At 42.1% G+C, this 121,896-nt stretch overlaps 1 protein-coding gene across 1 annotated transcript; it reads left to right on the forward strand.

The window, feature by feature from the left end:
• Window positions 1-34,633: 34,633 nt before the first annotated feature.
• On the forward strand, window positions 34,634-121,547 carry CNKSR3 (CNKSR family member 3). The gene is made up of 13 exons (XM_070486325.1): window positions 34,634-35,275; window positions 84,442-84,605; window positions 90,742-90,944; window positions 91,693-91,780; window positions 98,460-98,501; window positions 101,524-101,643; window positions 104,169-104,228; window positions 108,445-108,513; window positions 108,778-108,924; window positions 113,732-113,856; window positions 116,691-116,899; window positions 117,411-117,500; window positions 120,180-121,547. Exons 1-13 carry the CDS (start codon window positions 35,224-35,226, stop codon window positions 120,476-120,478), a joined length of 1,668 nt encoding a protein of 555 aa, XP_070342426.1. The 5' UTR covers window positions 34,634-35,223; the 3' UTR covers window positions 120,479-121,547.
• Window positions 121,548-121,896: the final 349 nt, after the last annotated feature.

Genomic DNA, 121,896 nt, shown 5'->3' on the forward strand with positions numbered 1-121,896 from the left:
CTTAAATAATAACAGCTACCTCATAGAGTTACTTGTGAATTAATGACATGATATTTGTAGTGCAACTAGATCGTTGCCTAAAAAAATAAGAGGTACTCAGTAAACAGAAAGAATTATTATCTGTAAAATGGGCAGGTTGGGGAACACGATCTCTAGAGTCCTTTATAACAGAAAAATTTCTAAGTAGTGTTATCAGCACCCTCTTTGGCCCCTTGTAGTATCTTCCTTGCTTCAGACTTTGTGAAAACATCAACCTCTTCCCCGCTGCCTTGGAAACCCCTTTCAATCTCCATGAGTTGGCACCGCCATTTTGCTCAACTGTCCAATCAAACACAACGCTCTTCTTCTATTTAATTAGTATCCTTGAAATCCATTCATTCCTCCCCATATCCACTGCCACAAAGAACTGCTGTTTAGACAATTACCATCTCTTGCATGAATTATTGCAATTGCCTTTTACCTAGCTTCCTGCCTACCAGGCTCTCACGTCCCACTTTGTCAACGGGTCACCATGAGTGGACTCCGGGTACTTTCATCCTCTCAGCCCTCTGGCAGCTGTGCAGGGCCTCAGGCCACCTTTTTCTATTCCCCCATTGTCCCTTGTAGTATTACCATTTTGCACGTGTGTCGTGGGTGCGAAATCTGGGAAGCACTGGTGTCTAATCCACTGTCTACACTGCAGCCAAAGTGATTTTTGGAAAAAAAAAAATCATGTTTCTAACCATCAGTGGCTCCTCATTTTGCCTTTAGGATCAATCAAAATGCCTTAGCCTGCCAGATAAAGTTCACTTCATCAGCTTTAATTTATATCAGACTTGCCAGGCTATCTTGAGAAAATATTTTCCAAATTCCTTTAATTCCTTTTTCAGCATACCAACAACTTAGCTTGGAGAAGTGAACTTCTAGAACTCTCCCACAGTGTAGAGGAGAGAGTCCTGCCCCTAATCATAGATGGAGTCAAGGAGGAGGAGGGCAGGATGCGGGGGGAGTAAAAGAAAAGTCCATGCGTTTTCTGGCCCTGGGGATAGTGGGAAAGAGAAGGGAGACAGAGAGTGCTTGTGTGAAGGGGAAGGACAATAAGGAGCACCAAAGGTGAGTCTTAAGCCTTTGAGAGGGCGAGGAGTCATTAAATCAGTGGGTGACACCAAGGGCAAGGAGGGGACCATTGCTATAGCTACCTTAGGGTGCGGTCTCAGAAAGATATGGCAGTGCGGATACTTTCTGAGGTTCAGCCTCAGCTTCTGTGTGGGAACGAAGCTAAGTCAGCCACGGGGCCTGCTAAGGCACGGCAAGGCAATCTACGGCGGGTCCAGATGGAGGCCAAGGCTCTCAGATCTGGGAGAGCAACCAATGGGAGCCCAAGTGAGATAGAGGCAGCCATGGAGCCCTGTGGTCCTGAGCAAGCCTCGAGGACCCAATCACAGGTTCCACTAACACCTAGGATGACAAGGGTCTCTGGGATCATGCTGTGTGGCTCTGCGAACCCCAGTGTCTCCAAAACCTCAAAGACACACCCATCCCACGCTCTGCTCCTCTACCTGGACGACTTCTCCAGAAGGAAGCTGAAGAGGGGGAGGCTTCTTGAGAGACTAAGCATTTTGTCCTGAGAGAGACGTGGCATGCCCTAAATGGTCTATTTAAATGACTGGACTGGACCGTGCTTTTAACTTGTTTTTCTATTAACCAGACTTAGGAAAAAGAAACTAAAGAAATTACATTTTTCTGCACATCTCAGATGGAGCATGTGAAACACTTTGTAAACCTGCTGTATGCACAAAGCTCCAAGAGGAGTCACAGTGTACGGCAGAATACAAACTTCTCAGTTCCCTGGTCCCATTTTTTCCCTTTTCTTCTGTTTCTAATGTTTTACAGTCAGTAGAGAACAGAAGGCAATGTTTGAGGTTCCAAATTTGGGCGACTGTTTGAACGATCTTGCTTCTAACACACATGAGATTAGAGCGGATATGGAACTGGGACATGATTATGGGGTACAAATTGGACCAGTTTAACTTTGACGTAATTATGCATTATCGATATCAAGACATATTTTGAAATATCTGCTTGGATCTTAAGCAAGTGACTGGGATAGGAGATATAGACCAGAGTCTTCAAGATATGAGTGATAAGGGAAGCTGTTGGCATGGATGAGACCTCCCTTCAGGAAGAGTAAGAAAATATATCGATTGTGGAGAAGAGGGCCAATGAGAAAGACTGAGAAAGAAGACTGTTGTTAGTAAAATGACCAACCGGAAAAAAGCAAGACAAAGTTTTGGAAGGCGAAAGAAGAGAGAGATTCAAGAAAGAGTCTTTGATTATCTGGGTGAAATGACTTAATTATTAATTCATTCAACACATGTTAAGCACTTATCATGTGCTTGGTGTGGAATTAGGTTCTGGGGATGCAAAAATGAAAAGATAAAAGCTGCAGAGCAGTTGAGCAGGGTACCAACTGGGAAGAAGCTACTGGATTCTGCCACTAGGAGGGCACGGCGCAGTTTTAATGAAGTGATGGGACGAGAGGTAAAGCCGCGGCGAGGCGTGACTGGAGGGGAGGAACTTCTTTTAAGAAAATCTGTGGTAGAATGCAGGAAGCGGTGGGGCTTCATGTTGGAAAGAAGACATGTCTTATGGAAAGAAAGAGGAGCACGTGTATAAGCTGAGAGGAATAAGCCAGTGGATTAAGTACATTCTTTTGACAAGTATTTATTGAGTAACTATTCCGTGCTAGATGCTGTTATCAGGGGTAGGGGAGCGCAATGAGCAGTGAATAAAATCCTGCCCTCAGGTGGCCCCCATTCTAGTGGGAGGAGACAAGATTTCAGAACATATATAAAATTTCCATGTGCTGGCAAATGCTATAAACATACAAGTTGGGTGATGTGGAGGGTGCGCCCACTTGATCTAGAGGCCAGGATCTCTCTGGGGTGGACACTTGTACTGAGGCCTGAGCCAAGGGGAGGGGGCAGCTGCACAAACGTGGAGGTGAGCAGCCCTCCCTGCCGAGGGAGCAGCAATCGAGGAGAGTGGAGTGAGTCTGGCATGTCGGAGGGAAAGACAGGCAGGAGCAGGGTTGCAGATGAGGCTTGAGATGGAGATAGTGGTCAGCCTGTGCAGGGCTTGCTGGGCAAAACGAAGGGTTTGGCTTCTGTTTTGATCACAGCAGGAAACAACCTGAGGTTTTAAACAGGGGGTTGATTATTTTCCTTGAGGCACGTTGACTGTTAATAGAGAACGGTCTGTTGGGGGACAAGAGAAACATCGAGAACAGTTGGGAGGCTTATGCTGTGGGCAAGGCGAGGTTGGTGCCTGGACGATGCCTAGGGGTTTGACAGTGAGGATGTCGCCAAAAGGTGGCATTCAGGATGTTGTTTGAATGTAATGCCATCAGGACCTAATGATGGGTTGGATGTCAGGGTGTATGAGTCAGGGTTCTCCAGACAAACAGAACCAATAGGACAGATGGATAAATAAAAGAGATTTATTACGGTTGAGAAGTCCCACAGTCTGCCATCTGCAAGCTAGAGACCCAGGAAAGCTGGGGGTATAGTTCAGTCCCCAAACCAGGAGCTCAGATGTTCGATAGCAGGAGAAAATGGACATCCCAGCTCAACAAGAGAGAGTGAGAATTCAACCTTCCTTCACCTTTCAGTTCCATTTTGGACTCCAGTGGATTGGATGATGTCCACCCCACTTTGGGGAGGGCCATTCTACCCGGTCTACTGATTCAAATGCTAATTTCTTCCAGAAACGCCCAGAAATAATATTTTACTAGCTATCTGGGCATCCCTTGGGCCAGTCAAGTTGACACAGAAAATTGACCATCACAAGGGATTAAAGGAAAGATTGGACTGGAAAAAAAGGGAAGTCGCAGGAGGATGGAGTAATTGATAAATCAGTCCCCAGAAGAGATGGACAGTACTGGAGTAAGCTCAGGTGTGTATAAGATTTGATAGGTATGCTTCTTTTTAGTTTATGTTTTTTTTTTCAGCTTTATTGAGGTATAATTGACAAATAAAAGGGTAAGATACTTAATGTGTACAATGTGATGATTCGATATAGGTATACCTTGTGAAAGGTTTCCCCCATCGAGTTAACACATCCATCACCTCACATATTTGCTTTTTTTGCTGAGAACATTTAAATTCTACTCTTAGCAAATTTCAATTATACAATACAGTGTTATCAACTACGAGATGTTTCTTTTGAGACATCCAGGAGGAACACATAAACGAAAAAACATTCTGTAACTTTGGCAAATTCCTGAGCCCCTCAAAGCCTTTGTTGTAAAGCACAGAATTGTCATTGGGATTAAATTGTCTCATACGTGCTCAGATCCTGGCAGAATGCCTGGCACCGTAGCAGGTAAGTAGCCAGTAGAGTGTACATATGGGGAGAGAGAAGGATTTTGAAATAGGGGCAGAGGAAGCTCTGGGATTCCCTCCCTCTGAACAGTATTGTCTTAGCGAACCGGGAGAGGAAATTCTCTGAGGTTCTGGGGGGGTAGGAGCGGGCTCAGGGGCAGGAAGAGAGTGATAACATTTAGAAAGCTGCCGCTGAGGAGGCTGAGGGGGGTCGGGAACTGTGACTTGTAAGGTCCTCGCAACGCTGTGGTTCAGGGATATTTTTTCCTTCTGAAGTATTTTTTTTAAGCCAACAGTTTCATCCAAAACTGAAGTCTCTCTGTACTGAGCCCAAGAACAACAGAAGTCATGTTACAATTATAAGACTTGACAGGAAAACGGCACCCTTGGGAGCTGTCTCTGGGATATGCTTGGGAGGAGGTTTTCGTGTCCTTCCCTGTCCCTCTCCCAAACTGCCCCGAGTCTGGTCCCGCCTGAAGACTCGGAACTGACCTCACCTTGGAAAGGGATGGGCCTGGGTGGTGGTGGTGGTGCCTAGGCCAATTTCCTTCTAGGTCCAATCCATACATGGGTTTCCTTTACAGAGGGCATGAGATTTGATTACATCCAGTAAGAGAGAGTGAGGAAGGGGCATGAAACACAGTGTTTTGATAGACAATTTATATGGCACAAGGTCCAACTAGGGTGCATTTTCATGCACTTAAACTCCCAGTTTATTCTCTTTTTTTCCCTTTAAAAACTATTTCAGAGCTGGCCGTGATGGCCTAGTGGTTAAAGTTTGGCACTCACGACTTCAGCGGCTGGATTTTCTTCCCTGTCACGGAACCACACCACCTGTCTGTCAGCTGCCGTGCTGTGGCAGCAGCTCACATAGAAGAGCTAGAATGACTTACAACTAGAATGTACAAACATGTACTGGGGCTTTGGGGGCAAATAAACAAATAAATTAAAACATATTTCAAAAGCATGTAATATGCATATAATATTCTTATCCTAAAAAATTGCTTACTTAAAATTTCTGCCATTTTCTTTTTAGCTAGTTTTCTTTGCTCAACTAATACATGTAATATTGCCATTAAAACATTGTGCTTTGGGGGGCTGGCCCCGTGGCTGAGTGGTTAAGTTCACGCGCTCCGCTGCAGGCGGCCCAGTGTTTCGTTGGTTCGAATCCTGGGTGCGGACATGGCACTGCTCATCAAACCACGCTGAGGCAGCTTCCCACATACCACAACTAGAAGGACCTACAACAAAGAATATACAACTATGTACTGGGGGGCTTTGGGGAGAAAAAGGAAAAAAAAATAAATAAAACATTGTGCTTTGGGCCAGCCCCCTGGTGCTCCGCTTCGGCGGCCTGGGTTCATGTATTCAGATCCCGGGTGCAGACCTACACCACTCATCAGCCATGTTGTGGTGGCAACCCACATATAAAGTGGAGGAAGATGGGCATGAATGTTAGCTCAGGGCTAATCTTCCTTAAGCAAAAAAAGAGGAGGATTGGCAACAGATTTTAGCTCAGGGCAAATCTTCCTCAGCAAAGCAAAACAAAAACAAAAAACCATTGTGCTTTCATTTTCTTACTGTCCATTATCTTTGGATGAAGTCACTAAGTGAATTAAACGTCTTTTATATTTCTTATTTTCTTTAGATAAGAAAATAAAATATGGAAGTATTTCCATGTAGCTATTAGCAAAAGAAGTTCATTTAATCCTTTGTGATGCTGATTTCACGATTTTTCTTTTCTGTAAATTGCTGTAGCTTGTTTATGAAACAACGTGTGAAATTTCCTGAAGTACTATTGTTTTTCCTCCCCTTCCTTTTTCTCATATACTTTAAAATTTAATTTAGAAGCTCATAATATCCCTATTTCTGTATCTAACTGTTAAGGTTCTTATCCTTAAAAAAGTTTTCTCACACAGAGATTAAAAATCCAGAATAAATTTGTGACTTTAGACTTGTGTTGAAGTTGGGGAGCAATACTTACTGCTGATAGGTAGGAAAAAGGTCTTCACCAATGCAGCTCTCTTTGGCCTTTCTTGGAAAGTGACCTTTTTCTGTTAAATAGCATTTATTAGGAGAATCATAAGGAGAGATGGAAAGGCACTATATGGGGTTTATTAATGATGCTCTCTCCACGATATAAAGTCTGAGAAATACATCAGCACTCCAGATGTTGATGTCCTGCACAAATTCTTGGTTTGAAAATATGATCGGAGATCAATGGAATTGCAGTCTTGGACCATGTGGCCCCCTCACACTGGTGCTCTGATCCTCTCCGGCAGTCCAGGTGGCTCCACTTTCTGGACTATTTCTCTTCAATTTAAATGAAGTGGTAAGTTGATTTGTGTAGATGTATAATGGCAACTATGTATTGAATACCATGTCTAGGAACACACGATACCACATGAGCAGACTGAAAAGAAGCTGACCTTGCCAATTGTCAATGTTTTAACCTACAACACTATTTGCTTTAAGTATTTGAAAAATGTTTCCTTGCTATTTTCGGACTATAGTAAACTACGCGATCGTTAGTTCAGACCGAGCTTGTACGTCCGTTAAACTTCCATTCTTGGGAAAGTTAAAATATTCAGTGTTGCTGGTCAGTCTGTTTCTCTTGATTAGTTTTATGATTTGTCCTTTAAGTTCTGCTTTAATGACCACAACCAAATCATAGCTTAGCATTTGAACAATGGTCGCATGTTAGCTATTTTAAAGAACATGGACTTAAGATGGAGGAAAAGTGTGAAATAAAAGCATTGGGAATTCCGATTTTCTGGTCACCAGGGAATGGATTTTTTCCCTTTGGCGTGGTGACCATCAGAAAATGTGCTAGAAGTCAGGGTCAGGGAATCATGAAATTTCTGAGCTATAGAGAATCTTAAATTCTAATACAATCTAGTACAGCTCATTTTTACAGAGATGCAAGCAGAAGAGAAAGGAAGTGATTTGTCTGAGGGCTCTAGCTGTTAGTGGTAGAGATTGAATTCTGGCATCTAAATTCAATATTCTGCTTACTATACAACCAATCATCTAAAATGAGTCAAGGGGGAAAGAAGGGATGGGGGCAGGATTTTGAAAACAATTGTGATCAAATTCTCTTTGCTCACTCAGACCTTGTTTGGGACCTGTAACTCTGACCCAGATGTAGCCAACCAAGGAGTGTCAAGAAGAAAAGGAGTTGAGATATGCCTTGATGGGTTTCACGCCTTTGAAATCTGCAAGAGATTTGGAAACTAATCTCTGTTTTGACATTAATGATTTTAGGTTTAGATGTCTCAATTGCAAAATAAATGGCTTGGCCTAAATCACGGGTTCTCAAACTTGAGCATGGATGAGAACTGCCTGGAGGGCTTGTTAAAAACTAATTGTCTGGGCCCAACCTCCAAGTTTCTGGTTCAATGGGTCCCGGTGGGGCCTGCGAATTTGCATTTCTAATAAGTTTGCAGATTGTCTGAGAACCACAGTTTGAGAACTCGTGGCCTAGAGATGTCTTAAAGGTCTTGTCCTGCATGAAAAATTCTTCACCTTCTTACCTTATCTTTCTCAGCAAACAAAAGTTAATAACCTTATTCTTTCAAAGCACTTGGAAAGGATGGGGCAGGGCGATGTATTAATGAAACTAAGTATTGTGAGATCTTCAGATGAAAGACACCAGTTATTTTAAGTATGATTTTAATATAGTATTATGTGGAAAGTCACAAATGTTCTTGGAAAAGGAATGTGAGAGATTCTGTGCATCGGGCCAAAAGAAAATGTGGAAGAACTGCCTTGTACGGGTGCATTGCAGGTTTCTCAGTAGTGCCTTCCAGGGAAGCCGATCTCAAAACAAACCTTATTTATTTAAATTGGAGCCAGTGGGAGTTCCCAACAAGGAAAAATAGTTGAAAGATCAAAGCGCTAAGTGAAAAACCATGAAACAAGAATTTTATGTAACTACTATCTAAAGACTTCTTCAGTAAGACTTTGTCAGTTACTTTTATTGGTGTTCTTTCATAGCTAAAATAGCATGAAGCCATGGTTTTAATCCCACTTTTCTCCTTTCTTAACCTTTAATACAATTATGCATGGTCGTTTTATTGACTTAATGGCTGTTCTTTACTCATAACAAAGAAAAACGGGGAAATCCAAATGCATAGTCAGTCCGTTGTCCCTATCGGGATCCTGTTTTGCCTGTAGCGATCTTTCTGCAGGAATAAATATTGGCTGAAGCTGCTATGCTGCGGCTTGGAAACCACAGCTCCATTTTGCATTAGATATAACCTAATTGCTAAGGGGGTATTTACACACTACTTTACAATAAATATTCCCAAGAGTTGAAACACATCTTTCAAAAGGTAAAAAATGGCATTTAAGATGTAAAAATACACTCTCGATACAAAATAATTATTTTACATTCCTTTAATTGAAAAATGACCCCATATCTGATTTAAATCACTTAAAAAGAGATGGCTTTCTTTTTCGGGTAAAGTTCTAACGCACCGGTGATCTACTTTTGTCTTAATGAGCTATGACCCTTGTAAAATGCAAATTTATAGGAAAGAAAGAAAATGAACCATACTTCTCCGTTGGCTCTCTGTTGGCTGTGTAACAGTTAGTGTTTTACCCGTTTTTTTCACAGACACAGCAGGGAGGAAGACGTGAGAGGAAGGGTCTGCAATGAAAGTAGCCTCATTGATCATTTAAAGACCATCTGGAAACTCACCTCCAAATAGCTGATGGGCGTCCTGGACACTGAGTGTCTGGGCAACCCGTGTTCCCACAGAAGCACAGAGGAGCTCTGCCCCCAGGGTCGAGCTTCAATGGGGCTCCTAAACTCAGGACTTCCTTTTTTTCTTAATCTGGTTGATTTGTGACATTATCCAATGGTTTTGTTTTAGAAGCAGTTCTATCAGAAATTAAAAACAAAGCACGTCATGGCTATACTAAAAAAAAGTCAGATAAAAACAAACATTGATGAGGATGTAGAGAAATCGGCACCCACATACTTTGTTGGTGGAATGCAAAATGGTGCAGCTGCTTTGGAAAACAATCCAACACTTTCCTAAATGGTGAAACATTGAGTTACTAAATGACTGGGGGATTCCACTGCGCTCTCTCTCTCTCTCTTCTCCCTCCTCCTTCTTCCCATGTACTTTCAGACTCTCCACATTACAGTGTAAACTCCATAAGAGTCCAGGCCTGGTCTGTCCGGTCACGGCTCTATCTCCACCATCTGGATCACAGTTTGGTGCACAGCAGGTGCTCAACGAATTTTTAATTGAACAAACCAGTGAAACATAGGCCTGTGGTAAAGTTATTAAGAGCACAGACTCCAGAGTTACCCTGGCTCACAGTTAATTCTGGTCCAACTCTTACTGTGGGAACTTGCTTTCAGGATTCAACCTGTTTGAGCCTCAGTTTCTTCATCTGTGAAATGGGATAGTAACAGCACATAAGAGTTTTGAGTGACGAGCACTCAAAAAAACATTAAAAGTAAATTCATTTAACAAAATGTTATTGAGAACTGATTGCATGGAGCCAGCCTGGTGGCATAGTGGTTAAGTTTGTGTGCTCCACTTCAGCAGTCCGGGGTTCGTGGGTATGGATCTGAGTGCAGACCTGCACACTGCTCATCAAGCCTTCCTGTGGCAGCATCCCACATACAAAATAGAGGAAGATTGGAACAGATGAACAGGTGTTAGCTTAGGGACGATCTTCCTCAAGCAAAAAGAGGAAGATGGGCAAGAGAAATTAGCTCAGGGCCAATCTCGCCCACCACCCCCCCTCACCACACACAAAAAGAATTGATTGTATAACACTTTGTATCGTATAATATGGACAACATCTTTATGGATGAATACTATGTGGTCCCTGGCCTAAGGATCGTAAGGAACTTTTACCCTAGTAGGAAAGAGATCTATAAAAGCCAAGGATAAGCCTAGGTCCATGAAGAATACACCAAGGTGAACACACCACCTCAGCCAAACACATCAGGACTCACACATCAGCCAAACTTTGTTCCCAGTTTTCAGCATCAAGGAGACACAATAATTTTGAAATGAATTTATTTCTCTAAAATATTGTGGTATGTGTGAAAATATGAACTCCTACATATTTCAGGCACACAAAATTTAGTCATGACGAGAAAATTTTGTTTTATGTCTGGCCGACATACTTCATTTAAAAACAATGAAATTAGTACACTGAAGACAGGATGCATTAAAAAATGCAGCTTTATTTTTGTCTTCTACTCTTCTTTTAAAATGTATCTGGTAAGAGTATTTTCCCCTGCCCCTGCATCATAAGCTGGGTGGGTCCCGTGACTATGAGGCTCACTCTTAGATCCTCGTAGTTCTGTTAGTTGTATCACAGCAGCAGGCTGGGCCTCTCCTGACTTAAAGTTTCTCCTAGACCAAAGCTCCGGAAAACACTATAGTAAACAATTCACAGTTAAGAAGCTTAGTGTCTTACAGGAAAACAAAATGGAGATTGGGGCCATCATGGGGCCATGATTCAATATATTCTATCCTTAGACTCACCAATTCCAGCTAATGCCAATCAAATTGGGAAAATGAAGCATGAAAATAGCCCGAACTTCTGCAGGAGTTGTAGGATCACTTATAGTTGGAGAACTGTCATTAGGACATTTTGCAAAGTTTCGCAGAAGGTTATTCTGCCACACAGATGTTTCTGAATGTGGTGGCAAATGGAATCATTGCAAAATCTGCTACTTTGGATGCTCTTGACCTGGCTCTTAAACCACAGCAGATGTGTATCACCAACATCCTTAACAGAGAGGAGACTAATCTAAGAGGAAAGGACGACAGCATGGAGGGCTGCATGTTCCAATTCTTAGTAGACTGATATTAGGAACTTTTATAAGGATGTCATGACTGTGTTTTTACCAACATATTTTTAAAAAATGCATCATAGGAAATCGTGAAGCAAAAGTTGTTCTGCTGTTGCTAAGAAAATTACCATAATCGTAGGATGTCTAAATAATGGTTTACTGTTGTCACTATCATACCTAAAAAGTATCATATATATAGACAGAGAGAGAGAAAGAGAGAGAGTACATGCGTGCGTATCTTTTTGTAGTCCTAATACGGAGTGAAGGAGCCAAGTATCAACATTCTGCTTTGCACTTAGACAGTGCAGGCATTTTTACCACTATTCTGTTAAAACTAGAATTTTAGTGCTCACCGTCTCTGTAAGGGAGCCCCAATGCAGCTTTTCTGTATAAAGCAAGACTAATTTTGTACAAAGCAAAGATCCAACTATGTGACAGCCCTTGTGTGATAAAAGTTTACTTAGCCTTTACAAAGTTCCTTATGCATATGTTTGCATTTAATGAAATAAAAAAGTACACTAAATAAAAATGTTTTGGGAGCATCTTAAACATGTTAAACGAATAATAATGAATGGGGAACTATTCCTTGTCATTACTATAGCAAGAAACTTTCTTTCTCTCCTCTTTCTCTAAGATCTTTAATAAATTCATTTTACCTTATAACAAAATAGATCCCAAGAGTAGTTTTCCCCTTTTGGGTCCTCCATTCACATGTTCAGTTCCTCTCTGGGTTCAACACCCAGGGTTGTTAACGCTGGTCTCTTAGGTCCCAGTATGGTTGTAGGAGGTGCAGACCTGAATGCTTATGATGGGAAAAGCTCAGAGAAAACTTTACTTGATATATTTGCTATTTGATGTAGGTAAGCATTTCTCAATTTCCCAAACTCCTGTCCTCTTTGCTACCAGGACACAAGGTTGTATAGTCTTGGCTTTGCCTGTAAAAACTTCTTGCCAGGGGCTGGCCCCGAGCCTAGTGGTTAAGTTTGGCGTGCTCCGCTTCAGCGGCCTGGGTTAGTAGCTTTGGATCCTGGGCATGGACCTACACAACTTGTCGGCCATGCTGTGGTGGAGACCACACACAAAATGGAGGCAGACTTGGCACAGATGTTAGCTCAGGGATGACCTTCCTCAAGCAAAAAACGAGGCAGGTTGGTGACAGATGTTAGCTCAGGGTGAAACCCAAAACCTTTCTTGCCAACAAGCTTGAACCTCACTGGTCCTCCTAACACGCAGGAGGATGGTTCTGAGCATCAGGTTTGTGTTCCCATGTACTCACATTACTTTCATGATCTGTATAGGGCTTTATTACCAAAACCTCAGCTTCTGCTTTATCTATTTTTTTCTATTCCTAACTCACAGTATCTACTTTTCTGATTATTTCCAAAAGAATGTCTTATAATTCATGTGTACTACATCAATTTTTTGCTGCCACCTAAATGTCATATAAAAGTAAATCCACCCTATCAGAAAATAGCAAAAGAGAATGTGTGGTTGGAGAAGGAATTAAGTATGAAAATTAAAAGCAAATGAACAAATAAATGCACACAACCCCAAAAAAGAAAAGAAAAGAAAACAAAACCCTCTTGTTTCACTGATTAGCTTCTTAATATAAGATTTGCTACTTGAAAAATTATCATTGATTATCGCTAAATCTGTTCAGATTTTTATAACACACTGCAATACAAGCATTTTTTTTTTTTTTTGCCCTCCTCTTCTTTTTTTAAGCCTAAAACTTAACTGGAAATATAAAACTTTTTGTTCTGCAATTTCCTAGTGCCTTATTAAATGGGTCAAGGCCATAACATCTTATGTCACAATTACGGTATCCACGGATGCCTGACCCTTGTACTATGTTGTAATGCCTTTGAAATCAGGGCTGGGTTTTTACTTATTTTTGTATTTCCCCCTGGTTCTTAACTTGTCACATAAATTCATGGGGGAAAAATCTTTCTCATCACTATTTTTCTTTCCCTGGAAGATGATTTTAAAAAGTAATAAAGTCATTGTCAACATACACCCTCCAAAAAGAAGTAAAGTTTAATTTGTACCAATTACTTCTTTATTTCAGTAACGTGAAAAATTGGGAAAAAATAAGAGATGTAAAATCAGAACAGTCTCTCTCCATTCCTTTACAGCTAAAAATCACACAAGGACCCTTTTGTTTGAATGTTTTAGTTTGCTGCTGCCATTAAAATAACTCTTAAATCACTACTCCAGATGCACTTATTGTGCGTGAGTATTCAAGGCTCACCAACCTTTGCTCTTCTTTAAACCAAAGCAGGTCAATAAAAAGGGAAAGATGGAAGACACAGAAAGAGGAACACACACACACACTCACACAGGCGCGCCTTAACAAGGGGTTGCTTCTGTGATTGCCCCACAGGCTCAGCTGGAGCTTTATGGCCTTTGTTGGTCTTGCTCAGGGCAGGAAACTGATGACCGTACCACATGGTCACATGTGATGGTAACACCCAGATGCAGCCATGTGCTATCATTGTCAAAGAAAACAACAAAGGTCAGTTGACACATATCCAGTAATAAACATAATTATCACAGAAATGCATAGTAATTAAGCATAAGTATTTATCATTTTACATAAATTGCTGTAATTATTATTATATTTTTACAAAAAACACAGTTTTAATTTCTTGCGTTGTACTTGCAATCTGTCCCGAATGTTCCCTGTAAAACCTACCATTCTCTTTTGACATTGTCATCACCAAATCTAACTGTATTAATCACAGGGTCTTTGGGGTTCCTTTGCCTTCTATGGCATCCCTATCATACCCTGGAGCTGAAGTCCTACCTATGCACTGGGGCCCACCCTGTCTCCTCCAACAGCCCACACCGTGCTCCCATGCCCCGGATCCAGGGGAGTGAGTGTGAGGTTGGAGGGCCGTGGATCCCAGCTATGGGTGGGTAAGAAGATAACACTTCAATGCTCTAAAAGGGAAGCGAGGCCAAAGTTCAGGGATAGTCAGTCATATAGGAATAAGAGAATCTATTGAGATTAAGGGCTGGCCCCCCTGAATCCTTGAGTAGTGATCATGCGTGTTGAGGAAGAGGTGTTAGGAAGCAAAGAGAAGGCCCATCACAAGCACCATATTAACCCTCTGGCTCAGCGTTTCCACCCACTGACCCCAGACCACGACTTCTAACCTGGCTCAGCTTCAGGACACGTGGGGCGGCAGGGGCATCTCTGACACCCCCACCTGGTATAGGGGATGCCTAGCATGAATATTCTACAGTGATGTGAATTTCAGGGGGTTAATAATGATAATATGTCAATTTTGTTGGGAGTTATACCAGATACAAAGAGTGTTCTCATTTAATCCTACTAACCCTGGGTGGTGGGCATTACTATCACCCCCATTTTTTTTAAATAATTTTTTAAAATTCCAGCTTTACTGAGGTATAATTGACATATAAAAGTATAAGATTTGATATACGTATATATTGTAAAAACATTCCCCCCATCTAGTTAAGTAACACATTCCTCACCTACATATTTATCTTTTTTTTCTTGCTGAGAACATTTAAGTTCTACTCTGTTAGAAAATTTCAATTACACCCATTTTTAAATGAGTAAACTGATGCTCAGAGAGGCGACGTCCCACAGCCAGAACCCTGACTCATGTCAAGAAAGCGGAGAACACTGGGAGATCAAGCAGTGGACCCAGCGTGAAAACAAGAGAATGAGGAGGAGATGCCACGAAGGTGAAGGGCAAGAAAAGCGAAGATGGGAGCCCTGGGGGCATACTGGTGTCCTCCCACCCCGCGTTTGTTGTGCTGGACGGGGTTCATCTTCATCACTGTGCAGTCAGCTAAGACCTATGCACAGAGGTGAATTGGGTGCGTTGAACATCTACTTTTTCATCTCAGAGAGAATTATTAGCTGCAATTTTGAAAACCTGAAAAAATATCTATCCTATTTTTGGAAATTGCTTCCTACGGTTTTCATTCTAGTCATATTACCAAATTCTATTTATAATAAATTTGAAAGGATCGTAAAAATCTTTCAACTGTACTGACATCTGGCATCAAATGTGGCTTCTATGAGAAATCTTAGGAAGCTTTCTTTTTCTTGGGATAGTTGAGTCCTGTTGTTTGATCTTAATGTCACCTAAAAAGATTCTGCCGTAGATTATTAAATATTGAACTGCTTCCCTGCTAATCCTGCTCTTTTCTAATTTTAAAATAAGAAAAACAGGTTCATTTTGGTTTTAAATGGGGTAAAAACAAATCTGTTGTTCTCAGATGACAAAATATTCTTGGCCCATTCTTAGCAGTTAGAAAATTTGTTTTTCTCATGGACTTTTCTCTTGCTTCTTCCTCTTGCAATGTGACTTCCATGTTCAAATCATTTTTCTATAAGGATCGCCAGGTTTGTGTTATTTCTAATGTAATAAGCGGGTCTCTCAATCACCAAATCAGTAGTTCTCAAACATTTTCATCTTAGAATCTCTTCATACTCTTAAAAATTACCAAGAACCCCAGGGAGTTCTTATGTGGGTTTATGCGAGTTATACATACCAACGTTTACCTATAATAGAAATTAAAACTGAGAAAATTGTGAAATATTTATTTATAATTCTTTTAAAATAGCAATTATAATGTTAACTGAAATACCATATTTTTTTAATAAAAAATAACTATACCAAATAAAAAGAATTTATGAAAAGAATGGCATTGCTGTACATATTTGCAAATGTCTGGCTTAACAGAAGACAGCTGAATTCTCATGTCTGTTTCTGCATTCAATCTGTTGCAATATCACACGTTATGAAGCCTCTGGAAAACTCCACTGCCAAAAAGACAAATAACATCTTAGTTTTATTATGAAAATAATTTTGACATTGTGGAATGCCTGAGAGTGTCGTAGGGGCCATGACGGGTCCCCAAACCACACTTTGATGATCACTACACTAAATCATCATGATAAGGCTTAAGGGAACCTAAGAGGTCATTGCTAGTAGGCACGGTCACACTTAAACCGCTCCAAAGTGTTGGTTGTCTACAGGTGTGTTTGTAGATTGCCTTTTTGTGATGATGCTCCTGAGCATTCACATGCGATTTTTATTTTTTGGTAAATTCAATAATTTGTATATCATCAGGAGAGCTTAACATTTGGAAATAAGCAATACAGTCACGTGTCGCTTAACAATGGGGACATGCTCTGAGAATGCATTGTTAGGCGATTTCGTCGTGTGAACATCACAGAAGGTACTTACACAAACCTGGATGGTATAGCCTACTACACACCTAAGCTACGTGGTACTGATCTTACGGAACCACCGTTGTATATTTGGTCCTTTTTGTTACACAGCACATGACTGTGTAGAGTAGTGGTTAAGAAAAACATCTTTATGAGGTGCAGAATTTCTTGTGCTGTGTGCCACCATTTGTGTTAAAGATAAAAAGACTGAATCAGAGATGCTTTATAGACTTTCTAGAAGAATATATAAAAAACTGGTAACAGTGGTTCTTTTTGGAGTGGGGACTGGGGAACAGGTATGGAGTAGAAAGAACGGCTGTCACCCATTTACAGTTCATGATTTGTTTTTTCACCAGGTACATGTATTAGCTTCTCAATTAAAATATGTGGGTAAGAACAAAAAGAAAACAACAACAAAGCCTTTAGAATCAGAAAGATTTAGGTTAGAACCTTAGTCTGCCACTTATTACCTACATCACCTTGGCCTAATTACTTTACTTGTTTAACAATCAATTTTTTTACCTGTAAATTGAAGTTATTGATAGTACTTATCTCATAAGATTATTGTATACATGAGAAAATAAAACAATAACTTATTCTTGGCCCATAGAATCATATGTTTTACTTATTATTATTGCTAATCATAATTATCATCACTTTATAAATCAAAAGCTTACTTTGAAAGTCAATAATCATTCTTAAATTTTCCTTTTGTTGGGTGATTCTGCAGTTTCAATAGATGAATATGGTAATGTAATTACAGTCATGATCTGCTAATTGAGGGGTCGTTAAAAAGTTCAGGTTATTCTAAGTTTTGACTACATCTTCTTATCTTTCTACCTAACATCATTCGTGCTAGATTTCCATAATCACACTTCTCTGCCTCACATCTGTCCTTGGTCAACCCTAACCGGGGCCTGGCTCACAGGCCCATGGTTCCTTTACCTTAAGGCAGAAATCCCTAGCTCCAGGCCAGCCATCTGAATTGGCCTTTTGCCCTTTTTATGCTTGAATGTGCTTCACTCTGCCCTGTCATTCCTATATTGGATTTAGAGTTGTTTATTTTTAGTAAACTTCTTATTTCCTGATTATTCTGCTCAGCTAGGGTAAATTTGTAAGTTCCGACTCCTCTGGTTTTGATTCTGTGTATGTTCCTGTTCTGAATGCATTACTCACTTCCTACTTAACTTAATATCCATATGATTATTTACTGCATGCTTTCCATCCATCATTTGGGTTTGATCCTTGATGGTCAAAGGAATCAGCACAAGGGTCATCACAAGGGTCTGTTTGAGCTTCAACTGCTAATTCTTGGTACCTAACACAACTAAAGACTCCTATCTTGATATACATCAGTTTATATGAGAAGCAAATTACTTGGCTTGATGAACAGTGGAGAATATAGAAATATTGTTCTCTGATATATGTGAAATACACAGTGGACTCTAGTAGAGATGGGTCTGGTTGAGACAGCGTTCTATAAAGGGTGCTGTTTTTGAGATTTTCCAGAATCTTGATAGCAATTGTCATGAGTTCACCTAGTCCACACATCGGTATAAAATAATAGCTACGAAATTATTAGGAAGACAGAGGGATTTATTGAGTCTAAAATGAGAAATACATGCATTTTTCTATAGACCTATTGTAAATAAACTTTAATGGATTTATAGTGGGTTCAGATATCAATCTTCAGGTCCTTTCCAATAAGGAATTGGTGATAAACTTAAGGAGCATAGCTAAGAATATAGCCTCTATTTTAGTCTAGTTCAGTTTCTCAGCCTGGACCCTATTGACACGTTGAATGGATAGTTTTACATTGTAGGGAACTGTCCTGCGCATTGCAGGAGGTTTAGCAGCATCCCTGGTCCAACAGGCTAGAAGCCAATAGCAGCACCCTCTTAGTCATAACAATCACAAATGTCTCCAGACTTTGCCAAATGTCCTCTGGAGGGCAAAATCAGCCCCTCTTGAGAACCAATGGTCTAATCTTTATAAATTTATAACATTGTAGTCTAATTTTTGATTTATTAGCAAGATAATTGCAAGAATATTGGACTTAATTTCCTTCTTTAATTTTTTCACTTTTATGAAAATATTTTATGGTTGTAACTTTTTATTTTCATTCTTTTATTCCCTTTACTAGAATATTAAATTATTATACTTGCTACATATTCTTGTGAAATTACTTTATCATTATTATTACTATTATTATTAATCATTATCTGTTTTCCCCACCAGATTCTAAGCACCATGAGTAAAAAATGTTTTTCTGGACCAATGGATGTCCTTGTCTATATTAATGATTGTCATTTGGTAGATGCTTAATAAATATTTGTGGAGTGAGTGAATGAATGAATTCTTATGCTTGAAATGAGAGGCAATATGTTCCTGGAGAATTAGAAAAAAAGTCAGAAGGTCTGGATTCTAGCTTTAGTTTCACTATGGGATCTTTGGCAAATCTTTTTATTTCACTGGCTTTTGGTTTCCTCAGAGGTAAAGTGATGACCTGTGAAAGATCTTGTATTAGTTTCCCAGGGCTGTTGCAAAAGTATAAGTACTGGGCGCCTTAAGACAGAAGTTTATTGTCTTACTTTGATCTTAGGCTGGAAGTCTGAAATGAACATCTGAAACCTATAGGGGAAAATCCTTCCTTGCTTCTTCTAGCTTTCAACATTTGCTGGCAATCCTTGGTGTTCCTTAGTTTCCAGATGCATCACTCCAATCTCTGTCTCCATTGCCACGTGATCTTCCCCATGCATGTCTCTCTCTCTGAGTCTCTTCTTGACTTATAAGGATACTAGTCATATTGGATTAGGACTCAACCTAATGACCTCATCTTGACTTGTTAACATCTGCAAAGACCCTATTCCCAAATAAGGTCATATTCACCAGTACCAGCGTCAGGACTTCAATATGTTTTTTGGGGCGGGGGGGGACACAATTCAATCCGTAACAGATCCCATTTAGTCTGAATGTTGCTATTATGGTTTCTGCCTTTATCCATTGCTCTTAAATTGTAGATCATAATCAATACTGAGAACAGAATTATAATTTGAATTCAGTGTACTATTTAGGCCCTTTGAAAGTAATGGCTGAAATCTAATGGTGCTAGAGGAATCTCTGGGGGTTGACTTTACTGTCACCTACATGATAATGCTGAGCACACTACTCTGCTTTGCCTCTGCCCTTGGCCAACACCAAACCATAACCCTCAATAAAACCTCATCTAACAGTGACACTGGCCAGTGGCAATTCTATGCTTGTTGCCTGACTGCAGTATAGTCTGCAACAAATTCACTGAAAAATAAATTACAGAAAAGTGTTATCTGACATGGTTAAGAGTGGTAAAGTTAAACTTAGACATATTCTAGTCAAGAGAGAGTTGTCATAGTGGTTGAGAGGTCAAGCTTTGTAAACAGCTTTGCCTGGATCTGAATTGCAGCTCCATCACTTACCATGTGGCCTTGGGTAAATTATTGAACCACACTAAATCCACCTGTAACATAGGGGTAATAAATATTATCTACAAAAAAGAATTGCTTTGAGGATTACATGACATGGACATGATGTCAAAAGGACTCAGTGAGCCAATTTGAAGAAACTCTCACTAGCCAAAGGTGGAAAAATTTGAGCTTCAAGAAGGAAAAGAGTTGCAATGGATTGAAATCTATCAAATATATTTATTCTAAGATTTTGCAAATGGATATAATAAAAATAAAAATTAATGTTAGTCACCTTCTAAGGATGACAAAAAAATTTATTATCTTGAAAAATGCTTAAGAGGAAAAAATCAAGCATGTATCCTGTCTTTCCCATACAAACTATACCACTGGGTAACCAAATAGTAGATGAGAGGAAAAATAATCTTATAAAATTATTTCCTCTAATAAATAAAAGAAAAATGGTAGAACTAAAACAGCACCATTTTGTAATCACAATTAATGAATAGACCTAGGCACTGAGCGTCAGTAGCTGCTAACATAAAAAAAGTGAAAACTAGCTATTTCTCCTTGTGAAAAAACACAAGAACACTTAAGACTTTCCAAAAAGATCATATCTGAATCTGAGTTTAATGAAGTTTCTGGATCCAGCTGCCAATGTAGGAAATGCAGAGGACAGAGGAATGTGTTGAACTGAACCATGAAAATGCAATTGCTAACGTTCAGACGGTGGGAAACTCCACGTCAAATGAGCTGGAATATTGAACAGACAAATTGTAAGGAAAAGGAGTTGAAAGAAGGGAAATCTAGATTGTAGATTTAAAGATTTATCAGGTTTAAAAAAATGGGCAAGACCAAACTACAGTATGTAGGGATGAATGCTTGGATGATAAAACCATGAAGGAAGTGATTACTCTAGAAGCCAAGACAGTGCTTACTTTTGGAGAGAGGAGGCTATTAGGCTAGGAAGGGCACAAAGAGGGGGCTTCTGGGGCAGCTGGTAAAGTTCTGTTTCTGGACTTGGGTGGTTTCAAAGCCATTGTCTTATAAAAATTCACTAAGCTTCACATTTGTTTAGAGTGATTTCCTGTGGCAGTTTTATGTTAAAAAGTTAAATACCTGTGCAATATTGGAATATCATTCTATCAATGGGGAGTCCAGGTTTGGAGGTATAAGTCATTGACCCCTCAGAGTTCCACTCTGAAATGGTGTGGTCTTGGAGAGTTGGCCCTGGCCTATGCCTTACCCCACTTCTCTCTTATTCCTAGCTCCATCTCATACTTGAAGGGCTTTCATGTAAGCATGTGGACACCCAAGATCATCTACACTCCCCTACAAATAGCCCTACCTTAGAACTAAGGAGGGCACACTGGCGGCATGTCCACACTTGGGAAGATGGACTTAAGGAAGAACCCCGCACAGGCACTGACTGCTGACTTGAAGATACTTGGTGAGTGTATTAGTTTCCTAAGCTAACGGCTGCCAGAGCAAAGCACCATAACTAGATGGCTTAAACAACACAAATTTATGACCTCACAGTTCTGGAGGCTGGAAGTCGAAATCAAGATGTTCGCAGGGTTGCTTCCCTCTGAGGAACGTTAGGCCATTCCTCTTGGCTTGTAGACGGCCATCTTCTCCTTGAGTCTTTTCACATCATCTTCCTTCTGCCTCTGTGTGCCTCTGTGTCCAAACTTCCCTTTTTATAAGGACACCAGTCATATCGAAGTAGGGCCCACTCTAATGTCGTCATTTAAACTTGATTATCTATATAAAGACCCAATCTCCAAATAAGGTCAAATTCTGAGGTACTGGGGGTTAGGATTCCAGCATATTTTTAGGTGGCAGACACAATTCTACCCTTACCGGGCAGAAATTCTGGGATTCACGGAGCTTGGTTTGGACAGCGCTCCATGTGTTCCAGGTGGCCATGTCCTCTTAGCTCCACAGATACCTTCCCCTGTAGGGAGGGTCATAGCCAGAGGAGGGCCATAGGGACCCAGGCGGTAGTGTGCCTGTCAGTAATATACTCTATAATGTAGCATATATAATTAGAAACTGCAGCAAACTCTGCTCACCCTTTTTCCTCAGTCTTACCATTTCAGAGCAAGCTGGGCCTACAACCTAGTGCCAATGTTTACATCTCTTTGCCTGAAGGTTTTCTCTGGCCCAAGGAGCCTGTTCTGTGCCAGGGAATTAACACTCCTCTGGGAGTAGCACTCAACCCATGACTGAGGAGGTTGGGACATGCCCAGCTCCCTTGCTCCGTGGGAAAGATAACTCCAGGGCAAGGGTAAATATGTGGGTCGATATCAAAGACTTTCCCCCTCATTTAAAAATTTCATCAAAAGATATTAACATTGAATTATCATATATATATTTTTTTCTTTATGTATTTTATTTATTGTTTGTATCTTCCACATTAAAAAGCAAGCTCCAAGGGGCTGGTCCCGTGGCCGAGCGGTTGAGGTCGCGCGCTCCGCTGCAGGCGGCCCAGTGTTTCATTGGTTCGAATCCTGGGTGCGGACATGGCACTGCTCATCAAACCACGCTGAGACAGCATCCCACATGCCACAACTAGATGGACCCACAACGAAGAATATACAACTATGTAACGGGGGTCTTTGGGGAGAAAAAGGAAAAAAATAAAATCTTAAAAAAAAAAAAAAAAAGCAAGCTCCAAGAAGACAGGGATCTTTGTCTATTTGGTTGACTGCTGTATGCCCAAGCCAACACAGGGCCTGGCACGTGAGCACGTGAGTGACACTGTTGGGGATGTGGACTGTGGAAGAGCGGAGAAGGGCAGTGCTCGTGGGGTGGGGAGGGAGGTTAGGAGGCAAAGTCCAGATTACTTATGATGCTACACCTCATCATCTTATTTTGTTTTTACCATGATTTTCCTTCCCCCCAATATTATGATTACTTGAGAGCTGTTTGTACTGGGCTCATGAAGTTTATCTGCATTTAAAGTTCCAAAATAATTGATTAAGGGAGAAATGTGGTTGTTGCCTGACTGGGCCCATAGTAGTAACCACTCTAGCTATGAACACACCTCCAACCTCCTCCCTATTGTCTCCTCTTCCAAACATAAGAACATCCAACAATTCTTTTTTTATTGAGGTATAATTGACATATAACATTATATAAGCTTCAGGAGTGCAATATTATGGTTCAATATTTGTATATATTGCAAAGTGATCACTACAATAAGTCTAGTTAACATCTGTCACCATATATATTTACATAATTGTTTTTTCTTGTGATGAGAACTTTTAAGATTTACATATTCTCTTAGTAACATTCAAATATGCAATATAGTATTATTATCTGTAGTCACCATGCTGTACATGTCATCCTCAGGACTTACTTATCTTTTACCTGGAAGTTTGAACCTTTTGACTCCCTTTACCCATTTTGCCCGCCCCCACCTCCTGCCTCTGGCAACCACCAGTCTGTTCTCTGTGTCTATGAGCTTGTTTTCGTTTTTTTTTTTTTCATTCCACACATAAGTGAGATCATGTGGTATTTGTCTTTCTTTGTCTGACTCATTTCACTTAGCATAATGCCCTCAAGGTCCATCCAAATTGTCACAAATGACAAGATTTTATTCTTTTTTATGGCTGAATAACATTCTGTCGATATGTACCATGTTTTCTTTATTCATTTATCTATTGACAGACACTTGTTTCCATATCTTGGCTATTGTAAATAATGCTGCAATGAACATATAGGTGCATATATATTTTCAAGTTAGTGTTTTTGTTTTCTTTGGATAAATACCCAGAAGTGGAATTGCTGGATCATATGGTAGTTCAATTTTTAACTTTTTAAGGAACTTTCACACTGTTTTTCATAGTGGCTGCACCAATTTACACTCCCACTAACAGTGCACAAGAGTTCCCTTTTCTCCACATCCTCGCCAAAACATTTTTTGTCTTTTTGATGATGGTCATTCTAACAGGTGTGAGGTGCTATCTCCTTGTGGCTTTGATTTGCATTTCTCTATGATTAGTGATCTTGAGCATCTTTTCACATACCTATTGGCCATCTGTATGTCTTTTTGGAAAAATGTCTATTCAGCTCTTCTGCTTGTTTTTTTAATTGGGTTGTTTGGTTTTTTTGCTATTGAGTTGTATGAGTTCCTTACGTATTTTGGATATTAACCCCTTAACAGCTATATGATTTGCAAATATTTTCTCCCATTTGGTAGGCTGCCTTTTCATTTTGTTGATGGTTTCCTTTGCTGTGCAGAAGCTTTTCAGTTCGATGTAGTCAAACTACAAACTTATTTATTTTTGCTTTTGTTGTCTTTGCTTTTGATGTTAGCTCCAAAAAATTATTGACAAGATGTTAAGGATTGCCAAGATGGCAAGGAGCCTATGTTTTCTTCTAGGAGTTTCTCCGTTTCAGGTCTTATATCCAAGTCTTTAATCCATTTTGAGTAAATTTTTGCACATGGTACAAGGTAATGATCCACTTTCATTTTTTTGCACGTGGTGGTCCAGTTTTCTTACGCCATCTATTGAAAGGACTGTTGTTTCCTCATTGTATATTCTTGGCTCCATTGCTGTAAACTAATTGCCCACCTATGTATGGGTTTATTCCTGGGGTTTCTATCCTGTTCCATTCATCTATGTATCTGTTTTCATGCCAATGCCATGCTGTTTTGAGTACTATAACTTTGTAATATAACCTGAAATAAGGGAGCGTGATTCCTCCAACTTTGTTCCTCTTTCTCAAAATCTGCTTTTAAGATCATTCAACAGTTCTAATTCTTTCCCCAGGCCCCAGTAATGCATAAAGAATCAACTGCCATTTTTTAATTAAAGGTGGAACTCCATTGTTAAGTTAGGTTTTATGTCTCTGATTTATTTGTGCACTATCATTTTTCTCTGTTCATTCTGTTTTTCTCTTTTTATTTTCTAGAAGTGTTTTCTTCAGGACACGTAAGTAACTCAGGTTTTAGCTCAAACAACCCATACAAGACATGGCATTAAACTTTTTTTCTTTTGAAATGTTTACTTATTTCTAATTTCACTGAACTTCCATGGCTTCCATCATCTCTGTGATATTACTCAACCAAGAAGTTGAATTAATACACGATTTCCCCAATTGCCCAATATAAAACTAGCGTGATGACCTTGTTTACTACAGTAACATTTTTGGGGTGGGTTATATTTTCTTTTAGAAAAGATTATCTCATTTTTAAAAACGTTGTTTCGTTTATATCACCTAGAACAGAAGGAGCTGGTGGTAGACACTCAGCTCCTTGTTGAGTCGGTAACAAGATAATCACAGACATTTTAATGCTCTTAGACTTGAATGGTAAATACAGCATAGTCGTTTACTAAACGTTTCTTTAACGTCCAGTGAGTACAAAGAAAGAAAAATGGCACAATGACTGCCACAGAAGAGCACAGAGGAATTGTGCAACTTAAATAGTCAGTTTAGGAGAGAAGGATTTAGTTGGACACGGGTGGAAAATAATTAGATTGATTAGATGGGTCTTTCGATACAAACAGGGAAACTGTTGAAAGAGAGAAAACCAATGGACCTATCTGGCTCTGACGCGTACACAGGAAACAACAGCTTTGTAAATGTTGAAAACGAACACCGCACTATTTATTTTGGCTCTTAGAAGACTTACCACATTGCGCTCATGTTACATCTCTCAGCATTTTCCAGTTATCAGTCAAGTTAACTATGCGCCTTAGAGACTTTTTAGGCCTTTCTCCCACCCTAGGTTCTGGAGTGTTGTGTGTGTGGTGTGTTTGTGTGTTTTTGGTTATTGTTCTCATTTTTGTTTGTTTTTCTGTAGAACTCTGTTCTCATACTTGTTTGCTGGTTAACACTATGTGGAGAGATTACAGGATTTTATCTCCAGTTGAGCCTTTTCCTTTTGTCAACAAATAGATTTCACAGATACTGTACCTATATAATAAAATTATCTTAATGTTAGAAAGGTTATTCCACTTTCACTATAAATATTACCATTTGGCCCTTTTGCTGAAGTTTATTTAGTTTACTGCTGATGAAATGATGCATAGTTGAAAATGTTTTCTGTCCTCTGCTGTTTATCTGATAAAGATTATGACAAGTTCATCAAATGACTCATACATTCAAGAAAGGTTTATTGAGCATTTACTCTGTGACATGCACTGCTTTTCACTCTAAGTGCCCACAGCATTAAACAAAACAGAAATTTTCTGCTTTTATGCAGTTTACATTCTAATGGAATGGGATCGACCATGGATAAATTAGTAATGTTTGTGATAGTGATAAGTATATTAAGGTGACAGAAATCTTAATGTAGAAATGGCTCAAATATTCTGTATTAGTTATCTATTGCTGCAGAACTTATCCCCCAAACCTAGCATGTTGAAACAATTAATGTCTGTTATCCTACCCACTTTCCACAAGTCATGGATCCAGGATCAGCTTAGCTAATGGTTCAGCTCAGGGTCTCTCGTGAGGTTGCAATCAAGAGTTGGCCAAGGCTTCAGTTATCTGAAGCCTGACTGGAGCTGAAGGATTGCTTCCAAGGTAGCCGACTTCTATGGGTGGCAAGTTAGTGCTGGTCATTGGCAGAAGGCCTCCATTCCTTACCCGGTGGACCTTTCGGAGGGCTTCTTGGGGGTCCTCACATGGAGGCTGGTTCCTCCCACGGGGAGTGATCCAAGAGCATGATAGTCAGAAGCCACACATTCTTTAAGACAGTCTCAAAGTCACTATCTTCACCTCGGCCCTTTCTGTTAGGAGCGAGTCACTTGCTCAAGGGGTGGGAAATTAGACTGTACCTCTTGCAAGAGAGATATCAAAGACTGTGCAGATGTATTTTAAAACCACCATAATTACTCTGATAAATTTAAGAACAAACTAAATGGTATGTTTCAGAGATATTCAAAATTATTTAAACCTTGTTTTATACGCATTGTTAGTACACAATGTCTTGTTATGCCTTATTTTACAGCTGTTGCTTTCTTATTGTTTATTATTATAATTCTTGGAAAAAGAATCATTGAAAATGTAGGTTTCTTGAGCTTCACTCTTTTCTCACTGTTTTGGTTGCGTTGCTACCACTCTGTCAACACTGGTTAGGGTTCCATTAATGAAAACATTTGAGGTTTTTTTTTCATTTCTAGGATTAGTTGATGGATTTAAGATCATCTATTACTGCTTCATTCACATTTGTGTTGAACATGATTTGTCTGAATGACTGGAGACTGGAATTACATGGCCCAGGGGTAAGATAAAATCCCCTCTGGTTTTCAGATAAGTCACTTTGGTGGGGCATCTGTAGTCTGCGGAAACAGCTCCTGTGAGGACCCCACTGAGGTTTGTCTGTACATAGATGCTGTACGATGGGGTGAAAATTTAAAATGGTCGTCAGCTACATTTTAGCCCAGAGCCTTGGTGAGAGATTGTGTATGGTTGCTCAGTGGGTAGAAATAGCACACAGAGAAATGTGAGTGAAGGAGTAATTCATTGGTTACTGGGCTATAATATTTGCATCTTGGAGTGGAACTCAAGAGAGCCTCCTCTTTGTGGCCCGAGTGTGAGGACAGTTCCAGGGCTTGTCTCTTAATGACTGAAATGGCCAATTTAGAATTCCTCAAGCTCCACTTTTCTCCATGACTGGACTTCCCCTTTGGGGAGTCTTCCATGGGGAGCCTTTAAGGAGTCTTTAAAAGTATGGCAGTTCTACAGCAGATTGATAATCATTTAGCCTCCGGACCTTTGAAGATAAAGGACTCTTGTCAACTATATAAAGCCCCCTTTTCCCAGAAGGGAATGCTTTTAAGTTTCTTAGTGGATTAATTAGTAACTGAAGATAATACCATTCTTTGCATTGTTCCCACTTTCATAATAAATAACGGCAGAAACGAGTGCTATCAGAAGAAGAAATAAGAAACAAACCACATAAAAGATAGATTTCAGATCTTGTCAGTTATGTGGAGATTTCATCTCTACTCCTAAGTCCTGCCCTAAATAGAAGAAGATGTTGATGGAGCCAGATGTTAAAGAGAAAAGGGAGAAGAGGAGAGACACTTTCTCCCCAATTCCACTGGTGGAAGTTTAGCGTCTTGAGTATCTGAGATATTTCTAGTTGTACAGAGACACTGACTGAGGAGGATGCATGCCCATTGTCTCAGAAAGACATAATATTTTACAGAGTGAGTGCAAAATGAAAAAAAAAAATCAAGTGCTAATTAAAACCATACTTGTATCCAGGAATTCTTTTGGGTAGGAGGGAGCAAACCTCAGATGTACTTACGTTGATTTTAAAAAGCGTTAAGCAGTGTTGCAATGGTTAAATTTATAACGACATAGAGCTGGGAGAGACTTTATAGATGGTTTGGTTCTGACCCCACAGGGATGAAATGATTTGGCAAATCACTACTTGGTGAAGGGATGTGGGCAGAGCTGGTGCTAGAACCTCCCAGTACATTTTTTCAGGAAAAACAAAACCACCGATTTTGTATTTTCACTCTTTGTAAAATAGTAATTTAATTTGAGGTCATTTTGTGAATATGTTTTTGTCTGAGGGAAAAAAAGGAACAGAGCCACAGAACTAAATAGAATATAAATTATCAAAAGAGGAATCTAGTAAAGTTAAAATTCAAACAATATTTGCGTGTGCGACCACCTGGGTCGGGGTAAGGCAGGGCAAAGGGGACTTGAAGAAGCGGTTTGGGTCCTAAATGAAATTGAGACACCTCACTTCACACCTGGGGACATTTCTTTCTGGGGGAGCCAGCCCCTCAAGGAGGAGCAGAGCTGGCATCTGATGACCAGGAATAGTAATAAGTACTTCTCTGGGCATTTAGAATTTTTACTTATTTTATTTTAACATTGACAGACGTGAACCCTCAGTTTGACAACCAAAGTATGTTTTGCTATAATTACATGTAATAAAATAGCCTCCATCAAATTGCATATCTTCATTCTATGTTAAAATCTGTGAACAATATACAGAATCCTGAATCTCCCCTTTTTCTCCCCTTTATTACTATTCATGTCCTATTTTCAAAGCCAATGTCAGCACGTGAGGTTATACACCCACGGGAGCTTGGCAGACTTAGAGCAGACAGGAAGGAATTCATCAGCTCCTTCGTGCAAAACTGCCTGCCCCCTCGTCTGCCCTCAACAACTGATATCTCACTATTTTGGAAAGGAGAATTGTGAAGCTAGAAGGATCCATCAAGTTCCTTTGGACCTTAAGTCTTCAATATTTAGCCCCAAAGGGGCTGACTTGCTCAAGATTACATGACCGTTTACAGACTAAGAGATTGGGATAATAAAGTTAGTTGGGACCTCAAAGAGTTTCCCTTCAACATACGAATTCTCCAAGAAAAGGGCCGTCTTAGGCCGTCTCCATCTTAGTGGAGATGAAGTTATCTAACCACAGGACATGGGCACAAAGGGAGAGGGGGTGGCCCCTACAGAAGGCAAACCTGGCCTCTCCTCTCTGTTGCCTGGGTCCTTGCAGGTGAGGCCAGCACTGTAATTATATTTCTCCTGTTCTTATTCCCTGCTCCACCTGGCTGACCACGGTGTGGCATCCACAGGGGACATTATTTGGAGAAGGACAGAAATGAGGCCTCCTGGCCTACCTGCCTGGGGTTATGCAGGTACCACCTTTGTTTCATTCCGCCCAGCAGCAGGGTTTTCCTGGGACTTGGGTATGAGCTAAACTACCAAAGGGCTTTCTGTTGGCCCCTAAACTGGGGTTCCTCCAGCTCCTGGATTCTCCCCCACCCCCCCCACACCGCTGTTTCTCTAGGACTAAGCTCGGGAGAAGGAGAAAAACGTGGAAAAGGAACGGATGTAACCCCACTCCTCTGTAACTGAAAGCAAAACTTATATAGAACTCAAATGGAAAAAGAGATTTGATCTGGGAGTTTTTTCCGGAGTGGAACGCACACTGTAAAACAATTACTGTTGCCATCATTTGTGAGCTGGTTGTGGGTTTTAACAACCATTTTGCTGACTTTTGGCAGCAAGTGTGCGTTTTCCTGTTCAATTAGACCTTTGGGAGTCCTCTTAAAATCCTATGGAATCATCTGACTCTCTACCGGAAAACACTGATTGGTATTAATTTTCATCCTTTCCCTTTTGATGTTGAAGTAGACTGAAATATTTCCTGCTTTTCTAAGATGTTCTTTTTCTTTCTGCCTTTCTCCCATCCCAAATGGCTATAGAATTTCCAAATATAAGGAGCTAGTGGTGGAAAATGAAGGAATAGAGCGCTGGTACAGGCTCAAATATCCTAGTGAAAATCTAGATGCATTGATTAGCATTGGGCGGCAGAATTTAAATACTCTTGATGGGTTAAAACTAGAAGAAATTTCTCTCCTCTGTATGCAATTGTAGCTAAGGAATGAAGGGGCAAACATCTTTTAGACTGAACTCAAAGTTCATTAAAGCTCCTTGATTATAGTCTGGAGCATTTGGATATATATTTCCACCTGATTTGAAATGGCATTATAAAATATTTCTGGTATGCCAAACTCAAGTTAGAAAAGTGCAAAATAGTAAATAAACAATTATTTTTAGGTTCTGCTTGTTCACACAAGAGAATTTTGTAAAATTCTTAGTGTGTTTATGATACTCAAATCTATTTTATTTCTCATGTTAAAAGTTACCTTGGCCTAACTTAATTCTAGTTTTATTTCTAGGTTTAGAATGACTTACATTAATCTTTTTTCACCCTGAAGTTTTGTCCATGTTAAAACATGAACATGGAATTTATGTTTGAAACAAAAATCACTGGGTCTGAACTCTTGGTCTCCTGTTTACTTGTTCAGAGATTACCATTCCCACGCAGTTAAATGGAAACCGTAAGAACAACGGGTGCAAATGGCATTCTGTTCTTTTTGGACACTCTGCAACTTGATAGCTGGAACGAAAAGTAGCATAAATCCCTGGGGGGAAATGCAGGATTGATCGTTCTGTCCTTATCCATGGCATGCTCCTTTGTTAGCTTCTTTTGCACTCTCCAGTAAGCTCAGCTCTTTTGTGGGTACTGTCTCCTATAACAACTGTTCAAAAATACAGCTTTAAGTCCTGGAAAATAGGATTTAACAGTGTCAGTGTTTCTGCTTTGTGTTAGAAAAGTTGAATCAACTTCTCCAAGTCTGATTCAAAATAGGTGAGGTTTTTGAACGTGGATCCAACTGACATTGATCTCTGAGTTACAGAGAGGGCTCAGTACTAGAAAGCCAAATATCAGCTTTCTTACTGTAGGATGACTTCATTAATGTGACTGAGTGATCAAAAGAATTCGAATAAGTAGGGCAGCACTTGTAAGGCTAAAAAAACTGAAAAAAGTTGGAGGATTTTACTACCTGAGTTATCTGATGGGGAACCTGGTGGTCTTTAGGAAGATAACTATATTACTGTGGCGTGAAGAATTCAGATCAAAAGGAATTGAACGAAAGACAAGATCATCAGCCGCCTGGATAATTTAGTTAACCCATGACTTTGCAGTGAGGTAATATCAGAGATAAGAATGCCTAGCTCTAACTGCAGGAGATTTCCCAGGCAATATTTTGCAGGTTTGTTTGGGATTCTCAAGATAAAAGACAATGTAAGAGACATACGTGAGACCATCATATGTGAAGAAAATATTAAGCAATTTTGAATGTTCTGAAAAAGCAATGTGATGGGAGGAAAATGACAATCAAGAGAAGGACCTTAGAATGTGGGTTAAAGTGGAATATTTGGAGCCGCTTACTTTATGTATTCACTTTCTTTTTTTTTTAAGATTTTATTTTTTTCCTTTTTCTCCCCAAAGCCCCCTGGTACATAGTTGTGTATTCTTCGCTGTGGGTCATTCTAGTTGTGGCATGTGGGACGCTGCCTCAGCGTGGTTTGATGAGCAGTGCCATGTCCGGGCCTAGGACTCGAAACAATGAAACACTGGGCCGCCTGCAGTGGAGCGCGCGAACTTAACCACTCAGCCACGGGGCCAGCCCATGTATTCACTTTTTTCTTCCATTCCGAAAAACATAGTTTTGGACTGGGGAAGGAGACTGGGTCTTTGAAGATTAGTAATTTATTTAAAAGTTGGCTTATTTTGCTCCTCCTGTGTTTATCAAACAAATTATGGTAATAACCACAAGTCCAAAATGCTCCATCCCTAGTTCTCAAAAAAATTAATGAAATATGGACTGGCTCAAAATGTTAATATCACATGCATTTTTAAAAGTCCCTTGTCTGGGTTTACCAGAGTACTTTGCTCTGATTAAAGACTACAGCGGAAAATCTCCCCTCAGAACATCACATGATGCCTTTGATCTATAAAAGCTGCTCAGCATGTCTTTCTGAATCCTCCTTGTGCCCAGTTTAGTGCCTAACAAGTACTGAATGAATATTTCATTGATGGAATAAATGACCTAAATGTGCAAGGAGACCCAAAGTCAGATAAATGAAGGTGCTGGAAAGAGAAATCTAGGAGACCAGGCTCCAGCATCAGCTCTTCCACAAACTCAATTCAATCTATAAAAGGATTTATTCAGCTCCTTGTTATGTGCCAGGAATTGTGGTAAACATTAAGGTGCAAATGAATTCTGCTTCTGAAGATGGCACAGCTGCAGTTCCGTAATGTGCACAGATACACTGTAACAGTATAGCTACAGGTTATAGCAGGGAAGAGAAGTTAGCAAATTTATCAATGATCATTTTGTATGCACTTTGATTTCCAAAGCTATTTACCTAAGATTCTGGCTTTATCATACATCATTAGTCACTTCAGATGTCTTCAAGTTTGCATTTCAGACAGGAAGGCAGGTCTCCCTAAAATTTTCACATATTAACAGCTGTAATTAAAGTAGAAGGCCTTATTTAAATAGTAATTAGCCTTCAGGACCTGAAGTGTAAACAGAATGCTAATTCGTTTAGATAGTTAATTGATCTTCCCAGTTATAGACGTTAGCATGGCCTTCCTCTCGCTATGATGTGTTTATTCACTGAGTATAGACAGAGTGTTCACTCAGTGGGATGAAATTTTGCAAACTCTTGCTTGACTCCCAGAATTTTAGCTTTTACTCTCCAGTAATGACTAACGCAAATGAATTTGAAAACACTGTGAAAACATCAAGTAAAATTCCATGGCAAAATCATTAACACTTGATTTTTCTTCTTAATTACGGGGACCATATTGCCCAATTTATTCATGTTATTCCAACATAATTATTGATAGCTCTTATTTCATACTCAGAAATATCTTGGTTTGGAGATAAATTATGTGGTCGCCCTAATTATAATCAAAGATGACACAACATACAGCGATTGCTGTAACTACAGATGTGGATAAGATTGGTTAATTTTCCAGTGAATCCAACGACAAATATCAAGGTCCTTCTCCCTACTACCTACAATAAAGATGGCTAGTAATGAAGGTTATTAATTTTAAAAGTCATCTTTCCTTTTGAAGGACAACTACTCTACCGGGAATTTTGTCATTGCTTTTCCCAGGTTTTCTGGTCTGCCAGTCACTCTTACTCAAAAAAAACCCCCAAAACCCAAATAATTGTATTTGATAACTGCATATCTCTGTGGTTCCTCAGTTCTGTAGATAAGTTGCAAGGAAGGTGGGTCTGATGTTTCACTTTTTCAAATGTTTATTCTTCTTGGTAACTCCAGCTCATCATGCTACATAACAGATGCTTAGGCCTGCTGCTAGCCATCTTTCCAACACGTGCATGCAAACAGACCTGCATAAATAGTACATATCACACTAACTCAACAACTATTTAATGAAGGCAGCGACTGGGCACACAGGAGGCATTCACAGATCTTTACTGAATGAATAAATACCAACCACACCTTTGACCCTGTGCTAGGTGCTACCAGCTAGGTGGTAGGAAGAGGGAGAGGAGAGAAAGCTCTGTATAATATCAAGTAGGTTCTACCCTCAAGGGGTTAACAGTCTGCAGGCAGAAGATGTAAATAAGTAACCATAATTGAAGGTAAGAATTATTAAGTGCCAAAGAATCTCTAACTCGGAGTGGGAGGTAGAGCTCCTCGGGGCTGGAGAGGGAATGCAGGAGGGGCTTGAAGGAGGAGAGCTAGATGTTCGAATTTAGGATTTTCTCCCAGTGCGGTGTTAATCCGACCTCAGATTGAGTCCTGTGAATAAGGAAGGGCTCTGTTTGTGTCAGCGGCTGAAATTGTGCACACGATATATTTTTTTGGCTGGCTAACAACTTTCCCTTCAAGATTGATGACTAATCCAGATGAGCATTAGCTAGCTTTGCAAATATGAATATTACATTTCTGCAATATATAACACTAAAAGATACCAATTCATTATGATTCATTTTCCTTGTGAAGCTGAAATATTGCAGTCGCATTCAAAGAGAAGTGAGTTAAACTGTCACTATGTCATCCAAAATACAAAGTGAAATAATTTTACCTTAAGAAATTTAAAATGAGGAAGGCTTAGGCGCAGAGCAGTATTGATACAAAGCATTGAAAATGAACAGAACATGCAGATCCTACTTTTTTTAGTGTCTTGTTGCTCACACCGAGACGCACTGTTCTACCAATGGGACCTGGGCCTCCCTCAAGCCAGCGGGCTCTCCAGGATGCACGCACGACCTACAACCCGACCCTTGAAAAGGAAAGTACGGCCCGGCCACTCCGGGTGTGTGCTAGGAGGGCTTAGAGAGGGAAAGTAACCGGAGGCGGCCGTTTCGGGCGGACCCGCCCCCTCCCACGAGTTTCGCTGGCTCCTCGGCCCCGCCCCCTCTTTTATTCCGAGAGCAACGACCGGAGCTGAAACTTTGTAACCCGAGCGCGCACGCTCTGCCCTGATCCTGCCCCAGAGCGACCGAGAAGGAGGCGCAGAAGGTGGGGCGTGCGGGCGGGAAGGCTCGGGGACGCCAGCGCACGCGGAGCGGGGACCCGGGGAGAGCTCGCCGCGAGGAGGAGGAGCTGGAGGGGGAGCGGAGCGCGCGGCCGGGGAGCCGGAGGAAGTGATCCGGGCCGTGGGCGCAGAGTAGCAGCCGGGCCGGGAGGGTCCCGCGTCGAGCCGAAGCCAGGGTCTGGGGTCGCGTCCCCGCAGCTGCCGTCGCCCAGGAGCAGCAGCTGTGCCCGGGCTCCCGGCGGCGGCGCGGGGAGGAGGAGGAGCTGCAGCTGGACGGCGGCAGCTGGAGGAGGAGCCGCACGGCTGTCCCGTGTGCCGGGGAGAGGGCCGCGCAGCCCTGGCCGAGTGGCGCCGGGATGACCCGCTGACCGCGGCCATGCAACCTTGACGGGGCGCTCGGGCGCGCGGGGACAAGCCGCAGGGCGCGCTCTCCCGGGAAGGGGCCGCGGGCTCAGGCAGCAGGACTTGATCGCCGATTTGTAGCCCAGCGGGGAGCGAAGCCATTTACCATGGAACCCGTGACCAAGTGGAGCCCCAAACAAGTGGTGGATTGGACCAGAGGTGAGCGGCCTGGGGGGCCCGGTGTCTCCAGTCTCCGGAGATGGGGCGAACGGGGAGCTGGGGTAGGGGGTGCTCAGCGGCTCCTGCAGGCGAGAAAGCGTTGAGGGCGCAGCGCGGTGACAATGCAAACTTCTTCGGAGTCGCCTGTTCACCCCTAGCTCTTGTGCCTGTTTTCCGGGGTGCGGGTTGTGGCGAGCCGAGGGGAGCCCCATGTTTAACCCGGGGATCAGGGATGGCCTCTCTTAGGGACCGTGAGGGTTGGGGGTGTCGATCTCAGGACTGGCTGGGGGGCTCTCCGGGGCGGGGGCGCCCTCCCTGCCGTGCCTGGGTGCGGTGCCTGGCGCCCCGGCTGCCCGTCCCGGAGCGCAGAGACACAAGGCGCCTTTGTGTGGTGACTCCCCTCGGACCTCGTAAATGCCGCCTGCCCGGAGCGGTGCGCATCGTGCCGAGGCGGTTGGACAGGTAAAGGGAGACTCCGGCGGCTTGCCGAGCCTCTGTTTTTCTTGGAAAAGGCGAGAGAGCTGCACGAGTGCCAACACTGAGGCATTCGCGCCGGCGAGAAACCTTGAGTCAGATTCCCCGGGACTCGGTGACTTTTGCTCCGGGAAGGCGCCAGTACCCCCGGTGGCGCTGCATTTTTAGGCCACATTTAAACCCTGGGAAGAAGAAATGTGTTTTGAACCACTCGCCTGAGTTATGCTGTATTTGGGATGAGAGAAAGCGGCGGGTGTGGTGGTAATGGGGGTCGAGCAGGGGTAGAAGCTTGTCCTCTGAGCTGTCACCCTTAGATTTTGGTACCTTTCAAGCTTTGGAGCAAAAGGGCATAGAGGTTCCTCAAGCCTCTTTGTACTCTTACAAGGGAACGAGTCTATCCAGAACACACAGTGGTTTCATGGGTTCCTCCCTCCCAGCTCAGCATCTCTCTGTTTCAAGTCACTGTTTTTTTCTTTCTTCTATCTGCTCTTCCAGGTGAGGAATGGTGTCCCTTCTCAATAATAATAACTAGAATTGTATAGCGCTTTACAGTTTGCTCAGAGCTCTCTCTCTGTTATTGCCCTTGGTCATCCCAGTAAGCCTGTGAGGTAGGTAAAACTGGTAAGACCAGGTCATCTTTCAACCTCTCCCACCCATGGCTGCGACATAATGAGCACCGATCATCTCTACATCTCATTCCTCATGCCTGCTCAGTGCACATGGACCACGTGCAGCGGGATGTCCTGGGAATACGGGATGTATGGGTTGTGTCAGTGGGGTATGTCTGACCATTTCCTGCTCCTCTGGGATGAGGGAAGGGATCCACTCTTTTTCTGAGAAGAGGTTTGTCCAGGGACCAAAATTTCCTGGGCTCTTACTTAAAAAGAAGCTGAAAACAACAAATACTTGTACGTTGGATGAAGAGTAAATGGCATTGTCGGTGCTTGGCACAATACATTACCTTAAAAGCTATAAATACCCAGACCCAATTTTGAAATGGGGTGTATTCTCCCATTCAGGACACTACTGGATTCCTCAACTAGCAACTTGCTGAGGCTAAATTAGTTGATCTGTTTTACCTGTATGCCCATCATAGAGGCAATTTAAGAAATTGATGGTTTCAGCAATTTTTGGCCTCAAGAGCTCCTCTGTCTGATATGGTAGCCAATAGCCACACGTGGCTCTTCAGCCCTTGAAATGTAAGCTGTTCAGAATTGTGATGTGCTGTAAGTGTAAAATACGCATACGTGTGCAGACTTGGTATGAAAAAAAGAAACTAAACTATCTCAATTTTTTATACTTGTCTCCTGTCGAAATGAGAGTATCTTGGCTGTATAAGGTTAAATAAAATTTATTATTAAAGTTAACTTCACCTCTTTATTCTTACCTTCTTAAATATGGCTCCTAAAAACTGAAAATTGCACCAGGCTCACATTTGTGGCTTGCATTGTATTTCTATTGGACAGTACTACTCCAAGTAGGGAAAGGGTTACAATTTATCACTCCTTGCTTTTCCTGATCCTCTGCCAGCCTACTTGATAATGTACAACCAGAAAAATTGTAACAGGCACATGGGAAGATTATGGAGTGAGATCTTCACACCTGCAAGATTTGTCTTTTTTTTTTTGGTCCCTCTTGGGACTGAGGGAGAAGTGTAAATTTACATCCTGTTATGTTTGTTTAGCATTTAAAAGGAAAAGCAGATTAAAATGCTTTTGGTGTCCCATTGCCTTAACGTTCTGACTTCGTTGAGATTGCTTTTATCTAGGGAAAGTTTCCTACTGACCTGAAAGAGCAATGACGGGTGCTTCGGTATCTTGGTGTCTGGAGCATTAGTTACTGACTAGGCTACATACCTGTGATTATCACGTGGCAACTTTACACGGAATGCTTGTGCCCTTTTGGACCCTTAAGTACAGCGTCACAGGATGACCTGGATACTTTCTGTGTTATAATCTAGAAAAGGTACAAGGAAAAGTGTGTGGCTAACTCTTAGATGACAAGAGGCTACATTCTCCCAAATTGCGTGACACATGAATATTTTTTATAGTAGTGATGTGAACGTATTGACTTTTTAATTAACTATTGACTTATGCAAACTTGTTTGCTTATAGGACTATTTTTAGCTGTCTTTGCTAACCTCTTCACCCAACCCCCATTTTATAAATACATCCTGCTGATAAACAGCTCTTCATGTAGACTTTGCCACCCTTGGTATTGCCTGAGTATAGATATGATGATTATGGGCGCTGCAGAAAGCCTAGATTTAAAACTATCTAACCCTGGCTACAATCGACAGCTTGCTCTGTGTTGATGTTATTAGGCAGATACCTACATTAGGAAAAAGACTCATGTCTACAGAATGAATTAATTCATCTGGCTTTTACTGTTATTATTTTTTTATCATTATAATTTTTATTTGTATTAATCCTTACTATACTGTGACCAATTTTATCATAATATTAGTAAATCCTAAGTGTTCACAATGTGTCGGCACAGGTCTAAGCATTTGCAAGTATTAACTCATTTGATATGCATAACCACTCTTTGAGGTAGGAAATATGATTTCCATTTTGCAGTTGAGGAACCTGAGACACAGAAAGGCTAAGTGCCTTGACCACTGTCACACAGCTGGGAAGTGACAGAGCAGTGTTTGACCTCAGGCGATATGGCTTCACTCTATTCCATCTTCTCAGGAGGTTCTTGCCAGAGTCCCTCCTAGAGGACTCTCACAATCTTCACCACATTGGTGAATAGACCTTTAGCATTCCCGTGATGTGAGATATTAATATCATACGTTAGTGGAGGAGAGGCACCTGGTAATATGTGTGCCTTATCCTACATATTGGGTATATGTCAGGAAAGTTATTTGGAAGTCAAATTAATTCATACTTCATGGCACCTTGCCTTTCAAATGACTCAGTCAAGGCTCTTGCAAGGCAAATGACCTTTTACAACATGTATCAGGTAAGAATAAGGTCAGCCGCACATAACCAAAGACCCAGTTTACAGTGGATTAACCAGTGGGAATGTTGATTTTCCCTTGTAAAAGAAGGCTGGAGATAAGGAATTCAGGACTATATGGGGGCTCTGTGGTGCTGTCAGGGGCCCAAGCTCCTTCTGTCATCCTGTTCAGCCATTCTTAGCATGTGGCTTAGCGTGTGGCACTCATGTTCATACTAATGCCTCAGTGCAAGATGGCTGCTCCACCTTCAGGTCACTTTCCTATTCCAGGCAGGAGAAAGGAGACCCAGCGAGGACAAAAGACTGGTGGTAGCCAAGTCTTCCCCTTTAAAGAGGTCCCTAAGAAGCTCCATCAGGTGACTTGGCTTACATCTCAGGTGCCAGAACTGTCGCGTGGCCATCTCATGCTGCAAGGGAGGCTGGTTGCTGTAGTGTTTGTTGAGTTGGCCCTGAAAAAAATTTGAGTTTGTTCAATAAGGACAAAGGGGAGAATAGATATTGGTAGGCAGCCAGGAGTGTCTGACACACAGTCATTTACATGTACTGATTTTCATAGATCAGTTCTCAAAGTAGGACACATGTCACAATTTCCTGCTTTCATTCAGTCTGTAGGTCAGCCCTGTTTTAGAAATAGTGTTATGTTTTCATTCCTGTTAAGTTTTCTTGGGTCAAAACCTTAACTTGCATGAGGTCTTTGTCTCTAAGCTTGATTTAAATATTAGAAGTTGCATTGTAAAAAGCAACTACCCAAGCTATGCTTGGCTTGCTTTCAGGCCTTTGGGGAGTATTGTCAACAAGGAGGAAGGGCCATTGGTTTATCCCAGCAACCTTGTCTGTCTTGCTCTTGGTCGTTGATGAGCCTAGAATGGGCAGGCTCTCAATAAGTGTGTTGTTGAGTGGGCACATCTATAAAACCAGCTTTAGTCCCAGAACAGAAGTCTCTCTGCCAGTTTCTGGCGCTGCTAGCGTGGGTAACATTTCCACATCACCAACCAAGAGAAAAGGGGGCTTTCTTGCTTGAGGTCTGAGCTTGTGGGATTCAGGGAGTTTGTCCATTCTCCGTTATCTGATCATGGTGGGCACTGCTGTTTCCCTGTGATGTCTGTTAGTATGTGGCACTCACCATTTTGGTCATGGAGGGACTGGAATTTCCACAGTAACTATAGGGATCTGGTACATTGTAGATCACCTGCAGAGTAGCACCTCGCTCTGTTGGCCCGTCACACAGAGGTCCCTTCTTTTTGTAATCCTGCTTCCACTTGGGTTATGTGTTTTCCTTTAGCCTCTCTGGTCACTGAAGAAGGGAGGTCCTTTTCTTTTGGCAGTTGTGACCATCTGGCCGTAGGTCAAGAACTTTCCTCTTTATTCTACTCTCTTCCCAGTTCTGTTCTATCTCCTGGACTCCAGCCATAGAGTTTTCTTAATCATAATAATGGAAAAACATTGATTGAAGCATTTATTTTGTGTCAGACGCTGTGCTAAGTGCTTTATCTGGACTCCCTCATTTAATCCTCGGAAAACCCAGTGAGGTGTACCAACCGTTAATAGCCCGTCGTAAAGACGAAGAAACTAAAGCAGAGAGAGACAGAGTATTTGCTCAGGGTCCCTTATTTATGGGTCATGCTCTTAAATGCTCTCCTCTCCTCCATCACATCTTCGCTTCCATGGCTTGTACCAGGCACTGGAACTTAGTAGTGGGTGTGGGTTCTGGCATCCGACTCTGGGTTTGTGTCCCAATTCTGCTCCTGACTGTGTGGTCTTGTGTAAACTCTCAGTAAATTACTACTCCTTATTTTTACTGCTTCCTCTCCTCTTTTATCCTATAGCTCCAGGACGTAATCATTCTCCCCGAGCAGTCACGTCTGTCATAGGTTGATTCCTACCATTCAGGAGCACCAGTTGGTGCCAAAGAGGTTGCCCTGCTGTTTGCCAACTTCCAGGAGGATCCTGGGCAGGACTTGCATCTGGCCAGGAAGGTTCTTCGTTCGCTGACTGATAGATACCTGTTGCCAATATCATGAACCTTCTTTGGGTAAAGAAATTCAAACCTTATTTTCTCAACTTCTTTCTTATAGCAACTGGACTTCCAGTGGGCATGGTATTAGGACTGGCTGTTGCTTTGACTGCTGACTCCTGTCTGGTTCCTGGTTCATGACCAGCAGCATCCGTATCACCTGGGAGCTCGTTAGGGATGCAGAAGCACAGGCCTGTTGCATCAGAATCTGCCGTTTAACGGGATCCCCGGGGGATCTGTGTGCCCGTTCCAGTTTGAGCAGCCTGCTTTAGCACGCAGCTGCAGACACCTTTCACGATCCGCTGGTGGGTCCTGCTATCTGCTCTGACATGGGCTCGATCTATTTTTTTTAAGTTCTCCAGTGACGACACTTAATTTCAGGATGCTTGACTTGGCTGCTAAAGCAAAAAAGCAATCTCAGGGCGTGTGCTTATGTTTATAAGCACCACCTAGCAACAGCATCAGGTAATTCTCAGCAAGCTAAACGAGACATTTCCCCTGAGATTTCTTGCATATTTCTTGGGACTTGAAGAGTTCTCATTACAAGCTTTTTTTTTTTTTAAGACAAGTGGTAAGAAGGGAGTTATGGGGTGATCAGTGGGCCCTGTGGTCCTAATTTCTTCTCAGGATCCTCTGGTGGACTTTGGGGGTGAGATGAGTCCTTGGCCAGTCACACTATCCTATGGTCTGGGACTTCTTGGGGTTCATCACCTTTAGCTGGTTTTTGGGCAGATTTCATTGTTGATGGAAAAAGACACCGAATGTCTTTTCAGGAATAAATAACCAGGGCAATTCTCAAAATCTGAAAGTATGTGTCATCCCAAGGCCAGGTGTCTCAGTTCTGTGCCCATGGAGACTGGGAGGTGACCTCTCTGTGCACTTGTATGCCTCCCTTTCTGCCTTCGCATCATTTCTTAGAGCTGCGAGGGCCTTTCCTCTCTGTCTTACCACTTTTGCCTGCATTTTTGACCATTCTTCGCCTGTTGTGTTCTAGCTCTGGGGCGTTCCTGTTCTCACCTGGCTTTCCCTTTCCTCTCATTTCGTGCTCTTTCTGGAGTTTTCACCACCGTCTTAGCCACTAACTAGGCTTTTAATGAATAAAGCAAGTTTTATTTAATTTGTTCTCATTTGATTCTTTTCACAAGCCCGAGAGACGCCCAGTGAAGGCATCTCCTTTGCAGCTGAGGACATTTTGACTTTTGGATGTTAAATGAGTTGTCCAAGGTCAAAGGCCAGGATTGGGACCAGATGCCACAGGCTTCTGTCTGTTGTTCCGTCCACTTCCTGGTTCCTCTGGCCAAGGTGGATGCTTCTAGTTCTCTCTGAATTGACGAGTGTGGGAAGTGGCGGCTTCAAAGACCTTCGGACTTTGGTGCTTCTGATTGTGCCCTCAGCATTTACACTCGTGGGGCACCTTCCTTTCCTTTTTTCATTACACAGTTTAAGCGGGACCCTACATATTTGAACCTGACCTGTTAGCCTTTGAGACTTACTATCAGTTATCTATTTTATTGTAGTTTGTTAATTGTGTTGCGTTATTTCAGAATGCAACTGAGGAATGGAATGAATCATTTCTCTTTGTTGACTCTCTTAATCTGATTTTTATTTTGAGTATCATATTGCAATTTTTTTGTCCATGTGATACAATAACATTTCTTATTTGGTAGAATCATACACACACACACACAAATACATTTAACTTTCTTAAGTAAAACCTGCAATTTTTGTGGCCCTGTTTTCTGCCTGTCTTTCACTCTTCACAGCTTCTTCATTTTTTTCTTTTTTGAGGACGATTAGCCCTGAGCTAACATCTACTGCCAATCCTCCTCTTTTTTGCTGAGGAAGACTGGCCCTGAGCTAACATCCATGCCCATCTTCCTCCACTTTATATGTGGGATGCCTACCACAGCATGGCTTGCCAAGCGGTGTGTAGGTCCGCACCCAGGATCTGAACCAGTGAACCCCAGGCCGCCAAAGCGGAATGTGTGAACTTAACTGCTGCGCCACCGGGCTGGCCCCCACAGCTTCTTTGTTTTAACTGCTTTGGGAGAGAACATCAGGCAGCTATAGTGAACAATACAGAGGCTTTGGAATAAGTTAGAACTGGATTCAAATTCTGTACCTGACACTCACTGGTTCAAAAGCTTGGGAAGTAACTTATCTTCTCCAAGTCTGCCTTAGTTTCTCATCTGTAAAGTGGGGCTGATAATAACCAACTCACAGGGTTTTAGTTAGAGTTAAAAGAGGTGATATAGGGAAAGCACTTTGCTTAATGTGCGGCATATAAATGTACACACGCTTATTATTGTTTAATTCGTAATAAGGCCAAGTAATATAATTGGATTATTTTTGCTTAATTATTTAATGGTAGTCACTTTTCACATGTTTACCAATAATTTATGACAATTCCATCCTCCTCATTGGTATATAGGCAGCGAGTTAAATCAACTTCATTTTCTGTCTTCTCATCATTTCCTTGGATACTTTCCCCTCACTTCCTCTGAGGACCTTGTAGATCTAAGAGGAAGGTGGTGTCCCAGAAAGACCAAGTACTAGCTCTCTTGGAAAGGGCTTACGAAGAACACTTAGGCAGATGACAAATTCCACCCTGTGGTAAAAAGAGAGTTTCATTCATTCAACAAATAATTATTGACGATGTCCTGAGTTCCAGGTGTTGTTCTAGTGCTGGAAATCCAGCTGTGTTCTACGTGCAGGGGTCCAGCTGGGTCCTTGCTTTAATATGGTGACTGTGGGGATGACAAACAACTGTAGCAACAACCACCACCACAGCAAAACAGATGAACAGGAAAATGTGTGCTATTGATAAGTGCCAAGAAGAAAGGAAAGCAGAGATGTGAAGGAGAGTGACTGAGTGGGGGACTTCTTTGGTTGGTGTCATCAGGAAAGCCTCTCTGAGAAGATGACATTTAGACATGAATGACAAGAAGGAACCAGCCGTTGGAAAATTAGGTGGAAGAGTATTGTAGGCAGAAGGAACAGCTAGTGCAAAGGCTCTGAGGTATGAATGAGCTTGGAGTGTCTGAGGAAAGGAAGTATGGTGGAGTCATGAAGAGCAAGGATGGCAGGGTGGTGGTGAGTGGAGCTGGGGTGAAAGAGATACACCAGATCATGTAAAGTCTTATGAGTCTTGGTCAAGCGTTTGCAATTTTTTCTAGTTGTTATGGAAAGCAGGGGATGACATGACCTGATTTGGATTCTTGGGGCAGAAGGTAATTTAGGAGTCCAGCTGGAAGGCACTGCCGTGTTCTGGAGATTCTGGTATCTTGGACTAAGGTATCGATGGCTCCAGTGTTTGAGAAGCTGAGTTCTAGGTACAGTTGGTTCATTGACAGCTTCACCTCCAGATAATTTTAAAATTATGTTTGAAATTGAGATGTATATTCATTTATTCTTTTTCTTTCCCTGCCAGGGTTAAGAGAACCGCCTCCTCCCTTCATGCAGGTTACGCTCTTGTCATTTAAAGGAGAGAGGCGATCTCTCTTTTCCATTCCCGCGCTTTGCTCGCATCATTGTTCTTTCCTGGCGCGATTTGCTGGGAGCTGCAGTTTCTGAAGCTGCTTATTCATCTATGAATAAGGTTTTTGTGAAAGTGGACTTAGTCTAGTTTGTTTTCTTTGACATCAAATGGCTGATTGCAGTTTTTAACCTGGGATCAGAAGGGTAAACACAGTGGTGTTTATTAGAACAAAACGGTTCCTTCGAATGTGGGTCAGGAGGTTGTAAAAATTAGAAAGCTTTCTATGTGAAAATCTTAAAAATATTTGAGTCAAAAGAACTAGTAGATAGATGTGATTTAAAATATTTTGTTCCGCTGACAGACTATCCTCATTTTACTTTAGAAAATAGAATCACCATGCTTCTGATTGAATAGATGGTATTTTGAGAAATTTTCAACAGGTGAGAGTCCAACACAATTTTTTAACACTTGACGCATCAGTTAACAGGCGGGCATGAGTGGGAGAGAGTTGAACGGAGGTGGGCTCATATCAGAATAACCTGGAAGCTTGCTACACACACCTGATATCACCCTCCCCTCCCCAGGGAGTGTCTCAGCCCTCTTGGAGGAAACCCCCTACGTGTTGTCTGTCAGAAAAGGCGGCGATTATGATAATCTGCATCATGCTTTCCTCAGGAAAGCCTTTTAGTGAAAGGAAATATTCTATTTCCTATTTTCAGAGATTTGTAGCAGAGGGGAAATTCAGTGCTTTTGGGTTTAGGAGTGGATGTGTGTGTGTGTGTGCATGCATGCATGCATGCGCTCGCTTCTGTGTTTTCAACTTTAACCCCTGTTAATTGAACAGTCTTTCGTGTTCACAGAGCGATTTTATATGACGATATGTTAAAGAGAATCGGGTTAAAAGACTACCTGGAACGCGATCTTTGGAACAGAGGAGAGCTGGTGTGTAGAGTGGTCCAGAGTTCATGTAACACCTGTTGGTGTTGTCAGCACTGTCTTAACAAGGATTCCAACTGGAGTCTTAACCTAGCCGTGAGCAGCTGACACGACTGTGAGTAGCATTTATGAATACGACTGTCTACACCAAAGCCTAAAATTGTTAGTAATACACATTTGAAAAAACACAGAGACTCCTTGCTAGTGAGACGTCTAGAGACATAAGATGTGAAGTGCTTTGGTTGGAAGCGCCCCTAGGCCAAGCTGAGGAACCTTCTAGAATGCTGATGTGTAAAGAGAGACCCTTTTTGGAGGTGGAGAATCTCTTCATTCTTATTCGGCACCATCTAATCGGGACACTTAAGGAGCACCTATAAATGAATGGCCGTTGTGCCTGACTCCTGACGTTTTTAGACTGAGATTTTTCGAGAAATTCTTTCCTGGCCACATATATGTGGTGCTTCTCAACGTCTTGTCACTGTTGTCCTTGGACTTCCTTTTTCAGCATCAGCATCACCTGGGAACTTAGACATGTGACTTCTCAAGTCCTGTCCCAGACTCACAGAACCAGAAACCCGGGGGAGGGACTCAGGATGCCGCGTCCCTCGGGTGATTGTGGTGCCGGCTAAAATCTGAGAACCAGTGGTCTGTGTCACTCATGTGGAGCATACAAAAATAAGGGAGGCAAGGCAGACTGTCCCCCGTAGGTCCTGTCTGTAGTTGGTCTTTAGCTGATAGATAATGATTGCTTAGGAAGGAGAACTCTTCTAGAAGGGACAGTTACGTATTTCACTGGATGAGGTAGTGCACCTAGGTATGTCCGTGTCCTTTCCACAGAGTGGGCAGGGAGGGGTTACAGCTGTTACCCCCCTGGGCTCCTAGCTAGCTGCTACAGTCCAAGCCCAGGGGATGCTTCTGTTGTGCACCTTCGTGAGCGCTCAGCGCCGGGAGCGCAGAAGGAGGGCAGTGTTTGACAGTCTGCAGGGACCTGGTTGGGTTTTGTGTAGAATATCCAGGGCTTGCTCTAATAGAGGAGCAGAATGTCACACCCCCTCCTTCATTCCATTTTGAGAGAGAGTGGCTAGTTCTTCTCTCTTACTGAGCACTTTAGGTTTTGGCTTTGAACAGGGCATCCAAATGCAGAGAGAAGGGAAGGAAAGAAAAAGCGGAAAAGAGAAATACTCAGAGTGGCAAATACCTTGCAGCTCAAGGTGAAAAGCTCTTTGGTTTTAGTACATGGACATGGCATCAGTGTGGGTGAAGTTTGAGAGCCCCTGCAGTTGACAAAGGCTGAGAGAGTCTGACATTAAAAAGAAACTACAGAAGTGAACGCTGAAGACCAAGAATGGCACGGAGACTTGCAACAAGAGTTGCAAACTCAGATGCCAACAGGAGACAGGTGGGCAATGTCAGAAATTTGAAATTTGGGTCATGTGAGACAGTAGGGAGTGGTGGAGACTGCAGCAAACCCAAAGACACATTTACTGCTCAGTTTCTGCTGACTGTGGACCTACCGTTTTCAGATCTTCTACTTTTTGATTTTTGTTTTTTTTTTTAAAGATTGGCCCTGAGCTATCATCTGTTGCCGGTCTTATTTTCCTTCTTCTTCTCCCCAAAGCCCCCAGTACGTGTATATTCTAGTTGTGAGTGCCTCTGGTTGTGTCAGGAGGGACGCCGCCTCAGCGTGGCTTGAGTCGTGCCATGTCTGTGCCCAGGATCCGAACTGGTGAAACCCCGGGCCGCCAAAGTGAAGCACATGAACTTAACCTCTGTGCCACCGGGCCAGCCCCTGTACAGAAAGATTTTATGTATCACTTGAAATAGGGCAGATTCCCCAAATTTCTGTGCTGGTTGGTTGGGTCCTGTTTGAAGCAGGAAGGTGTCAGTTGACTCAAGGTCTTTCCGTCTTCATGGTGCTCTGAACTGGGAAACAAAACAAAGAAAAGCACTAACTTTAGTACCTAAACTGGAATAGTACTCAGTCAAAAGTACAATCTACGATTTCATAAGAAAAACTATGGAGTATTTTGACCTTTCACTGGCTTTGTAAGTGAACAGCCCCCCCCCCACCCCACACACACAAGTATACAGACTATACACATACACGCATGTATGTTCCTTATAGATGACCTTTGTTAAACCTTCATTAGATTTTTATTTCAACTATTAATTCTCTTTTAAAAACCCAAAATGAAAAAAATTTATAGATTTCCTTTTTGGTACCAATTACTCTGCTTCATGCTGGGAACAGAAAGATGAGTTAGATGTAAATGAAGCCTGTGGTCACGAAGCTCCCAGTCGGTCAGGAGGCAGCAGTTAGCAGGTGGCATTGAGCTGCTCTGTGTGCTGGGCCCTTGCTGTGGCCTTTGGTGGCTTAGTCAGTCCTCACGATGCTTATTTGACAGTGACACTTTTATTGTCTTTATTTTAGAGTTCAGGAAGCCAAGCCCTAACCCTCCTGAGGTTGCGTAATTGGTATGTGGCTTTGAATCCAGAAACACTTGATTTGAGAACCTGACCTCTCACCTGGCTGGTCTTTGGTCCCAACATAGGTTTGGCCTGGTAATAAGTTTCAAGGACAAGGAAGAAACATGTATGTTATTAACAGTATGGTTTGAATTGATCTACTTAAATTTAACCTATAATTTCACCACTCAGTAAAAAAATTCTAGAGAAATTCTTTTCTCTTTATCATATTTGACTGGGCTACAGTAAATGGGAAAAGAGGGGGTTTAAAATATATTTAATGGGATTATGTAACTTTTGGATAGTAGCTTAATGTTTTTAGGTTCTAGTGTTCTCATAAGTTAGATTTCTGGGATTGTCTGAATATGTATTTTAAAAGACTAGAAGGAAATAAATACATCACAATGCCAGCGTTGGTGTTCTGTGGGTGATAGCATTAGAGATGGCTTTTATTCTCTTGTTGGTACGTACCAAGGTAAATGATTTTTCTCGTATTCAGAGCTATGACTACTTTCTGCTTGGCTTCTCATCCTCAGCTGCTTGGGAATCCGAAAAGCCACAAAGGGCAATGTGGGAGAGAATATTGGGCTCACTTTCCTGTCTTTCTTTCCAGGATCTTGAGCCATCAAGTCCTGGCAGCTGTAGCGGCCTTCCAACTGTTACGTTCCAACTTCTAGCCTGTCTGTTAGATTTCTTTTTCAGTCTTGTCTGGTTGGTTTGATGCATGTTAATCCAGCAGAGCCAGATGTATCCCGTCACGAGGTCTGGAACTTAGGGTGTTGGAGCCCAGATTTTAGTGGGCATAAGAGTCACTCACTACAAGGACCAATGACTCCTGGGCGACTTCCAGAGAGTTTGCTAACGTAGGTGTGTGGTGTGGCCCTGGGAGCTACGTGTTTCACAGGCAGCCCCGTACATCTTTTCCAGGTGGTCTGTGAACCACAGTTTGAGAGGCACTGACTTTTTTTTTTGTAATTTTTTTACTTAGTTTGACTTACGGGCTGACTTTATTTGTTTTTCTTGTTTTTTATTTATTCTTTTTTTTGAGGAAGATTATCCCTGAGCTAACATCTGCCACCAATCCTCCTCTTTTTGCTGAGGAAGACTAGCCCAGAGCTAACATCTGCAGAGGCACTGACTTTTAAGAAGTTTCTTCTTAATTCACTGGATAATGGGGAAATAATACAGGGGTTTGAAAGGAAGCGTCTTGCTGACAGAACTGTGGGAAGTGGGGAGGGCTATGAAGGGAGGGTGGTTAGGGGCTGAGAGACCAGCTCTGGGAGGCGTTTGGGGTGGTCTCTCAGGGAGAACTGAAGAGGCCTGAGCTAGAGCAGTGGCGTTGGGAAGGAGAGGAGGGAAGAGATGCCGAGAGAGGCACAGCCCATGAGCAGCCTGGAAGGCTTGGCAGGGTCTGAATGTGAGAGTAGTGAGAGGGGGATTTCAGTGTCCCAGTTTTGTACCTGAGTGGCTTAGCATGACAACACTGTTAAAAATGTATTGAGGGGCCGGCCTGGTGGTGCAGCGGTTAAGTTCGCACGTTCTGCTTCAGTGGCCCGGGGTTCGCTGGTTCGGATCCTGGATGCAGACATGGCACCGCTTGGCAAAAGCCATGCTGTGGTCGGCGCCTCACATATAAAGTAGAGGAAGACGGGCATGGATATTGGCTCAGGGCCAGTCTTCCTCAACAAAAAGAGGAGGATTGGCAGCAGTTAGCTCAGGGCTAATCTTCCTCAAAAAAAAAAAAAAGCAGTGAATTCTGGGAGGAGCTGCTTTACGGGTTCAAGCGTGAGCACACCTTACTTGTACCAACCTCAAAAGCTGTTCTCGTTTGTCAACGATACATCTTGCATGGCACCAACATCTTGGCTGATTCAAACCCTTAAGAATACACAGAGCTGTCTCTTATTGCAGCACTATAATTGTCTCATGTTTTAATGAGGTGTAAATAGCATGCATCTTGGCACATGAGATGTGTTAAAATAGGAGAGTGTTAGCTAAAATTCAGGTCCTCTAACTTGAGTGCGAAATGATGCAATATACATGAGTATGACACCCAGAATTATTCCTGTACAGTGCATTCTGAGACACAGAACACAAAACGAACTAGAGGATTAGAGTCCTGCAGGACAGCGTGTAAATGGAGGTAGGAAATCAGTGCTGATAAATGCAAAGTGCGTCTTTCAGGACTCCCTGAGTCTCGTCCAGTGCTTTGTGAGATGAGCAGTTCTGGCTGACAGGTCTGGCTGCAGTTGCTCTGTGGGTGGGTGAGCTGGTTCTCTGAGATTAGTGCCTTCTTTGGGTTGCCAAAGCAAACCTGTGAGTGGAAACACCAACCGGAAGAGAGCCGGGTGTGTAGAGCTCTTCCAGGGCCTGGCATGAAAGGGAGGGGGTGGCGGGTCTTTCCTCCACAGGCATGATGTGGCCCATTTTCTTACTCATCGTTGGTCCAGCCAACCCTCAGAAGTGGATGTGATTTCCCTCAGGTAAAGGTAACAGATTCTTGACTTCACAGGATCAGCTATAAAATGAGAGCTGATTTTTCTTATAACGTCTTCCCCAGTATTCTGCATGGCTGACCTTTCTATGAAAACTGGTTACTTTCTCACTTATGATTTTTAAATTAATACTAACTCCACTTACCTGATATTCTGAAACGAGGCCGCTTGTCTTTCACATCAATTTTAGGTCTGGAGACGGTTTTCGGTGAAGTGCCGTATGACAGAGACACGTTAGGAAAAGTCTCACTCTGACCGTTTGCACTTAACTCACTCTTAGTCTGTTAACTAGAGTACTCTGTTAACTGGCGCTTCCACCAAGTCTGGTGGGGGTTGAAAGTCACCATGCATTCATTCAACAAGTATTTATTGAGTACCTACTGAGTGCCAGCTACTGTTCCAAGAGCTGAAAGTACAGCGGTGAGTAAAGTAGATGATAGTTCCTGTCTTCCTCAAGCTGATAGTCCAGTGGGGGTAGACCGACAATAAATGGAATTCGCAGCACAAAGATGTGGTCCCCGCTGTGGGGAAGGCCACAGGTGGATGCCGGAAGGGAGTGGGGATGCAGTTTTAACTAGGCTGACCAACAAAAGATTTCAGTGATCAGTGCTTCTAGCAGGTGGAAGAATGGTCTTAGCCGAGGGAAGAGCAGGTACAAATGCCCTGAGACAGGAGAAGGCCTGACACGTGGAAGGAGCAAGGAGGCCAATGTGGCTGGAGCAGAGTGAGTGAGGGGAGATCAGAGAGGAGAGGGGAGGCCAGATGGTGCAGAGCCTTAGGGATTATTATGTATATTTTGGCTTCAGTTTGGTGTTTTGGGGAGCCGTTGGAGGGTTTTGAGCCAAGGAGTGATAACAGATTTATGTTTTAAGATTACAGTCGTTGCTGTGTTGAGAAGACTGAAGGGGCAGGAGTGGAATGCCATGGCCATAATCATTTGAAAGATGATTGCTTGGACCAGGTGTTAGCTGTGGCCACCATGAGAGGTGGCCATGTTCTGGGTATTCTGAAAGGCCAATAGGATTTACCGAGAGGTTGGATATTGGTGTGTGAGGATGCCCGTCAACTGTTTGGCCTGGGGAGTGGGAAGGATGGGCTTGCCATCCACAGAGAGGTGGAAGAGTGTGGGAGGAGAAGGTTGAGGGGATGCTGTTCACATTTAGATTGACAGTGCCTGTTAGTCTGTGAAGGGAAGTAGGTAGTTGGGTATGTGTCTCTGAATTAATGGGGGAGGGTGGGGCTAGATAGAAATTAGGCGGCTGTTGAATCTTTGAGACTAGATGATGTCATGAAATGAGTGAACAAAGGGAAACAGGAGAAGAGAAGAAATCTGGGGCCTTCCAACTTTGAGAAGTCTGGGTAGTGAGCAACCAGGAATATTGCTGTGAAGTTGTTACCAGTAAGTAGAAGGGAAACTAGGAGAGGGTGGGGTCCTGAGGCCAGTAAGGGGAGGACTGAGAGTCGACCAGTGTATTTAGCTGTGTGAAGGATGTTGGTGAACTTGACAGGGTAGTTCTGGTGGGTTGAAGGGGGCGAAAGTCTGAGTAAATTCAAGAACCAATTCAAGAGTAAATGGCAGAAGAGGACTTGATGTCCCGAGAGGCCACCCAAGTTAAAGCATCTCCCTGAATGAACACAGTGCTCTTGATTCGCAGTAGGACTTAAGTACTGAATGCATTTTATTTTAGTTCTTTAAAATGTGTCGTCAACTTTTGGAATAGGTAACTGTTTGGTAACTAGATATTTGATAAATCGGGATATGTCACGCCCTCCTGTGCTGGATAAAAGCACACTGCAGATTATGCAATCTCTGACTCTAATACTAACAAAGCCATTCATTTAGAGAATGACTGTGCCGGTGGCTTCTATAGTGAAGAGTTACTCAGCAGAAATTCTGTCTGCATTTTTTTTCCCACATTTATTTGGAAGAGTAGCTCTCTACCTGAGTTCTGTGTTATTCCATAGATTACTCATTTAGGTAGAAAAGATATGTTACGGACAGATCCAAAACCTTGGAAGAATTTCTTATTGCTGATGATTTGCCTTCATGTATGATAAGACTTATCTGAAATATTCAGAATGCCATGAAATCGTATATAAATAATGTCTATTACAGCCTGTACGTGGAAGCCATTTGGTAGCAGGAAAATTGGTGCAAATAGAAACTAGCTAACTTTAAATGTAACTCATCCAATCTTTATTGAGCACCTCTCATTTGTAGTGTTCTCTGCTAGGTGCAGTGAACAAGACAGGCCCCTGTGTCTTTGGCAGCTTCCATCATGTGGTGTACACAGACAAGTCCACAGGCATTTAAGTACAGGGCATCCTAGGAGCGCACAGGAGGAGTATATGTAACTCCAATTTGAAGGGAAGCAGCATAGAGGGCTTCTTGGAGGAAGCGACATCCAAATCAAGACCTGTAGGATGAGCAGGAGGTAGCCAGGCCTAGAGTAGGGGAAATAGTATTAGGCAGAAGACTAGGAGGGAAGGGAGAGGTGGCATTTGCTAACAACAGAAAGAACTTGGTTGTGTTGGATCTATCATGAGGTGGAGTGGAGAGAGGTGAGGCTGGAGAGGTGGTGTGTGGGGAGGGGCCTAGATCACCGGGCCCTGTTTATGCCTCTGAGCAGGTGGAAACCAGTGAAGGGTTGGTATCTATGAAAGGCTTTCCTTTGTGGAGGAAGTGTGTGTGTGTGTATACATACGTAATACATATATATACTCACACACGTACATGTAACTATACATATATATGTATATATGTTTTAAGGCTCCTATATGTTGTTTGATTCAGGATTCTATTAGGGAGACACCTGCCCCTTTTATGGAACATGGCATTATATTGGCTTTTGGACCCGGAGTGAACTAGTCACTCTTCTGTAAAGGGGGATCCCCTGAATCTCAAGGAGAAATATCAGTTAAAGGCTCTGTGCAAAAATTACCTTGACTTCCTGGGTATTTAGTTCCTTTGACCTGTGAAATGTGAAACTGATTGGACTTTTAGCGTAAAGAAACATAAAACATGAAAACTCTTCATTATAAAAAAGAAGGAACTACTAAAACTTTGACTTGAGTTGAACAAGAGATAGGAATGGGCTGCCAGGCAGTGGGAGAGAAAAGGGAATGTAAGCAGTGTGGTAGCGGGAGGAACAGACCCTGGGGGCAGACGGGGTGCGGATGGTGGGATGGTGTGCCCAGAGGACCAAAGTGCTGAGGGGAGTGTGGAGGAGTGTGGCCTGGAGGTCACACCTTGAGCTGTGGGTGTTCTGTGTGTTATCCCCTGTAATCTGCTACCCATGGCTGATTAATGATTAATAATTGTTTCTAGTCAGCATAGAATATAGTCTTTATATATTCAGAGTCTTCACTCCAGGGGGTGAGCCAGAGCATAGCATAGTATTTGTAGGAATTTATTGTCTAGAAGTGATCAGAAGTATCATCCAGGGGTTTGGAAGGCTCCCCCTAGAAGGATGGTCCAGTATGTAAGACACATTGTCCTCCTCCCCCCATTTCCACTTTTAGCTTGGTGCCATTTTTACCTAAATCTTGCAAATGCTTACTCTGACCATTTCACACCCTAGTTGACTCATGCTTGCTATACCAGATCCAGAAGGAGTCTCGTGGGTATTCATTTCGGAGGTCCTGAACTCTGGGAGAACACACAGATTATACTTAAAACTAATGGGGCTTGATTATGGTAGGATGAAAAAAAAGAAAATAAGAACCCGCCTCTGCAGGGTGTGGCTTTTCTCTTGCTTTGCGTTGTTTCCCAGCTTGTTGTGGGTGGTTGACATTGCCACATCGTTCCCAGGGTTCAGCACAGACTCAGTTCTGGGAAAGCATCCATCTTCAGCAGTCCATTGTTATAGTTCATCGGAAGGTGGGTTTAAAAATATTTAACAAGGTAAAATTTTAGTTTCTAATAGTTACCATTTAGAAAAAACAGCCAATTTTTCTGCTCCTTTGTAACTTCTTTTTGTATCAGTGGGCTCGCTGGTGACAAAAACATCTCGAGGGTGTTTTTGCTTCTTCATCTTTTTTTAAAAAGCCGTATCATACGTATTGACACCTTTTTTCGATTTTCTGATTTTAAAATTAAGTTGATCTAGTATGTATTGTTCCAGCTCTGCCATAGAAATTCTGTCTCGTAAAATCATGGTCTCATGAATCAAGGAGAAAAGGAACATTTTCTAAGACTCCTAACAAAAAGAAAAAAAGTACAAATGCCTTTAAGTAACCTTAGGAATTCAGGGAGAATTCCTAGAAAAATCTATCTGGCTAAATGCAATTGTGGTGTAGACTTCCTGGAAGTGATAAATGAGGTGAAATCCATCTTTTGTAATGACTTAATTGTCATCAGAATATCTGAAAACAATTTTGTGGGTCAAGGTCAGCAATTATCACTCTTGGTGATAACTAACTATAATGTTATAAAAACATAAGGCTCTTTTTCTGTAAAAGAAGATTACATACTATAGATCTTATTATAATTATTGGTTTTGTTTGCTTTTTACAGATACAAAGTTATAGTGAAAGTGACATTGTTGCAGTGAGATATAAGGAATAGAGTTGTTTTGTTTTTTTTTTGTTCCATACAGATAACATTCTTTTTCTCTTTTAAAAATGGTCATTTTGATCCCAAAACCCAGTGATAGGATTAACATGCGTACTTGAGAGGGTCAGGGATGGTGTCTGTTTATCTACTCAAATTAGGGCCAGGCAATAAAGGTCTTTGGTAAACCCTTGATAAGGAGGAAGGTGAAACCTAAAAGTCAAAGTTGGAATCAGCTTTTAAAAATCGTGACCCTCGCTGGAATGTGTCTGCTTTGGGGGAAGGTTGGAGCGCATGCCTGTTGTTAATTGCCTGCCGTAGAGTACTATTTGTTTCACTCTTAAGGATTTTGCCTGGAGAGAAGATGCATTCATGCATCCATTCATAGTCTCCTTCTCTCTCAGTGTCTCTCTGTTTGGGTTATGTAAATTTGTGTGTGGGGGCGCCATTCCTCATTAAAACCTTGGTGGCTGCTGCAACACTGCATAGTGTTTAAGAGCCAGGGCTGACTGCTCCAGTTTGAGTCCTTACCATCACTTCTTAGATGTGTGATGTTGGCCAAGTGACATACAGTGTTCATCCACTAGCTTCTTTTTCAATTTGGGGTCTCACAATTACTAAACTTGCAGAGTTTATGTTGGGGGGGGGGTACGTGAGATAACATAACGCAGGTGAAACATTTACCACAGTGAAAGGTAAGCTAACCTGTATGGCGTATAGTAAGCACCTGATGAAACCCAGCTGTTGTTTTGTTGTGTAGACTACAGGGATATCCTGGAGAAAAAATTTCACATTTCCAACAAAATAGTTTCAAATTAAACAAAGATACCCTGCCTTCTACAACAGCCCAGTGGGAAGAATGGTAAAGAGCAGAATGTGGGGCTGGCCCAGTGGCACAGTGGTTGAGTTCGCATGCTCCACTTTGGTGGCCCCAGGTTCACAGGTTTGGATCCCAGGCACAGACCTAGCTAGCACAGCTTGTTGAGCCATGCTGTGGTGGCATCCCACATAAAACAGAGGAAGATTGGCACAGATGTTAGCTCAGTAACAATCTTCCTCACCAAGAAAAAAAAAAAAAAGCAGATTGGATCACGTATCTTTTGGGGCGTATGTTGATATAAAACAGCACTGGAAAGAGGAATTGCCAATTATACCTCTTAAACTACAAGACGTGGATGATTTCTTAAATTTCTCACCCTAGTTATTCCACTAACATAGTGTTCTGAGACTTGACAGCTACTAAGGGTGATCTGCGGAATCATTAAAAGTCAGGGAGAAGGCTGTCGCCAAAGGGAGGCCCTTGAAGTTTATGTTGCTTGTATCACAATTAATGTCCCCGACTTGTTACATTTCCTGCTTTACTGTGGCTTTTGATAACTGGTGGGTGTGACAGTAATCCTTGGGTGTGGCCACGGTGTAGTATGTATTCCACTGAGTAATCGTCTTCTGTCATCATCTGGCCGGGCAGCCCCACATGGCAGGCACTCCGTCTCGCCAAGCCCAATTAAGGAAACCAGTTGGTTTCTTCTCGGGAGCCAAGAAGTGATTTCGTAAGATCTGCTCCTGTAAGCTCTGTGGGAATAGCTATCACAATGGTGATCACTTCTGTCCTTGTCACCAGAGTTGCTTCCCCCAGTTTCAGAATCGTAGAAAGTCACAAGCTTCTCAAAGGTCTTTTAGGTTACAGACGTGAAAAAGGGAGGAAGGGTGATCCCCACAGGCCTCAAAGAGACACCTGTGCAGGTAGGCACCCGGAGTGATGGGCAACCTGTTGCCACTGCTGAGTAGACCTGGGCTTATGAGTAAGACTCGGACCTCATGTTTGTTTTGAGAGGCGTGGGGGGTTAAATAAAAAGCTTAACTATAGACTTTTTATAAGCCATCTTTGAGCCGAGGGAAAAAGTGATTTCATATTTTAGTTCCTGTGTATGTGTTTCTGGAACAGAAATTTCACTGCAATTAATGTAGAAAAGTTGTCTTCCAACTGGATCAATCTATACTAGCCGATAGAGAGAAACTTCCCCTGGAGAAACTTATTGGCACATAATTTCTTCTAGGTCAGTTTCCAACTTAGTATATTTGCTTATTTTATGTTTATGGATTACTTTAAAAAATATATTTGTAAGATGTCTATTCCACTCCCTGCCCACCACCCACCCCCCACGTTATAGCTTTAGATCTCTGTGTAGGGAAATGCAGTCCATGATTAATGGATTAAAGCCCGGCGTGTTCTAGATGCTATCGGTTTTCAAACTTGTACGCTGAATTTAGAAGTTGAAAAAATCCACAGAAAATCTCATACAGAGAGAGTTAAAATCTGTTCTGATTGGCAGCACCGTCTTCAGTGGAAGAGGCAGTTTAGCCTTCTAAGAAAGCAGGGCTGGGGAGTGAGGCTAAAAATCCCCTCTCTGAAGGCCCGGAACAGTCAGACCAGGAGCAGCGAGTAGGCCTGGGTGGCTAATTCACCATCTGTTCACAAGCCTTGAAGACCCAGGGTTTGCTGTCATGCCTTTTTCTTACTGAAGATAATAGCAATTCAGTTTTATTTTCAAATTTTTCTTCATTTTATTTGGAGGAAGCTGTAAGGGAAAATCATATTAGGTTTGAGATGAGTGAGACCAGGGGATCCTTACAGTGAAGAAATGTTAGGCGTTAGGCAGTGCTGAGATGCTAATCCTAGTTAGGTCTGTGAAGTGGGAGGCGGCCTGTGTCTTAGGAAAATTGGGCTCTGTCTTGACTTCTACTGGGAACATAACAGGCGAGGGTGTTTTTCTAGGACTGTGGTTCCAGCACTATGATTTCCATGATTTTTCCCGTCACTAACTATAATTTTGAGGGTTGGTGATAACCTTAGATCATACAGTCCAAATCATGTTCTTTTGAGTGAATAAATTGTTTCATTTTATACTTAAAGAAATTGTGGCCCCGAGAGTTACCCGGCTAAGGTGTGGTGGCGGGACCGAGACTAGAACCGAATTCTCCAGACTCCCAGTCTAGAATGTTTCTGATTATACTATTTTCCCAACTTCGCTCTAATCACACCCTTCCTGCTGACGTCCTATAAAATTTACAGCCTTGTAGGTCCCACCCGCAGCAGTAGTGGGGAGCATCCGAGCTCTTTTCCTGTCTGGACTGTGGTCCACATCAATAAGCCTGTATTCACTGCCAAGTGATGAGGAGCTTTCCGTTTACCAGGGGACATGTCAACACTAATTACACAATATGGTCTGGGACATTCAGTAACGGACATGTTTACAGGCCTAGGAGCCGTTCACAGGAGCATAGAATGCAGTGTGTGCGTGTGTGTGTGTTTGGGGACATTTGCTTTGGGATGGTTTAAAAGGCTAGAGGGGGGTTTGCCAGCCACATGGGGAGTCGGGGTGGGGTCTTCTAGGTGAAGAGATCTAGAAAACTAAAAACAGTCTGTTGGCAGTGGTGGAGGGTGAAGTTGGCAGTGGGATCCTGGCAAATTGCAGAAATCAGTAGGTTGTCCTCACGCTGTCACCTTCTCCAGCCTGTTTCAGAATGGAAAGAGATTGTGGAAGTTTTCTCCATGACCCTGTTTTCTTTTAAGCTGAAGGATGTTAAATGCCTTTGAGTATGATGGCTCGTGTGACAGTGAAGAGGTTGTGTGGACTGTTGGGTGCCTGGAGGCTCCATGGCTTAGGTGTGATCAGGGGAGAAGGTTCCAGAATAATGCCTTGCCTCAGACTCGGAAATAAAAAGGCAGCAGGTTCTATCTGGAGCCTTCCTGCCCTTCCGCCAAGATGCCATTGGGGTGAAGGTGTGGATGCAGGTTTCCACGTTCAGCTTCTGGAACCAGACAGAACTGCCTCTCGGTTTTCATAGCCTTGGAGGAAGCAGATAACAAACGATAGGAAACAGCTGCATCTCACATGGCAGGCGGAACTGCAGCCTCCTGGAGCAACTTGGTAATCACAGAGTATCAATGGAAAGTCCTCTCGGATGAGACATTTGGAAGCTATGGAATGTGGTTTGTTTACACATATTTACCCCAGCCTCCATTGTCCTTCTGTTGCCTGCAGATATTACTTTTGTTTGTCCAATAATACAGAAGTTCTTTCTTGTAACAAAAATTTAAACAACGTAATTAGAAAAGCCAGTCCCCCTTTCTACTAAACCTTCTCCTCTTCCAGAATTGGGGTGAGCACTTCCAGAACCCTTCCTAGATATTTGCCTAAATGTTTAAACATATTCATGGATAATTATTTTCTTTCATATCAACGGATTTGCGCATAGTTTGAATCTGATCCATAGTTTCTTTTTACATGTGATACTGTCTTGAAGATCTTTCCACATCAGCATATATGGATAAATCTCAGACATTTTGGAAGTCAGTTTTATACAATCAGATTTAATGAACTTTATCAGTAATCTAGGAATGGCTGTATGAATATCTGGGTGCTTCTTAGGAATAGGAGGGTGTCATGGCCCACCCATGTGGGTGCTGAACATTAGATGCAGGATGTTTTATTCCAGGCTGGCTGGCACCTGGCAAAACATCTTGGGTTAGCCTGGCAAGGGAGAAATGATCTCTTGCCATGAGAGTTTATTCCCGTGGCACCAGTTCTGTTTCAAGCATTTAGTCTTGTTTTTTAAGGCAGGATCGTGTTACAGTGAGAGGTGACTTTGAGATCTCCTAGACATAGGGAGAATATGGGACTTGTCTCTTTCTCCAAAGATTGCTTCATAATTTTGCCAAGCCTGTTTAAGAGAGGGTGGTCAATTTTTGACCCAAAGGGCAAGGTGACTTCTTTGAATTTTGACGCTGAGAAGTGGGACCCAGAATTGATAAGGGGAACCCTTTGGAAGGAGAAATGGGGCAGGTCATTATTGTGATATGTTCATGGGCTGCTGACATGAGAAGCTTTGATGACAACTTGCTAAAATTGATGACAATTTGCTAAAATTGCGTTGTAGATTCGAGCTTGCCAAACCCCAAGAGACCATGGGCATTTGTGGCAGTTCCCTGAAGTGCTCCCTGAAAGCAGTTGTCCCTGAAGCAGCAAGTGCTGTTGGAATGTTGTCATTGTGACATCAGTACATGTTGTGTAGACAAAGGGGGAAGATGCTTACTGGCTCCACAATTTGCCAGCCACCTGTTGTCATTCTTTTTCTTCAGTGCTCTGAAAGTGACCAGAATCTGGTAGGTCTCTTTTAAAAATAACAAAACACAAGCATACATAAAATCATAAAATCTGAAAAGATGATGTAATTCTGAAGGGCATAAGGCAGTACGTGGCGATATTCCTAATCTCTACTCTTTTTTTTTTGTTTTTTGTTTTTTTTTGGAGGAAGATTAGCCCTCAGCTAACTACTGCCAGTCCTCCTCTTTTTGCTGAGGAAGCCTGGCTCTGAGCTAACATCCGTGCCCATCTTCCTCTAGTTTATACGTGGGACGCCTACCACAGCATGGCTGCCCAGCAGTGCCATGTCCGCACCCGGGATCTGAACCAGCGAACCCCGGGCTGCCGAGAAGCAGAACGTGCGAACTTAACCGCTGCGCCACCGGACCGGCCCCAATAATGTTTTGAGACAAAGACAGATTTTTTTTTAAGATTTTATTTTTTTTCCTTTTTTCTCCCCAAGGCCCCACAGTACATAGTTGCATATTCTTAGTTGTGGGTCCTTCTAGTTGTGGCATGTGGGACGCCACCTCAGCATGGCTGGATGAGTGGTGCCATGTCCGCGCCCAGGATTCGAGCCAACGAAACACTGGGCCGCCTGCAGTGGAGCGCGCGAACTTAACCACTCGGCCACGGGGCCGGCCCCCTAATCTCTACTCTTGAAGGCATCAGCTCGCCTGTATTTCACTCCCATTTGCTGCTTCAAAGAGAGAAATTCTAGAGGAGAGATGGACTTTCATGGTCAGTCACTTAGATCTTTTATAGGAACTAACTGTTATCACATAAGCAGAGAAAGACCTTCACATTTCTTGAAGATGTGGGGCCGTGTCATGGCTTGTTAGAGAAATTGTGATCTCTAGATATGACGGCTCATACTCAGTTAACTATTTTAATCAGGCTTTCAAGGAAACTGGGGTTTGTGGGACATAAAGAGAACAGGGTGTATCTTCTGTTGAATGTGAAATTGCTATTTACAATTCAGTAGTGTCACCTCTTTGACAGCAGATACAGGGACATGGTCACGCTGTGGTTAATATGGGTTCTTCAGACATTAGATTTACATTCTGCATTCATTCGTTTATAAACAGCAGTCACTTTGATCACGTAGAGAACAAATCAAGGAGACAGCTCTGTTTCCCTATATCCGTGCTGCTCCTGAGACCTTCCCGCACTCAGGATTTACTTGCCTGGAGAAGTCACCCTTCTGGACAGGATCTTCACCTGCTGTCACCTGCTGTAGGGAGAATTCAGAGCCAGCCTGCGGCAGGGTAGAAAACCTGGCATGGAGTTCTCACTCCAGTGCTTACTGGTGGTATGAGCTTGAGGACTTAGCTCTTCGGAGCTTGCTTCCTCATCTGCAAAATGGGGACAATAATATATCATATGATTATTATGAGGATTAATGAGACACTGGAAGTGAGTGGCCTGTTCAAGTTATGGAATCCGGAAGCCCTCAGGAAATAGTACTTGTGACTTCTTTCTTTGTTTTTCTTTTGTATTCCTGTGTCATGAAATGAGATGGCCTCAGCCCCAGACATTCTGGTGCTTGGTTCTTAACACTGTTCACTGGGAATAACATTTTGTTGCTGACAGTCTACAAAGAAAGTTGGCTTCTCCAAAAATTACCCTTCTGGAGTTGCAGCCGTCCTGTGATTTATTTGCCTCTCTTCCTCCCCCACCATGACCCCTGCAGTGCAGTAAACTGCAGATCTGTTCAAGGGCAGAACTAATCTTAACCACAGTGGGAAGGAGGCTGGGGGCTGGGAGAGCGGACAATATACACTTACAGTAAGTTGCATGCACAAAATCTCAAGTTACTTTGGCACAAGTTTTACACTTGAAAGTCTCTTCCAGGTGCTTCCTCTTGAACAAAAAAAGTTAGAATCCCGTGGAAAAGGCCACTTTCTTTTTACAAAAGCCATTTTGAAATATGTAAACATAAACATTTCACAGGAGGGACGTCCATCGTTGTTCTCGGTTGCACATTCTTGTATTAATTTTTAGCAGAGGCTCGATTTGTGCAGTAATCATTGTCAGCCCTTGTTTGACTCATGCATTCCTCACAGCCGCAGTAAGATCTGTGTTTATGTGAAATATGGAAACGATTTTTCCCCTGTCTTTGTGCTTGAGTTCCGATGGAGCAGCTGAATTTTTCCTTTGTTATTTTTGAAGGGTCTTCATTTCAAAACTCTAGTTTGGGCTTGCGGAGCGACAGCTGGCAGCATGGCCCAGGCTGGTCCTCATGGAATCTGGCTAACATTTCTGTAGCTAAAACCTGGCCCTGAATCCAGCATCCTTACGCCGAAACAGGAGGCTCTGTGCCTTCTAAACTTTGACTTGTTCAACATTGCAAACAAAATGAAAACTAAAATAATGACAGAGGAATCTGCACTGAAGGAAAGAATTTTTTACCCTGACTTTGTCTCCATTTTTGAAAGCCATATGTGTTGTGTCTTTTTTTCCCCGTCTCCTTCAACTGCCCTTCTGCTTGGGTACCAGGAGGATGGGGAAAGTGTAGGCTGAGTTGTTAATGGTCCAGAGTTTAGCTGTTGGAAAAGAAAAGCCAGAGAAGAGTATGTGTTTCCTCCTCCCTTTTAAACAATTTATCATCCTAAAAAAGAAAGTTTTATGAAAATGATCCCATGCTATAAAAGACAGGATAAGCAGCTTTCATTGTGTCCAACACTACATTCTCATTGTATCGCTAGCAATCCTTGTGGTGTCTTGGCAGATAGGGTTTTTCCTTTATAGCATAATGTTTTTCCCACTGCAGGGTTGTAGCTGGTTCATGTGCCACGACACATGGCTAGGTGTCAAGATAATTTTATAGAGGGGAAAAAAACCCAAGAAGACTTTTAAAATGTGCAGCGTTCAAGAAAAAAAGAGTCGGTTTTACAAACAGAGTTTTAAATAAAAAGGCATTCATGGGTTTATGCTTTCTTCGTGAGCAGATCTTTTCAAAGATGGCATTATAAAAAGAGGACATGCGCCTCATTCATTGAGTCCCCAAAGGTGCGGCTGTCTTGAAGGACCAGGTGCTGGGGACACTGGGATGGATGTCCCCACCGAAGACACTCCGGCCTGGGCATAGCTCCGTTTTACTAAGGGCAGAGACATGAAGGAGAATACACGGGCTAGGTCACAGAAAGGAGGGGTGATGAACCTTGCTGGGGCGGGAGGTCGTATGTCACTGAGTGTCCAGAGAGGCCTCATCTCAAAGTGGGAGAAGCTTCGGGTGAATCTTGGAGGGTCAGGAAGAGTTTGCCAGATCAGATAGGAGTGTGGGAGGTATTGCAGGCAGAAGAAGAGCAAATACAAAGGCACGAAGGTAGGATGCAGCCGGGTGTGCTAGGAGCGTGAATCCTAACTCAGAGAGGCTGGGGTTACAGGATGGAAGAGGGAGAAAGGCAGGGGAGGAGCTGGGCCAGGAGGCCTCGGGCCAACTTTAGGAGGCCTTTGCATGCCATATGGTCATGCCATTTCCTTCGTGACTTTGCTCCCCTCCCTTGAGAGGCCTTCTCTAGCTATTTATTTTCTTTCCTTGCTTTAGCCTCCTTCCTAGCACTTACCTGACCTGTTATAGCTTAGTGTGTTTGTTGCCTGTGTTGCATCTTTAGGATGGAAGCCCTATGAGGGTATGGACGTTCTTCTGGTTTGGCTGAATACCCAGTGCCTCGAATAGTGTCTGGTGTCGAGTGCTGTTATTGAGTTTGCACTTCATCCTCTGAGTGTTGGGGAACTGCTGAAGGGGCTAAATTGGGGGTGAGGTGTCACATGAGTATTTGGGTGTCAGGAAGAGCAGTGTGAATGACCCATAGAGCTGATGACAAGTCTTTAGGAAGGGAGCTCCTTGGTGCGTATGGAGGGCAAGGGAAGGAAGTGTGTTAGTGATCCTGCTCCTTGGGCAGCCTTGGATGAGTTCCAGCTTGCTGACCTGATTAATTATCAATAGTTAGTATCAGTCTCATTCTATTGGAGATGTTTGAAACTGCTCTAAAAATTACAGAGAAGCTCCAAGAATTTATATTTTTCTACTCTACAATGCCCACAGCTGCCCAGGCATTCCAGTAGATGTCATATTGTTATAGTCATTTACTGTTATTATTCTTATACTGTTATAATCATTTTCTTCATTTATTGATAGTTCAGTGATAGAAAGATTTAAGAAATCTTAGTGAATGATCTTTCTTTGAAATGCATTGAATGCTTTGATATAAAATGGGTTCTTTATGCAAAAATAAGTTTTAATGGGCTTCAAGATAGCTGACCTCATAGCCTTTTGTGTCTTGCAGTTAGTAGGTTGTCTGCAAAGTTGAAAAAAGATAAGAAAGTGGACATTCTATACTTATTCTGAGAGAACTGATAGGATGTATCATCCCGTTTACTGGGCTTAATGAAGGAGTGAACTGTTCCATATACAGAAATTTTCCTGATAACTGAACTTTATCACTTTAAGAACTGGATATTTTTTATTTTTCTCTTCAGTTTGGTTGGAAATCTTTCTAAAAGAAATAATTTACTTTCTCATGCTTACAAACAGAGTACATTCAACATTCCTTGCTTAGGAAAGAATGAATTTTACATAATTATTGAAGTGTGGGATTACTGTAATGATAATGTATTGACATTGTGATTGTCTTTATTTTTTTTTTTTCCAAGGAAGATTAGCCCTGAGCTAACTACTGCCAGTCCTCCTCTTTTTGCTAAGGAAGCCTGGCCCTGAGCTAACATCTGTGCCCATCTTCCTCTACTTTATACGTGGGATGCCTACCACAGCATGGCGTGCCAAGCGGTGCCATGTCCACACCCGGCATCCGAACGGGTGAACCCTGGGCCTCTGAGAAGCGGAACGTGCGCGCTTAACCGCTGCACCACCGGGCCGGCCCCACTTGTGATCGTCTTGCTGAATGACCCCAGGATGCCATGTTTTCAAAGTTACTTCCCTTGGTTTTTAGGTAGTGGATGCTTCTAGCAGCATGCCCATGTGTGCCTTTCGTGAATTTACAGTCATGTGTCACTTAACAATGGGGATACGTTCTGTGAAATGCATTGTTAGGCAATTCATCTTTCTATGAACATCGTGTAGCGTACTTACACAAAGCTAGATGGTGCGGCCTGCTACACACCTAAGCTCTATGGTACTAGTCTAATGGGACCACCGTTGTATATGTGGTCCATTGTTGACCGAAATGTTGTGTGGCACATGACTGTACTCAACTTGTCTCTTTGAAGGCTGAAAACAAAATAACTTATTTTCTTTCTAAAATGAGAGTAAATAGGCTTTGGGTGAGGCTCTGTGGAGAAGTCCTGTGTACGTCAAGAGAATGTACTTTATCGCATAGGCTTTATCATATCTTTAACATTTCAAAGAAAGAGGACTCATTTTATAATGTTCAAGTCTTTCTAACATTATGCCATCCATGTCTAGAAAAAAAAGATTATAATATTATTACTTCTACTGGCAATGCTGCTGGGTTTGCAGAGTGAAGAAGAAAATCTCTTGGGCCTCTTGTACTATTTGTCTCTTTGGGCTCCCAGGTGCATGAGGTGAGGTCTCTGGAGGCATCATTATACTAAAGGTTGTTTTTCATCATCTTTGACAACAATAATTATTGATTGGGCATCTACCATATGTAAGGCACTGTGAATAACATGGGGAAATGACTTCTTCCTAGAAATTTAAATTCCAGTTTGGAAGAGGAAGTACTGGACGAGAAACAACTACAGTACGTGGAATTTGTCAGAGGGTGCGGTAAGGTAGCACGGCCCTAGATAAGCTCATGGCTGAACAAGAGTCCTCATCTCTCTAGAAGGTTGTAACCTTTGACTGGTTACAGCTTCCACGATGACTCAGTTGGAGCTGAGGGGAAGAGGCCCCAGGGAAGGCGCAGCTACGGAATCAGCCCTGTTCATCAGTAGGATGGCACATGGTGGCCAGATCAGCATCCCTAAGTTAAAGCTTGTCTGTACACGCCAGGGGGGTGGGGTGGACAGCAAGGGCTATGGGAGTCAGGGGGAGGTGATCACTTCCATATGGCTAGGAGGGTGGTTCGTGGAAACTGCATGGGATGGGAAAGATTGTCATTGGATCTTGACTAATGAGTACAGTTGCTGAATTGGAGAAGGTGAGGGAAGGCTTGCCAAGAGAATAATGCCCAGGATGGGGGGGAGGTGGAAAATGGCCAGGTGTGTGTTGTAACTCTGATCTGCTCATTCCTCAGGAGAGCTTGTTCATTCTCCTGGCTAGTCTGCCTGAGCCTCCCAGTGGAAAGACAATGGGTTCTGGAGTTGGATGAAGCTGGATCTAAAGACCAGTTCTACCACTTTCTGGTTTTGTCATCTTCAGCAATGTTTAGTCCCTCTAACATCAACTTCTTCGTAAAAGGAAGGGAGATGATAAGATTGATCTTGTGGACCATTCAGAATAATTGAACCTTGTGTTTGGCCATGTGCTCTATAAACCTAGTGTATGCTCAGTGAATGGTAATTTCATGGGCAAGCCCTGCCTCAGGGTCCTGGTCTGGAGCCTCACGTCGCCCACAGGCTGTGCCCACTTACTGACTCACCTATAGGTACAGTCAGCTCAGCAGGTGCAGGAGGAAACACAGTCCCTCAGCCCTCTGCTTCCTACACTCCGCTCCCTTTTCAGATCTGTTCATCCTTTTATGTTGCCATTTTCTGTTGGGCTAGAGTTTGAATTCTTATCGTTAACCTAGCTCAGACCCACGATGTCAGCTTTGATTAATTTGGCTTTTCATGTGGCATTTCTAGTCCATCATCAGATCCTGTCCATTTCTTCCTCTTGTGATGCCATAGTCCCCATCTGCGCTGGGCTCATGTCACTTCGCAAATGGATTGCGCAGAAGCTTTTCTGAGGGAATCTCTGATTTTCAGCAGCCCCGTCTATCTTGCACATTCTGCACGTCCTGCTGAACTCCTTTCTGCTTCCATACTCCTTTGATTTGGCCATCCCTCCTCTATCTAACCTGGTTTTTCATTAGTTCCGAGCATAATAATAAGTGACATTTATTTGTGTTTGTTGTGTGTCAGGTATGTGTTAAGGACTTTATTTATATTAGCTCGTTTTCTTTAAAATAGCCCCAAGAGATAGATACTATTATTATTGCCAGTTTGTAGTAGAGGAAACTGAAGCACAGGGAAGTTAAGTAATTGCTCAAAGTTGCACAGCTAATCAGTGTTTCAACCCAGGTGACCTGGCTCCAGACCCTACACTCTTAAGATCTGCTCTGTCTTCATTGTCTTCCATCCGTATAAGCTCCTAGAGAGCAGAGGTTATGTCATTCATCTCTGCTCACCACAGTGTGTGCTTCATCTTAGCATCCAGATGCTTATTAAATGCATGCACTGCATAACTTCCTCATTCGTCCTCTAAGACCTAGCTCATGCCATTCTCTCCCAAGCATCATGGCAGGAGATACTTACTAAGGGAGATTTAGTGTGGAGGGCCAAGGATGTATTCCCATTGGAAGGGATGTTTGAGCTGAGATCTGAGGACTGAGTACTCTGCCCAAGTGTACCCAAGTGCAATACCTTAAAATTTAATACTCTTTTTTTTTTTTTTAAGGTGAGATGCTATTTAGTGTTTTATTAAACTTGGATGATGACAGATGATAATTAGTCTTCACATCTGCCTGTTTTTATCTAACTTGCGTATAAATAGTATGTGTGTCAGGCTGGGTGAGAGAGGCTGAATGTATTTGAGCACAACCAGGTATTGTGTTTTTTATTACGCTTGGGGCCAGTGCTGTCAGTCAAGCCCATCCAGGCACTTTGTCGCGTTACAGGTCGCATTGTCTGGGCTTGCCTCGCCGAAGGCAGGTGCTCTTTATTTTAATTTGTATTACGTCCATTTGCTCTGAAAGCTGTTTTTGTTGAAACTTGAAGAGCCAGGTGCTTGCAGCTAGAGTATGGACCGACTTATTGGAAATTTGAACGAAGTTTGTTGACACGAAGAAGAGGCCCCCTCAGCCAAGTGTACTGGGCTTCTAAAGCATGACAGCTGTTTAAGGCATTGTCCTTTAAAACTCCCAGTATAATTATCACTATGGAACTCATTTTCTGACCTCTTTCGGGAAAGGTATTTCCTGAAATGTTATAGCGGAGTCTTCCAAAGGGGGGATCCTGTGATGCTTCTAGAGAGATTTTAGAATATCTGAGTAGGTCAGGAGAAGACTCTATAGTTGCATTTCTTCAACACCTGTCACTTGCAATTTCCCCTTTAACTTGAAGCAGGCCCTGGGAGACAATTATATCCAGCTAACTTTGCTTTGTTTTTATCATGTTTATGATAGTTTCTATTTATGGCAAGTGATAGTAACTTATGGGAGTGATTTAAAGATTTTTTTTAAATGATGTTAAAAATGAATTGATTTTTAAAAATTGAGTACGTAATAGTGGAAATGGCACTCGGATTTGGCAAAATCGTGAAGGTGTTTCTTGAATGACTGAAATTTAGGAATGCCTTTGTGTAATCTGGATTTTTTCCTGCTATCTGACATTTGGTTTCTATTTCTGAGGACCTGTTTAAAATTTTGATGCCAAAATCTGGTAACACAATGAAATATTACTTTACACCCACTAGTATGGCTCTAATCAAAAAGATGGATAATAACAAGTATTGGTGAAGATACAGAGAAATTGGAACCCTCTTAATTGCCAGTAGGAATGAAAATGGTGAAGACCCTTTGGGAAATGGTTTGGCCATTCTTCAGAGAGTTAAACATAGAGTTACCGTGTGACTCAACAGTTCCGCTCCTAGGTATGTGCCCACGAGGATTGAAAATGTATGTTCACATAAAAATCTGTACATGAATGCTTATAGCAGCATTATTCATGATAGCCAAAAAGTAGAAACTGCCCAAGTGTCCATCAACTGATGAATGGATTAAAAAATATGTCGTATCCATACAATGAGATATTAGCCATACAAAGGAGTGAAGTACTGACGCATGCTATAACATGGAAAAACCTGGAAAACATTATGCTAAATGACATAAGCAGACACAAAAGGCCACATGTTGTATGATTCCATTTGTGGAAAATGTCCACGATAGGCAAATCCATAGAGACAGAAGATAGATTAGTGATTGCAGGGGTTGGGTGGAAGGGAGAATGGAAAGTGACTGCTAATGGGTATGGGATTCTTTTGGGGATGATAGAAATGCTCTCAAATTAGATAATGGTCACATAACTTTGTGAATATACTATCAGTCACTGAACTGTACACTTCAATTTAAAAGGGTGAATTTTATGGTATGTGAGTTATACTTTTTTTTATCTTAATAAAAAAAATCCAGCAGCATAAAAATGTGTGACTAGTCTTAGGAGACTTTATGTGGAGGTGTTGTCTACCACTGCCAATGGAATGGGACTCTTGTCATTGTCCCTTTGCTATTAAGATTGTGCTTTTCCCAATGGTGCCCATGTGGGCTTTGGAGCCAGAATCCTAATATAGATTGACATGGGTAAGTTCTAACCTGCTGTGCAAATTATAGCATGTTTTTATCATCACAGTAGTACTCTAGGATCTGTGGGTTATTTGTGTATCTATTACTCATCTATAATTGGGGAGGTTGAGCCTTAAAGAAATTGAATGGTAAAGCAGGGGCTTGACCTTGGGTCTTTATATAATACTTTCTACTATAATTTGTAAACAGATTGTCACACACTTGAGAGGTGGCCAGCCAGGGTCAGGATTGCAAGATGGGGTTGAAGATGAGAAAACTCACTCTTGCCAGGTTAACTCACTCATTTAAGGATGTATTCTAATTACCTTTTCATTGGTGCCACTATAAATATTGACTCAAGATGTCTTTAAAATCAATAATAGAGTATGTCATAATTAACAAAGTACTCTCAAACACAGTATTTCATGTTAGCTTAAAGCTAAGGAAACTGACGTCTAGAAGTTAAATGACTGTTCCTAGACCTAGAAAATTAAGAAATCAAGCTGGATTTTAAGGCAGGCGGTCTGAGTCCATGTCCGCGGTGTTTTCATCGTACCCGCACGTTATTTTGGAGCGTGTGGATCGGTGATTCTTCATTCACTCAGCAGTTGCTAACTCAGCGCCTCCTAGGAGCAAGAATCTGTTCTTAAAGCTGGAGATGCACAGGTAATAAGATAGATGAGGAGCCTAACTCTTATGGGGCAGGCGTTTTTAGAGAGAGCAGACAGACAGGAGGCCGTGAGCCTGAGAAACAAGGTCATTTCAAATAGTGATGTCTTCAGATGAAAATAAAAAGGTGGTCTGATAGAAATGACTGTGACAGATAGATGGACTTTTTTAGATTGGATGGCCAGGGAGTGCCTCTCTGAAAGGTGACATTTGAGTCGAGACTGGAAGGACCTGAGAAAGTCAGCCAGGCCACGATCTGGCAGAAGACTTTCGAGGAAGATGAATATTTAGGGCGGCATATACCCTCAGCGTTTCCTGGGTTCCTTATGGGAGCAGACTCTGAGACCAGAGTTTAAACCATTGTTCTGGTCTTCTTCTGTCTATACATCTGCTATTTTCCACTTTTTGGCTATGTATATGTATTTATATGTGTGTGTATATATATATATGTAAACACACACTTATAGTATATTATTATAGTATAAATACATAATAAATATATTATGAAAATAAATTTCAAATTAAATACTTCATTTTCAATAGAAATATATCGTAGATGTGCGATTTTCCTATCAGGCATGAGCCTCATGCAAAGTCACTTCAAGAGGTTACTCCTTATATGACCCATGGTTTTTGCTTGGGTGACTAAACAGTTGGCTGTGATGACCTTAAGAAGAAGATGGCATCTCCAGTTGTTGGCCCTCCTCAGGACCACCTGTTGACCATATATTTCGTGAGGAGGCATTTCTGAGCCCTACACACACGAGTGCTATAGAGCAGTGTCTAGTTGATGTTAAATAAATATGTCTAAGTTGGCTTGGATGGAATGAACTGTTGGTTCTGGGGTAGTGTCATTCTTTCAGAACTCCCAAACAGAAGGCTTTTGTTTTGTTGGTAGTGCCATGCCTCTCCAAAACAAGAAACAGGCAAATGAAAGGGCGGAGGTGATTTGAGGCAAATATCTGTGAGTTTTGGGGTGGGGGGTGGTGGTGGTAGTGTTTGGGGAGGATGGGTTGGGAGGTTCCATGAAAAAGTTGCTGTTGTTTCACTTAAGTGCTGGTCTTGGTAATTGTCAAGGTTCTCTGGGGCTCTCATTGGAAACAGAGTAGCCGTCTAATCTGTGTTTCCTCTTCCTTAAAGCTTCACCTCCCTCCTTGATTTCCGGATACCTGCCTCCTGCATTCCTGTCCTGTTTGTTCTCTTTGGTTAGCTCTTTTTCGCAGAGTGCCACTCCCACATTTTCTTCCCCTCTATAAAAAAATACAAGTGGAGGAGAATAGCTCAATACATCTTTCTTCCCCACCCTTCCTCTTCCTTCCTCCACAAAAGTTTTCTTTCAGGGAGTTCTCAATTCTTTCCCTTAGGGCAAAGCCTGGGTCCCAGACTGTTGTGGAGTGAACCCTCCACTTTTACCGTATTTCCCAACTTTTACAGCATCCTTGCGTCTGCTGGCATGCGTTTCTGTGGGGCACGTGCTTCTTTTGCTTTTGTTTGTGTGGTAGAGGCAAGTCAGTGCTTGCTCTGGTCGAACTGGGCTGTTCTCTCTTCAGGGAACACAGCACAGACAGGGGTTGTTTTTCTTTTTTCTTTTTTTTCCATAGCCCTCAGGATATACAGGTAGGTATTGACCTGCTCTGACAGCTACTTCTCATTTTCTTTTTTTTTTTGTAATATTGTCTCTCTCTGCCTTTGTCTTTTCCCGGGGTGCTTGTGGCATGCAGAAATCTTGAAATGCACTGCCTAAACAATTTCAGATTTTTTTTTGGTTCCAGAAAGGGATAACTTACCTTTTTTCTAAATTCAAGTTTTTGAAAAACAACTTGGGGAAATATAGGTGGAGAGTTCTCTGGATTCCACAGATGTTTGACCCTTTAAAGGCAGTCAATTTTATTGGTGTCTCACTACGCTCCTATGGTCACTCCTGGCATAAAGGGCTTGTTTCTAGAGCCACATTCAAAAGTGAAAGAGCTAGAAAAGAATTCTATCCAGATTTCCTGGAAAGAAATGTAGTGAGTCTATCTCAGCTCCATTTCAGAAGGTTAGTAAGAAACTTGGACACTGGCTCCTGCAAACTGGTTATGATTGCGTGACTCTGAAAACACCCAAACTCACTGAATTGTACACTCTAAAGAGGTGAATTATGTGGTCTGTGCATTATAAAAAAAACAAAAAAGACTTTAATGATGCCCGAAGAAACTGCTCCATTGTCTTAAGCAACTGTCCCCAATTTAGCAGCTGGTTTGACCTTTCTCCACCCTCCTTGTATCTGGGCATCCCCTTTGACCCCCTCTCCTGCTACCTCATGAAGTAAAAGGCCTCATCAGCTGCTGACAATGTCAGATTCTTGCCCTCAAACCTCCAAATCTCCTGATCCCATATAGGCTTCTGTGCTGTCCTTTCACAATGCGTGGAATTTTTTTTTTTTTTTTCTGAGGAAGATTTACCCTGAGCTAACATCTGTGCCAATCTTCCTCCACTTTATATGTGGGTTGCCACCACAGCATGGCTGACAAGTGGTGTAGGTCTGAGCCCGGGATGTGAACCCTGGGCCACCAAAGTGGAGCACGCTGAACTTAACCAATACGTCATGGGGCTGGAAATGGTTTTAAATCCCAGCTCTGTTTCTTATTGGTTGTGTGACTTTAGGCCAGATGCTTAAAAGCTCCCTGAGCCCCCGTTTCATTTCCTTTTTTTTAATTTTCATTTTCACAAACACTTAAATAGCACTTACTATGGACCTGTCATTAATATTTTCAAGGGCTTTAAGAATATTAACTCATTTACAAATTTTAACACGTTTAATCATCCAGATAACCCCACGAAGTAAGTAGTTATCTTCTCTGTTTTGTAGATGAAAAAACTGAGGCACAGAGAGGTTAAGTATTTTGCACAAGGTCACACAGCTGGGAAGTAGCAGAACTGAATCCAGCAGTCTGATTCCAGAGTCCCACTTCCGAACACTCCACCTCCGTGCTGCCCTTCCTGGCCTGTAAATGGGCCCCTTCCTTACTTTGTTGATAATCCTTTGATCTTCAATTTCTTGAACAGCAACTATATCTTATACCATTTCTGCAGTACTCAGCATGGTGTCTGAAACATATCTGTAAATTAATGTACTTAATTAGGTCATTCTTCCCTCCAGTCATTTCTTCGTTGACCACCTCAGATTCGAGGATTTGGGTGCCCAGTTGAGGTCTGGGTTCTGCCGTAGCTCTGTCTTTTTCCTGATGTGATGTCCCAGGGAAGCCATGGGAGAGATAATAATAACCTGTCCAGCATCCTTCCTGGGGTCATCGCCAGGATCCATGACACATAGTACATGCGAGTACTCTGTAAACCTTGCAGCCCCCAGTTAATGTGGGGGCCTCATTTAACGTGCAGCCCGGCTATTTGGACGGTGCACTTTGAGATGACAATGGCAGTTGGTAGAGGGTTGGATACATGGCAGTTTTCCCACAGAAATCCTGATGGACCCAGGTGGAATGGAGGTGACCGATGTGCTGTGTGTTCACTTCCGCAAGGGGGAACTCTCCACTGGGCAGTGTTGACACCCCAGCAATGGGCGAAGCAGAAGGTCCCAGGCTTGCTGCCGTCCTGCTGCATGGTTCACACGCTGGCTTGATTCCCCCCAGTGCTATAGGCTTAAATTTGCAGTGTGTGCAGGGAACTAGTTAATTTTTCCCTCCGTTCGGTGTAAACTTGCCAGTAACAATATTTGTGACCAATGTTTGGCTTTTGGACCAAATCTAATTTATAGTTTTGGCAAAATAAGCTGTGCTGGGGGCGGGGAGTACTGCTTATTGGGTAAAGCACATTCTTTTCTCCTCTTTCACATGTTTCTACTCCCTTTCTCCCCGTTTTGGTCCAAGTATTGCAGAATTGGATACAATGGTTTGGTTACTGAATTACAACAACCAACCTTGGAAAGTACATAGTTCTTTTACCAGAGGATCGTGGCAAGCTTTGTGTGCATCTCCACAACTGGGGTTTTGTCTTTAGAATCTAAAAACTTGTTTTGCCTTTTTTGTTTAACTTGTACTGTGATATATATACATGCACACAAACACGCGTACCCTCAGACAGTATATAAGTCGATGTTGAATTTCTTCTCTGCTCCCCTCTGTGTTATCATTCAAGTTCGTCCTACGTTTTGGGGGGAGGGTAAGGGAAGCGGACTGGGCTGTCATTATATTCTGAATTCTGACCATCTACACCGTCGGTTCTTTGGTTCATTCTGAATTGCTTGTCAATTCCTTTTTAGTGATTTAGATTAGCCTCGACGTCAACGGAAAAAGATGATTTCAGACAATACCACCGTCTGTCCTTTGCCCTGTCCCCACTCTGGGCACTTCTCCGCCCTCATGGCTGGGCTCCGGAGGCTGGGAGCATCCTGGGAGGGATGGGTGTCTTTCACAGCATCGGAAATCGGTGGGGGTTGGGGCAGGGGCGGCCGAGGCCTACAACTTGGAAGCCAGAGTTTCCTGGTTAAAATTGTCAGCTGGGATGCATTACTTACCAGTTCAGAAACCTCAGATGAGGACAGTCCATCTGATTGTTGTTTTCTGGGTAACTGGAATCCTTGAACTAAGGTACTCCATCTATTTTTACTTGCTTAAATTATCCTGGCATGGATACGTTTGCTATTTCCAAGTTTTGTTTCAGTAAAAGATTGTCTGCTAATATAGTGAAACCCAAAGGGGGGTTGTCTCTTGGTTACGTCTTCGGGGTGACCTAAGTCTTAGAGGACATTGGTTACTAGCAAGAAAGTGCAGTTTGCTTCAGGAACAAAATCCTGACTGCTCTTCTGCTCTCCCTGTTGTAAGAAATGGAAGCTGTGGATTTGTTGCTCCATATTTGGTAGCTCCTTAGTGCTGTGGGGACCAGTTTTTCCCAGATGGTTAAAAGCGCATACTTTTGTCTTCAGCGTTACTGTTCTTTCAGCTTCGTGCCCTAAAAAATGGCCGGTAGCTTGTCCCTCCTCCTCAAAATCAGTTGCTGCCTTCCATAAATATAGCAAAAGAGCTGTGTTGATTCTTCACGGGGCTTCCAGGGCTCTCGTGGCTGGACCTCTGGACAAGTTTGGATTTCCTGTGGCTCCTGCGTTGAAGGCTACAGGGGTCTCAGCAGTGGCTTCGTGTGCTCACAGCTCTAATCGGGGCAGAAAACCTGACAAAGGTTTCCTCAAGACCAAGTTCATTCATTTGCTAATTAGTTTTAGCTCCGAGGATGTTTGGCATGTAAGTTTCAGGGCAGTTTCTTTCCTTCTTTATACTGTGCTATTGTAAGTCAAGGTAATTTATACTGGCTCAGACATGATGTAGAAGCACAGACTTTTAGACCTGGAAGGAACTGAGAGGTCTTCCAATCCAGTTGTCAGACATCGTGTTTAGAAGTCTTTCTTCACATTAGATTTAACCAGAAGCCTGTTAGGATGACTGAAAAAATCAGATCTGCCAGTGGTAGTGTGTGGGTGTCTTTTTGGCGGAAATTAAAGAAATCTTAATTAAATTGGAGTCAAGAAGGCCTGTAGGGGGAGCTCTCACACCCTATCACACATCTTCAATTACACCAAACAGGAAGAGACAGACCTTGCAGCTTCCACGGGAAGTAAAACTACTTTATTACCGAAGGAAGATTTCTCTCCTTGCCTGGCAACAGCCCAGCCAATGAGAAAAGCCACAGCTCAGCCAATGAGGAGCGGTTGCTGCCCTGAACTGCTGCTTTCCCCCAGTGGACTTTCCTTTAGGACAGCCTCTCCCTGGCCCCCTTTTTCTCTATAAAAGCTGCTCCCCTCCTTTGTTTTCTGGATTTGCCTATGGTTTGCCATAGCATGCACATCCTGAATTATAGTTCTCTTGGCTGTTCCCAAATGAACTTTTTTGAGATAAAATAACAGGCAAATCTGTGCTTTTTCCCCCCCTTCTTCTCCCCAAAGCTCCCAAGTACATAGTTGTATATTCTAGTTGTAGGTCCTTCTGGTTGTGCTGTGTGGGATGCCGCCTCAGCATGGCCTGATGAGTGGTGCTAGGTCCACGCCCAGGATCTGAAGCAGTGAAACCCTGGACCACTGAAGTGGAGCACATGAACTTAACCACTCATCTGTGGGGCCGGCCCCCAAATTTGCCTTTTAAGTTGTCAGTTCTAATTGAAGCCTCTTCATCCACACATGAGGAGCCCAAGAACCAAGAGTAAGTGGTTTAGCCAGTGTTCCACAGGGAAGACATGGAGTAAAGTCAGGATAAGAAATCAAGTTCTGGGGCTGGCTCCGTGGCCGAGTGGTTAAGTTCACGTGCTCCGCTGCAGTGGCCTAGGGTTCAGATCCTGGGCGTGGACATGGTACCGCTTGTCAGGCCACGTTGAGGCGGCGTCCCACATCCCACAACTAGAAGGACCTGCAACTAAGATATACAACTATGTACGGGTGGGGGGGGTGGGGCGGGAGGGTTGGGAAATAAAGCAGAAAAAAAAAAAGAAAAAGAAAAGAAAAAAGATTGGCAACAGTTGTTAGCCCAGGTGCCAATCCTTAAAAAAATAAAAAATAAATTTAAAAAAAGGAAGATTGGCAACAGTTGTTAGCCTAGGTGCCAATGTTTAAAAAAAAAAAAGAAAGAGAAATCAAGTTCCTTTTGTTAGAAAGCAGATTAGTGACTGCCAGGGGCTGTAGGGAGGGAACTGACAGCAGAAGGGCATGAGGAAACTTTCTGAGGTGACAGAAATGTTTATATCATGATTGTAGTGTGGTTACAGGACCGTATGTATTTGTCAAAACTCATAGAAATGTACACTGAAAATTGGTCAATTTTATTATACCTCAAAAAATCTGACCAAAAGAAAATAATAAAGTGGATAAAAAGTTGTAAGGGTCTCCTAAAACATGTTCAAGACTTTTTTGGTGACGGAGGGGGTTAACATTTTCTCTGCTTTGTAATATAGTGTAATTATATAAAATGATTCTTCCAAAAATATAAAAAGAAAAGAAAAAATCAGATTCACTTAATTCCTGGTCTAGTCTATTTTTTCCAGTTGGCAGATTGGTCACCACCTTTTGCTCTTTGCTGCTGTGAGTTATACCAAGGGTTGGCAAACTTTTTCTGTAGACGACCAGATAATGAATATTTTAGGCCTTGTGGGCCATTCAGTCCGTGTCACGGCTACTCAGTTCTGTCATTGTAGCGTGAAAGCAGCCAGAAACAATATGTAAATGAACATGTGGCCGTGTTCCCGTAAAACTTTGCTTACAAAAGCAGGCAGTGGCCACACTTGGCCCATGAACTGTATTGGCCAACCTGTGAGTTACACTTTTTCCTTTCGTAGAAACTCAGCAACATGGGCTTTTTCTATGTCCTCTCAGAAGGATGAATGTTAGAGCAAAGTGGGACTGTGGAGAAATTTGGAAGAGGCAGGCCCTACAGGGCCTGGAATGCCCTGCTAGGCTCACGGACTTGGATCTGTGAAGTGTAGGGTGGTTTTGCTCAGATGGAAGTGGAGGATAAGCGAAGAGGAAGAAGAGACAGAACATGGCAACCAGTTTCTAGATTCTTGTAGAATCCTGGGCAAGAGAGCAGTTCAGCTGTGACCGTAAGATGGGAGGGCGGGGACCTAGTGAAGGAATACTCAGCAGGTAGAATGGAGAGAACTCAAAGACTTGGAGACTTGAAGTCCTTGGGACTGAAGAATGTGGAGGAGGAGGGGACGACTCCCAGGTTCTGGCTTGGGCAACTCTGTAAGCCTCAGGGTCGTTGACCAAAATAAGGAAAATGAGAGAGAGGGAGGCAGACTTGATGGGAAAGATGAGGAGTTCGAGTCTGGATGTGTTGAGTTTTTGATGAGAGAGCAGAATCTGGCAGGCATCATTGTACAGATCTGTAGCCTCCAGATGTTTGATCATGCTTTCCTGTAAGTAAATAACTTGTGGGCAGGCATCAAGAATAAGTAGACATTTATCTATAAGTAACATATACATTCTGCTGGACTTGCATGCTTATTATAAAACCTAACATGAGAAATGGGCATTTCCAAAGGATAAGATAAAGATTTAAAAATATTTTAAAAATATATATATTTAGGTTTGATTCTTCATTAACATTAGGGGATGTGACACCATATTTCAAGTAGTTCTCATTACATATGATCCCCATTGGTTAGAAACTTCAATTCTGCCTTCTTTTTTGGTGAGGAAGATTGGCCCTGAGCTAAAATCTGTGCCAATCTTTCTCTGTTTTGTTTGTGTGGGATGCCACCACAGCATGGCTTGGTGAGAGGTATGTAGATCTGTGCCCCGGCTGCTGAAGCAGAGCATGTGAACTTAACCACTATGCCACTGAGCTGGCCCCTCCATTCTGCCATTTTTGATCGTTAGCATGTGCTTCTTAGTGTGCAGTTCATATCACTTTTCAGGCTCCTCTTGCCCTCTTGAGACCTGTGGGGGAAGACAGTGGCTCCTGAGCCAAAGAAGGGAGGTCATGATGCAGTTTCTCCTCTCAGAGCGGATACAGGATATTCTGACAGGGGAGAAAGGATGGGGTGTGAGGAAATTAGGTCCTTCCATGTCTAGAGGGAGGAACTGTGCTTCCATCAGAGGCCTCAGCAGGTGCAAGGGCAGTGGCCCAGCTGGGTGTCCGCCTTTTGTCTCAGGCTGCCCCTGAGAGGTGGCCCTGCCCTCCCACCGCCTCCTAGAGACGCTGGTTGTAGTTTTGACTCATTAGGAAAGGTCAGTCAGTCAGGAGGAGCCTGTCTGATGAGGCAAAAGCAATTCCGCAGTCCTTTAAAATTCTATAGCCGAAAGTCAGTACAGCCTGTGTTTCAAACATGGTGTTATCGCCTCAATTCAGATTTCTATTCTTACACAAGTTTCCTCAGCTCGTTTTAAAATTAAGGCCTACAGGCTTCAACAAAATAAGGGTGACAAAAGAAAGTCATCCTAAAAAGATATCATTGGGTGGCTCACTTCACAAAAGGGCACTTGGAGGTCCTACCACGCTTCTGAATTTTGGCATGCTCTGATGTCAGCTTTGCTCCATTCATCATGTTATGCCCCTTTGGAAGCCAAAGCATGTTGCGCTTCAGTTTGAAACCTGATTTTATTATTCTTAGCAAGGTGCTGTGTTTGTAAGAAGTTATAATATTGGGTATCAGAGGTGTTAGCAAGTTGGGAAGGCTGAAGAGGTCTGATGTCAGGTCTTTGCCGTTCAGTGTTTTCAAAAGTGTCGGGAATTCTGGGAGTATCGTAATTAGGTGTAAACGTGCTTTCTTTCCTCTGGTTCACACCATCAAGAACTGGCCTAAGTTCTCAGCTGCTTCATAGCGGAGGGCCCGCCTCAGTACAGGGCCTTGCACGTGGTGGTCGCTCCAGAAATTTTGTTGAGTTAAATTGCATTTGTGTGATCTGATTGATTCTCCTAGTCGAAGAACATGGTATACCCAAATCCTGTTTGCATCATTGGTCACTTGTGGCCCTTAAAAGTTCTGATGAGATGCGAGTCTACAAGCTGTGGCTAAACCAATTTCTGAATCAAAACATTTCTTTATAAAAACCAAACCAAACCAACACCCTCTCGTTACCACATGCTTTTGTGATAAAAGTACTTGATGTGAAATGCTGTATGGACAACTCTGGGCTCACTCTATTTGTAGAATTAGAGCTTTTGCTGACTCGAGCCTGTGGGCTCAAAGCATAGCTATCTGAGATCCTTCCAGTGGGTCTCACGTGGCAGAACAGAGGGTGGTCCAGTCAATGATCTGATTTCTGTCTCTTAGAGAAAAGAAGAGAATAGCTCTAGATTTTTTTGTACTGGGGGCATTTACTCTTACTTCTTAATCCTCATGCACATAATCCTTTCCACATTTGGGAGAGATTCATTAATTAATAAAAACTGATTCTTAGTACAGGCCAAGTACCTTGTCAAAGATTGGAGTTTGATTTTGTTTATAATATTTCTCTTAATGTAGAAATGACCTCCTTTAATCTTGAAACATTGAAGCTTGCTGCAAATACCTGTAACTGATAGCACAATCAGGAGTTCCGTTATCCATGGTTACTTGCACGGGAAAATAAAATCAGGTAACTCGTGCATTGGTGTGACATTAGTATTTATGTGAAGTTCTTTGTCTTCATGCATTCATTTGTTTATTTCACAAATATGGTTGTGCACTGGCAATGTTCTAGATGCTGAGAAACAGGCAGTGAACAGAGAAGCCTCTGCTTTCGTGGTGCTTATAGCCTGATAGAAGTCCTAAAACATTTTTAGGTGGGATCAATGATTATGGCAAGTTCCCAAATTTGGGAATGCTTTCTGGGGAAGGTAATAACATGGGTTGTTGAGATTTTGTTTCATCTCCAATTTACTCTGTTCCAGAGGGGACTACCTAAGCATTAGGGAATTTCTGTCTCTCTCTAGCAACTTCTATGCAGAACATTTAGGAAATTGAGGACCTGAACAAATCACACTTTTTAAATTTAACAAAATATATAGAGTATTATGGGCTTCATAGTGTTCTAAGCCCTTTATAAATATCAACAGTTAATTTTCATTACCGATTTATGTAGTAGAGAATATTATTGTCCCCGTTTTTACAAATGAGTCAAGTGAATAACTTGCCAGGTGCCTAGTTATCAGGAAGTGGAATTGGGATTGGAAATCAGGCTCTTAGCCACTGCCTATCACTTGCTGATATAAATCCTGAAATAGTGTTTCTTTAAATCATGAAATGTTTCTTTCGTTCCTTTTTGCATTTGAGATTTCTTTGAAAGTTTAGGATTATTTCTAGCCAGATTTAGTGACAGTCGAGGAAGCCTGGGCTGTCTCTTACTGTGGCTTCCATTCTGTGGCAGCTCCTTCTCCTTTTCCTTCATGATTCTTTTCACATTGAATTATGTGTTTAATCTAATTTTATTTACTTGTGTGTTTCTCTTGGTCTGCTAGACTTTCTTTAAGTTTCTTGAAGCAAGAAACTAGCAAATAGGTACATTTGACAAATAAGTTAAAGTGTATGGTTTATTGCAAATTCTGAAACCAGTTTACTTGAAATTGGGGATTTTCTCCTCCTTTGTGGGCCCACATAATAGCTTGATTTAGCTGTTTATGAATGTTTAATTGTATTCTAAACAATAGGCTAGCTGAACAATAAGCCATAACGTATTGGAATAATAAAACTGGGGGCAATACTATTTAAAACCTAGCATATTCAATATATGTGTCCCTTGAGGGGACAGTCTTTAAGCCACTATAGCGTCCATTTTTAGATAGGTAACAATGTGATATTTTCAGTTGATAATTCCTCTGTGTCTTGGGGATCTTTTGATTATTTAAGGGTAGATCATTTATATTCCCTCAGAATCCGCAAGAAGATTCTGGCCTTTTTAGGGAATGCTCTGTATTCTTCAGTTCTCATTCTCTGATCATTTGCAACCTTTGTCCCATCTAGAGCCCTCCTCACACCTCCTATCTCAACCTTCTTCTCTGTGTCCAAAATATTTCCCTAATGCTCCAAAGCTACTTCTGAAATCTTGTTTCTTCAGTGAAATTTTTCCCAGTCAGTTAAAAGAGATATCCAGCCTCATCTTTATTTCTACTTATTATTCAGGGATGAAGTTTGATGAACATCCATTGTGCACGGTTTCTTCACTTTAATTTTAATGGGCTAATTTATTCTGCACTTGAAAACTAATGCAAGTCTCTCAGTCTCATGCTGTGTTTTGAGCAATGAACTTACTTGGCACAGTAGACTTGACTTTCAATTCTATTGGTCATTGAGCCTTGTTTATTTTATGTAAGAAAGTGTTTATCACGTGTGGATGAATATGAAATAAAATTCTCTTAGGTTTGTGTTGCTTTGCTGGGGCTGTCATAACAAAGTGCCACAGACAGGGTGGCTGAAACAACAGAAATTTAGTTTCTTGTAGTTCCGGAGGCCAGAAGTCTGAGATCATAGTGTCGGCAGGATTGGTTTGTTCTGAGGCCTCTGTCCTTGGCTTGTAGGTGACCGTGTTCTCCCCGTGTCTTCGCTTGGTCTTCCTTCTGTGCATGTCTGTGTCCTAATCTCCTCTTCTTATGAGGACACCAGCCATATTGGATTCAGGCCCACCAACACGACCTCATTTTAACTTATTGTCTCTTTAGAGATGCTGTCCAAATACAGTCGTGTTCTGAGGTCCTGGGGGTTAGGACTTCAGCATGTGACTCTTGGGGAGACACAATTCGGCCACAGCAAGGTTTAAATGTATAATATAGTTATCCTAAACTTGTAGACAAATTAAAAAAAAAATTCTTTTTAAAGCTTGAAAGTAGGCAAGGGGAGAGAACATTCTGAAGGTGAGATTGTAGGATATTAGTTGTGATGTGGCTTAGAACTGGCAAAGTGACGTAGGGTAAAATTGACAGTAATTGATCTTTTGTCCTTACTTTCCCAAGTTTTTGATTCGCTGACATCTGAAGTACCTTCTAAGTAGCTCAAAGATTGTGTGATTCTATTTTAATCATTGTTTTGTAATGAGACCTTACTGCTTATTTAGGAAGACGGTTGGAGAGGAATTTTTATAATTCTCTGTTTACCAGCAGGCAAACAGACCTTGATTTGAATTCAAGTTCTTTTTTTCTTCATCAAGCTGAAGAAAATGGCTATAAAAATCCTTCTCTTGGCATCTTCCCAGCTATGTGACTGTGGATGGCATGTGCAGCCACACGAGCCCTAATTTAGTCATCTATAAAATGGGACTAGAGTTGTACGGAGGCTCTCCTGGGCTCTTAGCCCTTGTCACTGTTGCTTGCTACAGTTGGATACTGCCCCTCTGCAGATGGCCCTGGGTATCGGGGTGCTGAGACTCTGCTGCCCAGGCGGAGCATTCCCCTCAATACCTGCTGACTTCTGGGGCCTTAACTGCCCGCCCAACTCACATGCTATGCAGGCCACTTGCAGCTCAAGGCCATCAAAGCAGAGCTGGGTTTATATCAGTGTCCCCAACCTCGGTTGCTAAGTGACAGAGTTCCTCTGCGAGACAGATGTCAGTTCAGGGAGGATGGGTTGGTTCCAACTGGTTGCCATAAAATTAATTTTTTCTTACCTCCTCTTCCTGTATGTGATAGCCCCAAACGGTTATCAGGATGTTGTTCCTCTTTCTCTATCTTATCAGGAAGCAAGTGGTGAAAGTTTGTGGAGCAGAGATGTTGTTTAGCTTAGCACATGAGATTTTAAGATCCACGAACTTTAATATTGCCAAGGGTCAGTGCTGGACTTGTGTCTACTTTTCCTAGTCCAGGGTGCTCACATAGCAGAGGCACCCTGCTATGTGAGGGGTGAAGGGTGTGGGTGTGGGTGTGGAAGGGAGAGGGGACAACGGTACCTTCTACATACTTTGTTCCAGTTAAATCGAGTTTTCATCTTTTGTGTTGGGATTGAATTTGTATAAATCTAGTCTTTTAAAACACTAAGGTGGCTTTTATTATTAGGCTTGAATAGATCAACTGATTCAATGTAAAATTTTACTCCGGTAAAAACCATTAAAACAAGTTGACCAGAGAATTCTCTATACAGAAATAAAGATTCCCAAGTTCTATTAGGCTTACCTATTTTAATGATATATAAGAGCATTAAAATACAACCCTGTTGCAGCAGTATTTGACCTGGAAAAATTCCCGTAAGCTAACCCATTTAACATTGCCTTTCTCTGGTACCATGCTGATACCTTCTCCTTTGGATTGTGTATTCATCAGGATTTTTTCGGTTGCAAAGGACAGAAACTCAGCACAAACAAGCTTAAGCTAAAAAGGGAATTTATTCCAATTTAAGTGAAAAAATCTAGGGGTAGATATATCTTTAAACACTGTTGGATGCAGGGGCATGTAAGATATTATTGAGGCGTTTTCTCTGTCTCTCTCAAATGAAGTTTACTTTCAGAAAACTGATCAGTAAAATGACCATCAATATCCCCAAAGTTGTGTCCTTATGACTTCTGATTGGAAAGGAAGAAAGAGCCTGTGTCGTCCTGTGTCCAAATATCAGATATCAGGGAAGATTTTGATAGGTTCTGCCTGAGTCACATGCTCATTCTTGAACCTATAATTGGCTGGTGGATAGAGTATTGTGGCCAACCACTGTGGCAAAGCATCTTGATTGGCAGGCCCACTGGGAGCACATGGGCTGGGAGAGGAATGGTGTCCCAAAGGAAGAGTTGCTTAGCAAATAGTCAAACATGTCTAGTACTGGTAACTAGCATTTCAAGTCAGCAGGGGTTAGTGTTTATTTTTGTAGTTGAAAGAGAATGGGAAAGTAACTGTCATAAAACTCTGCTGGATTTATTTGGAAATTTTAAACTGCCCATTTAAAATCTGTTTGAGGTGAGAAGATGAGGACGCACTTGAAAGATGTCCCTCAGGTGGGATACACGTTGTATAGACAATCAAGTAGTGGAGCGTAGTTGGGGATTCCTGAGGTTGATTTAAATGTGAGCAATTTTTCGAATAAAGAAACAAAATAACAATTATGGACTTTCTTTGCTCTTTTGGTAGGTTTAGATGATTGCCTGCAGCAGTACGTCCACAAGTTTGAACGGGAGAAGATAAATGGAGAGCAGCTGCTGCAGATTTCCCACCAGGATCTTGAGGAGCTGGGTGTCACTCGAATTGGACACCAGGAACTTGTGTTGGAGGCTGTCGACCTTCTCTGTGCACTGGTTAGTTCAGAATAAGGTGATCTGTACTGTGATGGCGTTCTTTAGAACCTTATTCTCTTAAATCTTCATTGTTTGTGATTTAACGTATCATCATTTTCTTAAATGATCCATTGAAGTGAAGCATGAGCTGAAGATAGTATAAGAAGGGAAAAAAAGAAATCATTTTCTAGATTAAGAGTTGGCAGACTGTGGCCTATGAGTTAAATCTGGCCCATCGTCTATTTCTATAAATAAAGTTTTATTGAGACACAGCCATGCTCATTCATTTATGTGTTGTCAGTGTCTGCTGTTGTGCTACAATGGTAGAATTGAGTAGTTGTAACAGGGAGAGTGTGGTTCCCAAAGCCTAAAATATTTACTGTGTTGCCCTTTACAGAAGAAGTCTCTCTTAGTCTTATTTTCTTATCTTCTGTAAAGAATAAAAAGATGGAGATAGTCCTAAATGAAAATGTCATCTTCTAAACGGAAATGAGAAATGGGTTCGGATTTTCACATCTGTTTTTGTTGCTATAAAAATCGCTTTTATGTTTCATAGATAGTTGTAGTATTTAAATAACTGATGTTTGTGCTTGAAATAGTCAACCTATGAAATGGTAGCTAGGTGGGAAAAAATGTAAACTTAGTTACGTTTCTTAGATGCCTGAGCTTTGGCTTGAATGTGAATGAGTTAAATTTTTCCAGGTTCTGATGCTTACATTGCACCTATGGCTGCAGAGGGAGCTGTTTTAGGAGTGGGCTAATAACACCTGTAAGGGCATTGTGTTTATAGACAGGTTAGCACGGGGTGGGATCCACATCTGTCTGTCCTGGTGCCATGCTAAGGATGCAGTTTCCCTAACTGTCAGGATTTGGACAAACTTGGCAGCATTCAGGCTGGCTTAGTAATGCTATGAACCTGAGCCAGGGGTATATACAATTACATCAGTGAGAATGGTGGGAAAGAATGTGCTCCCAATTATTTTGCCATTGCTGGTCTGCGTTCCGTTGATTATATAACACTTACTGCATTGTGCGTATTCTTCTTCTTAAAATGGACAGAGACTTGTCTTCTGCTCTGAGATGCGCTGCTCTTGTTTAGGAAAGTAATGGGGAAATTATTTGTGGTTGATAAATGAGCTGCCACAAGGCAGACGCTGTGGCCAAGTGGTGTGAGTGTTGGCCTGGGAGGCAGGATTTTTGCATTCTAATCCTGGCTCTGCTGCACGCTCCTCACTCTGTGACCTCCAGGGAAACGGGCTGTCTGTTTTCCCCATCATTTCCCTACATGTGGCCGTGTGCTAATGTGTAAGTGTTGTGCGCTGTCCAGAAGATGTCTGAGAGTCCTGTTTATTATTAAAACTGTATGTTTTTTGTACGGTAAAACAGATTTGACTTTACTCTTAGTATGTTTTCTGGATAGGTCACTTTTTGGTCTTTTCTGCTATTTTGAATTGTCTCTTTCACTTTGTTGTAGGACTTTGAGGACAGGTAAATTCCTTTGAAATTCACAATATGAGAGGCTAGGAGGAAGGATGGGCCAGAGCACATGTGCACATCAATAATGCACATAACAGCTGCCTCCTTGTGCTTTCCCCCTTCCCTACCTCTTAGAATATTAGACCAAAATGAACAAAGCTGGACAAATGCCAGAACCTAAAGCTGTGTTTTATCTCCTACAATTTCCTTCTAATTTCCTTTGTAGACAAAGTTTTGACCTCAGACTCATTCTGGACGTGTTTTGTGCAGTAGAGTGCTGGTGAATGCATTTGACAGGAGGGTCACTGGAGAGTTCTCAAATGAATGTGCCTTTTCTGGGTTGGGGAGGGCTTTAGAGTTTTACTAAAGTACCTTTAGTCTTGCTGTAATCTCCTTTTAAAATATTCTTATTGCAACGCATATATTAATTATACTATCTGTTTAATCCATTTGTACCATATAGATCTTCGTGTATATAAATTGATGATAATTTTTTGCCTTGAACAGCCCATTCCCTGGACAGTTAATGTGTATTTGCAGTTGTCCCTGGTGTTATAAAAGACGGTTTGATGTAAACTTAGTTTCGTGGATGTTCATTTTATGATGGACAGGAAACGAATAGGATTAGAAGTAAGGAAAGGGAGAGGAAAAAACAAAACCACTGGAAAGTTTTGGAAAGAAAAGGGCAGATAGAATGGATAGGAACCTAAAATCGGGAAGAGCTATTGAAGATTCGAAAACCAGTGAGCAGACAGACCCCAAATAGCTGGCCATGGTTAGAGAGCAAGGAGAGGAAGTGCCTTTGGGGACCATTGATCTTGGCTGGCTCGAGTGGCTTAGCACAGTGGCTTGTATTATGAAGCAGAACCAGGACCACCTCTCAGGATTGAATTCAGAGTCTGAGCCCAATTTTTTTTCCCTTTCTCTGGGGCAGACTCTAGAGCTGTTCTTTCTAGTAGTATAGCTTTAGCCACATGTAACTAAATGGCCATTAGAATGAAATAAAATTCAGTTCCTCAGTTGCACTTAGCTACATTTCAAGTCTCAATGGCTACCTGTGGCTAGTGGCTACTGTATTTGGATAATGCAGATAGAGAACATTTTCATCATTGCGGAAAGTTCTATAGAATAGCGTTGGTCTAGAGGGTGTTGAGAGTAATAAAGTATAATCGTAACCCATTTTCTTTGCCAAATCAAGCAGGTATTAGTTTCCTGAAGACTGAGGCAGGGATATGTATGTTTTTAAGGTTAAAGTAGGCTGAGAAAGTGAACAAGGTTGGAATCAATCATGTGTGGAGTGATGCCACCTAAATGTGTCCTTAAATGAAATACCTGTGATGTGTCTACCTGCCCAGAGTACTTCTGTGTACCCCCAAGAAGATTCATTTTCATCATTTACCCATCCATAGCAAATCATTAAAAAATGTTATCCTTCTTTATGGGGAGAAATCATACAGGAAGAGGAATCTTTGCTAGCAATTTGTTTTTAACTTGATTTTGCTTCTGAGCTTATTAAATACTTTTAAGAAAAATGTGAAGTATATTTCTTAGGCTGTAACTCAATTGACCCAAGTCAATAGGAAGGTTTTGACTATGTGTCTGTGACGCTCCTTAAGTTTGTTAGGTCATGAATAGAGCTAGTAGGAATGGGAAAAGAAAGGAGAGGAGAAGTTAAGATTTGTCCTTAGTTAAAATGTGTACAATCTTAAGGCAGCAGAAGAATGAGAATCTATCTGCCTCTTTCCTTTTCTTCTGTCTTGTTTGTCATTTCTCTAGCCAGACCAGGAAGCGACCCCAAAGGCTAACTTTTAATGAAATGAGATCTTGGTGGAAGGTTTTTAGTATGTATGTAGATTTTCAGAGACTCATTTTGTTTCTTATTTAGTTTCTATCTTCTTGACACCTTATCTTAAAGCAATTTCTGAAGGAGACAGGTTTTGAGGGAAAAAGGTTAGTGAAAATAATCAAATCTGGTCTGGGAAATTATTCATTTTCTGTCTTTCACTGTGGGGCACTTAATTCAATAATCCTTTCCTGATTATGTTTCTACAGTAGAGGTTCTTTTGAGCTAATATAATCAGTTTCTTGTTCTCTTCTTATTGTGGAATGGGGTGGAAGGGGAAGGAATTTTCCTTCCTTACTTTGCTCCCTCCTTCTTTGAAAAATTATACTTTGTTACAGTCCATCCATCCATCCTTCCGGCCCCATGATTTGTTTTGGGGGAAAAAGAAGAAAGAATCAGCAAATTGGATGAAAATGAAAAGAACCAGTTAATAAGAAGCTATACTCATCCTTTATTTTAATGTTAAAAGTGGTAGGTTTGTAGAAGACTGAAGTTTAAAACTTTTTGCAACACTAAAATGCATTTAATTCTCCTTGAGCTCAAGAAGTAAATGTTGTGTATGGTAATAAAAGTTCCAAGTAATTTATGGTGACATTGACTATAGAAAGCTGACTTTCCTGCTTTTAGTTCAAAACACTTGATGTAAGTTGGCAGGCTGAGTAATTGACTGAATAAGGGGACATTTCTCTTTAATCATAGTCCTTCTAAACAAGCTGTGTCATGTGGTGCTTTATCCATTCTTTTGTGAGTCTTTGATTCTTTGACTTTAAAAAGCCATGATGAAGATCCATCTTTCCATTTTTGTCTTCTCTGTTGAAGGACGATATCATGTGTTAGTCTCTAGAAAATAACAGTGAGAAAATAAGTGAATGAATATAAGGTTTAAATAGAACATTACTGTTAATACAGAACACTCATTTTTATTATGAAATTTAGTGTTTTTTTTTAAAGCTTGCAAAAGATGATTTTCACTTAATGGCTCTGGGAAGTTTTTTTATATTTATACTTAACTCTTTTTAAAATTTCTATCCAAATTTTTTAAAATATTTTTTATTTGACTAGGAAGCAACATAAATTTAAACTTCAAATAAAATCTAGTTAAAGTTAGAATTGTTTTCATTAAAAGAAGAGTCATTAAGATTGTTATTACTTACCGTTTTTCTTTTTTTCCCTTCATTTATTTGTTTATTTTTGGATGTACGTCATAATATATTTCAAATTTTGTATAGATCACATCATGTTCACCAACTTACTGTTTTTCATCTTGCCAAAAAAAAAGTTCTCGCAAACTGCGTGGTATATTTATGCTTTACATATCTTGATTTAGAGACATAGCTTATCCTTCCCTAGGGCATTGGAGGTGAGGCTGTACGAGGAGGGGGCTAAGGTACAGGCCAGGTGCCCTGGCTCTCAGGACAGTGAGGTCCCAATGGCTGAAACCAGCTGGAAGAAATTTCTCACACTTCAGAGAGGGTGGAGTACATCAGGATAGAATTGAGGGGAATTAAGACCCGCTTGTTCGTTTGTGCTAGATCCAGCATCACTGGCCGCTTTTCTTTTTTTCTTTTCTTTTTCTAGCACTTAGAATCCTACCCCTACTACTGATGAGTAGTGTAATTTTAGGGAATTTATTTAAATGTCTCTGTGCCTCAGTTTCCTCACCTGTAAAATAGAGAGAATATATCCACCTCCACATGCTGCGTTTACCTGAGATAAAACTTGTCAAACACCTGGTCCAGTTCCTGGCATGGAGTAAGTGTTCCATCCTGTCAGCCATTTTGTATTATTCCCAAGTTTTAAATGGTACCCCATTCTTGCTTTGGGATGCTGTTGATACAGTTGTATATACCCCAGAAATATTTTCACTTTTTGTTAAAATGATGAAACACCAATTTAGGCACATGTAGTGCCATTGAATATAGAAATTTCATCCCTGAGCCCCCAAGTTAGCTCAGATTTATGCGTTGTTTCCTGAGATTTGTTCTTTATCTGAAAGGGAGTCTGGGACAATATTGTCACGTGAAATTGATTTTTTAAAAATACCCAAGTAGGTTGAACATTGTTCAGAAAGAACACAGGTTAGAAGCTCACGAGACGGAAATGACAGGGAAATTGATGTTTCGTCTATGCTGCCCTGTTTCCGTGTGAGCGACTCTCCTCCGATGGAAAGTCATCCATTCGATGACTACTTTATTGTCTGCTGTGCTGGAAATAGAGTCGTGAGCAATGTGCTCAGAGCTGCACGCTCACAGACCTTGCATCCCTGTGGGGAAGACAGCAGCAAAGAAGGTGCCTCAGAGAGATGACAGGTAAGTGACGTGCTAGAGAGTGCCCTGAGGAGGCACTTGGCAATGTCTGGAGACATTTTTGGTTGTCACAACTGGGGAGGGAGTACTACTGATACCTATGAGTAGAGGCCAGCTCAACATCCTGCCATGTAGAGGAATCCTCCCCCGCAACCCAAACAAAGAATTATTCGGCTTAAATGTTGGTAGGGGCTAGGTTGTGAAACGCTGCTCTAGATGGTCTGAGAAGCCTTGAGGAGGATGCAACATTTGGGCTGGGATGCAAGTGGTAAGAAAGCGATTTGAGGGAGGAACATTTCAGGAAGAGGAATGAGCAGGAGCCAAGTCCCTGAGGTAAGAGTAGGCTGTGGGAGGAACAGAGAAAAGGCTGGTGTGGCCCAAGTGCGTGAAACCAGCACTGCTGGTAAATTACGTAGGGTTTTGTGGCTGTTGTAGGAGTTATTCAAGTTGTTTAGTGAGCTGTTGAGTTATTATGAGAGTTTGAACATTGTTGTCAGTTTTGAGTTTTTCCCTTTGATTTTATTTTCCACAGAATTATGGCCTTGAAACTGATAACATGAAGAACTTGGTTCTGAAGCTGCGTGCGTCTTGCCACAACTTACAGAATTACATAAGTAGTCGGCGGAAGAGTCCAGCTTATGACGGGAACACCTCCCACAAGCCCCCCAATGAGTTCCTGACTTCTGTGGTGGAGCTCATAGGCGCTGCCAAGGCCTTGTTAGCTTGGCTGGACCGGTGAGTCATGGGTGTGCTTTACTGTGCTGTAAAAGGAGGGTCTGAGATGCATACAATAGCCTGTACTTTGTCCCAAGAAAATGGACCATTGCTCCCTTCATGTCTTTCCACCGGATCTCTCCAGGAGTTCTGGATCAGTAGTAGTCTGTAGGGTCCCTCTGGAAGTTCCTGAAAAGGTAAATAGCAGGAACAAAATAACTTCCGCTTAGAAGAGAGTGGAACTGTGCTAAAGTTGTGTTTTGCTGAGGTTAAACATTAGTGAGGGTCGGCCCTGTGGCCTAGTGGTTAAGTTTGGTGTGCTCAGGTTCAGTGGCCTGGGTTCGGTCCCCTGGCATGGACCTACACCACTCATCAGCAGCTGTGCTATGGCGGTAACCCACATACAAAATAGAGGAAGACTGGGACAGATGTTAGCTCAGGGCAAATCTTCCTCAGCAAAAAAAAAAACCAAACCAAAACAACAACAACAGAAACATTAATGAGTATTTGATTGGTATGAGGACTGTTAGTTGACTTCGGAAGGGATGTTCATTCTCTTGGCTCATTTTGTGATGTTTTTATCTAGCACTTCTCTGTCTCTTTTCTATTCAGGTTCCCATTCTGTGTGTTACCTGAAACAGTTACACAATGGATAATTTAAGCCAGCCTGTTGTGTAGGCATGCTTGTCAGCACACAGTGTGGGATCCCAGTGGGTTCCCTCCCCCCGGCCCCCACTTTTCTTTTTTAAGAATTGTTGTTGCTTTCTAGGGCTCCATTTACAGGGATCGCTGACTTCTCAGTAACGAAGAACAAAGTCATTCAGCTTTGTTTGGATCTGACCACTGCAGTCCAGAAGGTCAGTACATCATTGTCGCTTTCTCAACTTCTTTCCTCCCTTCTTTCCTCCCTCAAAGGGTTTACAGGCAGGCATGAAGTACCATTCTTTCTCTCTCTGTTTTTTTTTTTTTTTTTTTTCTCATCAGAATTGGGGAGAGATGAAAGGCTTTAAGTCAGATGTATTGTGTAGATGGTTTCTGAAAAATGACCAGTGGGCTTTCCATCAAAGATGGCCTCTTTTGTTTTAAAATAGTTGAGCTAGGAGTCCTGTACTTCCTCTAAAATGTTAGAATACTTAATTTTTTAAATAGAAATGCTAGAGTAACTAAATTTCACTATCCTCTTTATTTTAAATACCTTACTGTGTCTGCTTCTTAGTTTTCTTTTCATTTCGACCTCTGTGGTTGGCTTTACCAGTCAGGATGTGCTAAGTTATGATGTAGTAACAAATAAGCCACAAACCTCAGCACTTTATTGCTTGATTATCTGTATCCCAATGGGTCAGTTTAGGGATCTGCTTTAATTCTCCCCACTTCAGGATGCAGACTGGCAGAACAAGCAGTATCTCATGTTGCTTGAGCCTGTGGCAGAGGAGGTTCTCACACTGACACATGTCCTGGTTTGGAAGTGACTCATGTCCATTTCACTCCCAGCTCATTGGCCAGACCTAAGTATCTTAGCAAGTATCTTACCAGATCTAAGTATCTGCCTAATCTTCCTTAGCCAGGAAGATTTGTATCAGTCGGTCTGTAACTCACCTGGCTTCTGTAACCTGAACTTTTAAAAATATTTCTTATTAGACCATCAGCTCTTAAGGTCACTTGCTGTCATATTACCTGGCACATAGCAAAGACTTGTAAAATATTTTTGAATTGAATTGAGGCTATAAAATGTAAGGAAGAACGTGTTCTTTTTTCCCATCTCGCTTGGTTCTAAAATTCTGTGACTCCACATTTGTTTCCACTGCTGAGTTGGCAAAAAGTTAAGAACATCCTTTCCTTGGTCCCCACCGTATTACTGCATCTATAATGGATGTAATTCTGAAAAGCTTTGTACTTTGTGTCTTCCTGGAACTTGAAGAGTGAAGTTGGCTTTGCACGTGGCAGCTGTATGTGGTCCAGTCCTGAGCCGCCATTGAACTTAAGGCACGTGTGGCTTCATTATATGCTTTTGAGGCCATGTTCTTAGAAAGGAGCATGGAGCATCTCATGGGACTCTGTGTTTCTGCTCTTTTTTATGATGTGTAAAATAATTTTGACAAAAAGAGTCTGGTACCAATTGTGGTACATTAATCATACAGCCACGGAGTCCTGGCGTTGGTGGTAGAAGGCATTTATTTCTCTGATACCTTGAGCTTTCTTTTTTTTTTTCCTGCTTCTCTCTTCCCACAATATCCTGCCTCCTATTTTGATTTTTAACAGAATTTACTTGCGATCGATTAAATGACAGTGTAAGAGTTAAACATCATAGTTAGCAAAAGGGGAAGTTTTGCTCTTGGGTGCATCTGTGTTTTATTTAACGGGTCCTAGACTGAGTGATTCATTGAGGCGGCCCCTGCTGTAGTGGGGGGGGGAGGAGGAGAAAGGGATGCAGTTGAAAACAGAGGTGGTAGCAGTTGTTTTCACAAGATGCTGCTGCTTTGCCTAAGCAGGTTGATGTTGGCTTCGTAGGTGTTTGGACTGCTCCTTCAATAAATATTTACTGAGCACTTGCTATGTGGGTCTACTGCTCTTCTAGACAATGGGAATACCAGAGTAAATAAATGGATGAAAAGAATCCCTCGTGGAACTTACAGTCTCTGGGGGAATGAGAAAATTAAAAGATAAATACGCAAACTATATTTCAAGTTCTATGAAGTTGGAGAAGTGCTAAGGAGGAGTGCCAGAAGGATTGAGACGCTGGCTAGAGTCACCTACGTTGAGATGTTGACGTTGAGTAATCTGACCACCCTGATTCTGTTCTTGTCTGGACAGAATGGGCTGATTGCATTGTCTCAGGTGGCTTTTCTTCTTGTGGTCATAGAGGTGTTGATATGAACTGATGATAAGAAAGGCTCCCCGTGGGAGGTGCCGAACCTGACCTGCTTCCATCAGGAGAGGTGTCCACTGAGCACCCTCATGTCGCTCGACCTGGGTAGTTGGGGCCTCATGACGCCTGGCATGTGATTAATGGTGATATTTTAAATGTGCGTTTAAACAAATGAAAGAATGCTTTTGACAAAGAAGCGAAAGAGAATTTGTCTCTTAGGAAAAATTTAATCCCAACTTAAGGGATACAAGAGGTCTTGTTTTTGTTTGTTTGTGGTTTATTTTTTGTTCTTGGTTTCCCTTTGGTGGTCATTGAATGTATGCTTCAGAGACAGCCAGCCATAAGTTCAAATCCTACCTCTGCCGTTAATTAGCCCTGGGACCTAGGACAAGTCACTTAAAACCATAAGCCTCAATTTTTCTCATCTGTAAAATGGGAATACTAATATTTACCTCACCAGATGATTTGGTGGGATTTCTACAAGTTATTGTTGAGGAAAGAAAACGTGTAATGTGAAGAAAAATAGTGACCCCCCCCAATTTTTTAATTGTATATATATATATATGTGTGTGTGTGTTTATATTACACACCTGTGTCCAAAAACCTGTATAAAAGGCAATAGATAAGCACAGTGGGCAATTTGGAAGAAAAATTGAGTCTATCTTAGGGAAAGAAGTGGGGAGGGAACATGTCAAGCCAAAAAAAATTTTTTTTTAATTTACAGAAAGTGCACGTATGACCACATTTATGCATTCGTGTAAAATTAAAAATAGAGAAATAATATAAACTGTTTTAAAAATAATATCTACCTCAAAAGATTGTTATGAAGATTAAATGAGATATATATAAAGCACTATGCCCACTTAAGAAATAGTAACCTAGGGGCCGGCTCCGTGGCCGAGTAGTTAAGCTTGCACGCTCCGCTGCGGCGGCCCAGGGTTCAGATCCTGGGCGCGGACATGGCACCACTCGTCAGGCCACATTGAGGCGGCGTCCCACATCCCACAACTAGAGGGACCTGCAACTAAGATATACAACTATGTACCAGGGGGGGTTAGGGAAATAAAGCAGGAAAAAAAAAAGATTGGCAACAGTTGTTAGCCCAGGTTCCAATCCTTAAAAAAAAAAAAGAGTAACCTATAATAGGACATATAAAAACCTTGCCCTGTATTCGTTTTCTGGAACCAAGCTTGATGGTTTAAGAAGAGGCAGTTACCAAATATGTTCCTCTTATAGTCTGGTATTTTTTGGTTTATTTAAATTTGAACAATTTTTAAGGATTAAAACTGGCAACATATAAATACATATGAGAATATCATTTTATGAACTTGGATTGAAAAAACATCTTTAACTCTTGATGAACATATGCTTTCTGTAGTAATTGGAGAATGTAGGGGCTTTGGCAAGTGCTAATATCTGTGAGTGCACAAATTAGAAATAACAAACTTGATGAATGAGTTGAATGTCGTTTTTCAATGTGCCGAGTAATGGCAGCAATAAGACTGAATGAGCCAGGAGATTTCACACTCTCTTACAACTATGTGAAGTACTGTTTTCCTCTAAATTTCTTGGCAGAAGATCTGTCGACTCATTGAGAAGAAACCTGTCTTTTCCATTTATTCCTTTTAACTGGGGAATGAAAAGAATGAAAGTTGTATCTTTCTTGCCAGTGAGAAGGAACATGTTCTCCTTGAGTCTTGATTTCTTGTGTCTCTGTCTGTGAAGACAGATGTATGCTTGTCCTTTTTCTCCTTTCCCACCTATTGCCATTTCCCCCTCCTCTTTCTTGTCACTTTCTCCGCATCCTTCCTTCTAAGGATAATGTATCAGGCTCCTGATTTGAAGGATAAATGGTTGCTGCTTTTTTCCCCCCTGTAAGGAAAGCACACACTTCTTTTGAGCATGGTTCAGCTAGTTGCACACCTGGTCCACGGATGAGTCTTCCATTGAGTTTTCAGACTAGAATTTCAGGTGAAGGAAACTGAGGTGGGAGGGGATTGTGAGCTGTATCGTCAATGTATCCTCCTAATGTGATGACGTGAAAACTGGAATCTCGATGGGGAGAGATGAAATGACAGTGGCGGGTGCTGAGTTCCCTTGTGGAAAAAAATGGGGGGACATGAGCAATGTAAAGCCTAAGAAAACTGAACGGAAAGAAAGATAGCCATGAAGGCCGAGGAGGAGAAAGCCATGAGACCATTTATTGAGTGTGGGCTGTGTCTCAGGTGTGTGCTGCATGCTGACACGTGTTATCACATTTGGTTCTCAGCAGTTCTCTGAGGTAGGTTTTCAGCCTCCCCGCTTTACAGAGTAGGAAACGGAGCATGGAGAGGTTAAACGGGTCACCCAAGTCTTCTCAGTGGGTAAGAAGGTAGAATAAGGAACAGCCAGGGAAGGAAGGGGCACCTGATAGCTGCCTTGGCTGGGTCTCTGCCAGGTAGGCTGGCCTGTCTGCCAATCCAGGTGACCAGGGAATGTGGCAAGGCCCAGCCCCACTGTCTGGCTCATGATGGGGGGTGACTTGGTTCCTCCACTTCTTTTTTCCATTCTGTTGCCTTCATGCCAGATATCATGAAGTCATGCCTGCAGCTGCTTCCTCCCAGTAGGAATGGGTGTGGGAACCCACGTTCACAGTGGCGGAAGGTGAAAAGTGAGCCCTTTCACACACTGACTTGAACAATTCAAGGAGGAAGGAGAGCTCCCCTCGCGCATTGGCTCCTTCACCATCAGGAGCCCATTTTCTTGGTGGCTTCTTGGATCTGTCAAGGACTCAAGTATCAGAAACCATGAGGTCAAACATCCATCTTGAATCTTGGGCCCTGGCGTATGGAGAGGAGCTCTCTGCCTGTGGGTGATTTTCTCCCGAGGGTGACAGTGCTCACATCGTTGTGGGGTTTGTAATGAAAAATCGCGAACACAAATTATTAGTTTTATTTCTAGCACGAGACCATGTAAGTTCTGTTTTGCTAAAGTTGACATTGATTTCATAATTCCCTCCTTCAAATGGTGTTAAGAGGGGCTGAGCCATTATGGTAGTTGATGATTTAGTTCCTTGCACAAGATGGAGGAAGAAAAGCACATTTTTGAGCTGTAATTATTCATATTTTCTCCTGTAGTTTGAATTTATATCAGATTCACGCATTTTAGCATTACATAGTATATTTTTATATTTATGTAAATTATATCTATTTTGTATTTTAGTACACATGCATTTAGTGTTTTGTCACTTGGCTTCTGTTTTGCTGAGAGTCAGTGTCAATTTTGGGAGCAGGAGAGTAATTGTTATTGTTTCCCACATTTTTACCTAATAGAGAAAATGAAAAATTTTTTTAAGCCTCTGATAATCTGATTATAAACTCACATAGCATAGCAATTGGTAGCCATTTCCACCCCTCCCTCCCAGTGGTAGTAAAAAATAACCTAAAAAGACTTTTTTTTTGAGGAAGATTAGCCCTGAGCTAACATCTGCCACCAATCTTCCTCTTTTGCTGAGGAAGACTGGCCCTGAGCTAACATCCGTGCTCATCTTCCTCTACCTTATATGTGGGACGCCTGCCATAGCGTGGCTTGACAAGCGGTGTGTAGGTCCACACCCAGGATCTGAACTGGCGAACCCTGGACCGCCAAAGCGGAACGTGCGAACTTAACCACTGCGCCACCAGGCCGGACCCTAAAATGGCTTTTTGATTGAGGTGAAAATTTTTGTCTGACACTCCCAGCGTAGTTGATTAATATCCTTCATGTACATGAAATAATTAGCATTTTCCATAGGCTGTCCCCTTTTGGGATTATGCTTAATGGTGCTGAATAAACTCTAGAGTCCAGTTGGTGTCCCTTTTCTCCTGCATGCCCTCTGCTGTGTGGATTGAAATCCTCAGCTGTAGACAGTTCTGGAAGGTTAGCTGTGAGAGCTTCACAATGGCGGTTTCAGTTTGGCTGCTTTTAGATGGGACAATGCTGATTCCTATAATCAGCTAACCGGTTCATACAGTTCCAAGTCTTTTGTTCTTAAGCTGAGTAAATAATGCTTTGCATTCCAGCCCTTTATTTAATGTCATCAATAGCATACCTCAAGACCATTTTTTTGGCAGTGTGTTAATGAATGTTTTGTTGAACCTTTTTCCTCTATTAAGGACTGAAATATCTGATTTAATCTCAGTGGTGCTTAAAATAAACTTTTGTGGCTAAGTTTACTCAAGCTCTTATTTGAAAGCTGTTCTTATAGGCAGGCCCAGAGCAAAAGACTCCTGGCTTGTTGGCCCCATGCTAGCCGAGCCTGGGGTCACGTTTGGCAGCCATTGTCAGGTTTCTTGGACTTGGACTTCTGACTTACTATTCTCTGCACAGTCTGGACAGTAGGTATATTTCAGTTCAATGATTTTTGTAGGTTTTCTGATTAAATAATCAGTCAAATGGGTTCTTTGGGTGATAACCTCCTTGGGCGAGGATTGAACAGAGCCTTAGAAGTCACTGAATGTCAGCCCCATTCCTGCTCTTCCCTCTCTCTCCAGTCGAGTCTCTCCTCCCGACCACGCATGCCTGCTCAGGCTACAGGGTAGGGTGCGTGTCAGGCACCATCTTGGGCTCCAGGAAATATGTAGAGAGCTAAGCCGACAGTTTTTGAAAGTTCTTAGCTCTTACAGTTGTCATTTTCTTCTTTCCTTCCTTAGGATTGCCTTGTAGCAGAAATGGAGGATAAAGTTTTAACTGTAGTAAGTATACCTTCTAAAAGTTATTGTAAAATTCCTTTGCCCAAAACAGTGGGAATCACATTAATTAAAGTAAATGCACTGTGGCTCATTATTTTAGGATATACTTTGAAATATTGGCATTTGGGATAGGAGTCTATTAATTTAGACGGAAAGGGAAAAATAAAGTTGTTTAACGATAAGACCAACTGTTATGAAAATTCCTGTGCTTAAATTGGATATATTGGGGTCTCTGTTTTGCTGGGGTTTTTTTTTCCTCTGAACATTTCCTCAGGGTACAGTTGTACTTAAATTGCTAGCTAGCCTGTTAATCAGGGTTAAACTGATCTGCAAATTTCATTTTAGGCCCATTTTGATTAAAAAAAAATTCTTGGCAAAAATCTTATGATGGCGGGGGGTGTGCTGTGACTGTTTCAAGAGCGTTTTGGTAACTATTCATCATCGCTTCCTCCTTTTGACATAAGCCAGCCTGTGCTCTTTTGATAAGGCCTTCCTCCTACTGATGTTGAGGAATTTAGCAATGAAACTGCTATAAATATATTTTCCATAAATAGAGAGGTTAAACAAATTAGAGGAATGTAAAAAGTGTCGCTTCTTGGATTGTCCCCCCTTGGAAAAAGAAAATCACTCTTTGGAATTTCCTGGTTTCTTTAGTTGTTTAATTTTGAAAGGTTAGATGAATCTGATTGGGAGAGGTAACCACACGTAACCACTGTGATTTTTACATGGAGCCCACTTAACAGGGATCCTCATGTCTCAAGATTTTACCTTGTCACTGTTCGGTGTTCAGAGAGTATGAGCCATTGCCAGAAAGACTGTAGACGTAAAGGTAAAATGCAAACTATAGAACTCCTAGAAGATAACAGGGGAAAATCTAGGTGACCTTGGCTTTGGCGATGAGTTGTTAAGTACAATGACAAAAGCACGAACCATGAAAGAAAAGTTGAGGGGCCGGCCCCGTGGCCAAGCGATTAAGTTCACACGCTCCTCTTCGGCGCCTCAGGGTTTTGCTGGTTCGGATCCTGGGTGCGGATGTGGCACTGCTCATCAGGCCACGCTGAGGCGGCATCCCACATGCCACAACTAGAAGGACCCACAACTAAAATGTACAACTATGTACTGGGGGGATTTGGGGAGAAAAAGCAGAAAAAAAAAAGTTGGCAAGAGTTGTTAGCTCAGATGCCAATAATTAGGAAAAAAAAAAAAGAAAGAAAAGTTGATAAGGTAGACTTCATTAAAATTAGAAACTCTGCTCCTTGAAATCCACTGTTAAGAGAATGAAAAGACAAGCCACAGACGGGGAGAAACTGTTTTCAAAACACATATCAGATAAGGGACTTGTATTCCAAAATATACAAAGAACTCTTAAAACTCAATAATAAGAAAACAAACAACCCAATTAAAAAGCAGGCAAACCATCTGAACAGATACCTCACCAAAAAAGATACACAGCTGGCAAGTAAGCATGTGGAAAGATGTTCAACATAACGTTTCATTAGGGAATTGCAAATTAAAACAATGAGATACCACTACACACCTAATACAATAACATGATAACAAAATCCAAAACATGACACCACCAAATGCTGGTGAGGATGTGGAGCAATAGGAACTCTCGCTGCTGGTGGAAATGTAGAATGGTACAGCCACTTTGGAAGGCACAAAACTAAACGTACTCTACGATCCAGCAAACCCAAATAAATTAAAAACTTATAGCCAAAAAAACCTGCACAGAATGTTATAGCAGCTTTCTTTATAAGTGCCAAAACTTGGAAGCATCCTTTAGTAGATGACTGGAGAAACAAATTGAGACATCCAGACTGTGGAATCTTATTCAGCACTAAAAAGAAATGAACTGTCAAGCCATGGAGAAACCTTAAAAGCATATTACTAAGTGGAAGAAGCCAGTCTGAAAAGGCTATGTACTGTATAATTCTAATTATTTGACCTTCTGGCAAAGGCAAAACCATAACAGTGATTGCCAGGGGTTCATAGTGGGGGAGAGGGGAGGGTGGAGAGATGAATAGGTGTAGCACAGTGGATTTTTAGGTGGTGAAACTATTCGGTATGATAACTGTAATGGTGGATACATGACATTAGGCATTTGTCAAAACCCGTAGAACAATAGACCACAGAGAGTGAACCCAACATCAACTAATGACTTTCGTTAATAACAATGTATCAACCTTGGTTCACCAGTTGTAACAAATGTACCACACTAATGCAAGATGTTAATAATATCATGTTGGGGTCGGCCCAGTGGCGCAGTGGTTAAGTGCGCACGTTCCGCTTCGACAGCCTAGGGTTCACCGGTTCGGATTTGGGGTGCGGACATGGCACCGCTTGTCAAGCCATGCTGTGGTAGGCATCCCACATATAAAGTAGAGGAAGGTGGGCATGAATGTTAGCTCAGGGCCAGTCTTCCTCAGCAAAAAGAGGATTGGCAGCAGATGTTAGCTCAGGGCTAATCTTCCTCAAAAAAAAATAATATCATGTTATTATTAACTGTGTTATAGTAATATAACTGTATTGGAAACTGTGCTGAAGTGGGAGAGGAAGTATATAAGAACTCTGCACTTTTGGCTCAGTTTTTCTGTAAAACTAAAACTGCTTTGAAAAATAAAATATATTTTAAAAAATGGTGCAGGAAAAAAATATTTTTTTTACCTTGTCAATATTTGGTATGCAGAGAATGTGAGTGATCGCTAAAAAAGCATACAAATGGCTGGGAATGGATCATTCTCCTTAACTGCCAAAAGGGGGTTCTGCCCAGCCTGGGCTCTTCAGGGGTTGTAAAGAAGTTAATATGAAAGCGGCATTTTTAAACAAAGCTGAAATACTGGCACCGTTTTCACAGATTGCAAATACGGAGTCCAAATGCCATGCATTCACTGAGCAGTATTATCAAAACGATTGCCAACCAGAGCTAAAGATCATAGGTGAAGTGCGTTTCTTTAAAATTCAGCTTGAGATAAACTTGGTTAATGATTGACCCTTTCCTGACTATTTGCCTCTCCAACTCTAGGTCAAGGTTTTGAATGGCATCTGTGACAAAACAATCCGATCTACCACGGATCCTGTTATGAGCCAGTGTGCGTGTCTGGAAGAAGTTCACTTACCCAACATTAAACCTGGGGAGGGCCTGGTAAGAAAATTCTAACAACACTTCTTTTATTTTCAAATAACAACACATTGTCATTTTTTGGGAGGGACATGGGGGGAGATTAGCCCTGAGTTAACATCTGCTGCCAACCCTCCTCTTTTTGCTGAGGAAGCCTGGCCCCGAGCTAACATCTGTGCCCATCTTCCTCTGCTTCATATGTGGGGTGCCTGCCACAGCATGTCTTGAGCAGTGGTGCCTAGGTCCACACCTGGGCTCCGAACTGGTGAACTCCAGGCCACTTGAGTGGAGTGGGCAAACTTAACCACTGTGCCACCAGGCCAGCCCCACATTGCCTTTTTTTTTTTTTTTTTAATAATTCCTTATTGCTTTCATTATCGTTTTAAATGGTAGATGAAACTAGACTGTCTTCCATTATGTAGTTAGGAATGTGCCATCTTGAACTGTTGATGTGTTCTATGTTTTCAAAGTATAAAAATAAACAATTTTAAAACTATACTCATATTCTGAAGGAATTGTCTTAACAGTTTTATTTTTAGGGCTTAGCAATGTAAGGAGATATAAAACATTTGGACAAAGGAAGGATAGTCCCTGGGTAGGAAACATTGTCTCTGCTAGTCTCTATTGGCACTTAGGACGAATGTGAGAAGAGGCTGGTTGAAAGATATGGTCCTTGAAAAATAGTTCAGAGGGGCCAGCCCAGTGGTGCAGCGGTTAAGGTTGTGTGCTCCATGTTCGGCGGCCCGGGGTTCCCTGGTTCGGATCCCTGGCATGGACCTATGCACTGCTTATCAAGCCATGCTGTGGCAGGCATCCCACATCTAAAGGAGAGGAAGATGAGCACGGATGTTAGCTCAGGGACAGTCTTCCTCAGCAAAAAGAGGATTGGCAGCAGATGTTAGCTCAGGGCTACTCTTCCTCAAAAAAAAAAAATGTTCAGAAATATTTCATCAGTAATATATGAGCTCTATAGTAGCAGGGTCTGAGAATACATACAGGTAGATACCTGGCTACCTAGATCAGTACGTAGATACCCAGCTCTCCCAGGACCTAGCCTGCATCCAATGTCATTAGTTTGCTGAAATTTAAGTGAAGGAACGGTGAGGCTGATGGATGAGCTTAGAGACTTTGAGTCAGAGACCTGGGTTTAGATCCGGCTAACAAGTGACTTTGCGTGTCAGTTTCCTCATCTGTCAAAGGTTAATCATAATACTAACTGCCTCACAGGGTTGCTGAAAGTGTTAAATTAGATGACGAATGTTGAGCACCAGGTGCTGGGTGGATAGGACCTATGCAGAAATTGGTGGCTGCAGCTGCTGTTGCTGGTGTAGATGATGATGAGGACGAGGAGGTGGGGGACGGGTGCCTAGTGTGTAGGTGGCAATGGGGAGATATCAAGGCTGTCACTTCTCTCAGATAGGAAAGCAAAAATCGGCCAAATATCGACAAACCCACATTCTTAGTTAAGTGGGTTTCTAAGTAAGAAATATGATAGTAAGACTGCTCGGGTGTCAGAATAAATGATGGGTTGTAATAGATTCGACAGGAACACTTCCCGGAGGTGAGTTTACAGTCAAGTGTTGACGTGGAGAAATGCTCCAAGCGGGCAGAAATGGAGTTGTCCTTTCAGATGGTAAAGTTGTACAAGCTGATGCTCTGGGAAGAGGATTAGTACTGTGTGTAGGAGAAGCTGCTTTCTCTGCGAATGAAAGTAACAGGAGAGGAGAGGAATGTGGAGAACCTGGAAGGTGTTCGTATTTGAGGAGATTCTCATTACAGAGTGGGACAGGTTGCTGAGCAGAGCAAGGTCCGAGTCAAAGTGATTTCTGAGGAGGAGCTGTGTTATTGCAATACAGATACCAGGGTGAGCAACTCCTCCTTGGCCAATCTACTTTTTCCGCTCTTCCTCCATCTAATAAAAGTTTAATAGAAATTTTTTATGCTTGATGTGTCAAACTGCAGAAATGTTTCCTCGACGATACGGCATTTACCGCTGAGTTTACCTATCAGGGTTTTTAGGAAGGAGCGTATTTATTTTTATGCTTCCCTTAAAATTAAGGGATGTGTGTTTCTAATTGACTTCCGATGTTGTGTTACTTTGCAGTCTTCGCTCACTCGTCCTGGTCTGGGTTGTTAGCGGCTTGCCTAAGTCACCCTGCAATGATTGTTAATACCAAATTTAACTGGATACGTTGTGTCACTAGACAAAGAGACGGTCAGGAGCGAACAGTCCTTGTTTGAAATGCCTCATTCATTCAGCAGGTCTGAGAAGATGCCTTCTGAGTCCCTGGAGTGATGGCAAAATTCTGTGCGCCTGATACACAAATTATAATATCAAAGAGATCCCCTTTCTGATTTCTTTCACTAGTATTTCGACTTTAGTTTCCCTTCACCGCTCTTTGGATCTTGTTTCACAATCTTTTAGGAGGCTTAAAAATGAGTATTGTTCTGACAGGACTGCCTTTAATGTTTTATAAGTTTAAGTCTCACTTGCAGCTATATTTCTAAATGTTGGAGTAATGAGTTAATAGGTTTGTGACTCCCTCTAGGGCATGTACATCAAATCGACCTACGATGGATTGCACGTGATTACGGGAACCACAGAAAACGTAAGTGCATGTCTGTTAAAAGCTGTTGTATGTTTCAACCAGTTCCACACAGAATCTCTCTAGTTTTCATTTAAATATGTGCGTGCTGTTTTATTATCTGTAATGAGAGCATGGGTGCCTGTTTTGTTTATTTCTTTTGCTAGCACACAGCTTATCACCAGCTGTTGTCAATTTCTTATTTAAATTGTCCTTTATTGCTCTCTTTCAAACACCTTGACCAGTTTTAACCCCCGCCCCTGTGTTAATTATTCCTTTCACATCCTGGGAGTGTTAACCCATAAATACAAAAATAATGATCTCTTTGTTGTTGAGAATCATTCTTAGAAGAACTGGAATTGGTAGCCATATGTGTAAAACACAGTGTTTTTGGTTTGTTTGTTTAATGGAATTTACATGTGTTACCAAAGCAACTATTTCGGCATTTTTGCATGACATAGACTCTTTTTATAGAATTGTATTTCATAGTATTTGGCATGATATTAAAATTTAGTTTTTTCCCCTAATCCTTTGAATAGAAAAATCAGGGCTTTTTCTACTGTAAGAGACTTTGTACACTGTTCTCTCCCCTTTGGAAATTTTGCCACATGAAAGGTTTTTCTTTAGCCCCTCAAAGTGTTTTGAATTTGTAAAAAGTAGCGCCAATTGGATGCTTTCTTTTTGCAACCTACGATATGGCTAGCTTTTGAATGACATTGATATGAAGCTAAAAATGTTCAAACAGCTTCTTGGATCTGTGTAAAAGAAGCACGTGTATGTGGAATTATCTATTTAATCAACTAAGACAACAGGAAATAATTCCTGAAAACAGAAGAAATTTGGTAACTACTTTTCTAATCTGGTGGAAATACGGGTTGAATTTTGAGCTTCAGCTGCTAGGTCTTTTGATAAAATAAAATGGCATGATCGTTGATGAGGGTTTGTGACACACTTGATTTTTGTAGTAAGAAAAAAATGACATTGCTTAAGGCAGTCAATGAATTATAAATAAATTGAGTGGTTCTGGCAGACGAATGAGTGGAAGATGGTAGTGTCTTTATGCGTTCTTTGCTGAGTTACAGCGAGAATATACTGAGAACCACTAGGAATTTTTATACTGTGTCACTTGATAGGCAGTAACAACACAGGAAGTTCTGCTTTGAGGCTGGAGATGGTGCAAAAGAAAAAAGGCGTAACGCATTACACGGTTCATCCCTTATCCTTGTCAGAGACTTCGTGTATTTCAACTGAACCGTGTCAGGAACATACTTGTGTCCCACAGAGTGCATCGTTTTGGAGTTGGATGGGTTCAGAAGGACGGCGAATGTCATTTCAGTCTTTAAGGAGTTGAAGTTTTCCATCAAGTGCTTTGGTGATGGCATTGTTTAACAGCCAAACCTCTGTGGTTCCAGACTTTGGTCTTCTCCAATCTTGGATAAACGTGTAGAACACTATAATATTACTACCAGAAGGCACACAGATTTCTCTTCTTCACCACCCCCCCTTTTGTTTTTAAGGATGTGTTGAGTGAGAGACTCAACAAGCTGTTTTGGAAGCAAATGAAATATCTAATATAATGATACATTTCCTAGAATTTCTGCCAGAAGCATAAGAAAGGGTCAGGGATTCAAGGTTTACCTGGATATAGTCAATCCCAGTGCTCCCATACAGGACCGTACAGACGTCATCCCAGAGAGAGTTGGTTTCCATTTTGTTAAAGATCAAAAAAGGAAAACTTGTCTTATTCCATCTGGTAATCCATTTGAAAATGTCATTCATTCTTTCAGTCATTCAGCTTGTGTTCACTGAGTACCTGGAATATGCTAAACACTTGCTAAGTCTTGTACATGAGGGTGGGAAGTTGGGTAAGAGCCCACTTCTGAGAGGCTTAACCTGGATATTTGACACTTAAATGGCAGTAGAAAGTGCCAGATCCAGGACAGCTTTCCAGCTATCACCTAAGGTCATTATGACTTCAGAGTCACAAAGTTTTAATGGAAGACTGGTATGGAGGGTGGTAGTAGATGGAAATCACCCATGGCGTTCTCAAGGGAATTGTCTCCATATGCCTCTATCTTGCACTCCAGGCTGAAACAATGCCAGTAGACCACCTCTGGCCTCTGGTCCATTTTTTTGGGAGGTTATCTGAGAAGCCAGGATCATTCCAGGGTCAGACTAACAGTATCTAGTGATTCTCTATCTGACTTCTTTTTTGATGTTGTTTAAGACCTTGAAAGGATTCTTGACAGGATCCCATCCATACTCCTGTTTCCCACCCCCAAGATGAGGGAGAATGAGATTAGCCTCAGAAGAATAGATGCATTCTTCTTCAGGTCATCACCCTTGTGCAGCAAACCAGAACAAGCATCATTTTTCAGTAGTCCAGCTCGTGGTGAAGATAGGCGAGATCTACTGCCCTAGGGAGAATTTTGGTATCAAGCTCTCTCTTTACCCGTGTTCTGCCAAGCTCAGCTCTTAATCACTTGGTAGGACATTTGAGAAATGAATGCATGAGGATCCTTAGGAAGGCAAGTCAATTGAGGTCACTGGGGCTTGGTTTTTAAGATTCCACATCTATAATTAGGCACTTCTTGGCCTCAGGGCCATCATTTATAAAGTGAAGCTTACTTTAAATGAATCCCTAGCCGAGGAAGATTAACTGGGCTAGACTGATTATGATCAGACTTACCAAAATTGGTCTGTAACTATGGGTTAAGCATCTGATGCCACGGCAAAAAGAAGCATTGATACATTTTTTTTTTAAGTGCCTCGAGAGGAAGAGATTTGAGGTAGGCCATCTCCCTGTGGTACCCAGGATGCTAGTCTCTGAGGTGAGGCGCTGCTGGTTGTTAGGGCGACAGGCTAAATGTTTTTTAAAATAACTGTCACAGTCACCTGTGCCTTGCGTTGGACCTAGATAAACCAAATGGAATGTTTCTGCAGTTTAATGCCGCTCCTCATTTCTTGTTGAACCTCTCACAAGAGCTGAGGGAGAAAATTCAGCAGGTGTGTCTTGGGTTTTATGGCTGCCTCCTTACCGTGTTCAAAGGTGCTATTTTTTTTAAGGATAGTTGTAATCTGTTTCAAGATTCAGCCAGTTACATAAGTTATCAAATAAAACACTCTGGCCTAGGTAACGTTTGATTATAATTTGAAATCAAAGGTTTATTCTTTCCTTTTCTTTTGCTCCTTTGAAATGTCTTAAACTTTAAGAGTTCTAGTTTGATTAAATCAGTAAGAATACTATGGGCAAAATATTTGACAAATAAATTACATCTATATATTGATATATACACATATGTGAACATGTATATGTGTATGTATTTACAAATTTATAGCAAAGTATTATTGAGGGGAAGCAAAATATGGACTTCATCTCATACTGAAAACACATTCATTTTGAATGCAACCTGAAAATGAAAAAAATTTCGTTTTCTGTAAAGAATTACATTTTCTCTTGTCGCCAGATTTCTGTTTTATTTTATTTTTATTTATTTATTTATTTTTGAGGAAGATTAGTCCTGAGCTAACATCTGCCACCAATCCTCCTCTTTTGGCTGAGGAAGACTGGCCCTGAGCTAACGTCCATGCCCATCTTCCTCTGCTTTATATGTGGGATACCTGCCACAGCATGGCTTGCCAAGAGATGTGTAGGTCTGCACCTGGGATCCGAACTGGCGAACCCCGGGCCACTGAAGCGGACGGTTAGAACTTAACTGCTGTGCCACTGGGCCGGCCCACCATCTTTCTATTTTAATAGCATTGTGATAACATATAAAACGAAGTTGAGTAAAAATAAGATTTAGTTTTAATAATTACTTAAAAGGAAATGGGGTGACAGAGTTGCTATGATGATCTTTACATGTTAAACAGTGGGTCAACTTTGACAAGATTAGTTTTGATAGGGATATCTGTAAGGTATTTTTCAGGTGAACCAGTGGCTTTCATCAGCTCATCATGTCGACAGTGTGTCCCCCTCTTCCTGATAGGTTAGGTGAACCCAGCTGTTCTGACAGATGATCTATCATAACAGGCCACTAATAAAATAGATAACGCAAGTATTCATGTGCCACGTTCTAAAGACTGTATCTCAGGGAACTCAAGTATACTGTGTGATATTTCTTGAGAAAATTGTATTTCCATTACTCGTTGTCTACAGAAGAAAGAAGGAAGAAGAAATAGAAGCAGCAAGAAGTAGAAGGTTTAAAAATTAAAGCAGATCTCTGTTTATTTCTAATAGTCTCCTGCAGACAGATCTCAGAAGATTCACGCTGGGGATGAAGTCATTCAGGTCAATCAGCAAACTGTGGTGAGTTTGTTCGTTGAGACTTAAAAGTGACTATTTCCCTCTAGAACTTTTAGCTAAATCCAAAGCCATTTTGCTTGAATTTTTTAAATTTGCAGTTTATATCCAGTTTTCCATAATTTCAAGTAGTGCTAAGATGAACATATTTGTATCTGCCTATTTGTACCTACCTTTGTGCTCACAGCTGATTTCCTTGAGAGAAATTCATAGGTCCCATTTTTCTTCATTCATGAGCGACTCTCCTCTCCTCTTTTTCTTTCTTTGAAGGTGGGATGGCAGCTAAAAAATCTGGTGAGAAAATTGAGAGAGAATCCTTCAGGAGTTGTGTTACTGCTGAAGAAGCGCCCCACGGGTACTTTCAACTTTACTCCTGCTCCCCTGAAAAACCTGCGGTGGAAGCCGCCTCTTGTCCAGGTATCTTATCAGTTGCAAACTTTCATCTGGCCTCTCAGCTCCTGAACAATGTCAAATTTCTGATATGTCTCCAAAAAGCAAGATTAAAATTTGAAGGTGATTGATTTCAGGAGTTTGTTTGTATATGCCTAATTATCCCAGAATCCTACTTATATGAAAATATACATTCTAGATTTGCACTGAATAGTTTGGGAGCCACTGGCCACTTGTGAATATTTAAATAGTTGAAATGAAAAGTTCAGTTCCCCAGTCTCACTAGCCACATTTCAGATGTTCAGGAGTTAAGTATGGCTAATGGCTGTCATGATCATTGCAGCAAATTCATTCTAGTCTTTCTTCTCTCTCTTTTCAAAAGCACAGTTAGATAAATGTGTACAGTTTGAACGCTCACCTTAGAGCACCTGGGACATGGGGTTGAGTCCTTAGCAGAGGTTTACCGCAGCAGGGGTAGGGACTGTGGGAGTAAAATACCCAGCAGAGAGCTGTATCACTCCCTTGTTTAGAACTGGCAGTCTTGGGTGATAATACAAAGCAGACCGACTTTTAGTGAATTTTATTATTTAAATTCTCTCCAACAATACACTCCTTTATTGCCTACACCTGGGTGGACCATGCTCCTTGGCCAACCCCCCTCGTTATGCCGTGGGTCCTAAGTGTTTATTTCATAAACTGTAAATGAAAAGCAATGACGTTTTAATGCCCTTTTATAAGACTGAGATTACAATTTATATGTAACTGTCTTGCAATTTATATGTAACTGTGATTTTATTGTACATCCTCAAGTAGAAGGAACAGTAGGAGTCTCAAGCTATCAATTTGGACATTTCATGATACATAGAACACTGGAAATATGCCTACATGAGTACATTAATAGGGGAGAGTGTTAAAAATAAATAATAGGTTGTGGAGCGTGGAGCAAGGAGGGGGGACAAATAATTAAAATCACTTCCGAAATAATAACCGAGCATATCCATTGACCCCCAGCTGCTTATACTTGCGTCACTCAGTATAAGGTGTACTTGTAAATTTTGGGGGAATTCTCAGAATGTGTTACTTAACATCGAGAGATCTTAATTCATCATCAATAGTTGGAGTATCTGCTGCATGCTGGCTCTGCCAGCTACTTGGTACATGGGATAAATGTATGGTTCTGAAGAAGGGGAGATGGGTATGGACTGGGTAGGTGAAGGGACCTCTTCTCGAGGAGGTGGGAGCACTTTGGAACCTGGAAGGCTAGGTGGGATTTGACAGATGGGAGGCCATGTCATGGAGATGAATGGTATTCTCTCTTTTTGGTGAGGAAGGTTGGCACTGAGCTAACATCTGTGCCAATCTTCCTCTGTTTTGTATGTCGGATGCCACCACAGCATGGCTTGATGAGTGGGGTAGGTCTACGGTTGGGATCCAAACTCATGAACCAGGGCTGCCAAAGCAGAGCACACAGAACTCAACCACTACACCACTGGGCCAGCCTCAAGAATGCTATCCTTTTTTTTTCCTGAGGAAGAGTTGCCGTGAGCTAACATCCGTGCCAATCCTCCTCTATTTTTTTATATGTGGGACACCTCCACAGTGTGGCTGGTGAGTGGAGTAGGTCTGCACCTGGGATCTGAACCTGCAAACTCCCGCTGCCAAAGCAGAGTGCGTGGAACTTTAACCACCGGGCCACGGCACCAGGCCCAAGAATGCTTAAGACACACACCTGCAAACTGTGGGTATGCTGCCATCAGCAAAGGGTGGTGTCTTAGACAAGGTTTCCTAAGCAGAATCTGTGACCGAGATTTTTGTGAAAGTGATTTTTGAGGGCACGTGCTTCAGGTAAAACTTGTAAGGGAGGGAGGGAAGCAGAATAAGGAAGGGAAGCCAGCAAGGTGCTGTCTTAGGTAAGTGTAGGCTTGGCATGTTATACAGGTGTGACCACACAGTGATGGGCTCCAGTAGCTGTCCTCGGGAGAGGCAGCTGTCAGCTGAGGGCTGAACGGAGAAGGAGGCAGCTGTGAGCTTTCAGTAAGTGACACTCGTGGTAGCGGGTTCGCTGGCGGGCAGAGGGGCCCTGAGTAGGCACCGTAGCCCACTGTAGGAGTGAGTAGATCTCTCCCTGGGGCAGAGGGCAGGACAGAAAGCTGGGCTTCTGGGCTGAGATGGCACAGAGTGCCCGGCTAAGGAGCATGGCCTTCGTCCTACAGGTGCCATGTTGGTGGTGGTTTTTTACATTAATATCTGCATTACTTTGCTAGGGCTGCCATAACAAAGTCCCACAGGCTGGGGGCCTAAAACAAAAGTTTATTTTCTCACAGTTCTGGAGGCTCGAAGTCTAAGATCAAGATATCAGCAGGATTGGCTTCTTCTGAGGCCTCTCTCCTTGGCTCGTAGACCGCCACCTTTTCCCTCTGTCCGACATGGTCCTTCCCCTGTGTGTGTGTGTCCTAATCGCCTCTTCTTATAGGGACACCAGTCATACTGTATTAGGGCCACCCCTAATGACCTCATTTCAGCTTAACTCAGTCAACCAAATACAGTCACGTCCCGAGGTCCTGGAGGTTAGGACTTCAACATGGGAGTTTTGAGGGGGTCACAGTTCAGCCCATGACACTGTCTAGACACAAGACATACCAGGTGGGAGCTGCTGCACGTCTAGATGATGGGTGATGAGGTTCTTTTGGGTGAGGCTGGTGACAGGGGCGATTCCAGTGAAATATTAATGCAAGAGGCCATTTGGAAGAAGCATCAAAAAGACTCACAAAACAGCACATAGTGGTTAGGAGGGGGTGTCTGGAGTTGAACCCCTGGAGTTCCAATCCCAGCTTTGCCATTTATTAGCTAGGAGATGTTAGACATGGTATTTAATCCTCTAAACCTCCCTCCTGATTATTAGTGTTGACTGTTAGAAAGCCTTTGTGCTAAGGGATGAGGAAGGCAAGCCAAGCAGGTGTGAAATGTGACTGTGAACATGAGTCATGATATCGGTGACAGAAATTAGAACATCAGGAAAGAGCCGCCTGGAAGACAGAGATGATGGGTCTTTTAGGCATCAGTGAGTTTGAAGTGATAGAGGAAAATTCAAGTAGATGTGTTCAGAAGGTAAGTGAAAATTATTTCAAAGCACAGGCTAGAGTTAGTCCCTTGACCCCTGGAAACTCAGGAAGGGACACAAGTTCGTCTTTTCCAGTTTTGTCTGCCTTCCTGCCGAGTTCCACTAACTGAAGTTTGGGCAAGAGGTGATGGTGAGAGATGAGACACCGAACTTTGCTTCTGACCCAGGGAGAGAACCACCATCAAAATGCAGAGGTCGTTTTACAGTTTAGCTACCAACTGTTCTCGCGATGCGTCGGGATATTTTCAGAATATAAACTCTGGTCGACCAGTACTCCGCAGACGTTCTCAGCTCCCTACCTGGGCGTTGCTCTGTGTCTCATTCTTCAGGGTCCTTTGTGCCTGGGTGCCCACCTCTCCTTTAATTCTTGTCAACATCATTAGAGTTGTCCTGTCACAAAAAGGTGTTCCACGTTCTGTTTTTAGGCCACAGTCCTGGTAAATGAGGATTATTGGTGCAGAAGTAGTCATCAGTGTTGCTTTTGGAGAGTTCCTGTTCTGTGTAAATGTTTCAATTCACTTTGGCTTCTACTTGTCGAGGGCCTGGATTCTGGCCCCGTGCTTCAGACACCGTCTAAGATTGGCAGATTGAGATGTTCATCAATTACGTATTGACTAGAGTTGACAGACTGTACGATAGTGGCCAACATCCAGGATATGGGGATTATGTTTCTCTGTGCCTTGGGGTCTCCCCCAAAAACGGGGCTGTCACTGTGAACACTGGCTATCCCAGTCCTTCTAGTCCTTAGATCTCGTTCACAGTCTTACTTCGGGGAGCCTTAAGGGTCTTGCATCACCGTCTGGGCTAGATAGGGTTTGAGGTACCTTTTTATGTCCATCCAGGCCCGAGCACAGTTCTCATGTGGTGCCTCCATTTCACCGAGCATTGACTTCGTGCCTTGACTCCGATTTCCTTGCTGTTCCTGTCCCAACCAGAAAACACTGACCGTTGTTGTTAGACTGTAAAAGAGAGAAGATTGAAGTTCTTACACAAGATTTTAAAAAACAGGTTCTTGGAGACCAATGACATAATTAAAGTGAAGCTGTGTGGATTTAAAATTTAACTCATATGTCTGTGTGTATGTCTATCATACTAAATTAAACAGCACAAGGGTTGCACACTTACTGTGTGACAAGCAATGTGCTAAGCCAGTTACATGTATTATATCACTTAATTCTCACAGCTACCCTGTGTGGGTACTATTCTTGTCCCCATTTGTTCCCATTTTATAGATGAGACACAGAGAAGTTAAGTAATTTGCCCAGGGATACACAGCTAATAAGAGGTAGCACCAGGGTGGCACCCAGACAGTCTGAGCCCACACTCCTAGTCAGTGGAAGCATTGTTAGTGATTTGTATGAATGAACTCATTTAATCCTCACTGCAACCCTATGCAAGAGGTAGTGTCAGTGTGGCTGTTTTTCAGAGGAGGAAACTGAGGCACAGGTGTTTAAGTGATTGTCTTAGAGCTAGAATTCTAACCCGGGCAGCTGGCTCCCGAGCCTCTGCTTCCCACTGTGCATCTAGTCTTTCAAAACTCCCAGGGAATTCTGAGTGTCTCAAAGAAGAATGCAGTTGAATGTGGCTCGTAGCTGTAAACACGTGAATGACCTCATTCCCTGTTTCCACAGGGGCCGGTGTTGGTTTTGGGGAGGAGGAAGCGTGTACGAAGAATAATCTTCAATTCAACCTTCACCCTTTTGCCTATTTCAGACCTCACCTCCACCCACGACAACCCAGTCCCCTGAAAGCACTATGGATACCTCGCTGAAGAAGGAGAAGCCAGCCATCCTGGATCTTTATATTCCTCCTCCACCGGCCGTTCCCTACTCTCCCCGGTACGTCCTTGTCCTTTCCGTGATGTGCACGTCTCCTGAGCATGGAGATTCTAAGTGGCGGTGTGAAGACCACGAGGATCTTGAGAGGACAGGTCGCTAAACTCCAGTGTGACAGGGCTGAGTCTTGAAATTTCTGTTAAGAAGTGTGATCCTGGGGTGGCAGTTGGGGGGAAAGGTTGAAGGTGGTCAAAAGATACAAAATTCCAGTTAAAAAATAAGTCTTGGGGTGTAACGTACAGCATGGTGACTACTGTTAGCAATACTATATTGTATATTTTGACAGTTGCTAAGAGTGTAGATCTTAAATGTTCTCACTACGGGGGAGGAAAGAATTTCTAACTGTCTGTGGTGATGGGTGTTAACTACACTTACCGTGGTGATCATTTCTCCATACAGTCCCTCAGCATCTGCAGGGGATTGGGTCCAGGAACCCCCTCCATAACCAAATCCACGGATGCTCAAGTCCTTGTGTCAAATGGCTTAGGACGATGGATACAGAGGGCTGAGTGGACATACATAAGGCATTATGTTTTACACCTAAAATCAATACAGTGTTATATGTCAATTATATCTCAATAAAACTGGGTGGAAGAATGTGATCCTTTAGGGAAAAGTGTAGGTTCAATGGGTCTTGAGGCTGCACAGTTTGGTGGGGGAGGGCCGTTTACGAAGGCATGTGCTCTTGGCATGCATGGTTTGGACTCCTCCTCGGGCCTCTCAAGGGGCTGTTTGGGGGTCCCTGAAGCTGAAGTTTTATTAGTGACATGGCAAATTCATCTTTGGGAAGGAAGATAATAACTATTTCTGTGAGGTTAAAGGTACAGCTTTATTTTGCTGAGAGAGATGTGTTCTTCACAGAACTTAAAAAAATATGTGAATGTGGGTGTGGACACTATATTTGCATGTGTGTGTGTCTCTTGTAAAGTCTTAAAGATCATTGCTTTCTTAATGGCTTGCTTAAACGTTATATGGTGCAATAAGATGGACATATTAGATGTTCTCTAGGGGATAATTTAGGTCTGAAATAAAGGCTTATTTATATCAATTTACATATTTACATATGCTGGTAAAACTAGAGAATCTCACTCATTTATTCAACATACTTATTGAGCATCGGGCCTGAGTTACCACCTTACATAAAACAGACATGGTTCTTGCCCCAAGAGAATGGCCAATGTCTTGGTCAGCCGTTCAGGAATAAACTGAGAAATATGTAATTATGTTATAATATTTCATAAGACAAAGTCTGAGCTGAACTTACTGTGATGTTTTACTTTGGAGTTTTTTATTTGTTTGTTTTTGTGCTAAGCTGAGCTGTTTGCTTCTGTTGTGTTTCTCCCCTGGGCACAAGGAAGAATTACAGTCATTTTCCTCTCCCTTGAGTCTTGGTTTGCCCAGAACTGATTGCGGCAGGTAGAGCAGTTGCCTTAGGAGCTCAGAGGCCTTCTGGTTGGCGGACAAGACTCTTCCTTGTATTCACAGACCAGAGTCCTGTGGCCACGGGGTCCTAAGTTTGTCTAAAGCTACAGGGAGTTGTTGCCCCTACACATGAACAATACGAGTTTCACTGATGACCAGTGTCTGGATTATTCTATCAGACATTGTAGGGAGGACCCTCCCAACTCCTGAACCCTGAATATTCTTGTGTGGGTCTCAGTGAGGCGTCACAGGAGCAGTGGTAAGAAAAAGGATGTGTACACAGTGAGGAGTAGGGGACCTGAGGCTTTTAATCTTCTTAGGGGAGACACATGCGCACACACGTACACACCCATCATTTTTTGCTTGAGGTAACATTGGTTTCTAATATTATATAAATTTCGGGTGAACATCATTATATTTTGATTTCCGTGTAGACTACATCGTGTTCACCACCCAAAGACTAATTACCATCCATCACCATGCACACGTGCCCTTTTAGTGCTTGGCCCTCCCTGCACCCCCCTTCCCCTCTGGTAACCACCAGTCTCATCTCTATGAATATTTTCTGAGGAACAAAACTGCAAATGGTTACAGAGAAAAAGTTGGGAGTCATGAAAACTTTGTGAACTGGGAAGTTATATGCCAGACTTAAAATGTAGGAGACAGATTCATGGGGCCAAGGGGTGTGCAGACAGCAGGCTTACTGGGAATACCAGTAGACAAGGGTGATTAGATTATTTTTGGACTCAGTTGATTCTGTAGTTTTTGCAGTGATTACCTAATGGAATTTACTAAATGCAAAAAATTTAACCAGCCAGTAACTTGGACTCAACTGAAATTAAGTTGTATTGTGAGCTGACATTTAGGTAGAGTTAAGTTGGACTCAGTGATCTGACTTTGGCTGGTTTCCGTACTTAGTTCAGAAATCAGACACTCTCCGTTGGGTACTATAAAGGCCCCTTTGTATTTTTTGATGTAACTTTCAAATCTAACAACTCCATTACACGTCAGGTGTCTTCTTGGCTGGATCTTTGCAATGACATTACTCTTGGCATGAGAAAAATGGTTCGAGGGAACATACCTTACCTTGTAATTCCTGTAGTAAATAGGAGATTCAATTATGGGACAGAGGTACAGGGAAAATAGAGCTATCTTTTCAAAAGTATATTTGTACCATTTAGACCTCTATAAAAAAAATTTCATTTTCTCTTATTTCATAGGATCATGGCATCTATTCTCATTTAACAGGATCTCTATGTATTTGAGGGGCAACTGGGATTGAAAAAGTCATGCTTTTTCCTCCCGTGAAAGAGGAGGATTTAAATTTTCTCATGTGTGCAGGAGGCAGTAAGTCTCTGCTTCCTCAGATGAGAGGAGCTTTGAGAACAACTTAATTATCGCCCATCATCTTCCAGGGATGAGAACGGAAGTTTTCTTTATGGAGGATTCAGTAAGTGTAAACAGCCGTTGCCGGGTCCTAAGGGTTCAGAGTCCCCCAATTCCTTCTTGGACCAGGAAAGCCGAAGACGCAGATTTACCATCGCTGACTCGGATCAGTTGCCTGGGTATTCGGTGGAAAGCAATGTTCTGCCCACAAAAATGAGAGAGAAAACACCATCTTATGGTACGTTTCCGAGTGTTTGTTTTGTTCTGCCGTTGGCTTTTTCTTCTCTTCCCCACCCCCTAACTTTTTTGGAACTGTTGGATGAATTTGGCATACTTTACGGGTAATCCGAGGAAAACATAAACCTCAATGAAATTCTAAGTATGAGACCTTTCTGCGTCTCTGAAGCACAGCCTTGTTGAGTCATCACTCTGCCTGGCATCAAAGCCCAGCGGGGTGAGATCACGTTACAGTTTTAACTTTCAGTGCCTGGGTTCTAACTTGGAGTTGCTCTGCTCTGTATACCCGCAGACACAAGTTCAGAACGCCCCTGCCCTCATTGCTTGCTTTGGAAAGACGATGCCTTAAAATACTTTCCTGGTTTTAAAATATGTTCTTGCTTATGCTTAAGGGATTGTCATATTGGTGGTGGCAGAAGGGGGAGGGTTTCCTAAGTTATAACTAAAGGGGAGGATTCGCTAATGTCCAAAATCCCTGTCGACTTGTCGCTTTCCTTCCCCTCTCTCTGAAGGCAAGCCCCGGCCTCTGTCCATGCCTGCGGATGGGAGCTGGATGGGGATTGTGGACCCTTTTGCAAGACCTCGAGGTCATGGGAGGAAAGGTGAGATTAACTTAAGCAAATAGCTCCAAATAGGGAGTCAAAAGACCCAGGCCTTACTTTCAGCCCTATTCCTAAATGTATTGCAATAACTGGATAGAGGCCTTAGTCTGTCTGAGTCCCATCTTCTCATTTATAAAGTCAGGAATGCTGAAGATCTCTAAGGTCCCCCCTATTTCTAGAATAGCAGAATTATATAGTCCTAGTTAGTGATCATAAATGTCCTCATTAGTATTGTGTGTTTTTAAAAGGCTGTAGACACTGATGGTCCAATTTCTAAACAAGTAGAGATACATTATTCAATCTCCTCCTAAATTTTCTGACTATTATTATTGGAGTCTGATTTTTGATGAACAGACATGGATTGTTTTGGTCCCATATCCTTCTTGTGTTAGAGAGTAATTGCTATGGGAAAAGAAATTTGTATTTAATTCACTTTGCTATTAAAGTTAGTAGTTATTACCCTCATCTTGAGGGAAATGTTTATAAATATTCTTATTTTTTGCCAGATCATATTTGATTATCGATGCTGGCAGGACAATATAACATTGCTTTTGCAGTGCTAAAACAGAGAAAGTTAGAGTACAGGAGACCTTAGGTAGTAAAAGGAAGAAGAAATAAATTTTGGAGGCCCAACTTCCAAAGCAATCAACCCCTGCCATCTCCCCGGGACTGGGTCAAGTTTGTCATCCAAACACCCCTACCACCTGGATTATGCCAATGAGGAAAAGGAAGAGGACACCTGGCTAAGGTCCAAGATACCCTTAGTTGACATGTGAAAATTTCTGGAGCAGTCAGCAGGTGGCAGGGCTGTCCTTTGTTTAGATTTAGAAATGTCAGTGTCTTCATTGCCATTCTTTTAGCCTTTTGAGCGTCCATGTAGCCTTTTATTTCCTTCATATGTTAAGAGTTGGGGGTGGGGGTAAGGAACGTGAAATCGAGATATGAAGAAAATACTGGATGCCCTATCTCACCTTCCACATTTTTCTTCTGTGGTCATTTTAGAATGAAAGGTTTCCTCACAATGGGCACTTAAAAAAAAACAGCTTTATTGAGGTATAACTCACATACCATAAATGCTCATCCTTTAAAGTGTAGTTTAGTGGTTTCTGGTACATTCATAGAGTTGTGCATCCATCACCACTATCTAATTCCAGAACATTTTATCACATCAAAAAGAAACCCCAGGGGCTGGCCCCGTGGCCGAGTGGTTAAGTTCGCGAGCTGCGCTGCAGGCGGCCCAGTGTTTCGTTAGTTCGAATCCTGGGCGCGGACATGGCACTGCTCATCAGACCACGCTGAGGCAGCGTCCCACATGCCACAACTAGAAGAACCCACAACGAAGAATACACAACTATGTACCTGGGGGCTTAAGGGAAAAAATAAAAAAATCTTAAAAAAAAATACTCAGCTTTAAAAAAAAAAAAAAGAAACCCCAGACCCATTAGCTGTCAGTCCACATTCCCTCCTCCTTCGGTCCCTGGCAGCCACTAATCTACTTTCTGTCTCTGTGGATTTGCCTATTCTGGATGTTTCATATACAGACTTGTACGATATGTCGCGTTTTGACAATGAGAACTTTTTAAAAGTAACTTTTTCAATTTGATTACAAAAGCGAAACAAGTAGTTTAAAAACATCTAGAAAGTACAAGAAAATAAGACTCAACTGTAATCTGCTTCCCCAACCTAGAAATAATTACTCTGAATTTTTGTGTATCTTCCAGTTATTGCTATATTTACTTATTAGACACTTGGAAAAAATGTGCAAAATGGAAGAAATAGATGTTCAATAATACTATGTAAGGTGAATGTTATCTGGAACATTTTTTTTTAAATAGCTGCGTTAGTCATCCATCTTAATGACGATAGCATCTATTGATTCAGTCTGCTATGTTGTTGGACATTTATTTTCTGTCCCCCCCTCCCCAATTATAAATAGTGCTCCAGAAAGCATCCTTGTATGTAGATCTTCACGCATTTTTAGGAGTGGAATTTCTGAATCAAAAGAATGTTATGTGTTGCCAAAGTGCCCTGCATTTTAAATTTCTATTCTGTTTCTTAAACAGCACCCCCCTCATCCCAAAGAATCTACTGACGTTTAGGGTGGGGTCATTCTTCCTTGTTTGGAAATGTCCCGAGCATTGCAGAGCAGTAAAATCTTTGAACCTCATCCATTAAAGGTGAATAGAGCCTGGCTTTCATTCAGGATGACACTTAAAGGTGCCCCCACCTTTTTAAATGCTCCTTAGGGATGCTCCAGGATAAGGACCACTGTTCTAGAAGTATGTGTGACATGCTGCCTGCATAGATCATGGACAGATGGGGAAGGAGTGATAGAATTACGTGGCTTTCTCTCTTTGTCTTTTGATTTCAAGTGAAATTATGAAAATTCTGACACTGCTAAGGAAGCGCCAGCATGCTGTGAATCTGTTCTGCCCTTCGTTACCTCTTAGGTGTGAAAGCAACCTGAAGTATGATGAACCTCTACCATTTCTGCTTTCTAACACCAGTGGGGTGGGCCTGGCCATCTTCGAGGCCCTGTAGCCCCTCCCAGGGAGGAGGGCAGGGTGTGTTACCCACTTTCAGAGGGCGTCAGAAGTCTGAGCAGGCTGCGGGCCGCTGAACAGCAGTGGGCAGTGGACGGGTTATTTTAATGCACTCGTGGGCTTTGTCTGCAAACAGGTGAGGACGCCCTTTGCCGGTATTTCAGCAATGAGCGGATCCCTCCGATCATCGAAGAAAGCGCCTCTCCTCCCTACCGTTTCTCAAGACCCACGCCGGAGAGGCAGCTGGTCCGAGGCGCAGACTACATCCGAGGGAGCAGGTGCTACATCAGTTCAGATCTCCATAGCAGCGCCACGATTCCATTCCAGGAGGAAGGGACCAAAAAGAAAGCCGGCTCCTCCGCAGCCAAGTCCTCTTCTACAGAGCCGTCCCTGCTGGTCAGCTGGTTTACTCGCCTGAAACTGTTGACTCACTGAGCCCGGCCCTTCCTGGACTCCTCAGTGGCTCCTGCTACCAAGTGCCTTGCTCCTTCAGCTGACGACCTGCTCTGATTTCACCCACAGTATTATGTAGCGACCTTATACGATTTCATTTTTTGTTTTGAAAGTTGCTTACTGCCTTTCTTGGAATTTTGAAGTAAATGAATGGGAACAAATCCAGAGGATCTGAGATGCTGGTTTGTGGAGACAGGAGGAGAGAAATGGGTAGAGTCTGCTTTTCTTGCTTCCTTAGGGTCGGAACACAGAGACACACTCACTCTGTAAACTGGAGCCTCGCCAGGAATGTTTTGGTCATTAGAAGGAACTGGGGCATTGTTTGTTTTTGGGAGTGGGACTAAAATTGGTGGCCATTGTCACACAGATGTGTTGGTTTGTGGTCCAACTTCTTCACCTGAAAAAGCTAGTGGAGAAAACATTTTTTGTTTTGATTTTTCAAGCTATATACCGTATTTGTAAGTGTAGCAGCTTTGACTTTGAAGTAAGATGTGGCAAGTGTCTGATATTCTTTCAAAGCAGAGGTTTACGTTTAGACCTGTTACACTTGGTTAATCCCCTTTTCATAATGATCTCTCAGTATAGGTCAATTAATACAGAAACACAGGGACACATTTAGATAGGGCTTGTTACACACCAAGAAGTTTATGGTTATTTGTGAGGGGTGTCGTTGTTATCGTTATATATTATTATCTTTAAGGAGAAAGAAAGATTTATAAGATTTGCTGACAGCCAAAGTATCATTCAGAAAGATGAAGCAACAATACTTAGGTTTATGAGAGATACATCAGTTTTGCATTTTGACCTGTTCAATGTCTATCTTCCAGAAAAGAATGGACAGTTCTTTAAAATTGTACACATTTTGCTAATTAGAAATTTCTCGGAAAGTCTCATGGTCACTAATTTTCAACTAGCATTAGCTATTTTGGATAAGCGTGTCTGGATATTAACTCCTGTTTAAACTGAATGTATGATATTTTGTTAGAATGGAAAAGTGCTATCTTGTTAATTTAAGTGTTTTAAATATAGTTGTATATTTTTCTTACTCCTAGTCACATGTAATTGAAATATTTCTGTTTTGCGTCACTGACAAAGCTAATGAAAAAGAGTGTTCAAAGTGTTTTCAGATTCACAAGTGGCCACCATGGGCCACTTAATTAAAAAGCAAAATGGGGTGTGTCAGGTGGCGCAGTGGTTAATTCATGTGCTCTGCTTCCGTGGCCCAGGGTTCACAGGTTCAGATCCCAGGTACGAACCCACACACTGCTCATCAAGCCATGCTTCGGTGGTGTCCCATATACAAAATAGAGGAAGATTGGCACAGATGTGAGCTCAGGGGCAATCTTCTTCACCAAAAAAAATAAAAGCAAAAATAAACCCTCCCAAACATTTTGGGATTT

This window comes from Equus asinus, chromosome 1 (genome assembly GCF_041296235.1).
Source record: "Equus asinus isolate D_3611 breed Donkey chromosome 1, EquAss-T2T_v2, whole genome shotgun sequence".
Lineage (NCBI taxonomy): Eukaryota > Metazoa > Chordata > Mammalia > Perissodactyla > Equidae > Equus > Equus asinus.

Bases quoted from the DNA above. Each gene is read 5' to 3' on its own strand.
- CNKSR3 (XM_070486325.1), top strand. From the start codon at position 35,224: ATGGAACCCGTGACCAAGTGGAGCCCCAAACAAGTGGTGGATTGGACC. The intron at 98,502-101,523 runs GTAAGTATACCT...CTCCAACTCTAG, and splicing joins AGGATAAAGTTTTAACTGTA to GTCAAGGTTTTGAATGGCAT. The intron at 101,644-104,168 runs GTAAGAAAATTC...GACTCCCTCTAG, and splicing joins TTAAACCTGGGGAGGGCCTG to GGCATGTACATCAAATCGAC.